Source organism: Nerophis lumbriciformis, linkage group LG14 (genome assembly GCF_033978685.3).
Source record: "Nerophis lumbriciformis linkage group LG14, RoL_Nlum_v2.1, whole genome shotgun sequence".
NCBI classification, from domain to species: Eukaryota; Metazoa; Chordata; class Actinopteri; order Syngnathiformes; family Syngnathidae; genus Nerophis; species Nerophis lumbriciformis.
Window position 1 is genome coordinate 32,993,778 of NC_084561.2, and position 122,546 is coordinate 33,116,323.

Genomic DNA, 122,546 nt, shown 5'->3' on the forward strand with positions numbered 1-122,546 from the left:
CTTTAGTTATTAGAGGGTTCCGGCCGGACATTATTTTCACGGGACATATTTCCGGCACGGTGGCAGATGGGTTAGTGCGTCTGCCTCACAATACGAAGGTCCTGAGTCGTCGTGAGTTTAATCCGGGCCTCTGGATCTTTCTGTGCGGAGTTTGCATGTCCTCCCCGTGACTGCGTGGGTTCCCTCCGGGTACTTCGGCTTCCTCCCACCTCCAAAAACATGCACCTGGGGATAGGTTGATTGGCAACACTAAATTGGCCCTAGTGTGTGAATGTGAGTGTGAATGTTGTCTGTTTATCTGTATTGGCCCTGTGATGAGGTGGCGACTTGCCCAGGGTGTACCCAGCCTTCTGCCCGACTGTAGCTGAGATAGGCTCCAGCGCCCCCCGCGACCCCAAAGTGAATAAGCGGTAGAAAATGGATGGATGGATGGATATTTCCGGCATTGATGTTGCACGAGTGAGCCACGGATGAGAAGATGCTGCTCTGTTATTGATTTAGGTAAAGTCTGAATGTCATTAAAACAGTTAGCTCCATCTTTTGACACTTCCTCTCCCCCTGTCCTTGCACGCTACACCGCTGCAACAAAAATGTCGGGGAGAAGACGCTGCCGAAGGTGAGACACGTAAATAAGACCGCCCACAAAACGGCGTATCCTGAAGCGACTGTCAGAAAGCGACTTGAAGAGGATCTGTAAAACACAATACATGCAACATTTTGACCAAAGAACCATCATTATATGTTATGTAGACCACAAGGAAGTGTTTTAAATGTAGAAAAAAAACATAATATGACCCTTTTAGTGCGCCTTATAATCCGGTGCGCCCTATGGCATACTTGCCAACCTTGAGACCTCCGAATTCGGGAGATTGGGGATGTGGGGGTGGGGGGTAAAGGGGGGGAGTATATTTATAGCTAGAATTCACTGAACTTAAAGTATTTCTTATATATATATATATATATATATATATATATATATATATATATATATATATATATATATATATATATATATATATATATAGTGCAGTACACAGTAATGAAAACACAGTTGTTCTACTAACTGTACTGTACTTGCTGCTTACTTAAAAAATAAATAACACTTACCTTTCACTATTTGAGTAGCTTTTGTTCTGCCATTTGAGTACTGGTGAGTGATCTCTGAATCCGGTAACATATCTTTCACGGATTTGTTGAAAACATCCGCAAATGAGAACGGGATGTTGCTTGCAAGGTGGCCCATAATACTGCGTTGCCGCCGCCTTGTGCTTCTCTGACCGTTCATGGGTGACTATATCCATTCGGCCACCGTGTTATGGGTTATAGATAAACCTATGGATAACGGAGACATATATAATAGTCGCCTTTTCAGGTGAGAAGACGCTAAAGGCAGTGCCTTTAAGGCACGCCCCCAATATTGTTTGTCCGGCTGGAAATGGGGAGAAATTTGGGAGAATGGTTGTCCCGGGAGATTTTCGGGAGAGGCACTGAAATTTGGGAGAAAATACGATAACTTGTACATTTCTGCCATAACAAAACGGTACTGGAAAGGCAATGTGTTATTTATATTTTTTAGGAAATATATGTTTATTAAAAAGTAACTATCCATCCATCCATTTTTTACCTCTTGTCCCTTATTGGGTCGCGGGGGTGCTGTAGCCTATCCCAGCTGCACATGGGTGGAAGGCGGTGTACACACTGGACAAGTTGCCACCTCATCGCACGGCCAACACAGATAGACAGACAACATTCTCACTCACATTCATTCACTCGGGCCAATTTAGTGTTGCCAATCAGTCTATCCCCAGGTGCATGTCTTTGGAGGTGGGAGGAAGCCGGAGTACCTGGAGGGAACCCACGCAATCACCGGGAGAACATACAAACCCCACACAGACAGATCCCGAACTGTTCTCACTGTACATTTGTTCTTTCCTGGTTTGAGTGCTGATTAAATTGATGAAACTATGTTTAGTTTCATCAATTTTGCTTCACGGTGGCAGAGGGGTTAGTGCATCTGCCTCACAATACGAAGGTCTTGAGTAGTCTTGGGTTCAATCCCGGGCTCGGGATGTTTCTGTGTGGAGTTTGCATGTCCTCCCCGTGACTGCGTGGGTTCCCTCCGGGTACTCCGGCTTCCTCCCACCTCCAAAGACATGCACCTGGGGATAAGTTGATTGGCAACACTAAATTGGCCCTAGTGTGTGGATGTGAGTGTGAATGTTGTCTGTCTATCTGCGTTGGCCCTGCGATGAGGTGGCGACTTGTCCAGGGTGTACCCCGCCTTCCGCCCAATTGTAGCTGAGATAGGCTCCAGCGCCCCCCGCGACCCCAAAAGAGAATAAGCGGTAGAAAATGGATGGATGGATGGATGGATGTTTAGTCTCCAAGTAGCTAACATATTTTATTATTAAGCTAAGACACAGGTGTCAAACTCAAGGCCCTCTACGTCATTTGATATGGCCCGCAAAAGCCTGGAAATAATATGTGTCAATAAAATACCTTATATTTTCTTTCTTTACTTTCTTATTTTCCTACTAGAGGTAAGAGGGGTTTTTTTTCTAGTTTGACAGGGGAAAAAAATAGTGTCCAATATTATATTATCTAACTTTTTTCAAATCCAATTAATCCACATACTTGCTTAAATATCTGCTTAACTTGTGATTTTGAAGCAAGTTATCCATCAAATTGTACACTATAAAAATGACCAATATATTTTACTGTAAAATTTAGGGAGTTTTTTTTTACAACATATTACTGTAAGTTGAAAAAAAACGACCAATGTTTGTTTTTTTTACAGTAAAATTAAGTTGACTGAGCTGTCAGGTTTTACTGTAAACTCCAAGGTTCATGATTTTATGGTACCACATTTTATTATGGTAAAAAACTGGCAGCTGAGTTTCCAAAAATAAAATTCAACAGCAGTAGTGTATTTCTATTTACAGTAATATGTTGTAATAATAATAAAAAAACAAAAATACCATATATTTTACAATAAAAGTCTGGCAACTAAGCTGCCAGTTGTTTTCTGTAAAAAGCAGTGGTAAAATCCACATTTGTTTTACTCTTTACATTAAAACATTTTTAAATATTTAAATTCATAGGCAAATTCATTAATTATTTACTGTTACAAGCGGCCCTCTAATGACAGCCATGACTGCGGTGTGGCTCTCAATGAAAACAAGTTTGACACTTCTGAGCTAAGAGGTCTGTGTCAAATTATTTGGGTACTGACAATCAGGCAGTAGCTGTGTTTAGCCTTAAAGTGGTCCTCTTATGCAAAAACAACATTTTTCACCAGTTGGTACCTGTATCTGGGATTGCCATAAATTCTCGGAAATTTTAAATCAAAATGTGTATTTATAAAACAATCTTGCTTCTTCCAAATTTTCTCCAAATGAGCCATTTGGAATTTGCGACTTAAGTGATGTATTTTGCCTTGGTTACGGTAGCGGATTTCTCCACCACACGCCCGCCTTAGATCTACAAACACCCTGCTTCTCCAACTCCCCAGCACAAGGCTCTCTACCATGGGAGACCGAGCGTTCTACTCTGCCACACCACGCCTATGGAACAGCCTCTCAATCCAGCTGAGGGCTATTCAGAGCCTGGAATCCTTTAAAAGAGGCCTGGAAATCTTTTTATTAAGAAAGGCATGTGATTGCTAAATACTAATATGATTTTAAACCTTGTCTTTTTGTTTTTATTAAGTATCTTTTGTCTACTCCACCTTAATTTTATCTTTTTACCTTTGTAGCACTTAGAGATCTTGTTTGATGACAAGTGCATTAGAATTTAAAATGTATTACTATTATCGTTATATATCTTACCAGTTAATATCAATTGGCATTATTAACATTAAACATTTATTAAATTAGCCGCAATCTGTGATACAAATATTGTAACACATCACAGTTGTTGCAGGAAAGCATAAGAAAACAAAACATTTTTTTAGTTACCATATTTTTCGGACTATAAGTCGCTCCGGAGTATAAGTCACACCGGTCGAAAATACATAATAAAGAAGGAAAAAACATATATAAGTCGCACTGGAGTATAAGTCGCATTTTTGGGGGAAATTTATTTGATAACACCCAACACCAAGAATAGACATTTGAAAAGCAATTTAAAATAAATAAAGAATGGTGAACAACAGGCTGAATAAGTGTACGTTATATGACGCATAAATAACCAACTGAGAACGTGCCTGGTATGTTAACGTAACATATTATGGTAAGAGTCATTCAAATAACTATAAAATATAGAACATGCTATACGTTTACCAAACAATCTGTAACTCCCAATCGCTAAATCCGATGAAATCTTATACGTCTAGTCTCTTATGTGAATGAGCTACGGTAATGTGTTAATAATTTCACACATAAGTCGCTCCTGAGTATAAGTCGCACCCCCGGCCAAACTATGAAAAAAAACTGTGAGTCCGAAAAATACGGTATGTCTTAGCTGTGTCCGGGATTTGAACCCTGTTCTCTTCGTCTTTCTTCCTTCCACTCTGCCCCATTTCTTCCCCATTTTATACGAACGATCACGTACTTTGTGGACGCCGTCTGCTCCAAAATTATTGTAGGTGTTTCTGCCCCCATTTCTTCCCCATCTTATACAAACGATTGACGCCCAGCTTTGGTCTTGTGATGATGTGATCCGTATAATTTGTATACGTACACTACAGCCTATGTTGTTAATGTAATTATCAATTGTATTTCTGAAGTTATGATGTTGTGAACCAAATAATTAGGCACAAGCTGTTTGCACTTCTCGCTACGGAAATGTTGCCTCCAGGTCTGATATTAATTTAGAAACAGTTTTTCGATCCATTAAAGTAGCCTGAAATCCCCCCAAAAGATTTGCTCAGGCTACCCTCATCTGACTGGGTTTGACAGGGTTTTTCAACTCACTGCATTTCAATATTGCTCACCTGACAAAAAACATTGGTTACTGTTTGTCTATAAAACACTTATTAGTAAGACTTAATCCTATCTTCGCTCACTGCTCACCATTCATATTTCCTCCCACAATCTAGTGGTTTCATTAACCTCTTAATTCCATAAGGTTGGTTGCTTTTCTTTTCAATTTACAGCTCCAAATGATTGGAACATCCTGCAGCAAACATTAAAACTCACCTCATTAATACTAATATCTTAATTTTAAAGTTAAAGTACCAATGATTGTCACACACACACTAGGTGTGGTGAGATTATCCTCTGCATTTGACCCATCGCCCTCACCCCCTGGGAGGTGAGGGGAGCAGTGAGCAGGAATAATTTTGGTGATTTAACCCCCGATTCCAACCCTTGATGCTGAGTGCCAAGCAGGGAGGCAATGGGTCCCATTTTTATAGTCTTTGGTATGAGTCGGCCGAGGTTTGGACTCACGACCTGGCGATCTCAGGGCGGACACTCTAACCACTAGGCCACTGAGCAGTCATTTAATTAAGGATAGTCAAGGGAGCACCAGCGTGGTCAAAGCTGTGGACTGAGTGTTAGTACAGCAAGGCTGAAGGCAAAGCAAAAGCAGGATGCCAGCATAGACATGCTAGCACAATAGTGTGCATAAATACACATCGCAACGTGCAACAAACAGAATGCAATGAACCAATGTCATCGGATGGACAATGCTGGGCCTCAGAAACCTCCTGAGTGACAACCAGGGACAGATGTGTTTCCTGATTGTCAACCAGGAACAAGTAAGGGAACAATGCAGAAATAAGAGTGCTGGACAGGAAGTGATACAAAACAGGAAACATAACAAACATGAGTCCAAAACTGTCATGTGGGATCATGACAAAATGTCCTTAACAAGTGCACCTGTTTTAACCTGTTGTATGGCTTTGACATAAAATTTAATCACATCACACTGTACAGCTTGTTATGTCTTTGTTTTGTTTTTTCTCTCCATTTTAAGTTTGTTGTGTGCGGCCTCTTGGCCAGGTCTGCGTTGTAAATGAGAATATGCCCTACCTGGATGAAAAAAGGTTAGATAATCGTTTATGAAAAAGGCCAAATCATAATATTTTTTGTCTGTCACCACTGAGAACCTCAACAACCCACAGAAATGTTGGAAAGTGATCAAATCTCTGTCTGTGGATAAAAACACAGCAACCTTACCCACATGTGTACTTCAATCAAGTGTCAATCAGTGCCAGTTTATAATTGAACTGAAGTCTTGAATTGTTTTGACCAGCATTTTTTATTGTCTGGTTCTCTATTTGACTCAAAGGGGACAACTATAGAGAATCCTTGTACAGACTCTCCCATGTTTTCCTTTTGATTTTGCTCCTTTTACTTGTCTTGAAGTGCATAAAGCTCTAAAAACATTAGACCACAGAAAGCCTCCTGGACCTGACTTGATTGTGCCTTATTTTTTTAAAGCTTTTATAGCAGAGCCACCTTCAATTCTTTTTAATCTTTCAGTTAAAAAAAAAGACATTACATCAGTTTGGAAATCTGCTTTTGTTCTCCCTTTATTAAACAGAGGTGATCCAGCAGTTCTTTCTAATTATAGGCCAATATAAAATGTATGTGTCTTATCAAACATTCTGGAATATATTGTTTGTGATCGGTTGAAAGAGTTATTTTATTCAAATACATCCATCCATCCATTTTCTACCGCTTGTCCCTTTCAATTATTTGTAAATATCAATGAGGCTTCAGGAAACGGCACAGCACCATCAATGCTACAATGAAGGTGGTAAACGACATCATTGTAGCGCTTGATAAAAAACAGTCCTGTGCCTCGCTTTTTATTGATCTCTCCAAAGCGTCTGACACAGTAGACCACGCTGTTTTAAAACGCTGGCTCTTTCTCATTGGACTGTCAGAACATACAGTCGCTTGGTTTTCAAATATTTTAGAAAACAGGACCCAGTGTAATAAATACGGGGCCTTTATTCAGAACTTGTCACTGTTCATAAAGGAGTGCCTCAGGGATCTGTTGTGGGGCCCCTCTTATTTATCTTGTACATTAATGATCTCGAACAACATTTCTCTGATGCTATTATGCATTTTTATGCTGATGATATAATCATTTATTGCTCTGGATCATCTGTTGAACAGGCTGTTAATTCCCTGCAGAAAGCTTTTGTCGCTGTGCAGAATTCCCTTATTGACTTAAAACTGGTTCTCAATGCTGACAAGACAAAACTTATGGTGTTTTCCTAACATAGGAAGGTGCCTGAAACTCCCCCGGTAGTGTCCACTCTTGAAGGAAATGTCATAGAAGTGGTGCATGAATATAAATACCTTGGTGTTTTAATTGATGACTCTCACTTTTAAACATTGTATTGATCAACTGGTGAGGAAACTAAAACTTAATTTGTGTTTTTTCTTCCGTAATAAGAGATGTTTTTCTTTGGTGTAAAAAAAGCGCCTTGTCTCTGCCACATTTTTATTTGTGCAAGATTGTGGTGATCTGTTTTATATGAGTGCTACTCATTCCTATCTTCAGATGGTCGACTGTTTACCATGCTTCTTTGAGGTTCATCACAAACTGTAGAGCCATGACACACCACTGTGACTAGTACTCTCGGGTGGGATGGCCGTCTGGAGGACAGTGTCATTGGTACACTTTTATTACAAAGCTCTTCTGGGACTATTGCCTGATTACATTTGTGCATTGATTTCACAGAAAAGTAGGAACTCTTATGCTCTGAGATCCAAAGATCAGCTGTTGCTCTCTGTCCCCTTTGCTTGCACTGAGCTGGGGAAAATAGCTTTTGTCTATATGCAGCTCCTTGTGCTTGAAACATGCTACAAAGAGACTGGAATATGACTGAATTTGTATCCTTAAATCCCACTCACTGGGGTGAGTTTTTCCTTGCCCGTATGTGGGCTTTGTACCGAGGATGTCGTTGTGGCTTGTGCAGCCCTTTGAGACACTTGTGATTTAGGGCTATATAAATAAAGATTGATTGATTGATTGATTAAATGCTTTTAAATTTAAGCTGAGAGCATTTGAAAGAGCCTCAGTTATCTATAAATGTTTTACCTGATGTCCATCCTGTCATTTTAATGTGAATGTAATTGTATGTGTAACTCTGCTGCCTCTTGGCCAGGACTCCCTTGTAAAAGAGGTTTTTAATCTCAATGAGATTTTTTTACATAAAAAATAAATAAAAACTTCTTCCAGGAAAACAACATCAGTTTTCGGACCTTGAGAACATTTGGGGGTGAGTGCAAGGGTGGTTTACAAAAATGGTCATCACTTCCAGACAGTTCATGAAGCCATCTTCTCAACTTGGAGCAACGTTCCTACTTGCCCCCTTGAAACACTTGCATCCAGCATGTCTAAACAACACCAACAAGTGAGCTACACATTTATATGCATACTTGCCATCCCTCCCGGATTTTCCGGGAGACTCCCGAAATTCAGCGCCTCTCCAGAAAACCTCCCGGGACAAATTTTCTCCCGAAAATCTCCCGAAATTCAGGCGGACTCAGGTCCTCATGGGTTTATTGTTAGGCAGTTTCATTAACGTCCTCCCAGCGCGGCAACAACACACAACAACAGCAGTCACGTTTTTGTATACAGTAAAACAGTTCGTCTGCCGTAAACAGCAATGTTGTGACACTCTTAAACAGGACAATACTGCCATCTAGTGCATTTGATGAAAGTACTTTTGTGTGTGCCACACATCAATGCATCATCAGAGACAGGGTGTTCAGCATGGTTAGAAAAATAGTGACAGAGAATAGAACAAGGATGGACAATTCAACCCTTAACTCAACAATGAGTAGATGAGTGTTATGTGTGTGTATATGTGTAAATAAATGAACACTGAAATTCAAGTATTTATTTTATATATATATATATATATATATATATATATATATATATATATATATATATATATATATATATATATATATATATATATATATATACATATAATAAAATAAATATATATATATGTATATATATATATATATATATATATATATAATAAAATAAATATATATATATATATGTATATATATATAGCTAGAATTCACTGAACGTCAAGTATTTCTTATATATATATATATATATATATATATATATATATATATATATATATATATATATATATATATATATATATATATATATATAGATACATATATCTATATCTATATATATATGAAATACTTGACTTGGTGAATTCTAGCTGTAAATATACTCCTCCCCTTTTAGCCACGCCCCCGTCCCACCCCGACCCCGCCCACCACCACCCCCCCTCCCCCCACCTCCCGAAATCGGAGGTCTCAAGGTTGGCAGGTATGTTTATATGAGTAATTTATTTGTATAACTTTTATTTCCGTTTTGATGCGGGTTTTTATTTTTTATTATTTTACTTTTTGAGCTATGAGCTTTAGCTTTTCATCCACTTATGTATTGCCTATTTCAGTGTTGTTTTTATTGTTGTTTCCGAAAAAATTCCTTCATTCATCATTTATTATTTTTGCATTTTGAAGCTCTACTTTGAACTTTCTTAAGATCCAGCAGTGTTAAATGTATATCATTTTAAATGGGAGACAGGTCTGGACTACAGGCAGGCCAGTCTAGTACCCGCACTCTTTTACTGTGAAGCCACGCTGTTGTAACACGTGGCTTGGCATCGTCTTGCTGAAATTAGCAGGGGCGTCCATGATAACGTTGCTTGGATGGCAACATTTGTTGCTCCAAAACCTGTATGTACATTTAAGCATTAATGGTGCCTTCACAGATAAATAAATGATAAATGGGTTTTACTTGTATAGCGCTTTTCTACCTTCAAGGTACTCAAAGCGCTTTGACACTACTTCCACATTTACCCATTCACACACACATTCACACACTGATGGAGGGAGCTGCCATGCAAGGCACTAACCAGCACCCATCAGGAGCAAGGGTGAAGTGTCTTGCTTAGGACACAACGGACATGACGAGGTTGGTACTAGGTGGGGATTGAACCAGGGACCCTCTGGTCGCGCACGGCCACTCTTCCACTGCGCCACGCCGTCCCCATGTGTAAGTTACCCATGCCTTGGGTACTAATACACCCCCATACCATCACAGATGATGGCTTTTTAATTTTGCACCTATAACAGTCTGGATGGTTCTTTTCCTCTTTGTTCCAGAGGACACAACATCCACAGTTTCCAAAAACAATTTGAAATGTGGACTCGTCAGAGTACAGAACACTTTTACACTTTGCATCAGTCTATCTTAGATGAGCTTGGGCCCAGCGAAGCCGGCAGCGTTTCTGGGTGTTGTTGATAAATGGCTTTCGTGTTGCATAGTAGAGTTTTAACTTGCACTTACAGATGTATCAACCAACTGTAGTTACTGACAGTGGTTTTCTGAAGTGTTCCTGAGCCCATGTGGTGATATCCTGATGTCGCTTTTTGATGCAGCTCCGCCTGAGGGATCCAAGGTCTGTAATATCATCGCTTACATGCAGTGATTTCTCCAGATTCCCTGAACCTTTTGATGATATTACGGACCGTAGATGGTGAAATCCCTAAATTCCTCGCAATAGCTCGTTGAAAAATGTTTGCTCACGCATTTGTTCACAAAGTGGTGACCCTCGCCCCATCCTTGTTTGTGAATGATTGAGGATTTCATGGAAGTTGCTTTTGTACCCAATCATGGCACCCACCTGTTCCCTATTAGCCTGTTCACCTGTGGGATGTTCCAAATAAGTGTTTGATGAGCATTCTTCAACTTTCTCAGTCTTTTTATTTGTAAAAAATAAGAAAGTTTTCCAGTCTATTCAATTGAATATAGGTTGAAAAGGATTTGCAAACCATTGTATTGTTTTTATTTATGATTTACACAACGTGCCAACTTCACTGGTTTTGGGTTTTGTAGAAATATCACCTATGTAGTCAGTGTAAAAGAACTGAGACCTGGCCAGGTTATTGTAATGTTAACATTCAGTATATGATCTCACTGCAATGATCTTTGACACTGAGGGATTCTACTTGTTTGATGTGCTGCAAATGAAATGCCCTGCACAGGAAGGAAGTGCTCACCCACTGGTCGCCTGTTCCATCTTCAGGAGCTCTAAGGGAGGGAGGGAGTGTTTCAGTGCAATATTTACAGAGACCTTTTCCTCTCACTGGCCCGGGGCCCATGGGAAAAAATTGGAGAAGACAAACAATGAACAATAGGGTTCAGGGATGAGCAGTGGTGCCAGCGCAGCATGTTCCATTATAGTATTTACATTACAGCTCATGGGGCTAATATACAGCATAGAGGGGCCATACGTTGGACACCTGCTCAAAAAGTCGGACGAAAATGTTAACTTTTAACAGGTACTAAATATACTCATTTAGTTTGTGAATGATTTGTGCGTTTGAGACTGTTATACTGAGCTTTAGATGTGTTCTGAATTAAAGTTTAACCCATAACATCTCTGACCGTTTTCTGCTTAAAGAAAAAAAAGCGTGACATACCCCAGACCAAATTGAACACAGAACATTAAAATAGTACTAATGAATGTAAGGTCTTTGATGTTACATATGCAGTGTTGAGTGTAACAATCACTACGTTTCCTTGCACTAAATTAGTCTGATTTCTCAAATATTTCGTTTTTTTGTATTTTCACACCTTGCACACTCTCTAATGCGACTATTGGTCATACGCCGTGTGCCTCCTGTACACTTGGGGGCGCCTTTTCCTTTCAGCACGGATACATGTATTGCTTTTCCGGTTGACATATGACATCACACCAGGCATCTGCGGCCCCTTACAAGCCAACAGCCTAGCTCTGTTGTACCTGATGTCCCCTGTAATATTAGCACACATTACAAATATTCTGTCTCTAATGGCTATGTTGATTTTATATAGCAGACAGCATCAAGAGATGATCTTAAATTGCGGAACAGATGTAGGTCCAAGCAAAGAAAGGCCGGTGGGAGAGAGTTGTTTCGAATGAATTTTTGGACAGAGAATCATGGAAACAAAACTTTTGAATGTGCCACTTACATATGTAGCGACAGACTATAGTTACTGACAGTGGTTTTCTGAAGTGTTCGAGCCCATGTGGTGATATCCTTTACACACTGATGTCGGTTTTTGATGCAGTACCGCCTGGGGATCGAAGGTCACGGGCATTCAATGTTGGTTTTCGGCCTTGCCGCTTACATGCAGTGATTTCTCCAGATTCACTGAACCTTCAGATGGTGGAATCCCTAAAGTCCTTGCAATAGCTCGTTGAGAAATGTTGTTCTTAAACGGTTGGACAATTTGCTCACACATTTGTTCACAAAGCGGTGACCCTCGCCCCATCCTTGTTTGTGAATGACTGAGCATTTCATGGAAGCTGCTTTTATACCCAATCATGGCATCCACCTGTTCCCAATTAGCCTGTTCACCTGTGGGATGTTCCAAATAAGTGTTTGATGAGTATTCCTCAACTATTTCAGTCTTTTTTGCCACTTGTGCTAGCTTTTTTGAAACATGTTGCAGGCATCACATTCAAAATGAGCTAATATTTGCAAAAAATAACAAAGTTTTCCAGTTCAAACATTAAATATCATGTCTTTGCAGTTTATTCAATTGAATATAGGTTGAAAAGGATTCACAAATCATTGTATTCTGTTTTTATTTACGATTTACACAACGTGCCAACTTCAATGGTTTTGGGGTTTGTCGATCAGGCCAGGCCAACACATTACAATTCTTACTATTTAGTGATCTATGCTTTTACTTACTTTTTGTCTTTGTCATGATCAGTGCACAGAAGGCTTGCCTGAAAAAAAGACAAGAATCAAAACAACCTAGTAATTCACCAATATTCAAAATGATGACTCTGTGTGTCATGAAATTGTTATATTCGTTAATTAGTATAGCTGCACCACAGATGCATTGCAAATTAAGCGCCATCACATCATGTAGACCAGAGGTGTCAAAGTCGTTTTCACTGAGGGCCACATCGCAGTTATGTTTGGCCCCAGAGAACAGTGAATACTATTGAATACTATTATTACACAATTTTATTAGTTGATTTTTTTTAACTAAAATGTAAAAAAAAAAAAATGGAAGTTGCAATAATTTCCCCTCAAAATGTTGTGTTTATTAATGTAAATGGAAAAACAGTAGTGCTGTTTTTATGGTTAAAAAAAAAAAAAAAAAGGCAGCTCAGTTTCCAGAATTTTACTGTAAAATTTACATTTGTTTTTTTACTGTAAATAAAAAAAAACCTGCAATTTTACAGTACAATTTTGGTACCTGAGCTGCCAGTTTATTTATTTTTTTTACCGCAAGTCAACTGTAGATTTTTCGGTGTATTACTGTAAATGCCAAAATGGCAACACAGTCAAAACCACAGTAAATTTCACAATTTTTCCATGAAATCTATTGCTACTTTTACATTGCACACTTTGACGGATAACTTGCTTTGAAATCATTATTATTAGTATTTATTTCTATTTAAAAAATTGTTTGAATGTTTGATAATATAGTTGTGCATGATTGAACAATATTTAAATGAACATAATTTGGAATACATATATGTTTTTTCTCCCAAAATAGAGAGAAATAATACATTTAGTTAAAAAAGTTACAGTACTTTATTGATACATATTATTTCCAGGCTTTCGAGGGCCAAATAAAATGAAGTGGCGGGCCACATCTGGCCCCTGGGCCTTGAGTTTGACACCTGTGATGTAGACAAACTGCATCTGACAGCATCAACATCTGTGCAAAATCTAGAGTCACAATTGTATTCCCCTTAATGATCAGAATAGCCTGTCCAATTTAACGGCATGACTCCTGAAGGGAGTGGGCCTTTCCTTATCAGTATTTTGTGCCCTACACAATTTGTTAAGATAAACGTAATGGTATCCGTGTTGTTGTGTGCCTGGGTGGTCTCTGAATTCTAATGATGCTGCGCTTTTCCCAGAACATGTGGAAATACCTCAGTGATACACCGTGAAAAGAGAATTGAGGAAAGAGGCAAAGCAATTGGGTAAAGCAACACAGCAGCAGCAATGGCATCATCATTGTTATTGTGGCATTCATTTTTAGATTCCTTTCCATTATTAAGAAAACATATTTTTTCTATAATAGTTATAATAATACACATCATTTTAGAATTCGCTATTAATGAAACATTGCTATTTTTATTATTTCCCTGGCAATTTAGACAAAACACACATATTTGCACAGTTCTAAAGAATCCAGGTAATGTTTAGTACAGCAATTCTCAAACTGTGGTATGCGTGCTCTATCTAGTGGTACACCTAAAAATCACTTAATAAAATATTCAAACACAGTGTTACTGTTCAGACTGTGTGTAATGTTACAGTGGCCAAAAATATACTTGTTAAATAAAACCGTGATCTTGTTTTTAGTGAATACTTAGGCCTACCGGTACTATGTATTTCAATGTTGGTCAAGTGTTTTCTAAGGTGGTACTTGGTGAAAAAACTTTAAGAATCACTGTCTATCTGTGTTGGCCCTGTGATGAGGTGTACCCCGCCTTCCGCTCGAATGCAGCTGAGATAGGCTCCAGCACCCCCCGCGGCCAAAGGGACAAGCGGTAGAAAATGGATGGATGGATGGACGGATCAGGCCCGCAAACAGGTTTTATCCGGCCTGCGGGATGAGTTTGCCAAGTATAAAAATTAACCAGAAATTTTTGAATGAAATAAACTGCTGTTCTAAATGTGTCCACTGAATGTCGCAATAGCAATTATTTGTATCTTTGTAGATGATGCTACATATGTACAAAATAAACCACATGATGTTAGTACATCAGTCGAGGAAAATGACCAAACTACATAAATAACATACTTTAATTATATTTTTAAGATATTATTGTTTTATCTTGGGGCAGCACGGTGTGAGAGGGGTTAGTGCGTCTGCCTCGCAATACGAAGGTCCTGAGAAGTCCTGGGTTCAATCCCGGGCTCGGGATCTTTCTGTGTGGAGTTTGCATGTTCTCCCCGTGACTGCGTGGGTTCCCTCCGGGTACTCCGGCCTCCTCCCACCTTCAAAAACATGCTCCTGGGGATAGGTTGATTGGCAACACTAAATTGGCCCTAGTGTGTGAATGTTGTCTGTCTATCTGTGTTGGCCCCGTGATGAGGTGGCTACTTGTCCAGGGTGTACTCCGCCTTCCGCCCGATTGTAGCTGAGATAGGCTCCAGTGCCCCCCGCGACCCCAAAGGGATTAAGCGGTATAAAATGGATGGATGGATGTTTTATCTTGATATATTAAAAAAAATGAACACCAATGAGTTGACTGATGAACATTATCACATAATGTATTCAGAAAATATAAATAACGACAAATAAAGTATATATACTATTAATTGAACAGGTAATTGTAAAAAACAAAACAAAAAAAACAACATTATGATTTGTACAAATTCAGAATGTGCTTATTGTATTTTTAAACAGAGAAAACATTCTGAAGTTGTCTTTATTTTTAAGTTACCACTTGTGGTACCCTGATCTAAAATGAGTTTGACACCCCTGGTAGTATAAGAGCTTAAAGAACAATTTTTGAACATTCTGTTAGGAAACTACAACAAGTTATTATTTTCACTGAAATATTAGATGTATTCATTTATATATAAGTAAGAATATTACATGAATTGTAATAGCAATAATTGTGATATTAATTAATTTTGGAGATTATTAAAAGTATTTATTGACAGTATGATGATTTATCCCAGCTGCATTCGGGCGGAAGGCGCGGTGCAAAAAGTCTTACTTTAAGTTGGCTGCAATAACCATTTAAAAATAACACGGAGTAAGATGAAATGTAAAGGACACAGTTACCGTGTGCCATGTTAGTTTGTTTTGTTGAACAAAATGCTTCAGCGCGAGCATCTGAAGGAGCCAAAAACTTTATTCTGAAAGCTGTAAGAACGGATATCCGGCAATGGCCCCAGAAAACAGGAAATGGTCTTGACATCTCGGCTTCGGTGCAGCGTAAGTAAATAATTGTATAACCATTTCCCTTGCAATGCAATTGAGTGGTTTGAATGTGTGGCAGATTGTATAAAATGTTATATTCGTGCTTGGACAAGAAACATCAATACAAATAGCAGATCATTCATTAATCACGAGCGAACTGCTTTTTAGCGTTAGCTAAACTAAGAGCTGTCAGCAACTCGAATGCTCATTTTTAAAGCACGGACCAAACGTATGTGTTATTCTTATTATATAATCTTACTGAAACTGGTTCGGAGACTGGGGTACATTGACGCATTTTGTTCGACGCAAATAAATGGGCTCGGTGGCGAGGACATATTCTAAATTGTCTGGTCGTTTTGGTATTTTTTTCGAGCAATTTCCCAACACTTATATTGATAAGCTATTGCAAATAATATGTGTCAAACTCTAGGCCCGTGGGCCAGATGTGGCCCGCCACTTCATTTTATTTGGCCCTCAAAATAATATGTATCAATAAAGTACTGTAATTTTTCTTACTAAATGTATTCTTTCTTTCTATTTTGGGAGAAAAAACATATATGTACTCCATGTAATCGCATATTACCTACTCAGTGACCTTGTGCTTAGAGTGTCCGCCCTGAGATCGTTTGGTTGTGAGTTCAAACCCTGGCCGAGTCATACCCATTTCCTCCCTGCTTGACACTCAGCATCAAGGGTTGGAATTGGGGGTTAAATTGCCAAAATGATTCCCGAGCGCGGCTGCTGCTCACTGCTCCCCTCACCTCCCAGGGGGTGAACAAGGGGATGGGTCAAATGCAGAGGACAAATTTCACCATACCTAGTGTGTGTGTGACAATTATTGGTACTTTAACTTAAATATTATGGTAACTTAAATATTGTCTAATTATGCAAAAATATATTATCAAACATTCAAACTATTTAAAAAAAAAAAAAAAATACTAATAATAATGATTTCAAAACAAGTTATCCATCAAATTGTGCAATGTAAAAGTAGCAATAGATTTCATGGTAAAATTGTGAAATGTACTGTTTTTTACAGCATTTTTCTCTAAATGAAAAAATAACAGTACTTTTTTTTTTTTACTGTAATAAACTGTGGTGCCGTTTTGGCATTTACAGTAATACACCGAATAATCTACATTTGTTGATTTGCGGTAAAAACAAACAAACAAACTGGCAGCTCAGGTGCCAAAATGTAACTGTAAAATTGCAGTTTTTTTTTATATACAGTAAAAAAGCGAATGTAAATTTTACAGTAAAGTTCTGGCAACTGAGCTGCCTTTTTTTAACCATAAAAACAGCAGTACTGTTTTTCCATTTACAGTAATGAACACTACATTTTGAGGTGAAGTTAATGCAGCTTACCATATTTTTTTTTACATTTTAGTTTAAAAAAAATCTAATATGTATAAAAAAATTGTGTAATAATAGTATACACTGTTAGAAGCGGCCCTCTAGGGCCAAACGTAACTGTGATGTGGCCCTCAGTGAAAACGACTTTGACACCTCTGATCTGATCATCTTTATTTAGTAATCCTGCTATGGTTTTTTTAACTGTAGCAGTTTATCAAAATGTACGTTGTTTATCCCATTCATACATACAAAAAGAACGTGTGAATACGGGTGAAAAATATGTTTTTTGGGGGGGTTGTTAAGTTGTGTGATGTGATTAAGCCAAAGAGTCATGATTAGTTGCGTTTACTAAGTTGTATCCCATTAAGAAAATGAAAATATAGGTATACAATACAGTTTTTAGATATGTTTTTGTTATCACAGCTACCCAAGTAGGTTTTAACATATTGGTTTTAATTACAGATTTGGAATAATATGTATTTGAGAAGTAGACTTTTTCCCATTTTCGGATCAGCAAATTGAATGTCTGAGAACAAAGGGTGACGTTGTAAAGTAAACATTGGCTCTCACAAGTTTGCATGATTCGTCTTAATGGTGGGTAAGGGATCTATTGTTCCCACCAGTGTGTCACAAATCACCTGACTTTGTCATTGTCTCTCAAAATGGCTCGAGAATCTCGTGAGATTTATACTATTTTGATCGTACTTACTTGCAAACTTTGTAAGTATTTTGGTGTTCTTAATCAGATATATATATGATAATAGAGTCAATATATAGGCAACTTGTATTTGCATTGGGCAGCACGGTGGAAGAGGGGTTAGTGCGTCTGCCTCACAATACGAAGGTGCTGAGTAGTCTGGGGTTCAATCCCAGGCTCGGGATCTTTCTGTGTGGAGTTTGCATGTTCTCCCCATGACTGCGTGGGTTCCCTCCGGGTACTCCGGCTTCCTCCCACCGCCAAAAACATGCACCTGGGGATAGGTTGATTGGCAACACTAAATTGGCCCTAGTGTGTGAATGTGAGTGTGAATGTTGTCTGTCTGTGTTGGCCCTGCGATGAGGTGGCGACTTGTCCAGGGTGTACCCCGCCTTCCGCCCGATTGTAGCTGAGATAGGCTCCAGCGCCCCCCGCGACCCCGAAGGGAATAAGCGGTAGAAAATGGATGGATGGATGGATGTATTTGCATTATACTGGTAGTTTAACTTATTTTACATTTTACTTACATTCTTTTACCTTCTATTTATTTTATTTTACCTTCTATTTACCTTTTTTTTACCTTTTACTTTTCATTTGCCTTCTTTTCCTTCTGTTCACCTTCCTTTATCTTTTATTTATCTTTCATTTACCTTTAACATTCTTTTTACCTATGTTATACCTTTTTTATTTTTTTTATTTACTTATTTTACCTTCTATATTCCTTCTTTTGCCTTTTATTTACTATTGTTTCCTTCTATTTACTTTTATACCTTCTTTCTTCCTTCTTTAACTTAACCATCTAATCCTTCTTCTCACATTTTAAACAGGACCACACAAATGGCATTATTGACTTTATTTTAACAAAAACTATTATGGTACCTTAAAAATATGTTTCTTATTGCAATCGAAGAACAATTTTGGCCTTAAGAAAATAGTGAACATACTGGACAACTTGTCTTTTAGTAGTAAGCGAGCAAACAAAGGCTCCTAATTTGGCTGCTGACATATGCAGTATCATATTGTGTCATTACTCATTCTATTATTTTGTCAAAATTATTAGGGACAAGCGGTAGTAAATGGAGCACTAATCTACTTCTTCATTTACTGTTAAAATGTAATAAACACTTATTCTTCTGTTTGGATACTTAACATTAGTTTTGGATGATACCACAAATTTGGGTATCGATCCAAATAAAGTAGTTACAGGATCATACATGGGTCATATTTAAAGTCCTCCTGTGTCCATGGACACAATTCCTGAGTTTATAAACATTATATAAATTAAGAAAAAAAGGAAATACAATTTTGCTTCCTCCCACCTCCAAAGACATGCACCTGGGGATAGGTTGATTGGCAACACTAAATTGGCCCTAGTGTGTGAATGTGAGTGTGAATGTTGTCTGTCTATCTGTATTGGCCCTGCGATGAGGTGGCGACTTGTCCAGGGTGTACCCCGCCTTCCGCCCGATTGTAGCTGAGATAGGCTCCAGCGCCCCCCGCGACCCCGAAGGGAATAAGCGGTAGAAAATGGATGGATGGATGGATGTATTTGCATTATACTGGTAGTTTAACTTATTTTACATTTTACTTACATTCTTTTACCTTCTATTTATTTTATTTTACCTTCTATTTACCTTTTTTTTACCTTTTACTTTTCATTTGCCTTCTTTTCCTTCTGTTCACCTTCCTTTATCTTTTATTTATCTTTCATTTACCTTTAACATTCTTTTTACCTATGTTATACCTTTTTTATTTTTTTTATTTACTTATTTTACCTTCTATATTCCTTCTTTTGCCTTTTATTTACTATTGTTTCCTTCTATTTACTTTTATACCTTCTTTCTTCCTTCTTTAACTTAACCATCTAATCCTTCTTCTCACATTTTAAACAGGACCACACAAATGGCATTATTGACTTTATTTTAACAAAAACTATTATGGTACCTTAAAAATATGTTTCTTATTGCAATCGAAGAACAATTTTGGCCTTAAGAAAATAGTGAACATACTGGACAACTTGTCTTTTAGTAGTAAGCGAGCAAACAAAGGCTCCTAATTTGGCTGCTGACATATGCAGTATCATATTGTGTCATTACTCATTCTATTATTTTGTCAAAATTATTAGGGACAAGCGGTAGTAAATGGAGCACTAATCTACTTCTTCATTTACTGTTAAAATGTAATAAACACTTATTCTTCTGTTTGGATACTTAACATTAGTTTTGGATGATACCACAAATTTGGGTATCGATCCAAATAAAGTAGTTACAGGATCATACATGGGTCATATTTAAAGTCCTCCTGTGTCCATGGACACATTTCCTGAGTTTATAAACATTATATAAATTAAGAAAAAAAGGAAATACAATTTTGCTTCCTCCCACCTCCAAAGACATGCACCTGGGGATAGGTTGATTGGCAACACTAAATTGGCCCTAGTGTGTGAATGTGAGTGTGAATGTTGTCTGTCTATCTGTATTGGCCCTGCGATGAGGTGGCGACTTGTCCAGGGTGTACCCCGCCTTCCGCCCGATTGTAGCTGAGATAGGCTCCAGCGACCCCAAAAGGGAATAAGCGGTAGAAAATGAATGGATGGATGGAATTTTGTGACGATAAAAAATATCGATGTAATCATTGTCATATCGATACCAAATACTCTTGTATTTGGTATCACTACAGTGGATGTCAAGTGTAGATCCACCCATGGCATTTGTTTACATTGAGGAGGGCCATGCAGCTTGTTGTTAGCGGTGAGCTATCGTATCCTGCTACAGTGTGGAGTGAAGCATGTTTAGCTATTCCTCGTCCTGTATGGATGGTACTTGTAAGAAACTTATTTGTCACCATAGAGGCAAGGATTAGTCATCGAAAAGTAGCTAAAACAATTACGACTGCAGATGGATGTTAGCTGCTAGCTAGCTATGTTTCAAAGTAGAGCGGCCCTTCAGTGTTTACAGTTTCACATTTATTGTTTGTTTTTAAGCCAAAATGCGTCTATTCTGTCTTTTGTGTCTCTACTCTGTCTGCTTGTAAGTACTCCGTGGGTGTGCGTTGCCGAACATGCTCCTCTGCTCGTAAAACCAATAATGTCACGACGTGAAGACGGCGCGCCGTAATGCCTGTTAAAAAAACAACAACTATTTTTCAGAGGCAATACAGTACCGTTTTTAATTAATTAGTACGGTGAAGAAAACGAACAAGGAACCCAGATTTCCCTTGCCCGGACGCGGGTCACCGGGGCCCCCCTTTTGGAGCCAGGCCCGGAGGTGGGGCACAATGGTGAGCGCCTGGTGGCCGGGCCTGTCCCCATGGGCACAGCCCGAAGAGGCAACGTGGGTCCCCCCTCCAATGGGCTCACCACCCATAGCAGGGGTCATAGAGGTCGGGTGCGATGTGAGCTGGGCGGCAGCCGAGGGCCGGGCACTTGGCGGTCCGATCCTCGGCTACAGAAGCTAGCTCTTGGGACGTGGAACGTCACTTTGTTGGGGGGGAAGGAGCCTGAGCTAGTGCACGAGGTGGAGAAGTTTCGGCTAGATATAGTCGGACTCACTTCGACGCACAGCAAGGGCTCTGGAACCAGTTCTCTCGAGAGGGGCTAGACTCTCTTCCACTCTGGCGTTGCCGGCAGTGAGAGGCGACGGGCTGGGGTGGCAATTCTTGTTTCCCCCCGGCTCAGAGCCTGCACGTTGGAGTTCAACCCGGTGGACGAGATGGTAGCTTCCCTCCGCCTTCGGGTGGGGGAACGGGTCCTGACTGTGGTTTGCGCTTACGCGCCAAACCGCAGTTCAGAGTACCCACCCTTTTTGGATTCACTCGAGGGAGTACTTGGGTGATTCCCTCGTTCTACTGGGGAACTTCAATGCTCATGTTGGCAGCGACAGTGAAACCTGGAGAGGCGTGATTGGGAAGAATGGCTGCCCGGATCTGAACCCGAGTGGTGTTTTGTTATTGGACTTTTGTGCCCGTCACAGAATGTCCATAACGAACACCATGTTCAAACATAAGGGTGTCCATATGTGCACTTGGCACCAGGACACCCTAGGCCGCAGTTCCATGATCGACTTTGTAGTTGTGTCATCGGATTTGCGGCCTCATGTTTTGGACACTCGGGTGAAGAGAGGGGCGGAGCTTTCTACCGATCACCACCTGGTGGTGAGTTGGCTGCGATGGTGGGGGAGGATGCCGGACAGACCTGGCAGGCCCAAACGCATTGTGAGGGTTTGCTGGGAACGTCTGGCAGAGTCTCCTGTCAGAGAGAGTTTCAATTCCCACCTCCGGAAGAACTTTGAACAGGTCACGAGGGAGGTGCTGGACATTGAGTCCGAATGGACCTTGTTCCGCACCTCTATTGTCGAGGCGGCTGATTGGAGCTGTGGCCGCAAGGTAGTTGGTGCTTGGTAGTTGGTGCTTGTCGTGGCGGTAATCCTAGAACCCGTTGGTGGACACCGGCGGTGAGGGATGCCGTCAAGCTGAAGAAGGAGTCCTATCGGGTTCTTTTGGCTCATAGGACTCCTGAGGCAGCGGACAGGTACCGACAGGCCAAGCGGTGTGCGGCTTCAGCGGTCGCAGAGGCAAAAACTCGGACATGGGAGGAGTTCGGTGAGGCCATGGAAAACGACTTCTGGACGGCTTCGAAGCAATTCTGGACCACCATCCGTCGCCTCAGGAAGGGGAAGCAGTGCACTATCAACACTGTGTATGGCGAGGATGGTGTTCTGCTGACCTCGACTGCGGATGTTGTGGATCGGTGGAGGGAATACTTCGAAGACCTCCTCAATCCCACCAACACGTCTTCCTATGAGGAAGCAGTGCCTGGGGAGTCTGTGGTGGGCTCTCCTATTTCTGGGGCTGAGGTTGCTGAGGTAGTTAAAAAGCTCCTCGGTGGCAAGGCCCCGGGGGTAGATGAGATCCGCCCGGAGTTCCTTAAGGCTCTGGATGCTGTGGGGCTGTCTTGGTTGACAAGACTCTGCAGCATCGCGTGGACATCGGGGGCGGTACCACTGGATTGGCAGACCGGGGTGGTGGTTCCTCTCTTTAAGAAGGGGAACCGGAGGGTGTGTTCTAACTATCGTGGGATCACACTCCTCAGCCTTCCCGGTAAGGTCTATTCAGGTGTACAGGAGAAGAGGCTACGCCGGATAGTCGAACCTCGGATTCAGGAGGAACAGTGTGGTTTTCGTCCTGGTCGTGGAACTGTGGACCAGCTCTATACTCTCGTCAGGGTCCTTGAGGGTGCATGGGAGTTTGCCCAACCAGTCTACATGTGTTTTGTGGTCTTGGAGAAGGCATTCGACCGTGTCCCTTGGGAAGTCCTGTGGGCAGTGCTCAGAGAGTATGGAGTATCGGACTGTCTGATTGTGGCAGTCCGCTCCTTGTATGATCAGTGCCAGAGCTTGGTCCGCATTGCCGGTAGTAAGTCGGACACGTTTCCAGTGAGGGTTGGACTCCGCCAAGGCTGCCCTTTGTCACCGATTCTGTTCATAACTTTTATGGACAGAATTTCTAGGCGCAGTCAAGGCGTTGAGGGGATCTGGTTTGGTGGCTGCAGGATTAGGTCTCTGCTTTTTGCAGATGATGTGGTCCTGATGGCTTCATCTGGCCAGGATCTTCAGCTCTCACTGGATCGGTTCGCAGCTGAGTGTGAAGCGACTGGGATGAGAATCAGCACCTCCAAGTCCATGGTTCTCGCCCGCAAAAGGGTGGAGTGCCATCTCCGGGTTGGGGAGGAGATCTTGCCCCAAGTGGAGGAGTTCAAGTACCTCGGAGTCTTGTTCACGAGTGAGGAAAGAGTGGATCGTGAGATCGACAGGCGGATCGGTGCGGCGTCTTCATTAATGCGGACGCTGTATCGATCCGTTGTGGTGAAGAAGGAGCTGAGCCGGAAAGCAAAGCTCTCAATTTACCGGTCGATCTACGTTCCCATCCTCACCTATGGTCATGAGCTTTGGGTTATGACCGAAAGGACAAGATCACGGGTACAAGCGGCCGAAATGAGTTTCCTCCGCCGGGTGGCGGGGCTCTCCCTTAGAGATAGGGTGAGAAGCTCTGCCATCCGGGAGGAGCTCAAAGCAAAGCCGCTGCTCCTCCACATCGAGAGGAGCCAGATGAGGTGGTTCGGGCATCTGGTCAGGATGCCACCCGAACGCCTCCCTAGGGAGGTGTTTAGGGCACGTCCGACCGGTAGGAGGCCGCGGGGAAGACCCAGGACACGTTGGGAAGACTATGTCTCCCGGCTGGCCTGGGAACGCCTCGGGGTCCCACAGGAAGAGCTGGACGAAGTGGCTGGGGAGAGGGAAGTCTGGGCTTCCCTGCTTAGGCTGCTTTACCCGCGACCCGACCTCGGATAAGCGGAAGAAGATGGATGGATGGATGGATAGTACGGTGATACTTTATTAGTACGGGTATACCGTACAAACCCTACTTTGGATCATCATTTGCAATAAAAAAAATAGTGTTGTAATGCATCAATTATTTCCAACTGCAATAACACTCCCCTTCTTTCTTTAATTACCCTTTTCGCAAGGAAGAACGCTAACCAGCTAAATGTTAGACAAGAGTTGTGGTTGCTCAAAGACCATGACGAAGAGTGCTAAAAGCTGGGGCGTCCAAAATAAGTCCCAGGGGACATGTTTGGCTTGTTTTTTTTGGACCGTGTCACATTGTAAAAATAAAATTAAACACATTAATTAAATGTCAAGCAAACAAAATAAAAATAAAAACTACAGAAAGAGTGGAAATAAATAGCAAAAGGCACGTAATGAGAAAAAGCTGAACTGTACACACACAAACTAATAATACCACAACAATAAACACTATATAGCAGACCTGGGCAAATTAAGGCCCGGGGGCCGCACGCGGCCCGTTGAGCTTTTGAATCTGGCCCGGCGGACATACCCAAATAATTGTTTTAGATCTTTAAGATCGGAACTGTTGCTGCTATTCTGATATGCAGTGCCCATCCATCCATTTCCTACCGCTTGTCCCTTTCGGGGAAGCAGGGGATGCTGTAGCCTATCTCAGCTGCATTCAGGCAGGCTACACCCTGGACAAGTCGCCACCTCATCGCAGATGATGTGCAGTGATGTTTTCAAATTACTGTATGTCTTGAACAATACAAAGTATTTCAATGGTTGGAATATGCGCTTTTGCATGATATACTAGTTACTATGGTAATTTCATTAGTTGCTATGGTAATCTAAGTCACAGCAGCTCAGACCAGGCACCAAGCACCGTGGGTGGGGAGCGTTTCCACAGAGTGTTTCCAGAGCGGCCAGCCTGAAATGCGGGTGTCAGGGACAGATGCGGAAGGAGATTTTTACAGCAAAGTTCTCAAGCTTAGTGATATATCAGATTGTAGGTGGAGTTTTTTTTAGCCTTCGCGTTCATATTTCGCTGTGTTTGTTGCATTTTTGTTGCGTTTCGTTTGATTGTAAAATATGTCGATCGAGAGGGCGTGTATTTACTGTTTTATCGGTCATAGTTAATATTGTCAATCCCACATTCTTTATTTTCGTGTACATTCTGGGTGTCTCGTTCAGTAAAAAACTTAAAATTCCATTCCGTTTTTTAAGGCGGTCTGTCATGTTTTAGCGTTCAATCAGACATTATTGTGAGGTTTTGTATTATTAGTGTTCATGAAAATCAGATATACGGCCCCCAGATACATTTTTTTCTCGAGTCAGAATAATTGCCCATGCCTGCTATATAGTATAGATTATAAAACATAACTTTTTATCCTATTAACAACATTTTAAAATACACCAAAGCGCATGGTCTATTTTGTTGTTCATATAGCGAAGATGCAGAAGATTGATGGACGAGCCAGCTTGTACAGGTTAGCCTAGCCTGCATCCCACCACAGTAGCCAATAGACTTGGGGGAAAATGATTGATTATTTTATGCATTACAATTGGAACACTTCAACAGAAGTCTAACTTGAACTGTGTTCCAGCAGAGAGTGACCAGTTAAAAAAAGGAAATTCGCAAGCAGATGTATAAGTCAGGAGAGAGAATAATATCTACACAGTGCTACAACACGTTTGTCAGCCATAGATAAAATGGGTAGATAAGGATATACAACACATGTCTTTGAGCCCCAAGTTTATGGCGACTGGGGCCAAAGTGTCTGTGCATTCTGTGATTTTACAAGGCATTAAAAATAATATAACAGTACAAACACATCTGAAAGATACAAAAGCAAAGATTCAACGTTGAATGTGTTGCTTTTTGTCTGCTATAGATAATATAAAATAAATAAATCCGACCCATGAATCACAATGTTGTAGGTGCTGTAAAAACAAAAGTATTATTGTTTATCACCACAAAATAAAGTGACGATAACATCAATAACATCAAGGCATCAATTTTTGCAGGCTACAGAAGAAAAAGTATTTTTGTTGACTTCTGCTTCTTATTTCCTCTTTGGGGAGGCCAAATACTGTACTTTCGATAGGCTGTGAGTCATTGATACACTGATATAGAGTGCTCACATGCAGGGTGTTCTCCTGCAGTTTAGTTCGGCGAAGTGCTCATGTTATGAGTAGTTCCCAAGTTTTTTATGCAGCCTTTTTGGTTTTTGACAAAACAATCTTGCCCTCCTTCATACTTCTTCCAAACAAGCCGTTTGGAATTTGCCCAATTTGTGACATTTTCCCACTTGGTGATGTCTTCATTTATGATAGAGATTATCCTTAGAGACTTGCCATAGAAATTTTGTGCAAGTCCACCATTGTAGTCCAACGATGTAGTCGATAAGCACCTTCTTTTTCTCTATCCTCTTGCTGTGGGGCAGACTGGCTCGGTGCCATTTCTAATACAAAGTAGCGTATAGTTCTAACGGATATATATCTATAGACTTGATATGGAAACGCTAAGAACTACACGGTGGCTGAAGGGGAGAAGACACAGTCCATCCTGAAGAGACAGTTGGAAAGCGACTTGAAGATGGTCTGTAAAACCATTGTTTCCCGTAAATCAGGGGTCGGCAACCCGCGGCTCTATGATCACTCTGATGCGGCTCAGCTGCATACTTGCATACTTGACTTTTCTCTTTGCTTAGTTGTTGAAATGTAGTTTTTCCATCTTTGTTCCTCTTCTTGTAGTTTCCATCATAGATTGTGAATAGGCAACTGGTAGATGATCATTGATGTCGGAGTAAACAAACATATTATCAAAAAACTTGGCACAGTGTCCTGTATTTCTTCTTGACCTTGTAATTTTACGACATAAACTCATCAATTGGCTTTTGCTTATTAGGATTCAAGAGGCCAATGTTGAAGTCCCCATATATGAAAAATTACTTTTCAACCTATTTCAGTGAAGATTATCCTTATCCAGTCCGCAATCATTTAAAAACTTAACTTAGATATTCTATATTTTCATTTGATCAATACAATGTTGTTTTTTCATGACATATTTCAATGTACAGTATATACAGTTTAAAATAATATTGATAGCTAATGCCATGTCTTTTAACCACTTTATAGTTCAAGTTTTTCTCCCTTTGCAACTATCATTCTATGCAGATCAGGGGTTTTCAAGGGGAAAACAATTTGGCTTAATCTTACCTACTGGTTTTTGTCACCATCTAGTGGGCATTTTATTTGTCATTCTGCTTGCTAATACCACTCGATCTCACGCGCCTCTAGCACAACCCTGAAAACTGGTGTAGACAGTTGAAATTATTTCATTAAAAAAAAAAAAAAAAAATTGGAGCTGTTCCTCTCTTGACCTACAGACCTCGAATTCTAACTTTTTAAGGTCAAGGCAAGTGTTGCCTTAAAGGAGGGCTCATCTTTTAGGGCACCAAGGCAAACATTTTCTTTTGAGGCAGGGGCTCCAAAGCATGCATGCAGGCATATATATATATATATATATATATATATATATATATATACACGCACGCACACATACATATACATATATATATACAATGTATATATATATATATATATATATTGTATATATATGCGTGCGTGCGTGTGTCATGGTGGGTTGTTTTTATCAATTTATTCGACGAAACAATTACGTTACAATCGTCCATTATAGGAATGTCACAGTATGAACATTTCTTATCACGGTTATTGTGACCAAAATTATCACGGTTATTATTATGGCAGTATTTTCAAATGTGTTCAAAAAGTACTTAAACTGAAGTCTTTTAATTCAGTTTTATTTAAAAAACAAATACTTTCAAAATTATATACTTTGTAGAAGAAACATTATTGTAGATAACTTTTACATTTACCTCAAGTAGAAATTAAATGTGCATATGAAAGCAACATAAGCAATATTAACAGAGTAATTTGGCAGAAACTAAATAACATACATAAATAAAAATAAATGTAAAAATGCGAAAGATGGCAATAAGATGTAACTGCACAACAAGAGTGTTGATATATGAGAGATCTAGTCTTACACATATCAGAGAACATCTCTCAACTATTTCAAAGTTTGGCAAAGAAATATGACAGCGCTGCAGTTAGGTCTTTTGTCATTTTTGAGAAAGGAGCATAAGCAGCTGCTTCTGGAAGACATCAGGTATTGTATGTGTGATAGTGGTAAATGATGCACTGTATTCTGTGGCATCCAACTTGCCCGCTGTATGCCCACTCTGTGAATAAGAGAAAAGCAAATGTATTATTATAATCATCTGACTGACACACACACAGTGACATACAAACCCTCATGCCACAGTTGTAAAAACAAAACACGTTGCAGTGTTTCTACTAGGATTTTTTTTTAACACTCAGTTTTAAAAGTAACGTAAAGTAGCAGCGGTCTTTAACAGCACAAAACACATCAACATAAGTAAATTTTGCTCTGCTGCAGTATATCTTGTGTGCACACACTCCTCGCGCTCACCGGTAGCGCCCAATAACAAGTAACTTTATGCAACACATAAGTGTAACTATAAGGAGGTTTGACAGACCAATGATGACAAGTTCACTTGCCATCATTCATTCAGCTACAAGTTTACGTACCTTGTCCTCGACGCAGAGTTGAAACTGCTGGCTAAACATGTTGAAGTGTTGCCTCCTTTCGTGGGGACTTTGTTCCTGCATTTTCTGGTGATGGGCTGACTGTCTTCAATTATTTTGCCTTCAGCATGCTTTAGCAATCCAAAATACGTCCAGACTTCAGATGTTGTTCGTTTACTAGGAGGGCAACATCTCAAGAGCAAGGTCCGTGTGTTGTTTTCCGCCATTGCAAACAGCGCTGGTGTACGTGTGCCATTTTCGGAGGCGCTGCTGCTGGTGCGTTTTTAGAAAGTGAGCAATGTCGCTTAGAATGCGTTAATAAATTACGTTTTTTTAATAATTAAAGAATTAAACGGTATTACTAACCATCCGGAATTTTACCGCAGTTTATCATTATATCGTTTACCGTTACATGCCTAGTCCATTAACAAGTAAAAAGTCAAGGGCGGTCACGGCATGTTCTTGCTGTAAATGCTGGTCATTTTTCTAGGGCATTACGGCAAATGACAAGGGCGGTCGCGGCACTTGCCGTGTTTAAATTCAAGCCCTGAACTTACTAACTTACTTGTTCAGTTTATTACCAATAATCATTGTTTGTGAAGTGCTGAGAGAAATGTGATTAGACCTGTGTGAAAGAAAATCGTCTGAATCTGTCGCTGCCCTTAATACTTTACTTAATTCTTTAATAGGTACTTTTTTTCTGCTAAAATAACCTTTGCGTCATTGATTTCCTGTAGAATGTCCATGCTTATTTACAATTAAGTTTTGCTCTGCCTAAAGTTACACTTTTTCTAACTTTGGTTTGCTCAGGGTTTGGAGATGATGTGCAAGATTTTCTTTGCTTTCTGTGTGACTTGGTCTGAGTGTGTGTGCACGTTCGTCTGATCATGTGCACCCCAGTGTTATGGAGAGAGGTCTGGGCAGTGTTCATGTACAGCCCCCAGAGTAAAGTAAACACAGCGGCTCTTTTTTCATCACAACCGTCAGCAGGCTTTCCCTCGTCCTGTGCTGGAGAGACCACACACCCAGACCACACACACGCACACACATTCACACACAAACACAAACACCAACACGCACATGCAAGCATGCGCGCACACACACACGCACACGCACACGCACACGCACACACACACACACACACACACAAACACACAACACACACACTAGCACTTGCTCACAATATATGTGTGTATATACACACTGCACAGACCACTTTTTAGATTCATCCACATACTGCCTAACACAGAACAACACACAGACCACACACACTAGTTATGGCCCCTTGCACGCAATCTTGCTGAACATGTAAAATTACTCACATTATCTCCAAGAATAGAAACTATTTTGTTATGCTCATGATGTGTAGTACAAAAATATGCAAATGAATGTGTGTTTTATGAGCAAAGCTATTAGTCAAGTGATGGGACATTTTACATTTGTTGGCTGTCATAAACACAAGAACTGTGTACTTTTCCTCTTCCATTCAACCGGGACCTTCCAGAAGCGGGGCATGTTGCATGCTGCTGCCCAGGTTGATTCCTCTAAGTGTTTGTCCTTCCCCGTTTCTCTGAAATGCTGCACAGAAACACACAAAAAGCAATAGGTTATATCACTTATTCCTCACCAACAACACTGTTGATTTGTGTCTTGCCAAATTATGTACCTTGATGGCTGTGCCTCTCAGTCAAAGAGGGCGGATTGACGTTTTTGGTTTGTGTTTGTGTTGTTGCTCCACAATAGAGTCAAATAGTATAAAGATTGTTTCACACAAATAAAAAAGGCATAAAAGAAGGTGGGTGAGGACAATAAACCAACAGGTTTATCCCTTATTTATTAGAATTGCCAAACCTCTGCTCAGTTTGCATGTATGTCTGAAAACAAACATCATATTTTCTCTCACACAGACATACTCATATAATAACACTATTGACGGTTAGCAAACCGCTAATTTTGCTGTAAGTTAGCTGACAGCCCAAATGGTTCACACACTGATGGCGTGAGCTGCCATGCAAGGCCCTAACCACGACCCATCAGGTGCAAGGGTGAAGTGTCTTGCTCAAGGACACAACGGATGTGACTAGGTTGGTAGAAGGTGGGGATTGAACCAGGAACCCTCAGGTTGCTGGCACGGCCACTCTCCCAACCGCACCATGCCGTCCCTTAGCCTAAGTAGAGAAGCCCAGACTTCCCTCTGCCCAGCTTCTCCCAGGGGATCCCGAGGCGTTCCCAGGCCAGCCGGGAGACATAATCTCTCCAACGTGTCCTGGGTCTTCCCTCTGGCCTACCGGTCAAACGTGCTCTAAACACCTCCCCATCCTGACCAGATGCCCGAACTACCTCATCTCGATGTGGAGGAGCAGTGACTTTACTTTGAGCTCCTCCCAAATGACAGAGCATTACACCATATCTCTAAGGGGGAGCCCTGCCACCCGACGGAGGAAACTCACTTCGGCCGCCTGTACCCGTGATCTTGTCCTTTCGTTCATGACCCAAAGCTCATGACCACAGGTGATGTTGGGAACCCAGATCGGGTTCGCATCACTGCAGACGCCGCACCGAACCGCCTGTTGATCACGATCCACTCTTCTCTCACTCGTGAACAAGACTCCGAGGTACTTTAACTCCTCCACTTGGGGCAAGATCTCCTCCCCAACCCGGGGATGGCACTCCACCCTTTTCCGGGCGAGAACCATGGACTCGGACTTGGAGGTGCTGATTCTCATCCCAGTCGCTTCACACTCAGCTGCGAACCGATCCAGTGAGAGCTGAAGATCCTGGCCAGATGAAGCCATCAGGACCACATCATCTGCAAAAAGCAGAGACCTAATCCTGCAGCCACCAAACCAGATCCCCTCAACGCCTTGACTGCACCTAGAAATTCTGTCCATAAAAGTTATGAACAGAATCGGTGACAAAGGGCAGCCTTGGCGGAGTCCAACCCTCACTGGAAACAGATGCATCATCTGCAAAAAGCAGAGACCTAAACGGACAGCCACTAAACTGGAACTCCTCAACGCCCTAACTGCGCCTAGAAATTCTGTTAATAACTTTTATGGACAGAAATGGTGAGAAAGGGCAGCCCTGGCAGAGCCCAACCCTCACTGGAAACAGATCCGGCTTACTGCCGGCAATGCGGGCCAAGGTCTGACATTGATCATACAGGGAGCGGACTGCCACAATCAGTCGGTCCGATACCCCATACTTTCTGAACACTCTCCACATGACTTCTTGAGGGACACGGTCAAAGGCCTTCTCCAAGTCCACAAAGCACATGTAGACTGGTTGGGAAAATTCCAATGCACCCTCAACGACCATGCAGAGAGTATAGAGCTGGTCCACAGTTCCACGACCAGGACGAAAACACTGCTCCTCCTAAGTTTGAAGCTCGAGTACACCTAAATAGACCTTACCGGGAAGGCTGAGGAGTGTGATCCCACGATAGTTGGAACTCACCACCCCGGTCTGCCAATCTAGAAGCACTGCCCCCGATGTCCACGCAATGCTGCAGAGTCTTGTCAAACCAAAAAAACAGCCCAACAGCATCTAGAGAACTCCGGGCGTTCCTCTTCCACCCCCGGGATCTTGCCAATGAGGAGCTTTTTAACTACCTCAGCAACCTCAGCTGCAGAAAGCCTATAAGCTTATAGGTAGACGTGTTGGTGGTTTGAGGATGACTTCAAAGTATTCCCTCCACAGATTCCCAGCATACAATACCCACCATACGTGGTGTTGACAGTGCACTGCTTCCCCCTCCAGAAACGGCAGATGGTGGTTCAGAATCGCTTCGAAGCTGTCTGGAAGTCGTTTTCCATGGCTTTGCCAAACTCTTCCCATGTCCGAATTTTTGCCTCTGCGGCCACCAAAGCCACACATTGATTGTCTGTCGGTACCTGTCCGCTGCCTCCGGAGTCCCATGAGCCAAAAGGACCAAATAGGACTCCTTTTTCAGCTTGACAGCATCCCTGGGTTCTGGATTTACCGCCACGACAGGCACCACCACCTTTCGCCTGCCTCGACAATAGAAGTATTTCCAGCACCTCCTTCGTGACATTTTTAATAGTTCTCCACGAGGTGGAAATTGAAACTCTCTCTGACGGGAGACTGCCAGACGTTCCCAGCAGACCCTCACAATGCGTTTGTACCTGCTATTGCTCACCGAAATCCTCCCCCGCTATTGGAGCCAACTCACCACCAGGTGGTGATCGGTTAAAAGCTCCGCCCCTCTCTTCACCCAAGTGTTCAAAACATGAGACTGCAAATCCGATGACACAACCACAAAGTGTCCTTTGTTTGAACATGGTGTTTGTTATGGAAAATCTGTGACGAGCACAAAAGTCCAATTACAAAACGCCTTTTGGGTTCAGATCTGGGCAGCCATTCCTCCCAATCATGCCTTTTCAGGTCTCACTGTCGTTGCCAATGTGAGCGTTGAAGCCTCCCAGGAGAAAAAGCGGGTACGCTGAGCTGCTGTTTGGTACGTAAGCACAAATAGTCAGGACCCGCCCCCCCCACCCGACGCTACCCTCTCGTCTACTTTGATAAACTCCAATGTACATGCTCTGAGACAGAGGTCAAGAAAAATTGCCACCCCAACCTGTCTCCTCCCACGGCTTGCAACGCCAGAGTGAAAGAGAGTCCAGCTCCTATCAAGAGGACTGGTTCCAAAGCCTTTGCTGTGCGTTAAAGTGAGTCCGATTAGATCTAGCCAGAATTTCTCCACCTCACGCACCTCAGTCTCCTTATCCCCCCCAGTGAGGTGACGTTCCTCGTCCCAAAAGCTAGCGTCTGTAGCCGAGGATCGGACCGCCAAGGGCCCTGCCTTCGGCTTCCGCCCAGCTCACACTGCACCCGACCTCTTTGCCACCTCCCATGAGTGGTGAGCCCATTGGAGGGGGGGGCACACGTTACCTATTTGGGCTGTGCCCGGCCGGGCCCCATGGGGACAGGTCTGGGCACCAGGCATTTGCCATCCAGCCCTACTTCCAGGCCTGGCTCTAGAGGCGGGCTCTCCAGTGACCCGCGTCTGGGCGTGTGAAATCTGGTCCTTGATACTGTCTATTATTAGAGGTCTTTGAGCTGCTCTTTGTCTAATCCCTCACTTAGGACCGGTTTGTCTTGGGAGACCCTACCAAGGGGCATAGAAGCCCCCAGACAACATATCTCCTAGGATCATTGGGACACGCAAACTCATTTACCACGATAAGGTGGCAGCCGTCTGGCAGGCCGTCTAGGAGCCTGAGCCGCCCTTACCTGCTGAGGAGGCTGAAGTCCTTTACCATCTGCAGGAAGATGCTGAGAATGTTTCATGAATCCGTGGTGGCCCATGCAACCCTGTTTGCTGTGGCGTGCTGAGGCAGCAGGCTGAAAGTCACAAACTTAAACAGACTTCATAAACTGATCTGCAAAACCGATGATTATTGGGATAGAGCTGGACTCTCTGACAACAGTGTTCGAGAGAAGGATGCAATCAAAGTTGCGAAGCATCTTGGACAATGTCCGTCACCCACTCTATGACGTGCTGGTCAAACACAAGAGCACTTTCAGTACTAGACGTATCCCACCACGATGAAAAAATATAATGCCCATGATGAAAAAAACAGAACGTTACAGAAGGTCATTCCTCCCTGTGGAAATCAGACTTAACAATCAATCACTTTAGGAGTCTTGGATACTGGTCTATTAATCTGGACCTTTTAATAACCCCATAACTGTGCAATCAATTATCAATTACATATCATCTACTTGGTACTTTTTGTTTATTGTATTGCTCATTTTATTATATTGCTTATTTTTTAGTATCCTGTCAGGAAATGGTGGTGACGAACTCCAAGATGCAGAGATGGCAGGCTTGATGCAGGAAAATATTATTTTATTGTCCTAAAAATGCAAGGAAAACACGAACCAGAAACCAGGAAACAGGCAAACTTGAGACGACAGCAAACAGGAAGAGCTGGAGACAGCAAACCGTCGAAAGCGTTCAGCATACAGGAACAGCTCTCTGCGGGGTTCGTATTTGGCTGGAGTATTATGTCAGGAAATGGTGGTGACAACCCCCAAGATGCAGAGATGGCAGGCTTGGTGTAATACTCCAGCACAGACTGGAGGGAGAGGCAGGTATAAATAGGAGCCTGATTGACAATTGCCACTAGGTGTGCCAGACTGCCAATCAGGTACAGGTGAGGGAAACAAGCGCTCAGGGAGACATGCAGGAAAAGGAACCAAAATAAGAGCGCTGACAGAAAATAAAACAAACAGAGAAAAAAACAAAACATAACCCAACTGTCAGTGAGAATCCTGACAGTAGCCCCCCTTCCGATAACGGATACCAGACGTTTTAGAAAAAACACAAAATAAAGTCCAAGTCACGGGAGGGCGGAGGGAGGACAAGGCGGCGGGACGCCAGGCCAAGTGTCCCCGCAACCACCGGGGAAGAGTCAGGTGGCGACGGCGAGTTGAACGCCTCCGCAATTGGCTTGGCGGTCGCCCATGGAATGGCCACATTCGTGGCCGACGAGAGGGCCGCATGCCGGCACCTGATGGCCGGACGTGCGTCAGGCTAGCTGGAGGTCGCGCAGGCGACGAAGCTGAAGACACCGGCGAAGCCGTGGAACGGCCCGCTGGAGACGAGGAAGCTGGCGACGCCGTGGGCAGAGCCAGAGACGAGAATCTGATGTTGTCGCCGTGGGCGGAGCCAGAGACGAGGAAGACGATGTCGTCGGCATGGGCGGAGTCAGAGGAGCGGGCGACTCGTCTGCCGGTGTGGGCCGAGTCAGAGGAGCGGGCGGCTCATCTGCCGGCGTGGGAGGGCTCACCGGGGTTGATGGCATCCACAGGCCTCCCGGGGTGGATGGCGGCGACTGCGGCAGATCCACTGGAGTTAGAAGTAGCTGTGCGTCCCAAGCTACACAGCTACTCATAGCCCCCGTCCCCCCGTCCCTCAAGGGACGGATCCAAGACATCCCCAAAGAGGCCCACAGACGACAGGGATGGGTGGGAGGGAGCTTAAAGGAGGCAAAACATCTCCTCCATTCGGCCATCAGCGCCAGCATCCTGTCAAGCCCCTCCGCCATAGAGATCTCTGCGGGGTTCGTATTTGGCTGGAGTATTATGTCAGGAAATGGTGGTGACAACCCCCAAGATGCAGAGATGGCAGGCTTGGTGTAATACTCCAGCACAGACTGGAGGGAGAGGCAGGTATAAATAGGAGCCTGATTGGCAATTGCCACCAGGTGTGCCAGACTGCCAATCAGGTACAGGTGAGGGAAACAAGCGCTCAGGTAGACATGCAGGAAAAGGAACCAAAATAAGAGTGCTGACAGGAAATACAACAGAGAAAAAAACAAAACATTACCCAACTGTCAGTGAGAATCCTGACATATCCCTTCTTTACTTCCTAATTACTGCATATATGAAGAGCCACGATAACACCCAAACTTCCCCACGGGGATTAATAAAAAGTACTTCTGAATCTGGTTCTCATATACGGTGAATCTTCAAAAGTTAAATAAATATACTTTTAAAATTAATACAATCTTTCATTAAAGTGAACAAAACAGAGATCTCATTTACAACTTTACTCACCTCAAAAAAAGGTTAAACCACTCTGGTAAACAAATACACACTGTAGAGATAGACACTATAAACGTGAAGAGATTCAACTGAACTAAATTGAGGAAGTAAAAGTCGTAACAAAGTTGTTGTTTGTCAAATAGGCCTAAAAATAAAATCCCCGCTTTTTAAATCGAAAATTGGATTTACGATTTTTCAGATTCTTTTCCCCTACTTTTTAAAGAAACCATTGAATACATCATTCAAAACAAGTTTTTTCTTTTATTTGATCAAAAGCTAGTAGTTTGAAATGATACTGGATACACTGCATCTTATTGTTCTCAAAATTCTAATTTGTATAATGTTGTTCTTTTTAGACCAGAAACATTTTTTACTTTTTATTTAGACTTAGACTTAGACTTCCTTTATTGTCATTCAAATTTGAACTTTACAGTACAGATAAGAACACAATTTTGTTGCATTAGCTCGGTGTAGTGCAAGATAAAAGAGTAATAAGGTGCAGATATGAATAAATAGATTACTGTACAGATAAATATATTGCACTTTTGCATATGCATCCACGTTTATGGATGTATGTTATATTGTCTTTATATTCCAGCTAGGGCTGGGCGATATGGCCTTTTTTTAATATCTCAATATTTTTAGGCCTTATCGCGATACACGATATATATCTCGATATTTTGCCTTAGCCTTGAATTAACACTTGATGCATATAATCACAGCAGTATGATTATTCTATGCGTCTACATTAAAACATTCTTGTTCACACTGCATTAATACATGTTCATTTTAAACTTTCATGCAGAGAGGGAAATCACAACTAAGTCAATTTACCAAAACTGTATTTATTAAACAGTTATTAAGCAGTGGCACAAACATTCATGTAATTGCCAAAACAAAAAGTGCAAGATTGTCAGAGACATTTTAAAACAAGTGCCATCCATCCATCCATTTTCTACCGCTTATTCCCTTTGGGGTCGCGGGGGGCGCTGGAGCCTATCCCAGCTACAATCGGGCGGAAGGCGGGGTACACCCTGGACAAGTCGCCACCTCATCGCAGGGCCAACACATATAGACAGACAACATTCACACTCACATTCACACACTAGGGCCAATTTAGATATTTCAATAAGTGTCAAATAAAAATGAGCTGCGTAATAGGAAATCAAATAGTGTTCGTCCTTCGCTATGTGTTAGGTTCCTGCGGACATTATCTCCTTTTGTTGACTCTTTTTATCATGATCTGGAAATGTTTGCCTCAGCATTTTGATGGTGTGGCACCGAACGGAAATGTTGACATGCGGAGTAGGCACTTTTCATTCTCTAGCAGGTGACTTTTCAAATGATGCTACATATTAGCAGTAATGCTACTTTTTGTAGAAACGCTTTCGCCCCACACTTGACAAATTACGATTGTCTGTTCGACATATTCCCACTTGAAGCCAAACCACCGCCAGACGATGGACTCCCTGCTGTTTTTCTTGGGAATTAATTATTCCTTCAGATTCGCACCTTCTTTCTCTCGTATTACCACTCGCACCACAGCTAACTTTACCCATGCTGCTACCTCTCTGCTCAACGAGGGCGTATACGTATGTGACGTATGACGTGACAGTATGTGACGTATGTAAGAAGGTGCGCTTGTTGTCTGTGAGAAGGAGAGACAAGACAGAGTGAGAAGAGCCTGTAGTGTAATGCCCGCAGCTAAAAGCAACTGCGTGAGAACGTATTCTCGAATATCACGATATAGTCATTTTCTATATCGCACAGAGACAAACCCGCAATATATCGCGTATATCGATATATCGCCCAGCCCTAATTCCAGCGAGTTAATCCGTTTTTGGGGGGGAATTGAGGGGATTATTATGACATGTTCACGAGTCTTATGACCTGAGGGAAGAAGCTGTTACAGAACCTGGAGGTTCTGCTACGGAGGCTGCGGAACCTCTTTCTAGAGTCCAGCAGTGAAAACAGTCCTTGGTGGGGGTGGGAGGAGTCTCTGCAGATTTTCTGAGCCCTGGTCAGGCAGCGGCTTTTTGCGATTTCCTGGATAGGAGGAAGAGGAGTCCTTATGATCTTTTCCGCTGTCCTCACCACTCTCTGGCACCAGGTCATATTGTCAGTTATCTGCACCCCCAGGAACTTGGTGCTGCTTACGATTTCCACCATTGTGCTGTTGATGAAGAGTGGAGTGTGGCTGGACTGGTGCCTCCTGAAATCGACGATGATCTCCTTGGTCTTCTCGACATTCAGGACCAGGTTGTTGGTTCTTCACCAGTCAACCAGATGTTTCACCTCCTCCCTGTAGTCCATGTCGTTGTTGTCACAAATCAGGCCCACTACTGTTGTGTCGTCCGCATACTTCACAATGTGGTTAGTAGTGGACCTGGCGCAGCAGTCATGGGTCATCAATGTGAACAGCAGTGGACTCAAGATGCAACCCTGGGGGGAGCCGGTGCTCAGGACGAAATCCTAGGGGGAGCCGGTGCTCAGGGAGATGGCACTGGAGGTGTTGTCGCCCACTCTCACAAACTGGGGTCTGTCTGTGAGGAAGACTGGGGTCGTCTGTGAGGAATTATGGAATCATTTTAAAATAATTAAATGAAGAGCTTCCCTTGGGAAGCAATACTTTTGATTGAATAGAATACTGTTAACAATAATGTAGCACTGTACATTTTGCATGTAAATAAACAATCTCCAACATTAAGATCACTAAAGTTCAATCTTCTGTAAATAAAAATGTAGTATTATACATTGTATCCAAATAAATAATGAAGTAAAACATTGAGAGGAATATGGTATGGTATGGTCTGTATTGTCAAAGTACAACAGCATTTTGTTTTCAGCACAAACCTGTTCAAGATTAGGCAAAGAAACAGTATACAGGGTACTGATGGGTTGCCACAAGGTGCCCCGTAAAAGATGCGAAAGAGTAAATGGATGGATAGAGTAAACGCAGCCTTTTTCATTCACATAACTTGGTGGTGTGCAGAGCAACTGTTTTAGTGACCGCGCTGCGTATTGTGCTTCTTTCTCATCATACATGGCATCATTATACATAACTTGCGTAAATGATTCCACCATAGTAAGGTGATTTTTAGCCCATAGTTTGTTTGTTGTTGCGTTTTGTTGGCCTCGTATTCCCCGCACTCGGCTGGAGGCTTCGGCTATAGATGCTGGAACAAGTTTGTTGTGCCGAAAAAAAACTTTGCAGCGTGCAGTCACTTGTGCAACGCCTGTTGTCTCGTTAGTAATAGCATTTGCAATGTTAATGCTAAGGAAGTAAGGGGTGGGGCAAAAGGAGGAAAAAAAAAAAATAATAATTAAAATCGTCTGCAACAAAAAATTTGAATATATCGATTAGAATCTATATATCGCCCAGGCCTAATGTCAAGAATGCTTATTACAATGTTGGTGAGTTGCTGTCCATAAGTAATTGTTCACTTTGTTTGTCCAAGCTGGGATTGAAATGTTTTTTTGGCTCACCAACAATACATATTAGACAGTATTTTGTATTTTTCATTATTTAAGCCTCAAATACACTATTTGTAAATACATTTGAATCTTGGAATTGTGGGTATTCTTAATGTAAAACTTTTTATTTTATGTTTCTTACCTGTGTTTCTCTGTGTGTTCACTTTTTAGGTTTCTATCATCCCAGTGTAACTGCCCCAGATCAAGATGTCTCGTGGCGGTCAAGCCCCGCTCGTCACCGGCATCTCACCAAAGGAGGGTCCAGCCTGGACTAAAGTCACTATTCGTGGTGAAAACCTGGGCACGGGCCCAGCCGATCTCATTGGTATTATACTATATATGCAGTTCAGATCTGACGCTTACACACACTTATCAATGTCTTCCTCTGTGAAATAATGCCTATTATTATATTAATAATATTATTATTATTATGAAATTTTAATAAAGAACAATTACATTTCCAATAAATCAACTCGAAATTCAATGATTATTGTTATCAGTCGGTATAATAATTTCAAATTGAACATTATATTGAATTGTGATTAATATGTAAATTAATCACAAGTACCAAATGTAATAAGTGGAGAAAAAAAAATGTGGCCATTTTTCCTGACAGATTGGTGTTACTCACTCGTGGGCAAATAATGAATTAAATATAACATTTATCAAATGTATACACAATAACAATACAGGTGTTTTTCCGGTTGCGAACGAGTTCCGTACTTACGTTGTGTCGTTAGTTGAATTTTAGTCTTTATTTGAATTAACAATTTAGTCACTAACACTGTACACAAAACAAACAAAAGACATAAAAACATTAAATGCAAGAATTAAATGAAACGGCAATAAAATAAGAGAACGATTTCTTACAATTTTTTGACTATAGGGAGGAGGAAGTCGAAGAGGCAGGAGAAGCTGCAGAAGTGTTGATTCTGGTTTTGTAGCCAAAACACTAGCAAACTTTCCATTTCAATAACACCACTACACTGCTTAGGTAATACTCTCTCTTTCCTAGGTGCAGATCCTTTAACACGCTCCAGGATACTAGAGCAACGTGGCAGTTATTGGATGTTGTAGTGTTGAGAATTTGTTTTTGTGTTAAAATTATCCTTCCTTAATACACATTGTGTATTATTTCCATGCGCGCTGTAACTAGTTCTCGAGCGAGTCTCGTATTTATGGACCAGGGATACGTTTTTAGTTGATTACTGTGAACACGTTCATAACCAAAGAACGTAGTAATGTAAAACGTCATAAATCAAGGATCACCTCTAGTCAAGATACACTTATGAAGGTACATGTATTTTTACTGTTCATCAATAGTTCAACCTATTCACACTTTATCTCTCTTTGCTTCTTTTAGGTCTTTCAATCTGTGGTCATAATTGCCTGCTTACAGCGGAGTGGATGTCAGCCAGCAAAATAGTGTGTCGTGTGGGCCCTGCAAAAGACGACAAGGGAGAGATCGTTGTCACAACCAAGTCTGGAGGTTTTGGCACATCCACAGTTTCATTCAAACTGCTCAAACCAGAGAGGATTGGTAAGTACTCCAGCATGATGGCTTTGGTTCTTACTCTTGTAAGCAGTACGATCTTTTACATTATGCGGCTAATGATTAACGACCTTATTTTCTGGACCATAGGGCGCACCGGATTATAAGGCGCACTGCTGATGAGCGGGTCTATTCAGGTCTTTTTTCATACAAAAGGCGCACCGCATCAAAGGGGTCATATTAGGATTTTTTTTCTAAATTCAAAAAACATTTCCTTGTGGTTTACATAACATGTAATGGGGGTTCTTTGATCAAAATGTTGCATAGATTATGTTTTACAGACCATCTTCAAGTCGCTTTCTGACAGTCGCTTCAGGATGCGCCGATTTGTGGGCGATCTTATTTATGTGGCTCACCTTCGGCAGCATCTTCTCCCCGTTATCTTTGTTGTAGCGGTGTAGCGTGCAAGGACGGGAGTGGAAGAAGTGCCAAAAGATGGAGCTATCTGTTGTAATGACATTCAGACTTTACTTAAATCAATAACGGAGCAGCATCTCCTCATCCGTGGCTCACTAGTCCAACAACGCCGTAATTATGTCCCGTGAAAAAACGTCTGACCGGAACTCTCTAATAACTAAAGTTCCGTGGATGAATTATGTAAACCCACTACACTGGTTGTTTTTCGCGCTTTCAAGGTGAGATATAAGTTAGAACTTTACGCTACTTAATATTAGAAATGGCAACAGCAGAGGGTGAACGTCCCAAAACGAGAAGGTAGAGAAAAAGAAGAAGCTTATCGATGGACTGATGCAAAGTGGAAAAGTGTTCTGTGGTCTAACGAGTCCACATTTCAAATTGTTTTTGGAAACTGTGGATGTCTTGTACTCCAGTATCTGTGATGGTATTGGGGGTGTATTACTGCCCAAGGCATGGGTAACTTACACATACTGTATGTGAAGGCACCATTAATGCTGAAAGGTACATACAGGTTTTGGAGCAACATATGTTGCCATCCAAGCAATGTCTTATTTCAGTAAGACAATACCAAACATCATTTTGCACGTGTTACAACAGCGTGGCTTTGTAGTAAAAGAGTGCGGGTACTAGACTGGCCTGCCTGTAGTCCAAAATGTGTGGCGCAATATGAAGCGTAAAATACCACAACGGAGACCCCAGACTGTTGAACAACTTAAGCTAACTAAATATCTCCACCGTGCTTTGTTTTTCAATTTTCGGGACTGATGGGGATCCCAAATGCATAAAAACAGGTAGCAACAAGTAAGAAAAGTAGGTTTTGAATAGTAGGATCCTAACTTAAGAGTTTTCAGATAAAAGAAAAAGAAAGAGCTTTGAAAATATTATAAGAAAAGTCAAATATAATCTCCATTTTTCTTTAAAAAACATTTAGCTATGCTCAATTCTTCAGCTAACAAAAGAACAAAATGTAAAATAAAGTGCCCTGGTTTAAGAGGATATGTTAAAACGTCAGTAGCAACATGAAAATAATTTAACTTTAACAATTGTGTTTTTATAGGTAAACATTATTATAGGACATACACACAAATATTTTTTTAGACTATTTTTAGTCACGTTTGCAAGTAAATTTGTCGCTCCGTACACCTCTGCATTTACAGTGTTTTTACTCACTGGCTCTCACTACTTAACATGCAAACAAACCATGACAACGTCCTGGTGGAGCAGTTTGGTTAAACGAAAACATGATTTGCTCCTGATAATCGTCTTTGTGGGACAGTCTAGCAAACTAAAGCAAATTAAAAAGCTCAGATATGCATTGATACATTACATAAAGAAAGGACATTCAAGGCTTCGAGAAGGATTTCTTACCTTTTTAGTAATTCAATTTATCTCTCTTCCATTATATCTTCCTTATGTATCAATGTTTCATCAATGTTTATATATATAGCCCTAAATCACGAGTATCTCAAAAGGCTGCACAAGCCACAACGACATCCTCGGTTCATATCCCACATCAGGGCAAGGAAAAACTCAACCCAATGGGACAATGAGAAACCTTGGAGAGGACCGCAGACACATGCCCCCCCCCCCCCAGGGCGACCGGTGCAATGGACATCGAGTGGATCTATCAGAATATTGTCCAGTCCATAGTGGATCTAACATAATAGTGAGAGTCCAGTCCATAGTGGGGCCAGCAGGAGACCATCCTGAGCGGAGACAGGTCAGCAGTGCAGAGACGTCCCCAACCGATGCACAGGCGGCACTTCATCCGTGGCCACCAAACCTTTCCCCCCCTCCACGAGGGAGAGGAGGGCAGAGCAGAAAAGAAACAGCAGATCAACTGGTCTAAAAGGGGGGTCTATTTAAAGGCTAGAGTATACAAATTAGTTTTAAGATGAGACTTAAATGCTTCTACTATCAAATATGATGTAGTTTGTGTTTGTATCATGAATGTTCATGAGTTGTCCTTTTTAGTCTTAACCCTTCTCAGGTTTTAAACCTTTATCAGACTAAACTTGATGTTAACTTAAGTTATATTTTGGTTTTGAAAATAGATATAATAAAATAGAATGTCTTTTATTGTCACTATACACAGGTACAATGAGATTAAAAGCAACTCCAGTATCAGTGCGACAGTATAAATGTGCAAAACATAGGAAGGAAAGAAAAGAGAAATAGTGCAAAAGGAGGAAAGGTGCACAGTCCATTCCTTGTTAAAATATTATACTATATACATATATACAGAAGCATTCAGACTGTGGGTGGAAAGTAAAAATTGCACACAGAGGTGCTAAACTATAAAATCAGTGCCTATGAGAGTTCACCGTGGTTATGGCTTTAGGGAAAAAACTGTTCTTGAGTCTGTTTGTCTTAGACCTGATGACCCTGTAGCGCCTTCCTGAGGGCAGCAGGTCAAACAGGTCAAAGCCAGCATGAGAGCTGCCCTTGATAATGTTGGTAGCTCTGTTGAGGGGGCGGGAGGTGTAAATGTCTGTCAGGGAGGGGAGAGGGCAGCCGATGATCCACTGTGCTGCCTTTACCACTCTCTGGAGCCTCTCCTTGTCTGCAACGGTGCAGCTGTCGTACCATGCTGTGATGCAGTATGTCAGCAGGCTCTCAATGGATGAGCGGTAGAAGGTCAGCAGCAGGTTGGAGTCCGGGTTGTACTTCTTGAGGACTCTCAGGAAGTGCAGCCACTGCTGAGCCTTCTTAGTGATGGCAGTAGTGTTCTCTGACCAGGAAATGTTGTCAGAGATAAGGACGCCAAGAGACCGGAAGGTGTGGACCCTCTCCACACACTCAGCCTTGATGTAGAGGGGGGCTAGGTCAGTGCTGTGTTTCCTGAAGTCGACGACGATATCCTTGGTTTTCGTGGTGTTCAGAGCAAGGTTGTTCTATGAGCACCAGTCTGCCAACTTTCAGACCTCCTCACTGTATGCTCCCTCTTCCCCCTTTAAGATGAGTCCGACCACCGTAGTGTCGTCCGCAAACTTCACTATGAGGTTGTTGTTGTGGGTCGGACTGCAGTCGTAGGTGCAGAGGCAGGACAGAAGCTCAGCACACAGCCCTGTGGGGAGTTGGTATTCAACGTGCGGGTGGAGGAGAGGTGGGGGCCGAGTCGCACAGTCTGGGGCCGGTTGGAGAGAAAGTCCTTAATCCTTAATGGGGACGGCGTGTTGGTAGAGTGGCCGTGCCAGCAATCGGAGGGTTGCTGGTTACTGGGGTTCAATCCCCACCTTCTACCATCCTAGTCACGTCCGTTGTGTCCTTGGGCAAGACACTTCACCCCTTGCTCCTGATGGCTGCTGGTTAGCGCCTTGCATGGCAGCTCCCGCCATCATTGTGTGAATGTGTGTGTGAATGGGTGAATGTGGAAATACTGTCAAAGCGCTTTGAGTACCTTGAAGGTAGAAAAGCGCTATACAAGTATAACCCATTTATCATTTATTTATTTAATCCAGGCACAAGTGAGAGGGGGGGGTGTGTGTGTGAGAGTGTTCAGTTTTGTAATCAGGATGTCCGGTATTATTGTATTAAAGGCAGAACTGTAATCCACAAAGAACATCCGGACGTAGCTCTGCTGTTGCTCCAGGTGGTGTAGAGCAAAGTAGAGAGTCACAGTGATGGCATCCTCAGTGGATCTGTTCGCCCAATATGCGAACTGGTAGGGGTCGAAATATTGAGGGAGATAGTCCTTGATGTGCTGTAGAACTAGCCTCTGGAAGCACTTCATGATTACCGGGGTGAGGGCCACCGGGCGGTAATCATTTAGGGTGGTGATGGGAGACATCTTCGGCACCGGGATTATTATTGCTGATTTCAGGCAGGACGGGATGACTGCCTGGGCCAGGGAGTGATTGAAAATCCTGGTAAAGGTGGAGGTGAGCTGGTGGGCGCACGCTCTGAACACCCTGCCAGGAACCCCGTCTGGGCCAGCAGCTTTTCTGAGGAGGTGGGGGCAGGGCTGGAACAGATGAGTGCTGCTGTGGTGTTTTGAAGTGAGCAAAGAAGCTATTTAGCTCCTCTGCTAACGGCGCACTCAGGTCTGCTGTTGATACATCACAGCCTGTGAGGTTGGTGATGTGGTGTATGCCTCGCCAGACCTATCGTGAGTTGTTGTGAGACAGGTGAGACTCTATACTATGTGGTCCGTCTTAGCTTTTTTAATTCTAACTAATAATAATAATCAATCTTTTTAATTGCAGACCACACTGATACACCTAAACCTGGTCCCCTCATTGTTTTGTTGATGTCATTTTTTGTATTGCAACCTAATCTTCTCGACTTGTCCTGCCTTGTCTTACAGGTATCTTGGACCAGTCGGCTGTGTGGGTTGATGAATTGAACTACTATGACATGAGGACTGACCGCAACAAAGGCATCTCTCTTCTCTCGCTGAGACCCAATAATCCATTGGGTATTGAGATAGACAAGTATGAACAATGAGCTACCAAATGCAAGATAATTCCAAAGCTCAGTCTAGAGCTGCAGCTATCGAATATTTTAGTAATCGAGTATTCTATCGAATATCCCGATTAAACGAATAATCTAATTAATTATATTTTTGCTTTAAAAAAAAACTAACTTTTTTTTTTTAATTATTTTTTTAATTGTTTTGTCCTGTCCAGCTTCTCAGGCAAATCATATCGAGGGCGAACTTGTGCTATTGTGGTATGCAAGCTCCACTTTGCAATGTTTGCATACTACTGCGTTTTCCTTGGATTTTAGTGTGAAGTGTTCTTAGACCTTAGACAACTTTTGTCGCTTCTTAATTCCCTCGTTTTGCTATGGCTCTTGTCCACTGCTTTCTGCGGCGTCTGCCTTTGCGAGTTATGTCGGCGAAAAGGTTTTCTAAACTCAAGCGTATTTAAAAGAGCAGTGTCGTGCAGTGCAGGGGGCGTATGATCTGTGACGTAAACACACTGTGCATTACCTAAACAGTTAGTGCGAAACGTGAGCTGCCATGTCCACACAAACACAGAGAGTTTCAAAAACACATATTTGGGGTTAAAACAATCTCCATCCACACAAGTGTAGTTTCAAAACTGTCTATGTCTACACACAAACACATAAACCTGCTGTCATGCACATTTTGTCCAATCAGAAGCCTGATTTAGATGTACGATGACATGTACATTAACTTTAAAACTAGTATGCACGCACACACAGAATCCTGGGAACATTATTAAAGAGCGAATTCACGCCTGTGCTGCTAAAACCCAACACTGATAGAATTATAACATGTTCAGCAACATGGTGATGTGCATTAAAGTGTACATTATTTCTAAAATCAGCACACACTAACGAGCCAAGGAAACCATTTTTCATGTTTAAGTGCCTGTATAAAGCATTTAATCATGGATATAGTGATATAGCACATGTGTAAGGGAGTGTATATTGTCTTTAACATCAGTACACACTACAAGGAAGACGTTACATCATGTTTTTTTAGTTGCTTGCTCACTTTTTACGTGCGTGCATGGTCGCGCTTGGCTCCATCTACAAAAATGGACGCAAGACACGTAAGTTAACTTCATGATTTGTCGTTAAACAAGGACTAAAAACATAAAATAATGTTGCACCTTTCTTATGACACACAGCAAAGAGTCTTGCTTGTCAAAGTTGTTCCGTCAGGTGGAGGTTTGATAGCGATGGTACCCAAAACAGCTGACTGTCATTCGCGCCAGCGGGAGTGTCGCAAAACCCATTTTGATGTGTCTTTTTGATTAATGTTGAGTAAAAATAGCAGCATGTTTACATTCAAACATACAGTAAGTCATCTTATAATGTGATCAAAGGCAGCAAGGCAGTGTTGTTGAGCTTGGAAATGACAGCACATAACCGTGACGTTATCACAAGTCTCCGCTGAGCGGAGAGTTTTGGATCTTTACACTTAGGCCAGCGTTTGTAAAGGTCTGCGTCTTTAAAGACAAAAGTATGCGTCTGCGTTTGGACAAGAGGCCTAAACGCAGAGATAAATATGCCTTTATTAAGTATCTGTGTTCGTGTGAACATGGCCTTAACGAGGCAAAATGGCGTAAAAAAATGTTTTACGACGCCTCGAGGCAGCAAGAATTCCTCGAATATATTTTGTAATCAAATTACTCGAGTTACTCGAGCAATCGTTTCAGCTCTAGCTCAATCACATTACCATAAACACATGCAATATTACCATTTTTATCCTGAGAGGTTTTCTCATATGAAGCTTATGAAATATGTTTGCAACATGGCAAAAACTGTTTACCACTGCACACAGAGAATGGAAACAACCGTTTGTGGAAATCAAGAGACGACCATTAATTTTCTTTTTGAAAGACGTGAGGCAGAAACACTCATTGACAATAACTGTACATCGCCTTCAAGCAAGCTGCATGGCTGCTTCACTCATAAAGAAACCTTGTAGGATTTGCTGGTAAAATAAAAAATAGCCCCATTCCTACCAAGCAGTGTAGTTCCGCCCATTTCAGTTTCGTATAGAACACACATTTTCTTAGATTTTTGACAATGCCGAAAATATTCATCCCAACATGTCACATTTTTTTTAGCACCCTTTGGATCGGCTACCAGTTTCAGTGATTTGTTACAGAACACTGGTGTAGGGTGAAGCTAAAAGCCATGTCCACACGAACACAGATACTTAATAAACGCATACTTATCTCTGCGTTTAGGCCTCTTGTCCACACAGAGACGCATACTTTTGTCTTTAAAACGCAGACTTTTACAAATGCTGGCCAAAGTGTAAAGATCCAGAACTCTTCACTGAGCCTATGCGTGTACGCGGCACAAACGGAGACTTGTGATGACGTCACAGTTGTGTGCTGTCATTTCCAAGCTCAACAACACTGCCTTGCTGGCTTTAAACACACTATAAGATGACTTACTGTATGTTTGAACGTAAACATGCTGCTCTTTTCACTCAACATTAATAAAAAAGACACATCAAAATGGGCTTTGCGACACTTCCGCCGACACAAATGACAGTCAGCTGTTTTGGACAAGATCGCTGTGGAACCTCCACCTGATGGGACAATTTGACAAGCAAGACGTTTTGCTCTGTGTCATAAGAAAGATGCAACATTATCTTATGTTTTTAGTCCTTGTTTAACGACAAATCATGAAGTTAACTTACGTTTCTTGCTTCCATTTGTGTAGATGGAGAAAAAGCGACCAAGCAACTAAAAAAAAACATAATATAGCATCCTCCCTGTAGTGTGTACTGCTGTTAAAGACAATACACACTTCATTGCACATGTACCATATCACTATATCGATGATTAAATGCTTTATAATTCCCATAAACATGCAAAATGGTTTCCTTGGCTTGTTAGTGCGTGCTGATTTTAGAAATAATGTCTAGTATATCAAAATAAACATAATAGGATGTGGAATGCCACCAAGTAAGCTATTGCTGCTTTTTTCAGGCTTCTGATTGAACAAAATGTGCATGACATGTGAAGACATAACAGTTTTGAAACTACACTTGTATGAATGGAGATTGGTTTAACCCCAAATATGTGTTTTTGAAACTCTCCATGTTCATGTGGGCATGGCCTAAGACACAACTGTCCCTTCTGTGGCCGGTACAGTAAGTTAGTTGTTCATAACCAAATGATTGGCATTTCATCTATGTTGTGTCACATCAATATCTATGAGACACAACCTTACTGTTCTCCTGAACAAATGATTGTGCTCAACAAAGACCTACCTGGCAACAAGAGCATTTACAAACTTAAGGGATATAAAATTAACTGAAGAAATCCATGTTGCTGTCCCCGCTATCTATGTAATAACTGTATATTTCAGTTGTGAAGTTTAACAATGAATCAAGTAAAATTCCTGAAGTTCGAATGATCACACAACAAAATACTTTTCCATCTATTCATTTTCTACCGCTTGTCGTTCTCGGTGTCGCGGGGTTGGCAGGAGCCTATCCTAGCTGCATTCGAGCAGAAGGCGGTGTACACCTTGGAAAAGTTGCTACATCATTGCAGGGCCAACACAGATAGACAGACAACCAATCACACTCACATTCACACACTCGGGCCTATTTAGTGTTGCCAATCAACCTATCCCCAGGTGTACGTCTTTGGAGGTGGGAGGGATGTTTATTTTCTCAATTACTTTGTGCCTGATCTACTAAGATCCAAAAAGCATTTGCTAAAAAGCGTACGCAAATTATACAATAGTGTGTAGTGTTAGTGGACTTGTGTGTGATCTACTAAGACTGCGTGTACAATTGATAACAAGTGCATAAGTGGAGCAGACTGCCCTATTTAAAGGGGAACCACACTTTTTTGGGACTTTTATCAATCGTTTACAATCATTATGAAAAACAGGACGACGTATAGATTTTTTTTTTATGCATTCTAAATATTAAATAAACATATATAAAAGTCTGCTTACAGTGGGGCCAAAGGGAGGTCCTCTATTCCACCCATAAAATCCAATAACTAACCGTTCAAAAAACGCAAGAGACAAAAAGACATTCCGTGACTTAAATATTAAAGGTGCCATATGTAGTAATGTGGCCAGAAATGGTACTGCAATCACGGTCAAAATTCTGTGGTCCCCTCCCACTCTCCATGACAGAGGTTGCCAGATATGCAGCCAAGTCCAAATCCTACTCCAAGGAACTTCAAAGGGCAATCGACGAGTCCTACGCTGTAGGTTTCTCTTGTTTATACTTCTTGCAAGATGGTTTACAAAGTAATTATGCCACATTTGACTGATGTCGATTAGCCAAATGTATTTGTAATGTTACGCAGCAATATTTTCGTCAGGAGTCAGGACAGATTATTGACATTACCCTGCTAAAATGTCTAGTTTGACCGCACAGACCACCATCGAAATCCATCCATCCATCCATTTTCTACCGCTTATTCCCTTCGGGGTCGCGGGGGGCGCTGGAGCCTATCTCAGCTACAATCGGGCGGAAGGCGGAGTACACCCTTGACAAGTCGCCACCTCATCGCAGGGCCAACACAGATAGACAGACAACATTCACACTCACATTCACACACTAGGGCCAATTTAGTGTTGCCAATCAACCTATCCCCAGGTGCATGTCTTTGGAGGTGGGAGGAAGCCGGAGTACCCGGAGGGAACCCACGCAGTCACGGGGAGAACATGCAAACTCCACACAGAAAAATCCCGAGCCTGGGATTGAACCCCAGACTACTCAGCACCTTCGTATTGTGAGGCAGACGCACTAACCCCTCTACCACCGTGCTGCCCTCCACCATCGAAATAATTATATATAATATATTATATATCGCATAGGCCTACTTTGATGGCAAGCCAAGGCCAACAGTAAAATTACCACCACATTTCGTTCAGCATAACTTCCTGTTGCATCCAACCTGACGCACTGCATTCTCTTCCATGTACAGTACGCACATCACCATCTTTCAGTGCAGAGTGCGATTCTGTGAGCCAATCCACATTTCGCATTAACCATGTTATGCATAAATCATATAGCTTACTATCATGTCAATACACAAAGTAGAAAATCATTACATGTAACGCATTATATTGTGCCAAGCAAATGCCACCCCATATGTGCCTGACACATACAGTACCGGAAACCGCAATTCGTTGTGCTAATGTTGGAACGCGTTTCATCAGCGTATTGAGAACGAAATAGGCGCTGACACTACCCATATCCACAAAGGTTTTATTTGTCGAAAATATATTTTGCCATGTCAGTTTGATGGCACATCTACATACAGGCTAACGGGCATATATTTCCCCCATTAGCCTGTATGTCAATGTGTCATTGACCAGGCTATCCTGCTTAGCATTACGCTAGGAGCTGAGCATCCTCTAAGCATTCGTTGCATGAATATACTAGCTTTGTTAGACAAGATCATAGACTGTATTGGACAATATAGTTTACATACGAAATGTCCATTTCCATTTACTACAAGTAATAAGAAAATGTAAATGCCTGATTTACCTATCAAGGAGGAAATTAGCACGTTTGGCGTCAGATGAAAAAATGTTCTCCGCCTTCAATCGTCTCCATCTTTCAAAGACATCCTTGTTTTCCTGGCTTTGTCATGAATAAGTTGAGAATCGTAACAACGCCTTTTAGATTTACTAAGGTCTGACATGTTTAGTAACTTTACCAGTGGCAGTAGCTAGACGAAGGTGGCGGTGCTTAACTGGCAATCTGGATGTGACACAGTCACTGACTTTCTAATTGGTTAAAACGGTGGAGGGCGGGGCATCGAAATGAAAACAATAACAAGATTTTGGGACTGTAAATCTCATTTTAAAATTAGCATATCCCAGCTGAACTACCGTAATCAGTTATAGAGTTATTCGAAAAGAACATTATTTATTAATGCCTTTTGACACATCAGGACCATTTAATGATGACTTGGCATAACATTATTACATTTGGCACCTTTAACCAAGTATTAATGACACTGTTACTACCGTATTTTTCGGAGTATAAATCGCTCCGGAGTATAAGTCGCACCGGCCGAAAATGCATAATAAAGAAGGAAAAAAACATGTTCGCATTTTTGGGAGAAATTTATTTGAAAAACCCAACACCAAGAATAGACATTTGAAAGGCAATTTAAAATAAATAAAGAATAGTGAACAACAGGCTGAATAAGTGTACGTTATATGACGCATAAATAACCAACTGAGAACGTGCCTGGTATGTTAACGTAACATTATGGTAAGAGTCATTCAAACAACTATAACATATAGAACATGCTTTACGTTTACCAAACAATCTGTCACTCCTAATTGCTAAATCCGATGAAATCTTATACGTCTAGTCTCTTACGTGAATGAGCTAAATAATATAATTTGATATTTTACGGTAATATGTTAATAATTTCACACATAAGTCGCTCCTGAGTATAAATTGCACCCCCGGCCAAACTATGAAAAAAACTGCGATTTATAGTCCGAAAAATACAGTATAAGCGTACCATGTGTCCCTATGTTTACATCATAGAGTGGTCTGCTGTTTCCTCGCTTCCCTGCTCCTTGGAAGTTTATTGTAGATCATAAATCATGCCTCTCACCTAGAAAGTAGATGGCTGAGAATATAATCCAACAAATTGGTTCACATTGACAGCCATTTAGGACCCAGAACTGATGAGAACGACACGAAAAGACACTTGGTTCCCTCCTCAAGTGTATATATATTGCTGAATAATCTTGTCTATTTTTTTTTTTATGACAGTTCATAAGCATAGTATAGTATGAAAAGCTGCAGAACGATCTCCTTCTTTATCACACTTATTTTTGCTTAACTTTCAATTTGAACGTACTGTACATTTCAAACGTACTAAATGTAGACGTAAAACAGCTCCCGCAGTATCGTGTTAGTGTTGATTAATCACATAGCGTATGCTAAACATGCTTTGCATTGTGGCTGTTCTGATAATCAGGATATACTCTGCATATTCATGAAGACAGACATGCTAAATAGATTGTGCTCATTATTTTGTTCACTTATTTTGCTACCCCTTTGGTAGAAGGCTTTGTGTGTGTTCTCAAGTTTGCATGTGCTTTACTACATGCAAACCTTTGGTAGATCAGGCTCTTACTGTAGCAGGCTTGTGAGTGTGACTATAGACGTGTAAGATTTGGGTCATTAGAATATATCAAGTTTCCCTAATGAAGCACTAGTTACACTGTGAGCAACCAAGCATCACACACTTAGCTTCAGCTTCCCATGTCAAACTTAGTACAATACTTCATAGCAGCATACTGACTTTTACTGACAGAAACAAACATCTTTGTTAGTTTTTTACAGTTTCATTTGCCACTCGTAATAGCATATGGTAAGTAGTACCCACCAACAATTCATGAGCCAGTATTTTGTGGTTCATCTGCATAAAAGCACCAATTCGGGATACTTGGATTAAATTAGATAGAACTATATTATGGATCCAGGCATGTGCCCTCAGGGAAATTAGGTTACAATAACAGCAACACCATATGCAGTAAGTAAGTAAGTACATTTTATTTATAAAGCGCTTTTTTTAACGATAAAATCGCAAAGCGCTGCACAAAACATAAGGATACTAAGTGGATTAAAAATGATAGTTAAAAAGTGCATTAACTAAAAGCTTTACTAAAAAGAGAAGTTTTCAAATGTTTCTTAAAGGTTTCAGCACAGTCAAGATCACGGAGGGACTGGTGCAAATTGTTCCAGAGTCTGGGAGCTATAGCCTCGAATGCCAGGTTTTCACAGGCGTCATGTATGATATCGAGCAGTCTGTTCGAAGAACTTGTCTCTACAACCATCACATGGGATTCTGGGTCCTTGCCAATCACAGAAACAGCCTACCTTTTTAGCTTGTAGCCTACAGGAGTTCTTCTTGAAAGTGCTGCTCCCTCGCCCCAACATTAGAATATTACACTGGCAACTACAGACTGGTGTAACATCTATAGGAGCTCTGACCCTTCCTTTACATTTGCCCTGTGTAATATTGTACTACAGACAGAGGTAACTATGGGTGCTGACTACCTCCACCTCGCTTCCCTCGATCAGAGCTGGTCACTTGCTTGTTTTGGACTTCCAAAGTCTATAACCTGCTCTTTTGATTTAACATTGTTAAGCTGAGGACCATTATATCCAAAGGTGGCTTAATGTCTACTGTATGAATTTAAATGACAAAATTCAGCATATGCTGTGGTGGGTATATGTCAAGGTCAAGACTTTAGTTCTAACCCAAACCCCCCTACACTGTCCGATCAGTTAAAGTTGTACCAACCTTGCACCTAAAGTCAGCTTCCCTCTGACTCTGAACATAATTTTGAATGAGATATTTTCACTATTTTAGGGTAACCATGTTTGTCTTTGTTTTCATAGAGGAACACTCCCACTGAAAGACGTCGAGATGACATTTCCAGGGATGAGTGGAGATTTCACCAGTGAGAACTTCTCCGCCACCTGGTATCTCATCGAAAACCATGCAAGCACTGGGTATGCCTTTTGTTAAAAATCTATTTTCTAAGAGTGACCTGAGCAAGACTATGACATATCCTTAGTCATTGGGAAATAATTTCAGTATATACAATGCAGCTATTAAAAAACTTAGAAAAATGTTTAGAGACTGTGTGCTGAAGAGCTAAAGCTGAACTGTAAGGCTGCATTGCCGTCATATGGGGGAAAAGGCTGACTATTCTATGCATCCTCAGCCCGCTATGGCGCACCCTGCCACCCTGCTACACACGGGCAATGAATGGGGTAGAGGGGCCCACACCAATATTCTCTCAGGGGACCCAGAATTAACAGCAACTTCCCTAGAAGGCTGTAAAAATATAGTGAACATGCAGATGAAAAATGTGAGCGTTTTGGTGATGGAATATGAATAATTATGGAAAAAAAATGTAATTGAGTGTAAAAACTGAATAGCCAAAATGTCCTCCCATTCATCCATTTTCTACCGCTTGTCCCTTTTTGGGGTCGCGGGGGGTGCTGCAGCCTATCTCCGCTGCATTTGGGCTGTAGGCGGGGTACACCCTGGACAAGTCACCACCTCATCGCAGGCCAAAATGTCCTGAAAATATTAAACCTTTTCAGCTTGTGAAGTATAGAAGCAAAAATAATTATTATAATTTTTTGTATAGGAAACTTTGGAATTATGGAAATAGTGGGAATTTTTGGAGTGTGTACAAAAATCATGGAAGTCCTGAAAGAACTGAATGTTTCCATGTTTGCAAAGTTTCAAACAGTTGAGGGATAAGACAAATGTGGCACCTATGAATTATAAAATAGCTATTCATTTTCGATGTGAATTTTGTCACAATAATATAGGGAATTACTGAAAATGCGCAAGTTGTTTGGAATGTGTCAATATGGAAATTGGGATAGAATAACAGAACTGGAGAAGGCATTTTTTGTTTGGAAATGTTGTATGGCATATGGGGAATGTGAGAATTGTTGCACAGTGGAAAATTGCAAGCCTGATTGTTGCTATGCTGGATTAGTTTTGATTTGGTCCAGAAATGTGATATGTCATTTATTTCAAATAAACACATCTTTAAGCTGGGAAGTGTTAAATTGAATGAAACATTTTATGGAATAATAAAACTAGATAGCCTAAATGTTTTGAATGGCAGAATTAGAATACTAAGATTTTTTTTACATGCTACCATGTGTGTGAATTTATGAATTAATAATTGTAATGGTGAAATAAGTTCATTTAATATCCAAACATGTTCGTTCCAAGAAAAAAAAAAATCAATTACTGGTTATACAGTGTGTTATTTTGGACTCTCCTGCCTTCCTCTCCCCTGACTGGCCTTTCTGTAACCTCAACCTCATAATCCTGCATGACCAGGCACACTATTTGGACTTTGCTGCCTGAATGTTTCTTCCTGCAAAGGAAACCCCACTCTAGACACTGTAGTCACACGTACTCTTTGTATAGGACACAATTGTCTGTGATTGTATCTATTAATCAACATCCATGCTCTTATGTGGCTACATTAAGTAAAATATATATTTTTTATTGCATATTTATTTATCTTTACATTTTGTTAGATCTAATAGTACATCTTATGGTAATCTAATATAGTAATCGAATTATGTTATGTTATTATGTTTACCTATGTATAGAACAAAGAAAAGCAACATCAAATTAAAACCACAAAATTAATACTTACCATCAAAACAGGTAAACGTTTGTTTTCCTAGACAGGAGATTATAACAACATCTTCAGTTTCATTGTGGAAAGTCCTAAGTAGTTTTTTGATTGATTACTTGCTTACTTTTTTGCACACTCCTGGCATTCTCTCGGTGAGCTTCAAGAGGTAGTCATATTGTGATAGAGTGATTGGAGCACATACTTGTTGGTCACAAAAAACATTCATGAAGTTTGGTTCTTTTATGAATTTATTATGGATCTACTGAAAATGTGACCAAATCTGCTGGGTCAAAAGTATACATACAGCAATGTTGATATTTGGTTACATGTCCCTTGGCAAGTTTCACTGCAATAAGGCGCTTTTGGTAGCTCATCGAGAGATTGCCAAGAGTGTGCAAAGCAGTAATCAGAGCAAAGGGTGGCTATTTTGAAGAAACTAGAATATAAAACATTTTATAACCTAAACATTTCAGTTATTTCACCTTTTTTTGTTAAGTACATAACTCCACATGTGTTCATTCCTAGTTTTGATGCCTTCAGTGACAATCTACAATGTAAATAGTCATGAAAATAAAGAAAACACATTGAATGAGAAGGTGTGTCCAAACTTTTGGCCTGTACGGTATATGTATAATGTGTATGTATGTGTATACGTGTATATATGTATATGTGAGTTTATATGCATATATACATACATATATTAATGTTATTATACAATACAATATTATTTTACAATACACGACATCGCGTGAACATCGGGGGAGATATCTCTGGATTGGCAGACCGGGGTGGTGGTTCCTCTCTTTAAGAAGGGGAACCGGAGGGTGTGTTCCAACTATCGTGGGATCACACTCCTCAGCCTTCCCGGTAAGGTCTATTCAGGTGTACTGGAGAGGAGGCTACGCCGGATAGTCGAACCTCGGATTCAGGAGGAACAGTGTGGTTTTCGTCCTGGTCGTGGAACTGTGGACCAGCTCTATACTCTCGACAGGGTCCTTGAGGGTGCATGGGAGTTTGCCCAACCAGTCTACATGTGCTTTGTGGACTTGGAGAAGGCATTCGACCGTGTCCCTCGGGAAATCCTGTGGGGAGTGCTCAGAGAGTATGGGGTATCGGACTGTCTGATTGTGGTGGTCCGCTCCCTGTGTCGTAGCTTGGTCCGCATTGCCGGCAGTAAGTCGGACACGTTTCCAGTGAGGGTTGGACTCCGCCAAGGCTGCCCTTTGTCACCGATTCTGTTCATGACTTTTATGGACAGAATTTCTAGGCGCCGTCAGGGTGTTGAGAGGATCCGGTTTGGTGGCTGCAGGATTAGGTCTCTGCTTTTTGCAGATGATGTGGTCCTGATGGCGTCATCTGGCCAGGATCTTCAGCTCTCACTGGATCGGTTCACAGCCGAGTGTGAAGCGACTGGGATGAGAATCAGCACCTCCAAGTCCGAGTCCATGGTTCTCACCCGGAAAAGGGTGTAGTGCCATCTCCAGGTTGGGGCGGAGACCCTGCCCCAAGTGGAGGAGTTCAAGTACCTCGGAGTCTTGTTCACAAGTGAGGGAAGAGTGGATTGTGAGATCGATAGGCGGATCAGTGCGTCGTCTTTAGTAATGCGGACGTTGTATCGATCTGTTGTGGTGAAGAAGGAGCTGAGCCGGAAAGCAAAGCTCTCAATTTACCGGTCAATCTACGCTCCCATCCTCACCTATAGTCATGAGCTCTGGGTTATGACCGAAAGGACAAGATCACGGGTACAAGCGGTCGAAATGAGTTTCCTCCGCCGAGTGGCAGGGCTTTCCCTTAGAGATAGGGTGAAAAGCTCTGCCATGCTCAAAGTAAAGCCGCTGTTACTCCACATCGAGAGGAGCCAGATGAGGTGGTTCGGACATCTGGTCAGGATGACACCCGAACACCTCCCTAGGGAGGTGTTTAAGGCATGTCCGACCAGTAGAAGGCCACAGGGAAGACCAAAGATACATTGGGAAGACTATGTCTCCGGGCTGGGCAAAGTGACTGGGGAGAGGTAAGTCTGGGTTTCCCTGCTTAGGCTGCTGCCCCCGCGACCCGACCTCGGAGAAGCGGAGGAAGATGGATGGATGGATTATACAATATACACACACTTAGTTTAACATTTGACAGGTTAACATCGTTTTTTACATCTTTTAACATATCTAAATATTATCTGTATTAAATACATTTATTACAAATGTATGTTTTTTAGTTTTTCATTTATTCTTTTATTGATGGGGGATGAAAGATACGAACAGTTATACTTTTTCTGTTGTTCTTAGTTTTGAGCAGTTGAAGATGGCTGCCAGCAATCTGAAAAAGCAGGCCACCAAGAAGAATGAAGGGAGTCTGGCATATGTAAAAGGAGGACTCAGTACTTTCTTTGAGGCTCAGGATGCTCTGGCAGGTGAGAATCATTAAAACATTTTGATGTGTAGTTCCAAAAGGGGAAGTACATGCTTTTGACCCATCAACTAACCCTTTTCTGCATTAAAATATTTGACGTGTGTATGTGTGTGTTCCCTTGCCCCCTTTCAGCTCAATTGCTGGGTTGCAATCACGTGACCTCGAGGCACTTACAGGTTTTAGGTGAAGGGCAAGAGTCCCATTCGACTTCTGTTTATTTACCTGCATCAGTGCATATTTGGGCGTATTTTGAAAATGATAGATGATAAGCTGTCATGAAGAAATATTGAAATTGGATGGAATGGATTTATACACTCTTAAAGCGGAACTACAATTTTTGGGAATTTTGCTTATCGTTCACAATCATTATGAACGACATGACGATGGATGGATTTTTTTAATGCATTGTAAATATTGAATAAATGCGATCAAAAGTCAGCTTACAACGGAGCCTATGGGAGCCGCTCTATTCTGTCTTATAAAACCCTTAAAAAACATCCAAACACCTCCATTAAGGTTTTATATACACACTATAAGTATATATGTAATGTAGTGACAGGGACATTCATAATAACATTTATTATTTACGTATTTTGATCAGTTTAAGCATTTTGCTAAAGAGACTTACACGACTGCGTGTCCTGTTCATAGTACAACCACCTCCAGTGTTATTAATTTACATTTAGTTAAGAAAGATGATCTCCGCCTAACCAAAGTTGGCCTTCAGATGGACTTGCATTTCAAAGTTGCCCCAACTGCTGCCAATTTGGTACATGAAGGTAGTTGTTCATGTCATTCATGCGTTTTGATTGTTTACTGTCTTCTTCCCCTGTAGCCAATCACTTACTTCCTTAGTACTATTTATATGTACACTTTCTTCCCCCATTGTCATTATTAATATGGCTTTCCGTATATTTGTGACCTGTTTGGGAGAAATGCAATGTTTTCATTGTTAGTGGCTGGATCCAAATAAACAGAGCAGTGCAACACAATGCAAGCCAGTGTATTAGGATTGACAACGCTGATAACAAGCCCAATTTGACCAATGGGAACAATACACAGTCATTCCTACATTCAGACTGAGCATGCCTTTAGTACTGTGTGCCTACTGCCTAAAAGGGAAATATACAGAGGCAATTATTGAGTCTTTTCGGTCCTTAATAAAAAATCCTTTAGGTAATGTAAGATTTCAGACTTAATGAAATAGTATATATGCAAGGCTGTTTCAGTACAATACAGTCAATTTCATTTGTCAATTCATGTTAAAATGTTTTCTGTTGTGGTCCAGTCGGTGGAGAAGACTATAATATTTCAAGAAAGTTCTCAATTTATCCAAATCAAGTCTTTTTCAGCACTTAAGTATCACAAGTGGAACTAAAAAAGCCCTCAGAAAGTGCTGACCTCTGCCAGGCCCTATCTCCCTATAGTAAAGAATCCAAAATAATCTAAAATGTTATCACTTGTTCTTTATCCCATTTCTGACATTTCCTGATAAAAATCCCTGTTAAAATTTGCTCATAACTATTTGAGCTGTGCTGCGAGATAGCAGAGACAAACAGCCCTCAGTGCATACATATCCTCTTAATTAACTGAAAGATCATTGAAAATGTGCGAGTTTGTTTAGTTGATGTCACTTCCAAGCAAGAGGGTTCACTCTTAGCACCAGTCTCAACAGCTGAGCGCGTATCTTCAATAGAGGAACGGAAATAAACGTAGTGAACCCTCTGGTCACCATCCACTCTCTTTGTCTTTGTGGGGAGAGGTATGGTCGCTAGTATGAACACAGACAAATTCAGGCTCGTAACGTAAACTAAAGATAACAAAGTAGAAATTATCTGGATCAACCCAGAATGTAATCACTTGTTCCTTATACCATTTCTGATATTTCATGAACATTTAATCAAAATCAATGCATATTTTTTTGAGTTATGTCAATGACAGTCAAACCCTGGCAAATACATAACTTCCTGGCAGAAGTAAGTATTATTTGGAAATTAAAAAAAACAAAAGAAGTTATAGTGTTTCTAGCATACACCATGCCATTGTTCTTGAATATTTAAAACATGTACTCATACTCTAATTAGTTGAATAATAAAAATGGGTCTGTTATTTTAACTGCGATGTGCTGTACTGTATATGGCTTGCCAGAGAAAGAGCAGCTGGCTTAATGACTGACAGTCTGTCGAGCTTTGTTGTTAATAAAATATTGAATTTTGAGGTTTTTCATTGTTGTGTCAAAAGGAAGTCTCCCAGCGATGCAGGAAGCAGAACGGCTACCGTGTTCAAAAATGCCAGATTCCCAGGGCCAATTTCCCGAGCCCCCAGCCTAACAGGAGTCAAAACATCTCCAGCTTTAGAATCCAGGGGCACTGTATTTTTATTTGTATTCATTTTTGTCTTCAATGGTTTCAGGAAGTGAAGCAGGAGTTGCTGCTCCTCCTCAATTCCTGGCAGACTATCCAAAGCCTAGTCTGATGTTTGGGTTAGATGTGACATCATCTGCCCTTTATGTGACACAAAGTGAACACACAGCTGGCAACGGGGCAAAGGTGGAGTCTGAAGTAGGCCTGCTTTCGTTGTGTGTGTTTTGTTGTTTTTCTCAGTGTTCAGAGAGAGAAAAGTTGGTCTGCTCTTGCAGCTGTAACTGCATTTACTCTTCTAGGAAGCCTTTCGGTAAAGGTTTGAATTTTTCTGAGTAATTTCTGTCCATGTATGCAAAGAAGCCTTTTTCCAGCACAACTATTATATAAAAAGGATTGGTTGGCATTAGAGATGTCCGATAATGGATTTTTTGCCGATATCCGATATTCCGATATTGTTCAACTCTTAATTACCGATTCCGATATCAACCGATACCGCTATATACAGTTGTGGAATTAACACATTATTATGCCTAATTTTGTTGTGATGCCCCGCTAGATGCATTAAACAAGGTTTTCCAAAATAAGAGTTCCCAAGTTATGGAAAAAAGTGCCAACTTGGGACTGCCATATTTATTGTTGAAGTCACAAAGTGCATGTTTTTTAACATGCCTCAAAACAGCATCTTGGAATTTGGGACATGCTCTCCCTGAGATAATCCTAATACCCACTACAACTATGGGAAATACTATACTTTGACTTTCACAAAGTGCATAATTTTTTTATTTTTTTTTCAAACATGCCTCAAAACAACAGCTACAAAAACAATGAAGGCACACAGCTTCACTCCAGAGTATACTAGAGTAATAAAGTAAACAATAACATAGTCCTCCTTTAGTAGACTGCCTGGCATACTGTATAACAGGAAATTATAAACTGGGCTCAATCTGCCCTGCTCTAACGTATTTGTATGAGTAACACAAATGTGCTGCAAGCTAGTGGTGAGTGCTTGAAGAGGCTTACCAGTCAGTCAGAGCGTCTGAAATGCTGCGTTGAGACAGGGCATCTCTGTTCACTGCAAGCTGCTTTCGGTGTTTGCTTTTCATCCATCTTCCGCTTGTATTCATCGTGTATCTCCTTATGATTCTTGAAGAGGTGGGAGATAAAATTGCTTGTATTAAAGGAAGACGTCTTGGTTTCTCCTCACATAACCAACTTTTTGCAGTCATTGCAAATTGCCAGTTTTTTATCCGTCAGACACACTTTAAAATAATCCCAAACCATAGACATGGTGTCGTTAGTCAGTCACCGAGCGAGCTCGCTTGTTAGCCACGGCTACAGCACCGGCAACAACACACTCTTGTTGTTGTTATGCTACGCTCGCGGCGGTTTGATGAAGTCATCAAGCGTCGGCAGTAAACCTCTCATGCTGCAATCGTCAACTCCTGTGTTGTGTGTGGGAGAGGGTAGAGGGGAGGGGCTGCTGACTGGAAGAAGCAACTGCTCTGTACTGCTCCTTACGTCCGTGTTTTACCGGATATGTACCGCTCCGTACAGCGGCGTTTTAAAAAGTCATTAATTTTACTTTTTGAAACCGATACCGATAATTTCCGATATTACATTTTAAAGCATTTATCGGCCGATATTATCGGACATCTCTAGTTGGCATGCTACACATTGAGGGTAATGCTAAATATATGACCCGGTTGGGGTGGGGGCTATGTTCAAACCAGTTAAGTTTTTCCTAACCAAACTCATTCAAAACTGTGAATTTAGATTTATTAGTATGCTAATGATTTTAAGTCATGGTGTGATGGACTATCTAGCCCACTTGATGAATTATTTCAGTAAGTCATGTGCCTTGGTACTTTTGGCAATACCGGTACGTCTGCATGTTAGGGGTGGAACCGTACATGTATTTGTCATCTGATTTATCAGTACAAAACTTTTGGTTTGGTTAGGGCTGGACAAATATGGCAAACATAAGAATCACTGTTAATATGATTGGTATTGAAATCACAATTAATAACAGGATTATTCATACATTTGAAAACATGAGTATGTATTGTGACAGCACGGTAGTACAGGGTTTAGTGCGTGTGCCTCACAATACTTGGGTCCTGGGTTTGATCCTAGGCTCGGGATCTTTCTTTGTGGAGTGTGTTTGTTCTCCCCGTGACTGTGGGGGTTCCCTCTCGGTTCTCCGACTTCCTCCCACCTCCAAAGACATGCACCCGGGGATAGGTTGATTGGCAACACTAAATTGGCCCTAGTGTGTGAATATGATTGTGAATGTTGTCTATCTGTGTTGGCCCTGCGATGAGGAGGGTGCACCCCGCCCTCCGCCCGAGTGCAGCTGGCATAGGCCCCAGCCCCCACCCTCCCTCCCTCCCCGCGACTCAGAGAGGGACAAGCGGTAGAAAATGGATGGATGAATTGTCCAGTCACAACATTTCAAAAATACTGAAGGGTCTGACATAATATGTCGGTGTTGACTTACCAAACTTCAAAGCTGTCCAACCATGTCTTTATGGACCATGATTTGTGCTCAGGGGCATGCTCATGCTGTAATAGAAGGAACGCACGGAATTCTTCAAAATGTCAAGCAGCAAGAAGAAGTCATCTCTAATTAATACTGCATTTAAAAGTTATGCTTTCTTTTACAGTCACTAGCGTTGGTGATATTTATTTGCTGGTCGGCAGTAGTAGCCAGAGCCATATCGTCGTAGTAGTGAGAGTTGCATGAAAAGGCCAATGGTAATGATTGGAAAATGGCATGTTTGAACAGTAGATTTCTGGAATATTTTAATCCTTGCATTGAAACTTATGTCTGTCAGAGTGGGCCTTATTATTTATTTACAGAGCTCTCCCTTATGCGGTCTCCAATATCTCTTAACAGTAATAGTTGTATTTGTAATAGAACAAATGAGGAGCAAGCGATAACAGAGAATTGAGTGAAGAGAAATGAGTGGGTCATTTTTTCTCTCTCATGTTTATTTGTCTTAACCTAATTCCTGAAATGTCTCTTTGCTGCATACAGTATTTGAATTACTTCATAAGTATGTCAAAGGTCCCAAAACCTTGCCCAGCTCACCTCCTCTTTGTCAATAAACTCACAGTGCAGCTCTCAGCACCCAACGGCCCACTTCTGCACTTCATTTATTTATTCATTGGGTTGGCCACACCTCTCACTGGTCTTTTTTTATGTTTGATCTTCTCATTCCCCTTCTTCAAATTCCCTCTTCTGCACAAACATTCCATGCTAAATGATTTTAAAGCCATATTAGAATTCCATGCTTTCCTTGCCCTCCTTTGCAAGTCTTTTTAGCATTTACCTTTCGCTCGACATTCCTAAAAGTATTTCTCAGATAGTTAATTCACATTAGTGGGCATTTAATGTCTGAAGGCCATAAAACAGTTATTATTACTATAATTTTTTCTAAGTCAAATTATCTGGTACAATAAGCACAAGGGAAAGGTCTGTTGCATGGTAAATTCTTGAAAGAGGGGTCCAGACCTTGCAATTCAATCTACATCCACAATCTGATTATGTGTATTTATTGTTTAATCTTTGATTCCTGAAAGAAATATGCAAATGTTCTTGTTTTTGTTCCATATATGTTGTACTTGATAGATAACTTCAGTTACTAAAACATATACATTGTTGTAATTTGTTCTAGCAATCCACCAAAGGCAGGAGTCAGATGGCACCGAAAGAGTACAGGGATCAATGACCCAACGCCTGGAAGTTATCCTCAACAGTAAGCATCTTTTTATTTACAATTATGGTATACCACAATTACAGTTCCTGGGCACACAATTGGCTTGCGTATTTCCGGTGTACATACATTTACTACAGTATAGAAAACAGTAAAGTCACAATGCCAAATCCTCTTCAATTGCAGACTTTTCGTCAAAATTAGTTAATAATAGTCTTGGGTCCTAATAAGAAAGCTTCAACCCTAACTTGAATGGCCTACAGAGTTCAGTCCAAACAGTATCAGTTATTTTTATTTTAACACAATCAACCATAGTTTTGAAATTAAACCATCAAATAAAGTGTACACTCTTAGCTTTACTTTAAAATGTTTCATAATAACAGCAATTGTGTGTACATCCCGTAGCCACTCATACAGCCAGCATGTCCATTTACAGAGGCTCAAAAGTATTTGAAAGTTTGAATTGTAAATATAACCATGCATTTGTAAAGGAAACCTCATAGTTCGGCTTTATATATTGGCGTACACGATCATACAGTAATAATTATTGTAGTATTAAAATTGCAGTAAGTCAATATTTTCTTAATATTTAAAGATATATCACAAGTTTAGTAAATGCAAAGCACTGACTCGCACAACATTTTAAACCAGAGGTCTCTAACCCGCCGCTTGCTAGCTACTCGCCACACCTTTGTGAGTAGCTCACCAGAGGGTTCTGAAAATATGACACACTATTATTATGCACAGCCATCTAACGCAGCTGTCATACAAAGGTCAAACGATCAAATATTTTGAATGGCTCTTTTATGTGAACAATAATTGCTAATTCACACAATAGCTTGGCAGTAATTTGGAATCGGTTCTCAAGGTTCACTTATAGCACTTCAAAAGGTAATTTCTTTGTTAAGGTAACATTGCTTAATCACACACACAAACTCGAGGCAACTATAGATAGCGGAAGTGATCTATGGATGGAGTTATACCTGCCATTTTCAAAATGTACTTTAAGTACTTACAAGGCCTTACTTCAATGTCAACGAGCCAACAACATAAGAATCCATGCTCAATAAATTTTGGAGATGGTGTGGCTCAGTATGTAGAGCGGCCGTGCCAGCAACCTAAGGGTTCCTAGTTCGATCCCCAGCTTCCGCTGTCCAAGTCATGTCCGTCTCGTCCTTGAGCAAGACACTTCATCCTTGCTCCTGTTGGGTCGTGGTTAGGGCCTTGCATGGCAGCTCTTGCCATCAGTGTGTGTGAATGTGAAAATAGTGTCAAAGCGCTTTGATGACCTTGAAGGTAGAAAAGTGCTATACAAGTATTTACCAATTACCATGTAATCCCTCCTGGTAGGCAAAAACAGCATGCTTGTCTCTTCACTTAAGACAAATGTCATAGCGCCATTAAGTCAAGCATAACACACAGTGCCACCCTTTGGGAACAATGATGAGGTGACAGAAGAAAGGTATACAGTTCAATACATACAGTACATACATACAAATTAGGCTGATGAAGCATGGAAGAGTGGTTTGGTAAATTTCTAGACTAATACCATGTAGATAAAAAGTCAATAGTTTATGACTATATACTACTATATGCTGTAAATATTGTCAAGAACTCGCATTGGCTGCGGTAGTTGTCACCCCAAGATGCAGGAGACAGCAGGACGACATGCAGGTTAGAGTCTTTTATTATATTCAACACAAGAGAGGAGCAGTCATGCATGCAGAAAAACGTCCGTAACATAATCAATTCTCGAGCCCCGACTGGAGGGCGAGGCTGGCATAAATAGCAGCCTGGTTGGCCAATCAGGGACAGATGAGGGAACAAGCGCTCAGCGGACATATGCAGGAAATGGAACTAAAATAAGAGCGCTGACAGGAAAGAAACACAAACTAAGGAAACATAACCAGATGTGAAGTGACAGATCATCAGTTATTTTACTAAAAGGTAAGTAAATGAAATACAAAGCAGTCATTTGCAAAATTATATGATTTGTAAGATAAAATGTACCTACCGAATTGTTCATAAAAAGTCAGGCTTTTGTCTGCAATGTCCAACAGTAATAGTCATCCTCTGAGTAAATGATGAATTCATGAGGGTTAGGCGATTCTTTTTGGTCCATTTCAGCTGTAAATAACAATATATTTAAAAATAAATATCAGTGTTTATCTCACGTCAACAACACAAACACATCAGAAACAGAATCAGAATAGTTTTTATTGCCATTGTTTGAGAACAGGTTCACAAACTAGGAATTTTACTTGGTGCAATCGTGCAACATAAAAACACATATAACACAGAATAGAATAACATGAGCTGCTTTGCTGTTAGCTTGTTAGCATTAGCATTTTGTTCACTCGGGTTAAGGGTAATAACTATACAAATGGAGTGTCACTGACTACTTTTACAACATATAATAAAGTAAATAGTTAATATTTAATGTCATTTACCTTCGTTTCACTCGTGTACTGCCTCATTTATTTCACATTTCTCCTTTCGTAGAATAGTAGGCAGCTGGTCGTTGCTTCAAGTCCATCTGAATACTCCTCCGTGAATACGTTTAAAAAGGTCCTACCACTTCTCGTAGCTTCGCGTATCGAAGTTAAGTTTGTAAAAAATAATAAACAACATTAAATTGCAAATAGTTTAAAGTCTACGGCTGAGCAAAAACACTGCAAGATAGTTCCACTGATCAGCATTCTTCAGCACAAAGATGCCCCACAAAAGTTCCTAGGAAGAAAGTCGTAAGTTTGTTTCGTTCTCTCTATTGTCAAGTTTGTTGTTATAGAAAAAGTCTCTAAAAGTCTCATTGACACTAGAATGTGTGTTTTATTCGATTACTCTATTAATTAACTTATTCATTTATAAATTACTCAGTTTCTAAAATCATTGATTGCCGCAGCCCTAGTATAAACGCAGATTAACCACTAATTTATTTTGACCACACCTGATCCCTTACCTTTACTGGGGATGGTTGCCTGAAAGATGGCTAGGTCACTGATCGGATCAATACCTGTTCCAGTCCAAAAATTTGTTATAAGACTCTGACTGGTGTGCTTAGTGGCAAATTTACTTTCATAATATACCCAGATGGGTTTTTGGATAATACCATTATCAAGTTCTGAGCAAATAATACAACATGCATTTAAGTTCAATATAGTGTATAAGATTCTGACAATAAATTGCATTTATGTAAAAAATTTTGGGGTCTTTCTTTTAAGGTAATTGAATTATGCAAGCAAGTAATTTACTGCATTTGTTATTTTAAAGAAAATAACCATCAGTAATTACTGAAACATAAAATGTGTTTGTATGTTACCATGTCAAAACACAAGTTCACATGTTTACAGAATTTCTTTTGATGTTGTTACTCGACGGGTTTGACTGTTTTGAGTCCACTTTAATAACAATATTTATGTATTTTTCCCCTTTTCTCCATCTGTGCCTTTATCGTCTTCGTAGGGGCAAGTGATACAGCAGATACACTTTTCCAAGAGGTCTTGGGACGGAAAGACAAGGCTGACTCCACACGCAATGCCCTTAACGTCCTGCAGCGTTTCAAGTTTCTTTTCAACCTGCCGCTAAACATCGAACGCAATATTCAGAAGGTATTCATCCCGCAATAAATATGCACTTTACAAAACAACTGAAGCAACTCATATCATGTATAATATGAATGTGTAGTCACCTGATAATTCCACTGAAGTAATGTTTTTTATAATTTTATTTAGATTCCCTTTGTAGTGTGCAGTGAGATATGAATCAGTCATCAAAATTAAGAGCTCAGAGCACTGAGACAAAAATATATACTGTATTTTAGTCTCTTGAAATCTTTGTCAAGCATCAAAATATTTGTTTAAAAAAAATTATTATTTAGCCATCCACATTCGTCAAACTAGGCTGTTTATGTTTTGCTTTTATTGTCTTTACAGTCATTTCATTGCTGTGCATGTGGTTAGTAATTACTGATCACATGTGAAGGTACATGTTGTTTGTCCCCCCACTGTAGCTTCGACTGCTAACGTTTTGTTAGTTTTCACCCAGTCAGAGGAACTGCAATACAATGTTCGAGCACCATGAGTCACAGTGTACCATAATGGGTTAAATAACTGCTGTGAATTCCAGGGTGATTATGATGTGGTGATAAATGACTATGAGAAGGCCAAATCCCTTTTTGGGAATACCGAGGTTCCCGTTTTTAAAAAAGGTAAACTTATCACTCGTTTTGGTATTCAAACTAATATATAAAATAGTGTAAAACCTACTTAACAAATGTATTTACCTTTCTGCTTTGTAAAGTCTACGCTGAGGTTGAGTCTCGGATCAAGTCTCTCCGAAGTCTTTTACTGGAGAAGCTACTACAGACTCCATCAACACTACATGATCAAAAGCGATACATCAGGTATTCTGTTTTTGATATTACTATAATGTTCATGTCCATTAATTTACATCAGGGGTGCCCACGCTTTTTCTGCAGGCGAGCTACTTTTCAATTGACCAAGTCGAGGAGATCTACCTCATTCATATATATAATTTATATGTATTTATTTATGAAAGAGACATTTTTGTTAAGTTAAAGGTGTTTAATGATAATAGAAGCATGTTTAACACATAGATTCCTTTCTTTCATGAAGACAAGAATATAAGTTGGTGTATTATCATGTATTACACATGTGCACTCGCACATACAAACACAATGCCATCGAAAGGCCTACTGCAACCTTCAATTAAACACAGAGAACATACCTAAACAGTGCTAGCACTGTTGGCAACACTAATGTAGGGCCGGGCAATATGGATATAGTTTGGCTGCATTTCAATATATAACATATAAATCCCGATATTTTTTCCGTAAAATTGGACAAAGTTAAAACCAAACAAGTGCGTCAAGCTATTTTATTGAAACAAATACATAACATGAGTAACTGTTTTGAAATGTTGAAGTTTAATGTGTAGATTCACATAAAAAATATTGAAAAGTGTCATCCGTCCAGCCATCCATCCACTTTCTACCGCTTGTCCCTATCGTTGTCACGGGGGTGGCTGGGGCCTATCCCAGTTGCATTGGGTTTTTTTTGCTACATGTAACACTCTTCCTTGTGGTCTCCCCGTCAGCCATGTTGTAGTTTTTAGAGCTTTCATTTGGAGTCTATTGACCGGCGGCGTTTCTGGATGTTGTTGATAAATTGCTTTCGCTTTGCATAGTAGAGCTTTAACTTGCACTTACAGATGTAGTGACAAACTGTATTTAGTGACATTGGTTTTCTGAAGTGTTCCTGAGCCCATGTGGTGATATTCTTTACACACTGATGTCGCTTTTTGATGCAGTACCGCCTGAGGGATTGAAGGTCACGGCATTCATTGTTGGTTTTCAGCCTTGCTGCTTACGTGCAGTGATTTCTTCAGATTCACTGAACCTTTTGATGATGTTACGGACCGTAGATGGTGAAACCCCTTAATTCCTTGCAATAGCTGGTTGAGAAATGTTGTTCTTAAACAATTTGCTCAGTATTTGTTCACAAAGTGGTGACCCTTGCCCCATCCTTGTTTGTGAATGACTGAGCATTTCATAGAAATTGCTTTTATACCCAATCATGGCACCCACACGTTCCCAATTAGCCTGTTCACCTGTGGGATGTTCCAAATAAGTGTTTGATGAGCATTCCTCAACTTTCTCAGTCTTTTTTGCCCCTTGTGCCAGCTTTTTTGAAACATGTTTGCAATTCTAAATGAGCTAATATTTGCAAAAAAATAACAAAAGTTCTTCAGTTCGAACGTTTAGTATCTTGTCTTTGCAGTGTATTCATTTGATATAGGTTGAAAGGGATTTGCAAATCATTGTATTCTGTTTTTATTTACGATTTACACAACGTGCAAACTTCACTGGTTTTGGGTTTTGTAGAATCATTAGCCCTGTGCAAAAACTGGCTATTAAGACACACCATAATGTTATAGAGAACTATTACTATCTATTTCTATAGCTAAATTATTGAAATTCAAAAAAGCAATAGTTGGCGGGTGTAATTAGATTAAATATTAATGCAGTTTCTTGGTTTTGTCTCCCTGTGAAGATACTTGTCTGACCTGCATGCTGCAGGTGACCCTGCGTGGCAGTGCATCTACGCTCAGCATAAATGGATCTTGCAGTTGATGCAAGACTGTAGGGATGAGTTCATCAGTGGCCAGAAAGGTAATAGACACATTATGCATTGCATTGCTTATATTTCACATGAAGCAACACGCTATTTAGCATTTCCAATCATTGTATTTGAACTGTGACTTAGTGCTCAATGGAGAAATCCTTATTAGAAAGCACATAAGTTAGTTCCTTGTTTTTGGTCACCAGGTTTGGACACATCTCAGGAGGGTTTTTACTCCACTGCTGTGACAGATACTCTCCAAATCATGGCGGTTTTTAGGCTGATTTTTGGCCACTCAAAATTTCAGTTTCAGTTCAATGGCATTAAAGGGGATTTATGATCATTTTCTTTTTTCGAAATTGTCCCAATATTGGATATTTGTGTTAAAAAATGCCAACGATTCAATCATAAGAATTATGCATTTGGGCAGGAGGTTGCGCGCATTTTTAGATGTCTCTGAACGCTTTGTTTTGCAGTCTTGTTTTAACAGTAGGCCATTTGTGACTTCACAGATTGACGGACGTACTAATGTGGGAATCCTAGTATATGCTGTTGGCCAGCCACCTCCCACTCTGCTGTGCCGAGGCTGTTAGCTGCAGCCTCTCTTGTTATTCCTTATCATCCAATGCCGTCCCGCCTCCTCTGATCTCTATAAAAAAAATAATAATAATACTTCCGTGTTTATTTGTCAACATTTTACACGGGGCTGTTACATTGACACTGGCCAGTATGAAATTAGATTTAGCTGCTAAACTGTGATGAAAAAGACGGCATCATTGCGTCATAATTACTTGGTTTGAGGGAACACAAGAGAAGGTAGGATAACGTATTATTTTAATCTAATTGTGACATGCACACAATACAGACGTGCGATATGTAGTGAGATTATTTCTGGTAAATGCAGCTTTTATGAGTCGGTATTGTGCGCCACACAAGGTGTACCATTGTTTACCTAATGTATTGACAGGTGAATCTATATAGTGTTTATGAAGTTTACTTTCAACAGAGTCTGGAAAAAAATATGGAGATTATTGTTTTTCTTCAAAATATATATTTACAGTCTTACCGTTACTCCGATACCGTTGGAGAGGTTTGGGGTTGGAGGGGTTAATTTGCAATCTAAGGAAGCATCCTCACCCACAAACCGGTTGCAGACGTACCGAGAAAGAGGGTTCAAAATGTGACTGTAGAGCAAAATTTGAAACACAATTTGCACCAAAGCATATCAAATGCATATGATCTAGACCACAAAGAATTGTGTTAAATGGAGATTATAATCATCATAGGTCCTTTTTAAGGTCCGAGCACTGCAGGATGTGCTTTTTCTTGCACACCTCTTTTGTGCACCTTCCCTTATGTTTTGATTAATTGTCATGCTGGAAAACCCATGGCTCCTCGTGAGTGTTCTGGCTGAGGCCGGGAGGTTTTCATCCTAGATTCTACTGTACATGTTTCCCTTTATCGGCCCTTTGTTTTTGTTGTTTCCACCACCATATTAGGCAGTCGGTATCCCCCATAACTGTGGAATACCCATGTTAACTTCTTCTGCTATCAACAATACATTTTGTAGACAAAGTAGATCATAGGAAAATGTTTGTCAGGAAAAAATTACAGGGACTTCAGTATTGAGAAAATTTACTAAATTACATGCAATTGTAATTAGACTTGATCAGTACTGCTTTATAAAGGTGGGAATTAACTCATTTTAGTTTGCTGATTGTACTATTATTTCACCCTCTGTACAATGTACGATCAGTAATGTAAAAAAACATCTTACAATAGCCGATAATTTGGCACCTTTAATACATCGCTATTAGCAAACATAAATACATCCTGCACTGCGCCTGATGTTGTCTCTTTTACAGCCAGGTTAGTGCACTGTTCTGCCAATTCAAAGCTTTTTTCCCAACTTTGCTGTTATTTTATTTGAGGGTTGTTCGCTATACCGGTACTAATTAAGTACTGCGATATCAATTGATTGTAATCGGTACTATACTGCCTTTGAAATGTACCGGTACAGTTCTTTCATCTCAGTGGCGGTGAATACAGAGCCGAGGCGCACGATGTTGTGTGTCAAAACGCACACACAAAGTGCATACAAGCAATAACATCGTGGTGGGGAAGAATGGCAAAAAAATAAAATAATACTGGTTAATAAAGAGGGCGGTGAAGCGCAATATGAAGGTATTTGAGCTTCAAAACTAACGGTAAAGGTGACGCTTTAAACAAGGAAGCGCCGCGCTCCAAGTGTTGCTTTAAAACACATCTCGCCAAATGTGGCGATTAGTATTACCACCTTTGCGTCAAACTTAGGTAAACATTTAAATAATAATAATTCAAATCTGCACAATGAGTTATAAAGAGTGACAGGTAATAATGTAGTAGTTACACCGGTCCTGCTGTTCGCTGCGGTGCAGACCGTAGTAGAGGAGCGCAGGGGAGATGTTCCCTTCAGTTCACATTACCCCACAATGGGTCTGCTAAGATCCGCTTTCCGGTCAGAATTCGAGGCCGCCGATTTGTGGCAATCTGGTTGCTTTATTATTAGTTTTGCAGGACACAACCGGACCCATTCATCACTTTAGTGCGCAGTGCGCACGCTCCCTCTCTCACTCTTTACTCGCCCACTCACTCACTCACTCACTGACGTCACTTAGCCAACACGTTGACATTCTCACAAACACACATACTGTACGCTACTCTCATAAGTTAACAGCTCCTCTGTTGTGCACATGTGGATGCATAACATGTAGATACATAACATGTAGATACATGACATGTACTGTAGGTACGTAGACGCGCACTCAGCTGCTAGGCTTAATGTCAAATATTAGCGGAGTTAAGACCGCCCATCTAACTTCAACTTGTGCAAGTAGAATGACTGAATTTTGTAACAAATTGCTACAATTTGTGTTTTATCTTTAACAGATGTGTGTTTTACCTGCTACATGTCTTATCTGGGTACATTTATCCATAGTTTTGTTTTTAGTACTTACTAATAATTGTATTTTTCTTAAAGAACAGACCAGGATTGGCAACCATAAATCATGAAGCATTTAATATCATGCAAATAAAGCTTTTTTATTATATTCTAATCTAATCCTTGATTATGGCAGACTATATGTAATATGGAAAATTGTAAATTGTTCTTTGAGGGCAACAAGAAAAACACAATGTGTTTAATGCCCTTTAATTTATATTTTAACTTTTTTAAATTGTTCTTTGAGTGCAGTAGGAAACATATGTTTATACGTGGCACAGTGGGAGAATGGCCGTGCGCGACCCGAGGGTCCCTGGTTCAATCCCCACCTAGTACCAACCTCGTCATGTCCGTTGTGTCCTGAGCAAGACACTTCACCCTTGCTCCTGATGGGTGCTGGTTAGCGCCTTGCATGGCAGCTCCCTCCATCAGTGTGTGAATGTGTGTGTGAATGTGTAAATGTGGAAGTAGTGTCAAAGCGCTTTGAGTACCTTGAAGGTAGAAAAGCGCTATACAAGTACAACCCATTTATCATTTATCATTATTGTATTGTAAGAATTTCTGTTAAAATAAAGCCAACATTTACACTTTTTCGTAGTTCCCTTTATTTGGAAAAGTATCAAAATATCGATATACATTTTGGTACTGGTACCAAATTATTGGTATTGGGACAACCCTAATTTATTCTATTCTATCATATATTATATCAGTATTATAATTAGGTAAGACTGCATTATAAGCTACAGTATACACGGTCTGTGGTAATGTTTTAATGTACCAGATGGTGCTCAGCAATGTCAAATCGGGAATATACGGTAATTTTTTTTCTCAAAGTATGACAATTTTAAGTTTCCGGTACGATAATTTCCCGTCTAGCAACACTGTAAAAGGTTTCCTCAGGTTTAGCAACAGCAGCTCTCCCCTCTAATTAGAGAAATACATTTCAGAAAGCCAAACCATTTCGATCTCAGAGTGAATCTGTTATTTAAAAAAGCTCCGCTTTATACTGTTGTATTAAATTTTAAATTTAAGAAAGGGAAAACTTGCATTTTGCTCACATCCTTGATATTCCCGTTACCGGCCGGGTCTTTGGGGATTTTTCTATATTTCTTGTATCCTACAGCCAGAAAAGAGACTCACGAGTTAGTAGTTTTAGAACTGTCGAAAGTCTCACATCATGTTTGATTAGGTGTTGTAGTCCTTAAAGTGGTTTCAGAAGCCAATATATTTGCTGAGACACTGATTAAATGTTTTTATGTAACACATACACATGTTGCCATCTAGTGGTGAGAGTTGCTCTCTGGTAACAGAAATTAAATGTAACTGAACCCAGTGATGTTAGCCTACTTCACCCCAGCTCTGACAAAGATTACAGATCTGTTTACGTTACCCTGACAACAACAGAAAAGTGTTTAGCAGTGGACTAAGCCACATCTGAAATTGAATAAATGAAGAGAGAATGAGAGGAACGAAGGAGGATTGTTTAGTTTAAAGCAATCTGAGATTATTGACAAATGTGGAATGATTAATAATTTTTATTTTAAATGTTTGATATTTGAAGTGTGCGTTTCTTTATTGTACAGAGTTAATTAGTTTAATTCTGCTGCTCGTGTCCTCTGTGTTGTGTGTCAGTCTGCGTAGGAGCTCCGGATCCTTCAGTACTCAGCAGACTCAGCCACACATCATCTTTGAAAAGAGGGAGTAGCCTGCAGATGACAAGACCTAGCAGTGAGTACCACACTCACGTCTCAGTTCACATATACATTGTGTGCTTATATTTGTTTGTCTTGTACATATGGTTTCTATGGTTACTTCAAATTCCAGAAAGTTCTTAAATTTTGATATTGTGTTTGAACAAGGATTGAATTTTGAATAAAATGCTTAATAGTACCCTCAATTAAAGCATTAAAGAATCAGAAGTACTTTATTAATCCCCGAGGGGAAATCAAGATTTTCAGCACAATCCCATTCAAGATCAGACAAACATTACAGGGAGACAGAACAGTATCGCTGATGGGTCTGCTAACTTCCGGTGCCGCTTACAAAAAAAAGGTGAGAAACGGGTAAATGCTGGGGGGGTGAGTAAAAAGAAAAAAATATTCCGTCTAAGCCTGGGCCCGAGGAAGAAGAAAACAATTCATAGCCATAGCACACACGCGTGTGTAAGAGGGAAACATCAAAGAACACAAAGGACATTAAAGACATTAAAAGAGCAGAGCAGATGCAACCAGCTACCACTCCAGCAGTGCCATTTCTACATACTGCTACAAAAGTAAAACAAAAAAAAAAACTAAAAATAATTAACCAATAATATATATTGCGCACACACGATTGTACCATGCATAGACAAGCAACTATACAAAAAATCCCTATACACTGGGGTGGCCTCTGCGGTGTTCCACCTCATCGTCTGCTGGGATGGAGGAGCATGGCCAGGGACAGGAGCAGACCCAACAAAGCAACCAAGAGAGCCGACTCCATCCTCGACCGACCACTAACTCTAGGCCAGTGTCTAGTCTGCATGGATGAGCGAGGATGCGTCTAAGAAGACCGAGGTGTCCGATACATGCTCATTCAGCCAAGACACTGTGCACTGTGAAGCCTGTCCGTCCCGGCGCTCAGCGCTAGCTTCGCAGCCCTGTCTCTTCATCCGCATCTCCTCCAGTCTCTCCAAACGGACTCTGGTATGGCAGAGACCCACCAGCTGGTCTCCATGGCCAAAAGGCTCCCAGGAGGCAGATCCAAAAGTTCACAAAAAAGCACCGTAGAAGTCATGAAAGTGCCACCCCTTGTCGCACAGTCCCAAAGGGTCCCGAACCAAAAGGCAAAAAAAACCACATGAAAACCAGAGGGAAACATCAGGAACACAAAAGGAGCGCACAGATCTCCTGTCACCAGCAGCCACTACAGCGGCGCCATCTTGGGGAAAAAAAAATATATATATATCAACATTTTTGTGAATTTAATTTGGAAAATGATTTGCCACCAGTTGGGTTTCAGGGCTTCTCATATAGTCTGCCAAAGTGGAATGTGTTATTAAGGTGCCTTAATGTTTCTAATAAGAGACATCATGTATAATTGTAGGTGTTTGTGGAATACAATATGTATGTTTGTCCATTTTAGACCGCCACTTTGAAACCCCTCAGCAAGTGCAGTTTGTAGAAAAGCTGTCAGATGTGGTGATTGGTCAACTCCCTAATTTCTGGAAGCTTTGGATCTCTTATGTCAATGGAAGTCTTTTTAGTGAGGTAAGTACATGCAGAATCATTACAGTGTGAAATATAATGTAACATTTAGATATTAGATAACATAGTTATGTTTGTCTCCTGCAGACTGGAGAGAAATCTGGGCAGGTGGAAAAATCTAAGAAAAATGCAAGACAAAGGCAAAATGACTTCAAAGTATGCAGCAGTGACGCCTCACAGTAAAATCTTACCAACTTTGGAGTTTGAAATATAGGCTCTCCTAACCGTGTGTGTATTACCTGTGTAGAAAATGATTGAGGAAATGATCAATCGACTGGTCAAGCTTGTGCGTGGAGCCCTTCTTCCTACGACACTGCCACGAGGGGAGCAAAGTCTTTATGGAGGCTGGGAGAACAAAACAGAACTTTCTGGGTCCTGGCTCACTGAAATCATCCACACTGTCAGGTCATTTTCATATAATTTAGCATTTTGTGCTGCTCCGATGTCTTTAACAGTCTTTAGTGGTGTGTTTGCTATACTCATTAATACCCTAATCTATCTCATCCAGAGGTTGTCATGAGGCTTTGTCTGCCTTGGAGATCCCAAATGATCTGTTACAAGTGATCCAAGAGTTGCTGCTGGAACTAAGAGTTCACTGCCTAATGGTGACACTACTGCACACCACAGACGGTAAATGAAGGAATTATTATAGGAACTAGAAGTTCACAGTATTAGTGTGTGTTCTGTTCTTCAGTCTGGTCGGGTATCTTTAACATATTATCTGATACCTATGGAAGTATTATTGTAGCAAAATTATTTGCAAATGCGTATCTCAATTTGTGTGCCTGTACTCCAATTCATGTGTATGTGAACTAGGGTTGTACGGTATACTGGCATTAGTACAGTACCACGATACTAATGCGTCATATTCGCTACTATACCGCCTCTAAAAAGTACCAGTCCCGCACCCCTACCGTCGTCACGTCATGTCATTGTTGGTTTTACGAGCAGAAGAGCATGTCCATTAGCGCACAATCACTTAGTACTTACAAGCAATCACTTAGTCCAGCCGCAGTCGGCAGTGTTTTAGCTACTTCTAAATCCCTAATCCTTGTCTCCATGGCGACAAATAAAGTACGTTTCTTACAAGTATCATCCCTGCAGGACGAGGAATAGCTAAACATGCTTCATTACACACCATAGCTCACCAGCGTCAAAATGTAAACAAACGCCATGGGTGGATCTACACCTGACATCCACTGTAATGATACCAAGTACAGGAGCGTATCTAGTCGATACTATTATGATTACATAGTAATCCATGGACGTATTCCCTGAGTATATAAACATAATATAATTTTTTTTTTTAAACGAAAAAAATTTTGTGATGATAAAAAATATTAATGTAATCATAGTAGTATCGACTAAATACGCTCCTCTACTTGGTATCATTACAGTGGATGTGAGGTGTAAATCCACCAATGGCGTTTGTTTACATTGTGCCGCCGGTGAGCTACGGTGTGTAGTGAAGCATGTTTAGCTATTCCTCATCCTGCAGGGATGATACTTATATAGGATTAGTGATTTAGAAGTAGCTAAAACACTGCCGACTGCAGCTGGACTTTAACCGCTCTCTAGCTAGCTAGCCATGTCTTAAAGCACCTCTTCCTGAGGGCATTTCAGTGTTATAACTTCACCTTTACCTTTAGTTTTTAGACCAAAATGCATCCGTTCTCCCTTTCCTGTCTACACACTGTCTGCTTGTAAGTACTCCGTGATTGTGCATTGGCGAACATGCTCGTCTGCATGACACGACGTGACGACTTGGGGGACCGGTACTTTTTTGAGGCTGGATCAAAAGGGACGTCGGAGACGCTGTACTGAACAAAAAGTTGCGTTATTACAAGCGAACGTCATTATACAGGACTGCAGTTCCTGGAGGAGGTCAAGTCAAACAAATGAGCCACTCCTAACTTGGAGAAGCCAAATCATCAGCTTTTATATTCCTACCTCCTGTCTGTGTGTGTGCTAGGTCAGGAGAGCGCATCATGACCATAAAGGGGATGCTAAACGTGTAGTCTCTTCCCACGGATAGGGCCATCACCTTTGCATACCGAGGTCCGATTTTGATTTATTCCGTGAGAACAAATCCAATCCACACACAAATGTCAATACTAAAGGGCCCTATGCTACTATGTGCCCAAACAGAAATACCTACTATTTAAACTGGTGGTTTGCGTTCTCCAAGATTAATATAAACATTCACCATATGCAAAACATTATATGAGTTAATTAATTCACTTCAATGTAAAAAGGGAACTGGAGATATATGTGGCAAAGAAAGCGCTTAGAGTTGCAGCAGGCCCCCAAATACCACAGCCTACGGCTGAACAAAACACTGTCCTACAAACAACAAATAGGAGATGTGAGAGCCAAAGCCACTGAAAGGGTCCGCCGCTTCGCTGGTACAACCTGGGTATTCCAGTATTCATGAATACACCTCACCGTAAGTGTGATTGGTGGATAATGAAGAAAATGGCGTAACACCTTCTCGACTGTTGACTCTGGAATCGTGCACCTCCTTTTTGCCTCATTTCATTGCCACTGATTAGGCCCTAAATACAATATGCTACTTTTTTATCAGAAATTGCAACAACGCCATATTTTAGCATGCATGTGCATCTACGAGCCAGTCTGTCCCATAACAATAGGATAGAAAAGGAACTTACTGACAACAACTTTGGACTACAACAGAATAAAAATGTCGGACTCGTGCAAAGCACTTTGGGTTAACCTCTAACATATATGGTGATTTCTGCTAAAATCTCAAATTCCAACTGGCTCGTTTGGAGCAAGTTTGGAAGAAGGCAAGATTGTTTAATAAATCTCTCTGCGATGCCTCCATGGTTTGAGTTCAGATTTAGAGACGCCTGGGGATCCCAAAGACACAAAAACAGGTACCAACATGCGAGGAAAGTTGGGTTTGCTTAATAAGACCCTTTTAAGCGGCAGGGATAGGATAATGGGCCCGTGAAATCAAAATTGGCTCAGTGTGAGAACGCCCTTAAAGAAGTAAAGGAGAAAGAGTTATTTGACTTAATGTAGCCAGCCTAGTGCTGGGCTATTGCAATGTTGAACTGTAGTTGCTGTTATGACGTGATAGGCAGCTTTTGATTGATTGATTGAGACGTTTATTAGTAGATTGCACAGTGAAGTACATATTCCGTACAATTGACCACTAAATGGTAACACCTGAATAAGTTTTTCAACTTGTTTAAGTCGGGGTCCACTTAAATTGATTCATGATACAGATATATACTATCATCATAATACAGTCATCACACAAGATGGTATATACATTGAATTATTTACATTATTTACAATCCGGGGTGTGGGATGTGGAGGGGTTGGGGGGGTTAGGTTTGGTTGTTATCATCACTTCAGTCATCAACAATTGAGAACAGAGAAATGGACATTGAAACTGTGTAGGTCTGACTTGGTAGGATATGTACAGCAAGTAGTGGATATATATATATAGAGAGAGAGAGATCAGAAAGCATAAGAAAAAGTATCTACATTTGATTATTTACATTTGATTATTAACAGTCCGGGGAGGGTGTTAGTTTAGGGTTGAAGTTGCCTGGAGGTGTACTTTTATTGCGGTTTTGAAGGAGGATAGAGATGCCCTTTTTTTTACACCTGTTGGGAGCGCATTCCACATTTATGTGGCATAGAAAGAGAATGAGTTAAGACCTTTGTTAGATCGGAATCTGCGTTTAACGTGGTTAGTGGAGCTTCCCCTGGTGTTGTGGTTATGGCGGTCATTTACGTTAAGGAAGTAGTTTGACATGTACTTCGGTATCAGGGAGGTGTAGCGGATTTTATAGACTAGGCTCAGTGCAAGTTGTTTTACTCTGTCCTCCACCCTGAGCCAACCCACTTTGAAAAAGTGGGTAGGAGTGAGGTGTGATCTGGGGTGGAGGTCTAGAAGTAATCTGACTAGCTTGTTCTGGGATGTTTGGAGTTTAGGGTTTTGGAGGTGCTAGGGTACTAGGAGGTGAATGCGTAATCAAAAAAGGGTTGAACGAGTGTTCCCGCTAGAATCCTCATGGTGCTTTTGTTGATAAGAGAAGAGATTCTATAGAGAAATCTTGTTTGTTAGTTGACCTTTTTGATTACCTTGGTTGGCATTTTATCACAGGAAAGATTAGCCTCTAGAATGGAACCTAGGTAGGTGACCTCATCTTTCCTGGTGATAACAATGTCACACACTTTTATAGTGAAGTCATTGACTTTCTTAAGGTTGATGTGGGACCCAAACAGGATGGATTCCGTTTTACCCAACTGTATGGATAGCTTGTTGTCAGCGAGCCAGGTGCAAGTTCTACAGAGTTCAGCACTGAGGATTTTCTCCACCTGTGACTTGTCCTTGTCTGATACCAGCAGGGCCGAGTCATCCGCAAACAAGAACAATTCACAGTCGCATGCCGATGACAAGTCGTTTATGTATATTAGGAACAGTAAAGGCCCTAATATACTGCCTTGGGGGACTCCACAGCTTACTGAGAGGGGGCACACAATGCCGTTCACCTCTACCACCTGTTCCCTCCCCTCCAAGTAAGATTGCATCCAGCTCGATGAGGTTTTGTCAAATCCGATTGCTCTGAGCTTATCCAACAGTATAGCGTGGTTAACGGTGTCAAAGGCCTTCTGAATGTCCAGCATGACTATGCCGCAGTATTTGCCCTCGTCCACCTCATGTTTGATGTGGTCGGTCAGATAGAGAAGGCATGTGTCAGTGGAGTGGTTAGTTCTGAAGCCGGATTGGAATTTACTAATTTATTCACTAATGCTGTAGTACCTGTTGTGCCGTGTAAAAAATCATTAAAAAGAGTTGTTTTGATGCAGTGTCACCTATTTGTTTGGTACCAACAAAATATGAAAGTGCATAAGTCTTATTTAATAACTTCAGGATTCCTACTGTACACAGAAACAACGTTGCCACACAATTTGTGCCAAATGTGGTCGACACTTGTACATTATGCCCTTAGGGGTCAGCACATGTTGCCCTCTGGCTTATATACACTCGTGGTCAAAAGTTTACATACACTTGTAAAGAACGTAATGTCATTGCTGTCTTGAGTTTCCAATCATTTTTACAACTCTTATTTTTTGTGATAGAGTGATTGGAGCACATAGTTGTTTGTCACAAAAAACATTCATGAAGTTTTGTTCTTTTATGAATTTATTATGGGTCTACTGAAAATGTGACCAAATCTGCTGGGTCAAAAGTATACATACAGCAATGTTAATATTTGGTTACATGTCCATTGGCAAGTTTGACTGCAATAAGGCGCTTTCCACAGAACTTTCCTCCAGAAGGTCTTGTCTTTGTCCATGTGATGTCAGATGAAACAAAAATTGAGCTGTTTGGCCACAATACCCAGCAATATGTTTGGAGGAGAAAAGGTGAGGCCTTTAATCCCAGGAACACCATTCCTACAGTCAAAAGCATAGTGGTGGTAGTATTATGCTCTGGGCCTGTTTGGCTGCCAATGGAACTGGTGCTTTACAGAGAGTGAATGGGACAATGAAAAAGGAGGATTACCTCCAAATTCTTCAGGACAACCTAAAATCATCAGCCTCCAACAGGACAATGACCCCAAACACACATCAAAAGTGCTAAAGTAATTGCTAAACCAGGCTAGAATTAAGGTTTTAGAATGGCCTTCCCAAAGTCCTGACTTAAACGTGTAGACAATGCTAAAGAAACAAGTCCATGTCAGAAAACCAACAAATGTAGTTGAACTGCACTATTTTTGTCAAGAGGAGTGGTCAAAAATTCAACCAGAAGCTTGCCAGGAGCTTGTGGATGGCTACCAAAAGCGCCTTATTGCAGTGAAACTTTCCAAGGGGACATGTAATCAAATATTAACATTGCTGTATGTATACTTTTGACCCAGCAGATTTAGTCACATTCTCATCCATCCATCCATTTTCTACCGCTTGTCCCTTTTGGGGTCGCGGGGGGTGCTGGAGCCTATCTCAGCTGCATTCGGGCGGAAGACCCATAATAAATTCATAAAAGAACCAAACCAACCAGTATGTGCTAATCACTCTATCACAAAAAAAAAAGAGTTGTAGAATGATTGGAAACTCAAGACAGCAATGACATTATGTTCTTTACAAGTGTATGTAAACTTTTGACCACGACTGTACATGAGCCTGTGGTGCCCTTTAATGTACAAACCGGATATAAACACATGTTTGGCTCCTATAAGAAAACCTTATAGTGCTTACTTTCACTTGTGGTTATTTTGAGTAGAGTGCCTGGCTTTCACTTAACTTGCACATCTTTGTTCTTAGTGATCTTGGTTGTGAGATGTTTTGTACCACATTGTGGTTTTCTTTATGCAATTCTAATTATGTGATTACAGTATTCGCATTGGGTAGTTGTTACATAAACAATGGTATTTATGTAAATATAATGATATAAATGCATGATATATTCAACAATTAGTCTCAAGATACTGTGCTAATATACACTTTCATGAAATGCAGTGGCTTTCAAACATAGTTCTGCTGTTCTTTGACAATGAGGAAATGTGTCTACAGCATGTCTCAACATGTGTTGTTTTTTTCTAATAAAACACTACAAAAGTGTTGAAGGTTGATGCCAATTTGTGTGTTTTTTAGATGTCAGGAGACTTGCTGAGAAGGAGGACTGGATTGTAGAGGGATTTACCAGGCTGGTAAGGAAGTAGCATCATGTATGTTATTGTTAAAGTTTTCACTTACAATTATCAAGTTTGTATCTCTTAAAAATAGCAAGAGCTGTGTATGCCTATTTGTCTGTATTTGTCAAATAACTCCTTTACAGATTTGCATTGTAGAGTTATTTTTGGTTTTGTGTCAATCTAATTTCTGAAGGATATTTTTTTTCATATTTTCTGGTATTCTATTGCTGTTTTTCTTCAGCCATCCCAGTTTGAACAGTGTATGGCCCAAATGCTGCAATCACTGAGAGAGCCTCTGGACATCAAACCAGGAGAGATCAACGTAAGATAGTAATCATAACCACCAAAATATGTATTTGTAAATGTCATAAATAAAGGTACATCATACAACGTTGACTAAAACTATTGTATACCACTATTAAAGCAATGTATTAAGCTGTCCTAAGAAATACAGTCATAATTCAAAATCACAATTACAAACTTATTTTTTATTGTTCCACTAATTACTACTTATTCTTGGACAACAAGTGTACCGTAAATAAAGCAGGTCATATTTTACTCATGAATTGTTTTGTTTCTTCAGATATTGCAGCTGGACCAAGTTCAGGATCAAGCCACAGAACTCTGTGTAAACATCATGAAAGTAAGTACATTTTGTCATTTTTCCCGCAAAAAGTCTTATAAATCATTGAACTATTTTTTTTAGGACAATGTGAGGAGTAACAAACCTAACATTTATCAATCAATCAATCAATACTTATATAACCCTAAAACACAAGTGTCTCAAAGGGCTGCACAAGCCACAATGACATCCTCAGCTCCGATCCCACATCAGGGCAAGAAAAAAACTCAACCCAATGGGATGACAATGAGAAACCTTGGAGGGGACCGCAGATGTGGGGGGACCCCCCGGGCGACCGGTGCAATGTACGTCGAGTGGATCTAGCATAATATTGTGAGAGTCCAGTCCATAGTGGATCTAACATAATAGTGTGAGAGTCCAGTCCATAGTGGGGCCAGCAGGAGATCATCTTCAGTGGAGACAGGTCAGCAGCGCAGAGACGTCCACAACTGATGCACAGATGAGTGGTCCACCCTGGGTCCTGACTTTGGACAGCTAGCGCTTCATCTGTGGTCACCGAATCTGTGCCCCCCCTCTCCACGAAGGAGAGGCAGGCAGAGCAGAAAAGAAACGGCAGATCAACAGGTCTAAAAGGGGGGTCTATTTAAAGGCTAGAGTATACAAATGAGTTTTAAGATGGGACTTAAATGCTTCTACTGAGGTAGCATCTCTAACTGTTACCGAGAGGGCATTCTAGAGTACTGGAGTCCAAATAGAAAACGCTCTATAGCCCGCAGACTTTTTTTGGGCTCTGAGAATCACTAATAAGCCGGAGTTCTTTGAACGCAGATTTTTTGCCGGGACATATGGTACAATACAATCAGCAAGATAGTATGGAGCTAGACCGTGTAGTATTTTATACGTAAGTAGTAAAACCTTAAAATCAAATCTTAAGTGCACAGAAGCCAGTGCAGGTGAGCCAGTATAGGCGTAATATGATCAAACTTTCTTGTTCTTGTCAAAAGTCTAGCAGCCGCATTATGTACCAACTGTAATCTTTTAATGCTAGACATAGGGAGACCCGAAAATAATACGTTACAGTAATCGAGACGAGACGTAATGAACGCATGAATAATGATCTCAGCGTCGCTAGTGGACAAAATTGAACACATTTTAGCGATATTACGGAGATGAAAGAAGGTCGTTTTAGTAACACTCTTAATGTGTGACTCAAATCAGATCATCCGTGTGCACTGCATTCCATCTGAGTGTCAAGACGAAAACACTCAATGTATAGTGTCGTAAAAATAGATAATACATAATTATTAATATACTCTACTGTTATTGACTTGTAACCATTCCAGGGTGAACCCTACTTCTTGTCTAAAGGCAGAAGAGAGAGGCTACAGCTCATTCCGTAACCCTAATGAGAACAAGTGTGAATGAGTGAAAGATGTAATTTTATATTTATATATTTACAGTATATATACACAGTATATATGTGTATGTATATATATTTTTTTTAAATATATATATATACACACACACACACACACACACACATACACATACATATCTATATATTTATACATATACTGTATATTCATAACAAATGGTACCTGGATACTGTACATCAGTTGCAGCATTTTTCTTCATTAGCTACCAGTTTGCCAGAATTGTATAAGCTATTATATATTTCCTAGAGACGTCTTTGTAATGACATGATATCATATCTAACCCCAGCTAAAATTGTTGACTGCCATAAAATAAAATAAATCACCCCCCGGAAGGGACAAGTGGTACAAAATCTCTGACCTTTTGTTTATTATGCCGATCACTACACTTCCTGTATACGCACACACATTCCTACATTAACCAGAATATAGTGAAGATTCTGAAAACCCGCAAATGATGGGTTTGATCAATAAAGTGTAGCTTATAGGAAAACATTTTGTCTTAGTGTCCAGCCTTTTTGCATATAAAACAGAATGTTTGTTTTATTTTGACTGGCTTTGTCAGTGTGTTATTACCAACAATATTTGGAATGTGTTGATTAACATGTCAACATGTTTGAAATAAACTGAAATTGAACTGAAGTGAACATCATGAGCACCATTTCCATGTGTTCAATTCAGGTTTTCATTAACTGCTTGGAGCAGCAGAGCACAAAAAGAGATGGCGACATGACTCCATCCCAGTAAGTATTGAGAAATTAACTGTGCTCAAACAATGTATGTACTATTAGAGTAGACCTGTGTCATTATGTCTTAAATATGTTTTGTGTTTGCTGTAGCGTATCTGTGGAGCTTTCCTCTGTGGATCCGTTCACCAACATGCAAGAGCACTTCAGTCCAACTTCTGTAAGATCAGTGTTTGCTATTGAATCTTTGAAATTCTGCATGTCAACACACTGTGGTTTCTTGGTTAATGATGCCAGCAATTGTCTGGTAACCAAACTATCGTAAATCATTTAAACAACAAAATGTTATCAAGCTATTTTCTGGTTATAATCACTAAGCAAATACATCCTCCTTTCCTGTAAGTTGTTAAAAATGTTTGTTACGAGTGTGCGCATTGAGGAGGGGGGGTAAGAGGACAGTGTGTAGTGTGCTTCTGGTAAAGGGAAATAGGACGAATGCAAAGGGGTTTCCCCAGCCTAAACTGACTTGGTTAGCAGGGGTAAATCAGCCAGTCCCCTTGAGAAGCGTGTACTTAAGTTGTGAGTGTGTTGGTGGGGGTGAACATTACCCAAAGAGAAAATATTTTGGCTGTTTAGAAAATTGGAAATACAAAATATTCAAAGGGGACCTAGGATCATTTTCATCTACATTTAAAACACTTATTTGTGGTCTAGACACTGTATGTATTGGGTCTGCTTTGGTGTCAATTTTACGTACATTTTGCTCCACATTCTGTTTTATAACACACTTTATGCAGATTTGCAAGATGTTGGTTTGTGGTGGCGTTCCATGATTGCAAATAAAACCACGCCCCAGCCTCTCCAAATGTAAATGTACACTGTTTGAAGTCACCGCTACTATTTTTCAAACACAGTTGAAAATAACTTTCATAGACAGTTTTTTTATTTTTATTAATGTCACACATGGGTGTTATTGTGCACATACCAAGAGTAGATGAACATAATACTTTATCCTACAATGTGCCAACTTCACTGGTTTTGGGTTTTGTAAAAAAGTTTGAGCAGCGGCAGTCTGCAGCTGTGTTGGATCAGCAGAGGGGGTGGAGGCTTTTAAACATAATATGTATAATAATGCCACATAAGTACATTCATCAATGTGTGACATCACAAATGGCCCGCTGCTAATATTTCAAAACGTTTCGACAAAGGCATCCAAAAATGCATGCAAGTTCACGCTCAACTGAATGAACCTTGATTTGATACTTTGGCATTGTTTAACACGAGTATCTCACATTGGTCAAAAAAGAAGAAAACCATATTAGTTCTGCATTAATTAAATTTTAATTTCCAAACAGAAAAGAACAACACTAAAGAGGACCAATTACAATGTTCCTCTTTTTTGACTTATAAATGTTATTACAATGTTAGATATTTGTTATTGTCAACGTGTCATGCAGTTGGGCTTGAGCTTGCTGAACGCTGTGTTTTACAATATCTTTTTAACTGTAGGCCATTTGTGAGGTCACGTACGTATGACTGAGGTACTTATGTGGTAATTTATAGTGTATTCTTTCTGCCTAGCCCCACCTCTCTGCTCTGCTCTCGTGTATCAAGATTGTAGGCGCTTTGAGTCACTTGAGAAAAAGCGCTATATAACTTCACTTCACTTCACATTTCCAGCGTGCAACTGTCATAGGATGCCACCTGTGAAAAAAATCCAGTCGTGAAATTTCCTTCCTCCTAAATATTGCAAAGTCAACTTTATTACAAGAAAAGGAAAGAGTTTGGGAACAACAGCAAGTCAGCTACCAAGTGGTAGGCCACGCAAACTGACAGAGAGGGGTCAGCTGATGCTTAAGCGCATAGTGCAAAAACTTTCTGCACAGTCAGTTGCTGCAGCGCTCCAAATTTCATGTGACCTTCCAATTAGCCCATGTACAGTACGCAGAGAGCTTCATGGAATGGGTTTCCATGGCCGAGCAGCTGCATCTTTGCCATACATCACCAAGTCCAATGCTAAGCGTTGGATGCAGTGGTGTAAAGCACGTTGCCACTGGACTCTAGAGCAGTGGAGACGCCTTCTCTGGACTGATGAATCACGCTTTTCCATCTGGCAATCTGATGGACGAGTCTGGGTTTGGAGGTTGCCAGGAGAACACTACATTTTGGACTGCATTGTGCCGAGTGTGAAATTTAGTGGAGGAAAAATTATGGTGTGGGGTTGGTTTTTCAGGAGTTGGGCTTGGCCCCTTAGTTCCAGTAAAAGGAACTTTGAATGCTCCAGGATACCAAAACATGTTGGACAATTCCATGGGATGGCACTTCAAGTTCATATGTGAGTAAAGGCAAGTGGCCAAATACGTTTGGCAATATAGTGTACGTATATACAAACCCCGTTTCCATATGAGTTGGGAAATTGTGTTAGATGTAAATATAAACGGAATACAATGATTTGCAAATCATTTTCAACCCATATTCAGTTGAATATGCTACAAAGACAACATATTTGATGTTCAAACTGATAAACATGTTTTTTGTTTTTGCAAATAATCATTACCGGTAACTTTAGAATTTGATGCCAGCAACACGTGACAAAGAAGTTGGGAAAGGTGGCAAAAAATACTGATAAAGTTAAAGAATGCTCATCAAACACTTATTTGGAACATCCCGCAGGTGTACAGGCTATTTGGGAACAGGTGGGTGCCATGATTGGGTATAAAAACAGCTTCCCAAAAAATGCTCAGTCTTTCACAAGAAAGGATGGGGCGAGGTACACCCCTTTGTCCACAACTGTGTGAGCAAATAGTCAAACAGTTTAAGAACAACGTTTCTCAAAGTGCATTTGCAAGAAATTTAGGGATTTCAACATCTACGGTCCATAATATCAAAAGGTTCAGAGAATCTGGAGAAATCACTCCACGTAAGCGGCATGGCCGGAAACCAACATTGAATGACCATGACCTTCGATCCCTCAGACGGCACTGTATCAAAAACCCACATCAATCTCTAAAGGATATCACCACATGGGCTCAGGAACACTTCAGAAAACCACTGTCACTAAATACAGTTCGTTGCTACATCTGTAAGTGCAAGTTAAAGCTCTACTATGCAAAGCGAAAGCCATTTATCAACAACATCCAGAAACGCCGCCGGCTTCTCTGGGCCCGAGATCATCTAAGATGGACTTATGCAAAGTGGTAAAGTGTTCTGTGGTCTGACGAGTCCACATTTCAAATTGTTTTTGGAAATATTCGACATCGTGTCATCCGGACCAAAGGGGAAGCGAACCATTCAGACTGTTATCGACGCGAAGTTCAAAAGCCAGCATCTGTGATGGTATGGGGGTGCATTAGTGCCCAAGGCATGGGTAACTTACACATCCGTGAAGGCACCATTAATGCTGAAAGGTACATACAGGTTTTGGAACAACATATGCTCCCTTCTAAGCGCCGTCTTTTTCATGGACGCCCCTGCTTATTTCAGCAAGACGATGCCAAGCCACATTCAGCACGCGTTACAACAGCGTGGCTTCGTAAAAAAAAAAGAGTGTGGGTACTTTCTTGGCCTGCCTGCAGTCCCGACCTGTCTCCCACTGAAAATGTGTGGCGCATTATGAAGCGTAAAATACGACAGCGGAGACCCCGGACTGTTGAACGACTGAAGCTCCACATAAAACAAGAATGGGAAAGAATTCCACTTTCAAAGCTTCAACAATTAGTTTCCTCAGTTCCCAATCGTTTATTGAGTGTTGTTAAAAGAAAAGGTGATGTAACACAGTGGTGAACATGCCCTTTCCCAACTACTTTGGCACGTGTTGCAGCCATGAAATTTTAAGTTAATTATTATTTGCAATAAAAAAATAAAGTTTATGAGTTTGAACATCAAATATCTTGTCTTTGTAGTGCATTCAATTGAATATGGGTTGAAAAGGATTTGCAAATCATTGTATTCCGTTTATATTTACATCTAACACAATTTCCCAACTCATATGGAAACTGGGTTTGTATATACACATACCTATATTTATTTATATATATATATATATATATATATATATATATATATATATACACACAAATACATATATATATATATATATATATATATATATATGCATACATACATATACGTATATATATATACACATATATATTTACATATATATACAAACACAGTATATATACACATACATACATACATATACGTATACATACATATATACATACACATATGTGTATATACATACATATATGTATATATACATATATACAGTCGCGATCAAAAGTTTACATTCACTTGTAAAGAACATAATGTCATGTTTGTCTTGAGTTTCCAATCATTTCTACAACTCTTATTTTTTTGTAATAGAGTGATTGGAGCACATACTTGTTGGTCACAAAAAACATTCATGAAGTTTTTTTTTATTTATGAATTTATTATGGGTCTCCTGAAAATGTGACCAAATCTGCTGGGTCAAAAGTATATATACAGCAATGTTAATATTTGGTTACATGTCCCTTGGCAGGTTTCACTGCAATAAGACGCTTTTGGTAGCCATCCACAAGCTTCTGGCATTCTTTTGGTAAAATTTTGACCACTCCTCTTGACAAAATTGGTGCAGTTCAGCTAAATGTGTTGGTTTTCTAACATGAACTTGTTTCTTCAGCATTGTCCACACGTTTAAGTCAGGACTTTGGGAAGGTCATTCTAAAACCTTAATTGTAGCCTGATTTAGCCATTCCTTTGCAACTTTTGATGTGTGTTTGGGGTCATGGTCCTGTTGGAACACCCATCCGCGCCCAAGACCCAACCTCCGGGCTGATGATTTTAGGTTGTCCTGAAGAATTTGGAGGTAATCCTACTTTTTCATTGTCCCATTTTAAGCACCAGTTCCATTGGCAGCAAAACAGGCCCAGTGCATAGTACTACCATCACCATGCTTGACGGTAGGCATGGTGTTCCAGGAATTAAAGGCGTCACCTTTTCTCCTCCAAACATATTGCTGGGTATTGTGGCCAAACAGCTAAATTTTTGTTTCATCTGACATCACATGGACAAAGATAAGATCTTCTGGAGAAAAGTTATGTGGTCAGATGAAACAACACTGGACGGTATGTAGGCAGCCACCAGTATGAATGAAATGATCTCACGCGGTGAGTAAAAAGGCTTACAGTGAATGAAAATATATTCCAGAGCAGGAGAGCAGTGTTGGGATAACACAGTCACGTCTGTACACCAGTTGTTGTTGATGAAGAAGCAGACTCCACCGGCTTTTGCTTTGCAGGGTGTATTGTTTCATTGTATCATTTATTTATTTGGTAGCTGTCTGTGCGCCTAATATTATCCTTCCATTTAGAGATTTTGTGATGTATCATCCACAATTCCCCTCCCAAATTGGTAGACAATTAAAGTTTTAAATCCAGTCGCAATATTTTCATCAGATTTTGAATTGAACATTGTAGACATAAAGTTTGTGAAAATAAGAAATATTTGGACGGTGGAGATCATTAAATGTTGACATCTAGAAGAATAAGTGGGTGTTACATGTGTCTGAACATTGTGGTAATTTAGGACATTAATGGTACAACACAATTTTGAAATACAATTAGTGTTGTCACATAATACTAATTTATGTACAATATATTTTTGTCTCTTCAGGAGCAACGCTTGCTGATCCTACTCAGTAACTGCCATTACCTGGAGAGACACACTTTCCTTAATCTGTTTGATCACTTTGAGAAGCATGGATTCACAGGCACAGAGAAGATCTCACAGGTTAGTGGAATGTCCCAGACTGGTTCACTTTTAACTTACTCTAAACAAACGTTCAGATAACTGTGATCTTCATCTTTTCAAAAACGAATGTGTCATCTATTTGTTGTGGTTCATGCTGTCTATGGGAAGGGCTTTGTATTGTCAGTAATGAGATTAATCAGACATGCTGAAGTTCTCCTAAGACGCTTTCCCTTTTAACTTGTATGCCTTATCATCACACAAACAGTGAGGACTTCAACGCAACACAATAACTGTCTGAATCGCAAAGCAAGGACGTATTCATTATCATTTTCGACACTTCTTGGAAAGTCAAGTTGAGATTTAATTTTGTTTTTGTTCAGCCGGATTCTGACAAAGTGGTTTGTCAAAATGTTGTTTGGAATAAGTCTGGAAGATAAGGGCAGGTATACCTAGAAAAAAAAGTTGTACCCTTTGAATCCTAAGTGGGAAGTTAGTATAGCAGCAACAGTAAAAAGGAACTTCATGCGTAGTGTGTGTGTGATGGAATAGGAGAGGCCCAGTTTTTTTGTTATTTTTTTCCCTTAATCAAGGTGAGACTTTCCCACACTTTGAAAACGCCTGCTTTAAATTAATTGTAGTTATTGTTTTAGCACTGGTATTGTTTAGTGTCTCTCAGTAGATGATCAAATTTGAGCTGTGTAAATGGTGTTTTTGTTGGTATGTAGGTTTTATGTCCCAGCATTGCTGTACCTGAGTCCTGGTTCTCCTAATCCACTTTCCAGGTGAGCATGATGGCGGTTCGGGAACTGGATGAAAAACTCTTTGATGCCTACATTGAGAGGCGAGCTGACCCTATCGCAGGTGCCCTAGAGCCGGGTATCTACGCTGGATACTTTGACTGGAGAGACTGTCCAACTCCCACAGGTACTTACTTCTACAGTGACACCCACATACACACATTTAAAAAGAATTGCTGTGGAAAGATGTGCTTGTTATGCAATGGGGAGGAATTCCCCCCAAAAATTCAGATAAATGACTCTGTATCATAAAGACCTTTGCAGACCTGTGGGAGGATAACTTCATATCTCTGGTCTGCTTGGTTGTCACGATTTGTTATGTGCGATGCGTCATGTGTCGAGCACAGCTCTTTAAGAGTTACTGTAAAAACCACTGAGATCAATGTTTTGGTCGCGTTAAAGCCACAGTGTGTGTGTGCGTGTGTGGTTTTATGACGATGATGATATTAATATGTCGGTGATGATGAAGTTGGATCTTCTTCTGCTTTGGTCCAACTAGTGTGCACAAGCTGGATGTGAAAGAGGAACATTTTGGTCGCCAAATTACAGTTCTAGGATATGATACTTTCACATGCTGCACACAACAGTGACATTCATCATGTTTGTATGTCGGTGCTATATTTTTGGAAGTCATTGTTCATACTTTTTATCAACTGTTGTCTCTTGTTTATCCTTTAATTATTATCTAGATGTTTGCTAAATTTTTCTGTCATGCTGTCTATCTCCTGTCATCTGACATCAAAAATAATATGCTTTTTTTAAGTGTTTCGTGATAAGTGTTTTAAAAAAAAAACACACAACAAAACTTTACATAGTTTTGCTTTAGAACAGGGGGGTGTCAAACTCAAATACAGAGTGGGCCAAAATTTAAAACTGAACAAAGCCGCGGGCCAAGGTTCAATCAATCAATCAATCTTTATTTATATAGCCCTAAATCACAAGTGTCTCAAAGGGCTGCACAAGCCACAACGACATCCTCGGTACAAAGCCCACATACGGGCAAGGAAAAACTCACCCCAGTGGGACGTCGATGTGAATGACTATGAGAAACCTTGGAGAGGACCGCATATGTGGGTAACCCCCCCCCTCTAGGGGAGACCGAAAGCAATGGATGTCGAGTGGGTCTGACATAATATTGTGAGAGTCCAGTCCATAGTGGATCCAACATAATAGTAAGAGTCCAGTCCATAGTGGGGCCAGCAGGACACCATCCCGAGCGGAGACGGGTCAGCAGCGTAGAGATGTTCCCAGCCGATGCACAGGCGAGCGGTCCACCCCGGGTCCCGACTCTGGACAGCCAGCACTTCATCCATGGCCACCGGACCTGTGCCCCCCCCCCCTCAAGGAAAAGGGGAGCAGAGGAGAAAAGAAAAGAAACGGCAGATCAACTGGTCCAACAGGGGGGCTATTTAAAGGCTAGAGTATACAAATGAGTTTTAAGATGGGACTTAAATGCTTCTACTGAGGTAGCATCTCTAATTGTTACCGGGAGGGCATTCCATAGTACTGGAGCCCGAATAGAAAACGCTCTATAGCCTGCAGACTTTTTTTGGGCTCTGGGAATCACTAATAAGCCGGAGTTCTTTGAACGCAGATTTCTTGCCGGGACATATGGTACAATACAATCAACAAGATAGGACGGAGCTAGACCGTGTAGTATTTTATACGTAAGTAGTAAAACCTTAAAGTCACTTCTTAAGTGCACAGGAAGCCAGTGCAGGTGAGCCAGTATAGGCGTAATATGATCAAACTTTCTTGTTCTTGTCAAAAGTCTAGCAGCCGCATTTTGTACCAACTGTAATTTTTTAATGCTAGACATAGGGAGACCCGAAAATAATACGTTACAGTAGTCGAGACGAGACGTAACGAACGCATGAATAATGATCTCAGCGTCGCTAGTGGATAAAATAGAACGAATTTTAGCGATATTACGGAGATGAAAGAAGGCCGTTTTAGTAACACTCTTAATGTGTGATTCAAACGAGAGAGTTGGGTCGAAGATAATACCCAGATTCTTTACTGATTCGCCTTGTGTAATTGTTTGGTTGTCAAATGTTAAGGTGGTATTATTAAATAAATGTCGGTGTTTAGCAGGACCGATAATCAGCATTTCCGTTTTCTTGGCGTTGAGTTGCAAGAAGTTAGCGGACATCCAATGTTTAATTTCATTAAGACACGCCTCCAGCTGACTACAATCCGGCGTGTTGGTCAGCCTTAGGGGCATGTAGAGTTGGGTGTCATCAGCATAGCAATGAAAGCTAACACCGTATTTGCGTATGATGTCGCCTAGCGGCAGCATGTAAATACTAAAGAGTGCAGGGCCAAGAACCGAACCCTGAGGAACTCCGCACGTTACCTTAACATAGTCAGAGGTCACATTATTATGGGAGACGCATTGCATCCTGTCAGTAAGATAAGAGTTAAACCACGACAAGGCTAAGTCTGACATACCAATACGTGTTTTGATACGCTCTAATAAAATATTATGATCGACGGTATCGAAAGCAGCGCTAAGATCAAGAAGCAGCAACATAGATGACGCATCAGAATCCATCGTTAGCAGTAGATCATTAGTCATTTTTGCGAGGGCTGTCTCCGTAGAGTGATTTGCCCTGAAACCGGATTGAAAAGGTTCACAGAGATTGTTAGACACTAAGTGTTCATTTAGCTGCTGTGCGACAATTTTTTCGAGGATTTTCGAAATAAAGGGAAGGTGGGACACCGGTCGGTAGTTTACCATGAGGTCAGGATCAAGGTTAGGTCTTTTGAGCAGAGGATGAATAACCGCTTTCTTGAATGCTAGGGGAACAGTGCCAGAGGAAAGTGATAAGTTTATAATATTTAGCACTGATGGACCTAATAATACAAAAAGCTCCTTGATAAGTTTCCCAGGAAGTGGGTCAAGTAAACATGTTGTTTGTTTTATCCCACTTACACGCTGTAATAGTTCCTCTAATGTTATTTCATCAAAAAGAGAGAGACTATTTTGTATTGCAGTATCCGTCGTAGATACAGTTGTATCTGTGTTCATAGAACCCAGTTGTAGCTGGGATGCGTTGTCTTTAATCTCCTTTTTAATGAGTTCAATTTTCTTATTAAAGAAATTCATAAAGTCATCTGCCGAGTGGGTGGAGCTATTGGGAGGAGTCCCTTGTTGGGTTAGCGATGCTACTGTACTAAACAAAAATTTAGGGTCGTTTTTGTTGAGGCGGATGAGATTTGAGTAATATTTAGCTTTAGCTAAGGTAAGCATGCGTTTATACGATATTAAACTATCACTCCATGCTTGATGGAAAACCTCAAGCTTGGTCGCGCGCCATTTGCGTTCCAACTTTCTACATGATAATTTATGAGCTCTGGTTTCCTCTGTAAACCATGGGGTGCGCCTTTTAAGGGCCCTTTTTTGTTTTAGCGGTGCTATACTATCAATGGTTTTGCGCAGGGCATTGTCAAAGTTCTTAGTGAGGTTATCAATAGAGCCGACATAATTTGGGAATGGTGCCATTACCGAAGGCAGTAGGTCAGCAAGAGTCATCGTTGTGGCGGCATTAATGTTGCGGCTGCTATAGCAGTTATTATTATTATTAGTTTGTTGACAATGAGTCAGAACTTCGAATTTTATAAGGTAATGATCGGACATTACTTTAGTATACGGGAGTACCATAACTTTGGAGGTGGTGACACCCCTGACCAGCACTAGATCTATCGTATTGCCGTTGCGATGCGTAGGTTCATTTATTATTTGTGTAAGGTTGAACAAATTAACCTTTTAATAGGGACCCAAACAAGTTTTGCATTGAAAATATTGAACAAGCAAGGCTTATATAACTTTATGGTGACAATCAAGTTTCTAATAATAATAATTAAAAAATATCAATGGCATATCAAATACAATTTAAATAAAAATTGAATGCCTCTTTTCTATTTGCAGCCTTCTGAGGTAAATATCAACATTAACTTTTTCCACAGGCTAATAAATTTGAAAATAAAATAACAATGAATAAACCAACCATTCAGGACTTTAAACTGCTCAGTTTGCAACACACTGATCTGATCTGATGTGCCCAAGCCAGATACCTGGCATCTTTTCTTGGATGCTGGTTCATTAATATCGGGGCTCAGGCTTTGAGCTGAGGCAACTTTCATTATTGAATGAAGGCGTTCATCAGTCATTATATCTCGTAGTCCACCCGGACCGCAGTCTTGGGGGCGTGCCTTAACGTCCTCTACGAGCTGTCGTCACGTCCGCTTTTCATCCATTCTAACAACATGCCAGCCCAGTCACAAGATGTTTGCGGCTTCTGTACGCACACACACGTGACTGCAACTCATACTTGATCAACAGCGATACAGGTTACACTGAGGGTGGCCGTATAAACAACTTTAACATTATTAGAAATATACGCCGCACTGTGAATCCACACCAAACAAGAATGACAAACACATTTTGGTAGAACATCCGCACCGTAACACAACATAAACACAACAGAACAAATACCCAGAACCCTTTGCAGCATTAACTCTTCCGGGATGCTACAAAATACACCCCTTGCTACCACCAAACCCTTGTAGTGTCCCGGAAGAGCTGCAAACGGTTCTGGGTATTTGTTCTGTTGTGTTTATGGTGTGTTACGGTGCGGATGTTCTCCCGAAATGTGTTTGTCATTCTTGTTTGGTGTGAGTTCACAGTGTGGCGTATATTTCTAACAGTGTTAATGTTGTTTATACGGCCACCCTCAGTGTAACCTGTATCGCTGTTGATCAAGTATGCGTTGAATTCACTTGTGTGTGCGTGCAGAAGCCGCACATATTATGTGACTGGGCCAGCACTCGTTGGACTGGATGAAAAGCGGACGTGACGATTTTAGGGAGGGGCACTAACATTTGGGAGTCTCCCGGGAGGGTTGGCAAGTATAAGAATTAGCGGTTAATGCGGTATTACCGCGGCACCGCCGCTGTATGTAATCGGCGGGCCAGCTCTAGTGTTAATTTGATATCGCCTCAAGGGCCAAGTGAAATTACACGGCGGGCCAAATTTGGCCCACGGGCAAGAGTTTGACACCCATGCTTTAGAACATGGAATAAAATGGGCAGAACTAGGGATGTCCGATAATGGCTTTTTGCTGATATCCGATATTCCGATATTGTCCAACTCTTTAATTACCGATACCGATATCAACCGATATATGCAGTCGTGGAATTAACACATTATTATGCCTAATTTGGACAACCAGGTATGGTGAAGATAAGGTAATTTTAAAAAAAATTTATAAAATAAGATAAATAAATTAAAAACATTTTCTTGAATAAAAAAGAAAGTAAAACAGTTACATAGAAACTAGTAATGAATGAAAATGAGTAAAATTAACTGTTAAAGGTTAGTACTATTAGTGGACCAGCAGCACGCACAATCATGTGTGCTTACGGACTGTATCCCTTGCAGACTGTATTGATATATATTGATATATAATGTAGGAACCAGAATATTAATAACAGAAACAAACAACCCTTTTGTGTGAATGAGTGTAAATGGGATAAATGCTATTTGATTTCTAAAATTATATGTATAATTATTTATTATTATTAGATCCCCTGCTGATTTTTTAAGTTTACACCCTTACAAAGATATTAACAGTGTACTTGGGTCAGCATGGCTCCGCGGGTACAGTGGACGTCTTGGAACTAGAGGGTTTCTGGTTCGATCCTGGCCATTTGAGCTCATGTCAAGGTGTCCCTGAGCAAGACACTGACCGCTCTTGATGGGTCGTGGTTAGGGCCTTGCATGGCAGATTCCGCCATCATTATTCCGCAATTGTGTTGATCTTAATGTGCAATGACAATAAAAGCCTATTTATTTTATTATTTTGAAAAGTGGTGCAGACCACCTTATTTAAATGAGGATTTTGCATGCATACGGGGCTTTTACCACAGACACCTGATGATTTTTCTGCATATTCATGGTTGTAATGCCCCTCACTGAGTGCAATGTTTTGAACTAGCAGAAGACATCTATAATCTCTAACACTTTTTCTGAATTGCAATCTAGACAACAGAAACATATGCACACTGCGCATATGTCAACAGCACATCCGTACGTCTGGAATGACTGAAACGCAAGAAAATGCATAATGAAAGACGTCTTTTAATCTAAGATGTATTACATTTTGTGAATTAAAATACCAACTGACACCAAAACACATCAATTGATTGAATTAATTGAATTAATTTTAACTAGCCACTTTAAATTATCTAGCAGGTTTGAAATTATAAGAGGAAATTGCTGAATGGACGATATGTCTAATATTTTTTATTTCTGTCAGTACAAATTTGTTGAAACACATACGTCTGTCAATCGTGTGTCTTTGCAGTGCGAGCACCTCTTTTATAAATAAAATGCAAAATATTGTTGCCAAACACTGGTGATTGTTGATAAATCAATTTGTTTGATATATTTGCATTTTCTCCTACCGGTATTGTGATCAGCACACATTCTGCATATTAATGAAGACGGAGACGCAAAATGCATTGCACGACTTATTCCGCTTACTTAACAGACGCAATCCACTTTGCACACGTTTAGTAGAACATCTTTGCGTGTGCCATAGAGTTTGCACGTGTTTTAGTACACGCAACCTTTTAGTAAAACAGGATTCAGATTGTTTTCTCCACAAAATAAATCATTCAAACTGAAATACTGTACGTTCTGCGCTATAAGCCGCACCAGCATATAAACCGCACCCACTAAATTTTGAAAGAAAAAATATGTTTTCATATATTAGCCAGATACTGGTATGCTTAGAAAATATTTTGTAAATGTTTATTTACATACCGTAACTGTTTCCAAAGTGTGCCTGGAACATGGCAGTAAAACGGCTGATCAAACAAAACAGAAAAGTAATTGATGTCTCTATTCATTCTTTATAAGATGAATAAGAGTTTCTCGTTTTTTAACAAGTTTCAAGATGTTTATCAGAATCCTAGGAGCTATGTTGTCCCGGGGCTTCTATGCCCCCTGGTAGGGTCTCCCAAGACAAACAGGTCCTAGGTAAGGGAACAGACAAAGAGCAGCTCGAAGACTTCTTTGGAAATACAACAACCGAGACTCAGTTTCCCTTCGCCCGGACCAGACGCGGGTCACCGGGGCCCCCCTCTGGAGCCAGGCCCGGAGTTGGGGCACAATGGCGAGCGCCTGGTGGCTGGGCCTGTCCCCAAAGCCCGGAAAGGCAACGTTGGTCCCCCCTCCAATGGGCTCACCACTCATGGGAGGGGCCATAGAGGTCGTGTGCAATGAGAGCTGGGCGGCAGCTGAAGGCAGAGCACTTGACGGTCCGATCCTCGGCTACATAAGCTAGCTCTTGGGACGTGGAATGTCTGGAGTACTGGAGAGTGCTCCCCCGGGTAATTCCCTTGTCCTACTGGGGGACTTCAACGCTCATGTTGGCAACGACAGTAAAACCTATAGAGGCATGATTGGAAAGAATGGCCGCCCGGATCTGAACCCGTGTGGTGTTTTGTTATTGAACTTTTGTGCTCGTCACAGATTGTCCATAACAAACACCATGTTCAAACATAAGGGTGTCCATATGTGCACTTGGCACCAGTTCCATGATCGACTTTGTAGTTGTGTCATCGGATTTGCGGCCTCATGTTTTGGACACTCGGGTGAAGAGAGGGGCGGAGCTTTCTACCGATCACCACCTGGTGGTGAGTTAGCTGCGATGGTGGGGGAGGATGCCGGACAGACCTGGCAGGCCCAAACGCATTGTGAGGGTCTGCTGGGAACGTCTATCAGAGTCTCCTGTCAGAGAGAGTTCAATTCCTGCCTCCGGAAGAACTTTGAACATGTCACGAGGGAGGTGCTGGACATTGTTCCGCACCTCTATTGTCGAGGCGGCTGATTGGAGCTGTGGCCGCAAGGTAGTTGGTGCCTGTCGTGGTGGTAATCCTAGAACCCGCTGGTGTCCGGGATGCCCTCAAGCTGAAGAAAGAGTCCTATCGGGTTCTTTTGGCTCATAGGACTCCGGAGGCAGCGGACAGGTACCGACAGGCCAAGCGGTGTGCGGCTTCAGCGATCGCAGAGGCAAAATCTCGGACATGGAAGGAGTTTAAGGAAGCCATGGAATACAACTTTCGGACGGCTTCGAAGCGATTCTGGACCACCATCCGCCGCCTCAGAAAGGGGAAGCAGTGCACTGTCAACACCGTGTATGGTGAGGATGGTGTTCTGCTGACCTCAACTGCGGATGTTGTGGATCGGTGGAGGGAATACTTCGAAGACCTCCTCAATCCCACCAACACGTCTTCCTATGAGGAGGCAGTTCCTGGGAATCTGGGGTAGGCTCTCCTATTTTTGGGGCTGAGGATGCTGAGGTAGTTAAAAAGCTCCTCGGTGGCAAGGCCCCGGGGGTAGATGAGAGCCGCCCGGAGTTCCTCAAGGCTCTGGATGCTGTGGGTCTGTCTTGGTTGACAAGACTCGAGGGCGGTCCCTCTGAATTGGCAGACCGGGGTGGTGGTTCCTCTCTTTAAGAAGGGGAACCGGAGGGTGTGTTCCAACTATCGTGGGATCGCACTCCTCAGCCTTCCCGGTATAGTGTATTCAGGTGTACTGGAGAGTAGGCTACGCCAGATCGTCGAACCTCGGCTTCAGGAGGAACAGTGTGGTTTTCGTCCTGGTCGTGGAACTGTGGACCAGCTCTATACTCTCGGCAGGGTCCTTGAGGGTGCATGGGAGTTTGCCCAACCAGTCTACATGTGCTTTGTGGACTTGGAGAAGGCATTCAACTGTGTACCCCGAAGTCCTGTGGGGAGTGCTCAGAGAGTATGGGGTATCGGACTGTCTGATAGTGGCGGTCCGCTACCTGTACGATCAGTGTCAGAACTTGGTCCGCATTTCCGGCAGTAAGTTGGACACGTTTCCAGTGAGTGTTGGACTACGCCAGGGCTGCCCTTTGTCACCTATTCTGTTCATAACTTTTATGGACAGAATTTCATAAAAGCGCAGTCAGGGCGTTGAGGGGATCCGGTTTGGTGGCTGCAGGATTAGGTCTCTGCTTTTTGCAGATGATGTGGTCTTGATGGCTTCATCTGGCCAGGATCTTCAGCTCTCACTGGATCGGTTCGCAGCTGCGTATGAAGCGACTGGGATGAGAATCAGCACCTCCAAGTCCGAGTCCATGGTTCTCGCCCGGAAAAGGGTGGAGTGCCATCTCCGGGTTGGGGAGGAGACCCTGCCCCAAGTGGAGGAGTTCAAGTACCTCAGAGTCTTGTTCACGAGCGAGGGAAGAGTGGATCGTGAGATCGACAGGCGGATCGGTGCGGCGTCTTCAGTAATGCGGACACTGTATCGATTCATTGTGGTGAAGAAGGAGCTTAGCCGGAAGGCAAAGCTCTGAATTTACCGGTCGATCTACGTTCCCATCCTTCCCATCCTGGTCATGAGCTTTGGGTCATCATTGAAAGGACAAGATCACGGGTACAAGCGGCCGAAATTAGTCACATGAGCCCTATTTAAATGGGCTCAGAGAAGTCAACCGGTTTCGTCAATCATAATCACTCACATGAAGTTAAGAGCCCATGCCATGAAGCTAATTTGATTTGATTGTAACTTTTCTACATCACCAAAATTGATAATGTATGTTGCTGTATGTATACTTTTGACCCAGCCCACATTTTCAGTAGACCCATAATAAATTCCTAAAAGAACCAAACTTCATGAATGTTTTTTGTGAAAAACAAGTATGTGCTCCAATCACTCGATCACAAAAAAATAAAGAGTTGTAGAAATTATTGGAATGGCCCCTGCATGCTTTTATTTTTCAGTATGTGGTCTTCAGTGGAAAAACTTTGGACACCTTTGGATTAGCCGCACTTTAAACCGCAGGATTCAATGCTTTGGGAAACAAGTAGCGGCTTATAATTTGGAAAACACAGTAGTCTAATGTACTAAATAATGCTCATGTTGACAAAAACAATTACCAATCCCTGACCCCGAGAAGGACAAGCAAAATGGATGGATGGATGGATGGATGGATTAAGAGTATTTCATTAAAGATGTATGTTACTTTTTCTCTAGGTGTAAGGAGTTACTTAAAGGAAGCCCTAATGAACATCATCACTGTTCATGCTGAGGTACAATAGACACTTGTTGCTTTTTTCTCTTTATGCTTTTACATTCTTCTTTGTACTCACCTCTCCAACTTTCCAACGGCCAGGTCTTTACTGTTTCCAAGGATTTGGTTCCTTGTGTGTTGTCCAAAATTGTTGCGACAGTTGCAGACGAGATGTGTCGTCTTATACAGTGTGTGTCATCCTTCAGCAGAAATGGCACTCTGCAGGTATTCGCATGACACACTCACTTAACCACTCATAGTAAGGCCCTGACTCATAAGTAAACCCCACACTCTTTCCCCCGTTTGTTGTCGAAATGCCACGTCTTAAAAACCACTAACAGTGGTGGGATTGGGTGAGTCTGATTGTATAAAATTTGTACCTGCAACCTCCATTTGCAGGCTCGACTTGAACTTTGTGCTCTGAGAGATGCCATAGCCGCATATCTAAATGCTGAAAGCAAGTAAGTGTGGCACACACCCACATGCTGCACATGGGAACGTAGCTCAGTGATTTATGGCTCTGTATGTCATACTCATAAATCTATGTCACACACACTTCAAAACATACCATGTGTGTGCTACTTGGTGGGTTAGATGAAAGGAAGTGAAAGCAACCTGGTTCTGCTGTCTGCATTTGTTATACTGTATAGTATAGTTTATATGCATATGTGCATGTGTGTTTTACTAACGGCTAATGTGATTTTTATTTTTTAATCCAAAAGTTTAAAGCACAGCAATATACTGTAGTAGTACCTTTTGAAATAGCAAATATTATTTAATGGTATACTGCTATAAGGGGAAATGTGTCATTGCAATGGCAACTATGTCTACCTCTACTACCGCTTTTGTATGTTATGGTGCTGCTGTGCTTTTCTAAAGGGCACCTTAACAGTCTGGAAGCAGTTACAGGAACTAGTTGAAATTCATTTTTGGTACCCCAAAGCCTAAGCCTTAGAGAGTTGTGTCTTTGAACCAATTGTACAAAACCCAAAACCAGTGAAGTTGGCACGTTGTGTAAATCGTAAATAAAAACAGAATACAATGATTTGCAAATCCTTTTCAACCTATATTCAATTGAATAGACTGCAAAGACAAGATATTTAACATTCGAACTGGTAAACTTTTTTATATTTTGCAAATATTAGCTCATTTGGAATGTGATGCCTGCAACATGTTTCAAAAAAGCTGGCACAATTGGCAAAAAAGACTGAGAAAGTTGAGGAATGCTCATCAAACACTTATTTGGAACATCCCACTGGTGAACAGGCTAATTGGCAACAAGTGGGTGCCATGATTGGGTATAAAAGCAGCTTGCATGAAATGCTCAGTCGTTCACAAACAAGGATGGGGCGAGGGTCACCACTTTGTGAACAAATGCGTGAGCAAATTGTCCAACAGTTTAGAACAACATTTCTCAACCAGCTATTGTAAGGAATTTAGGGATTTCACCATCTACGGTCCGTAATATCATCTAAAGGTTCAGAGAATCTGGAGAAAGGCCGAAAATCAACATTGAGAGCCCGTGACCTTCGATCCCTCAGGAGGTACTGCAACAAAAAGCGACATCAGTGTGTAAAGGATATCACCACATGGGCCCAGGAACACTTCAGAAAACCACTGTCAGTAACTACAGTTGGTCGCTACATCTTTAAGTACAAGTTAAAACTACTATGCAAAGTGTAAGCCATTTACCAACAACGCCCAGCTTTGCTGGGCCCAAGCTCATCTAAGATGGACTGATGCAAAGTGGAAAAGCGTTCTGTGATCTGACGAGTCCACATTTCAAATAGTTTTTGGAAACTGTGGACATTGTGTCCTCCGGAACAAAGAGGAAAAGAACCATCCGGATTGTTATAGGCGCAAAGTTCAAAAGCCAGCATATGTGATGGTATGGGGGTGTATTAGTGCCCAAGGCATGGGTAACTTACATTCTGCACGTGTTACAACAGCGTTGCTTCGTAGTAAAAGAGTGCGGGTACTACACTGGCCTGCCTATAGTCCAGACCTGTCTCCCATTGAAAATGGGTGGCGTAATATGAAGCGTAAAATACGACAACGGACACCCCGGACACCCCCGGCAAGTATGGGAAATAATTCCACCTGAAAAGCTTAAAAAATTGGTCTACTCAGTTCCCAAAGGTTTACTGAGTGTAGTTATAAGGAAAGCCCATGTAACACAGTGGTAAAAATGCTAACTTTTTTGCATTGTGTTGCTGCTATTAAATTCTAAGTTAATGATTATTTGCAAAAAAAATTAAGTTGGCAGTTCGAACATTGGGCAGCACGGTGGTTGAGGGGTTAGTGCGTCTGCCTCCCAATACGAAGGTCCTGGGTTCGATCCTGCGCTCGGGATCTTTCTGTGTGGAGTTTGCATGTTCTCCCTGTGACTGCGTGGGTTCCCTCTGGGTACTCCGGCTTCCTCCCACCTCCAAAGACATGCACCTGGGGATAGGTTGATTGGCAACACACAAATTGGCCCTAGTGTGTGAATGTGAGTGTGAATGTTGTCTGTCTATATGTGTTGGCCCTGCGATGATGCGATGATGTGGCGACTTGTCCAGGGTGTACCCCGCCTTCCGCCCGATTGTAGCTAAGATAGGCCCCAGCACTCCCGCGACTCCGAAAGGGATAAGCGGTAGAAAATGGATGGATGGATAAGTTGAAAAGGATTTGCAAATCATTGTATTCTGTTTTTATTTACGATTTACACAACGTGCCAAACTTTACTGGTTTTGGGTTTTGTACTATATTGTAGATGTGCCAGAAAAAATCGATTCACTTTGAAATCGTAATTTTTGTTTATTACAATTTTAAATCGATTCAACATTTACAAAAATCTATTTTTGAAAAGGCAGTTGTAAGGGTCTAAGTTGAATTTTAAAGTTGACCAACTTTTCAGTTTACGGCCATGACCTTATGCTATACAAGTGTGAGAAGTGTGAGGCATTTTGTATATTCTAGCACTAACTTTCACAAAATCCAAAGGCGCTGCAGCAGCAGTAGCTACATTCCCTCGGTGATCAAGGCGCTGTGTTACCAAAGGTAGTCCCTCGGCGTTAACATTTATAATAACAATGACGTTAATACTTGGTTAATATGCAGGTCACAGCATGTGAACGGAGTATTGTTGGCGTTTTTGGAGGGCATTATAGGCAGTATGGATGACTCCCATTAGTTACAGTACATTGTTTGCCGTCCCATACTACCCTAGTCTTTTTTTTTTTTTATTTAGAATGCACCAAAAAGAGAAAGACATATGTGTTTTGTCTCAAATAGGGATCGTAAATGATGGGCAAAATTTTAAATAAAAAATACAGTTCCCTTTGACATCACTTCCATTAATAACTACAACGCACTCTTGCTTGTGGTCTACATAACATGTAATGGTGGTTCAAAATTTTGCATAGATTATCAGACCATCTTCAAGTTGCTTTCTGACCGTCTTTTCATGATGCACCGTTTTGAGGGCTGTCTTTTTCGCCATTGTCTTGCAAAAGTATTCATAACCCTTGAACTTTTCTATAGTTTGTCACATTACAACCACACACATAAATATTAGTGGAATTTTATGTGAAAAAACAACATAAAGTGATATACAATTGAAAGCTAAATGAAAATTATACGTGATTCAGAACATGTTTTACAAATTTAAAGACTGAAAAGTGCGATGTGCAAAAGTATTCAGCCCCCTTTTCTTTGAGTGCAACCAAATGCTTCAGAAGATGCCTGATGATTGCTAATGTCTAAAATACTGTCCACCTGTATTTAATCTCATTTTAGTACAAATACAGCTGCTATGTGACGACCTCAGAGGTTGGTTATGAGAGTATTGGGGAGCAAACAGCATCATGAAGTCTAAGGAACAAACGAGACAGGTCAGGGAAAAGTTTTGGAGAAGTTTAAAGCAGGCTTAGGCTATAAGAAGATTTCACAAGCTTTGAACATCTCACGGAGCACTGCATCATCCGGAAATAGAAAGAATACGGCACAACCTACCAAGACAAGGATGTCCACCTAAACTTACAGGCCGAACATGGAGAGCACTGATCAGAGATGCAGCCAAGAGGCCCATGATGACTCTGGACAAACTGCAGAGATCCACAGCTCAGTTGGGGGAATCCGTCAACAGGACAAATTCTAGTCGTGCACTGCTCAATTGGGTTTTTTATGGAAGAGTGGTAAGAAGAAAGCCATTGTTAAAAGAGAAACATAAGAAGTCCTGTTTGCAGTTTGCCAAAAGCCATGTTAGGACACAGCAGACATGTGGAAGAACTTTTTGGGCAAAATGCATAAGGTTACGTGTGGCAGAGAACTAACAATGCCCATCACTTTGAACACACCATCCCCACTTTCACATATAGTGGTGGCAGCGTCATGCTCTGGGGGTGCTTCTCTTCAGCAAGGACGAGGAAGATGGTCAGAGTTGATGGAAAAATGGATGGGGCAATATTGAAAGAAAACCTGTTTGGTATCTGCAAAAGACTTGAGACTGGGGCGGGGGTTCTCTTAGCAGCAGTATAACGGCCCTAAACATGAAGCCAGGGCTAACATTTTATTCTTAAAACAAAACATATTCATGTGTTTGAATGGCCCAGTCAAAGTCCAGACCTAAACCCAATTGAGAACTTGTGGCAAGATCCGTTAACTGCTGCTCTCCATTTCATCTGACTGAGCTTAAGCTAGTTTGAAAAGAAGAATAGGCAAAAATGCAAAGACTAAGTTTTCAAAGTTGGTAGAGACATACCCCACAAGACTCGCAGATGTAATTGCAGCAAAAGGTGGTACCATAAAGTATTGACTCAGGGCGGCTGAATACCTTTGCACAATGCCCTTTTCACTTTTGTATTTGTAAAAAAAATACATCCTGTCTTTTGTCTGTCACATAAAATTCCAATAAAATATGTTTATGTTTGTAGTTGTAATGTGAACAAATAAGGAATAGTTCATAGTGTATGAATAATTTTGAAAGACACTTTACTTTTTGACTGCTTCTTCTCCCTGTCAGCAATGTCGTAGTTTGTAGCGCTTCCATATCGAGTCTATTGACAGATATAAGTTTGAACTATACGCTACTTTGTATTCGAAATGGCAACAGCAGAGAATGTATGAGCTTATAGAGAAAAAGAAGGAGCTTATTGACTACAGTGCAGACTGAAATTCATGATGTGGATCTTTATTTAAAATAGGGACAGCACATATTAATGAACATATATTTAATATGTAAATATGTCAGGTTTTAGCCAAAGGCTAATTTCCACCTGTGGTCCTCAGACAGGTTTGTGTATACATGCAATCAAACGACAATAACAAAAGTCAGGATCAACACCAGACTCAGTAAAATCCAGGTAATTTAAAAGAGAGTTCAAAAACCAGATTACTACTTAAAAAAAAAAAACATTTCAGTAAAAGATAAAATAACAAGTAGAAATGTATATGTATTGCATTGCACACAGCCCAAATAAAGTTAAAGTACCAATGATTTTCACACACACATTAGGTGTGGTGAAATTATCCGCTGCATTTGACCCATCACCCTTGATCAACCCCTGGGAGGTAAGGGGAGCAGTGAGCAGCAGCGGTGGCCGCGGCCGGGAATCAGTGCCATGATATATTGCACACAGCCCAAATAAAATGTCAGGATGTAAAATTAGAGATATGTAAATGATGCTCATAGTCCTCATATCATGACATTGATTAAATTACCTTTTATCGTTGTGTTTATTTAATTGTGTGATCACAAATCTGTTTACTTTTGAACCAGACCTTTAATTGACTTTTAGTAATGTGACACAGGAGGAAATAGTTACAATCGTGAAAAAAATGTAAATCTAAAACTTCAACTGATTGTAACGGAATTGATATGGAAACGATAAAAAAGGTTATTGAAGAGATCTCAGGACCATTAATGTATATTAGTAACCTATCATTTCAAACAGGTAAATTTCCAAACAAAATAAAAATAGCTAAAGTTGCACCAATTTACAAGACTGACGACAAACATCAATTTACAAACTATAGACCTGTTTCTTTACTTCCACAATTTTCTAAAATCATTCAAAAACTGTTCAATAACAGATTAGAGAGTTTCATAAATAAAAATAGAATACTCGAAGAAAACCAATATGGATATAGAGCTAATGTTTCAACTTTGATGGCTTTAATTGAAATTACAGAAGAAATTACCAATGCAATAGATAGTAAAAAATGTGCGGCAGCACTTTTTATGGATCTAACTAAAGCATTTGACACAATTAATCACAATATTTTAATCAAAAAACTAGAACGATATAGCATCAGAGGGTTAGTCTTAAACTGGATAAGAAGTTCTCTAATGAACAGGAAACAATACGTGAAGCTAGGCAAACACATGTCTACAACGCTAAATATATCCTGGGGTGTACCTCAGGGATCAATACTAGGACCTAAACTATTCAATCTCTATATAAATGACATTTGTAAAGTTACAAAAGATTTAAAGTTAGTATTATTTGCGGATGATACAACAGCGTTTTGTTCAGGACAGAACACACAGAAGATACTACAAATAATAACAGAAGAAATTAACAAATTAAAAAGATGGTTTGACAAAAACAGACTATCGTTGAATCTCAGTAAAACTAAAATAATGCTATTTGGTAACAGTAGAAGAGAAAGTCAAACACAAATACAAATAGACGGAATAGAAATTGAAAGAGTAAATGAAACCAAATTTCTAGGTATAATGATTGATGATAAATTGAACTGGAAATCTCACGTAAAAAATATACAACATAAAGTAGCAAGAAACACGTCAATAATGAATAAAGCAAAACATGTTCTAGACAAAAAATGACTTCATATTCTCTACTGCTCACTAGTGTTACCATATCTGAGTTACTGTGTAGTAATATGGGGAAATAATTACAAAAGTACACTTCATTCATTAACGGTGTTACAAAAAAGATCAGTTAGAATAATACATAATGTTGGATATAGAGAACATACAAATCCTTTATTTATTGAATCAAAGATACTGAAATTCCACGACATAGTGAATTTGCAAACAGCTAAAATTATACACAAAGCAAACTATAACCTGCTACCCAAAAATATACAACAATTATTCTCAAAAAAGAGGAGAAATATAATCTTAGAGAGAAATGTAATTTAAAACATTTGTACGCATGTACAACACTTAAGACCTTCAGTATATCAGTATGTGGAATTAAATTATGGAATGGATTAAGCAAAGCAATCAAACAATGTACTAATATGATCCACTTCAAGAAACTCTTCAAACTTAAAGTGTTTACAAAGTACAAAGAAGAAGAACCATGATAAACATTCTGAATTTATTTAATTCATCCATTCTTTCATTCTTTCACTCTCAAAATAATCTTACTTATCTCATCATATGAAATGTAACTTACTTCACCAATTATTATTTATTTACTTATTTTTATTGTGATTACTTATGGAGTATATTGTGAATAAATTGAGAACAGGAAGTGAACAAAAGTTTTAGCAACTGTTATGTAAAAGAAAAAGGGTAGGATTACATAAGCTCTGCTTCTTCCTACTCCTTTTCGAACATGTTGAAAAGAGAAACTGGAGATTGTGATGTATCATGTTGTATGCTTGCATGTTCGAAATAAACTCAAACTCAACTCAACTCAACTTTTAAATGTAGCAAAGCTAGAGGATTCCCTTACTGTGGTAGGTAGACTTTTCCACAGTAAGCATACCTTGTGAGAAAAAACTTTTTGACCAAAATGCTGAAATCGCTCAAAGTTCTTCAGGTAAATTACTACCATGTATGGATCTCAGGGCATTCAATCGTTCGTAACTGGACTGCTTGGTTTGTCTTGGAAGACGTTTCGCCGCTCATCTGAATAGGCTTCATCAGTTCGTGCTCATAGACTTAGATTGATTAGATCAGCAAAATATCTTGCCTGAAGAGGTCTGGGAAAAGGTGACGAATTTCACAATCTAAGCCCAACTTGTACAACACAGCAGAACCGAAGCAAGACTAACAAAAAAGTTTTAAAAACTACAACTTTGTAAGAACACCTCCACACCACAGGCACTCATTTGGAGGCAAAGAACTGGGAACTCAACGGTAAAGAATTTGTCCAGCAGAAATCTCACCCATCCAGAAAAAGATGTATTAGCGAAAGGGTTGAACTTTGCCATAACGCCACATCAGGTTCCTACAGTTGATTTGATCATCAGCCATTTGGAATAACAACCGAACACAAGCCAAAGGGGAGCAACTGCGGCTGAAAGTGACAACAGCTCTTTCAAATGCCAAGCCCCCAACCCCTAACCTGTCCTTGGAGGAGAGGAAGGCAGTAACATCACTGAGCAAGGATGAAAACATTATGATTCTGCCAGCCGACAAGGGGAGATGCACAGTCATTCTCAACACAACTGACTACCAAAACCAGTTGCTTACACTCCTCAAAGACTCCGACAGATATGAAATACTCAAAAGGGACCCCACAAGTAGGTACAAGAAAAGAATCATCGAGTGCTTACAAACTCAACAAAAGTCATAAGTCATCAACTGGACATTGTATTACTGCTTATGCCCACAAGAACCCACCCCTGATATTTATGGCCTTCCAAAAATACTCAAAGATGGGGCTCCCCTCAAACCCATTGTCAGCAGCATTAACTCTGTGACATACAATATTGCTAAGTATGTGGCCAACATCTTAGCTGTATTCCAACCCAGGATGCAGTAGAGACAGTGAGGCAACGTCTAGTAGGTGATCATACCTTACAGGATAGATCCACACTAAACCAAGAACAGATTTGCCTTTTGCTGGAACTTTGCCTTAACACTACATACTTTCATTTTATGGGAACGTTTTATCGACAAAAACATGGTTGTGCCATGGTATCACCTGTATCCCCAATAGTAGCAAACCTTTACATGGAGGACATGGAAAAGAGAGCTTTGAACTCTTTTAAGGGAACAGTACCAAGTAATTGGTACAGATATGTGGATGACACATGGGTGAAAATCAGAAACCAAGAAGTGCAAGCCTTCAGCGAGCACATTAATAACTCAGTGGACAAAAACATCAAGTTCACACATGAGGATGTCAAAAACAGTAAGTTGCCTTTTTTGGACTGTGATGTCCACATTGGAGAAAACAGCGTTCTCCATGATGGGGTTTACCGAAAACCCACACATACTGACTCACACCACCCACTGGAACACAAACTGGGTGTTATCAGAACCTTACAACACAGAGCTGATAATGTTCCTACCAGCCCACAGGCCAAAGAGAGAGCACAGGCATTTGAAGGAAGTCCTCAAAACCTGCAGTTACCCCAGCTTGTCATTTGTGAAAAGTGCATCTAGTTCCAGAAATAACAAGAACAGGGTGGATGTGGAGGAAAAAGGTGACAGAAACGCAAAAATATCATCATTCCAATTGTATCAGGTCTATCTGAGAAATTTAGAAGAATGTTTAACCAACACAACATCCCAGTATGCTTCAAACCAGACAACACCCTGAGATAGAGACTGGTGTATCCTAAAGACCGGACAACAAAACCCACAAAAACAATCTGGTGTAAGCTATCCAGTGCACTGATTCATATATTGGGGAAACCAAACAACCACTAAACCGACGTATGGCTCAACATAGGACGGGCAAACTCTTCAGGCCAAGACTCAGCTGTCTACTTGCATCTCAGGGAGAAACAGACACAAAAATGTACAGATTCTGGACAGAGAGAACAGATGGTACGAAAGAGGAGTGAGGGAAGCCATCTATGTCAAGGTCGAAAAACCATCCCTGAACGGAGGAGGTGGTCTGCGACACTACCTGTTTCACACATACAACACCGTCCTTTCAACCATTCCTAAAAGACTATGCAATTTAGCCTCCAACAAATAACAGGAGTTAGAAACATTCTAGTCACAGAAAGTGACCAGAATGTCATTTGTGCCGTTTGTTTACAACCAAATGGAATGCTTATGTGGGGTATTACGACTATTCTGGTAGTAGTCGATCCACAGCGATTGTTCTGCCACACAATACCTCAATACTAACGAGGGGAATTTACACTTTAATGACTGTCGTTGGCTTTCACAGTTAGGATAGCTCGTTTGCATAAAACAGTTGTTTATTTTCTCACTACGATAGGGCGAAACCATCCTTGACAAGGCACACCCTCCTGTTTTTTGGCATTTAATTATTTGGAGTTTTGGCACCAGCCACTCGACTACATCTGACTAATTCAAGTCTAAGACTGGATCTGACCAATCTAAGTCTATGAGCTTGAACTGATGAAGCTTACTCGGATGAGGGGCGAAACGTCTTCCAAGATCAACCAAGCAGTCCAGTTGCGAACGATTGAACGCCCTGAGATGACAACGACCTGGATGAATGAGAACCTTTATAGGTATACCATGTATGGAGATATTCGCTGACGTTACTGGTCAGACAACGTCACAGGACAGAACAAATTCCAAGCGGTTTGTTAAGAGGAAGTATGAAGGAAGGCAAGATTATTTTATAAATATCTCTGCAATGCTTACACGGTTAGAGTTTAAATTTTTGGGATTTATGCACATCCCAAATACCGTATTTTCCCGGACTATAAAGCGCAATTAAAATATGTTTTTTTTTTCAAAACTCGACAGTGCACCTTATAACCTGGTGCACCTAATGTACGGAATAATTCTGGTTTTGCTTACCGACATAGAAGCTATTTTATTTGGTACATGGTAAAATGATAAGTGTGACCAGAAGATGGCAGTCAAACATAAGAGATACGTGTAGACTGCAATATGACCAAAGTAAACAACACCAACATTTTATACGTTCCATTGAAAATATAGAACATTGCACACGGCGCTCAAAAATCTATCAAAATGTTTTAGTACGACTTTGGTAAGCTATGAAGCCGCACCACTTGATGGATTGTACTGTGCTTCAACATACGAGTATTATTATGGTGTGTGTGTATAAGGTAAGACATATTATCTGGCGTTTTGTTTCGCAATATTATGGAAAAGCAACTTTTATTACCTTCTCATACCTGCTGATTTGTATTTGGGATCTGTATAAGTCCTGAAAAATTGTGCGCGTCCACCTTTGTAGTTCGTGCCGCCACCGTAGTCGATACGCTTCTTCTTTTTCTCTATCTTCTTGTTATGTATATTCATCCTCCGCTGTTGCCATTTCTAATATTAAGTAGTGTAAAGTTTTTAGTTATATCTGCTATGAAAGCGCTAAAAAATACTGGTGTAGTGAGTTTACATTATTCACCCAAGGAACTTTAGTTATTAGAGAGTTACGGTCAGACATTTTTTCATGGGACACATTTCTAGCGGATGAGGAGATGCTGCTCCGTTATTGATTTAAGTAAAGTCTGAATGTCATTTAAACAGTTAGCGCCATCTTTTGACACTTCTTCCACTCCCGTCCTTGCACCCTCACCCACTACAACAAAGATGATGGGGACAAGACTGTCGAAGGTGAGCCACGTAAATAAGACCGCCCACAAGACGGCACATTCTTAAGCGACTGTCAGAAAGCGGCTTGAAGATGATCTGTAAAACATAATCTATGCAATCTATGTTATGTAGAACACAAGGAAATGTTTTACATTTAGAAAAAAATAATAATTATATGACTACTTTAATGCGCCCTATAATCCGGTGCACCTTACATATGAAACAAAATCAAAAATAGACCATTCATCGGCAGTGCGCCTTATAATCCGGTGCGCCCTATGGTCCGGAAAATACGGTACATAAAAGCAGGTACCATCAGGTAAGAAAATTTGGTTTTGCATAATTGGTCCCTTTTAAGGTATGCTCGCAACTTAAAGCATAACAAAACTCTGATAGACAACTTGTATCTCAAATTACTCATAAGGTAAGGTACTTGTAAATTGACGTGCCGCTGTAGCAATGTGGAAATGGCGCTGCCTTTTTCCATCATATATATATATATATATATATATATATATATATATATATATACAGGTAAAAGCCAGTAAATTAGAATATTTTGAAAAACTTGATTTATTTCAGTAATTGCATTCAAAAGGTGTAACTTGTACATTATATTTATTCATTGCACACAGACTGATGCATTCAAATGTTTATTTCATTTAATTTTGATGATTTGAAGTGGCAACAAAGGAAAATCCAAAATTCCGTGTGTCACAAAATTAGAATATTGTGTAAGGCTAATACAAAAAAGGGATTTTTAGAAATGTTGGCCAACTGAAAAGTATGAAAATGAAAAATATGAGCATGTACAATACTCAATACTTGGTTGGAGCTCCTTTTGCCTCAATTACTGCGTTAATGCGGCGTGGCATGGAGTCGATGAGTTTCTGGCACTGCTCAGGTGTTATGAGAGCCCAGGTTGCTCTGATAGTGGCCTTCAACTCTTCTGCGTTTTTGGGTCTGGCATTCTGCATCTTCCTTTTCACAATACCCCACAGATTTTCTATGGGGCTAAGGTCAGGGGAGTTGGCGGGCCAATTTAGAACAGAAATACCATGGTCCGTAAACCAGGCACGGGTAGATTTTGCGCTGTGTGCAGGCGCCAAGTCCTGTTGGAACTTGAAATCTCCATCTCCATAGAGCAGGTCAGCAGCAGGAAGCATGAAGTGCTCTAAAACTTGCTGGTAGACGGCTGCGTTGACCCTGGATCTCAGGAAACAGAGTGGACCGACACCAGCAGATGACATGGCACCCCAAACCATCACTGATGGTGGAAACTTTACACTAGACTTCAGGCAACGTGGATCCTGTGCCTCTCCTGTCTTCCTCCAGACTCTGGGACCTCGATTTCCAAAGGAAATGCAAAATTTGCATGGTTGGGTGATGGTTTGGGGTGCCATGTCATCTGCTGGTGTCGGTCCACTCTGTTTCCTGAGATCCAGGGTCAACGCAGCCGTCTACCAGCAAGTTTTAGAGCACTTCATGCTTCCTGCTGCTGACCTGCTCTATGGAGATGGAGATTTCAAGTTCCAACAGGACTTGGCGCCTGCACACAGCGCAAAATCTACCCGTGCCTGGTTTACGGACCATGGTATTTCTGTTCTAAATTGGCCCGCCAACTCCTCTGACCTTAGCCCCATAGAAAATCTGTGGGGTATTGTGAAAAGGAAGATGCAGAATGCCAGACCCAAAAACGCAGAAGAGTTGAAGGCCACTATCAGAGCAACCTGGGCTCTCATAACACCTGAGCAGTGCCAGAAACTCATCGACTCCATGCCACGCCGCATTAACACAGTAATTGAGGCAAAAGGAGCTCCAACCAAGTATTGAGTATTGTACATGCTCATATTTTTCATTTTCATACTTTTCAGTTGGCCAACATTTCTAAAAATCCCTTTTTTGTATTAGCCTTAAGTAATATTCTAATTTTGTGACACACGGAATTTTGGATTTTCATTTGTTGCCACTTCAAATCATCAAAATTAAATGAAATAAACATTTGAATGCATCAGTCTGTGTGCAATGAATAAATATAATGTACAAGTTACACCTTTTGAATGCAATTACTGAAATAAATCAAGTTTTTCAAAATATTCTAATTTACTGGCTTTTACCTGTGTATATATACCCCGTATTTTCCGGATTATAAGTCACAGTTTTTTTCATAGTTTGGCCGTGGGTGCGACATATACTCCGGAGCGACGTATGTGTGAAATTATTAACACATTACCGTAAAATATCAAATAATATTATTTATCTCATTCGTGTAAGAGTCAAAGCAAATGGCAGCAATCGTCACACACAAGTCAGCAATCGTTTCTCACACGTCAACCAATAAGAATTCGGCGGGGGAGGGTCATGACAGAAGTGCATTGTGGGTCATCGTACGCCAACTTCTATATGCTATACCAGTGTTTTTCAACCACTGTGCAGCGAGATACAGTCTGGTGTGCCGTGGGAGATTATCTAATTTCACCTATATCGGTTAAAAATATTTTTTGCAAACCAGTAATTATAGTCTGCAAATGATGTGTTGTTGTTGAGTGTCGGTGCTATCTAGAGCTCGGCAGAGTAACCGTGTAATACTCTTCCATATCAGTAGGTGGCAGCTGGTAGCTAATTGCTATGTAGATGTGGGAAACAACGAGAGGCAGGGTGCAGGTAAAAAGGTATCTAATGCTTAAACCAAAAATTTAAAAAAAGGTGAGCGCCCCTAAGAAAAGGCATTGAAGCTTAGGGAAGGCTATGCAGAACGAAACTAAAACTGAACTGGCTACAAAGTAAACAAAAACAGGATGCTGGACAACAGCAAAGACTGACTGTGGAGCAAAGACAATGTACATGACATGACAATCAACAATGCCCCCACAAAGAAGGATAAAAACAACTGAAATATTCTTGATTGCTAAAACAAAGTAGATGCGGGAAATATCGCTCAAAGGAAGACATGAAACTGCTACAGGAAAATACCAAAAAAAGAGAAAAAGCCACCAAAATAGGAGCACATGACAAGAAGTAAAACATGACCCACAGGAAAACAGCTAAAAAGTCCAAATAAGTCAGGGTGTGATGTGACAGGTGGTGACAGTACACCTACTTTGAGACAATAGTGATGCAGAGTTGGTTATGATTTAAAGTCATATCCAACAATTGCGACAAGGACTTTTTACTGTCAACTGAGTTTCGTTTTTTAATGATTTCTGCTGGTGGTGGGCCTCCGCATTTTTTCTAAGCAAAAAATGTGCCTTGGCTCAAAAAAGGTTGAAAAACACTGCGCTATATATGCTACTGCCGTAGCTATTAAAATGGATGACATCAACATTGGCGGTAACTTATAAAAACTGAGAAGGACTGAACAAAAATGGCACCGAAAAGGAAATCATATACTGCAGATTACAAGCTGGACGTAGTGAAATATGCAGCAGAGAACGGCGATCAAGCAGCAGAAAGAAGGGACATACCAGAGGCGACACCGGGGTGGAAGATTTCATCGGATTTAGCGATCGGACAGATTGTTTGGTAAACGTATAGCATGTTCTATATGTTATAGTTATTTGAATAACTCTTGCCATAATATGTTACGTTAACATACCAGGCACGTTCTCAGTTGGTTATTTGTGCGTCATATAACGTACACTTATTCAGCCTGTTGTTCACTATTCTTCATTTATTTTAAATTGCCTTTCAAATGTCTATTCTTGGTGTTGGGTTTTATCAAATAAATTTCCCCCAAAAATACGACTTATACTCCAGTGCGACGTAAATATGTTTTTTTCCTTCTTTATTGTGTATTTTCGGGCGGTGTGACGTATACTCCGGAGCGACTTATAGTCCGAAAAATACGGTGTGTATATATATATATATATATATATATATATGTTTATACTCTATGTAACTGAATTTTTAAACTCACACAGTTTGCTCACAAATGTTCATTCAATGAAATTGCTAGCATAATTGATGTAAAAAAAAGAATTCAGTTCACAAAATTCAAATGCCAAAACAATCCGTTACATACATTCAGTGTGAAAGAAAAATAAATAAAAGTTTTGGTGATAAAGACACACATTAAATTCCATAGCAGATTCATGATGTATACACATGTGAAGGACTTTAACATCTTAAATACTTTGTAAGATTGATGAAAATGGGTCTGGTTTACATGAAGTGACTATGATGATTAAAGGAAGTGTAGGACAATTAACATAAAATAATGCATTTATTTTGCTAACATAGTTTTTCATTCCAGTGCCAGCTTCAAACAAGCTATGGATGTCTTGCCTCAGTTACACAGTGGATCCGATAAAAAGTGAGTCTGCTTCTGTATGTGTTGATAACAAAATATTGATGCTTGTGTTGATAATACAGATATTGATACTTGACTTTCCTCTGCTCCATGTTTCCTGCCAGGTTACTGGGAGAGCTGTTGAATCAGTTTAGGAGCAGCATGCTGCTCCAGCTCACCTGCTTCCAGCCATCTTGTGTTCAGCCTGTCAAGCGATAAAGTAAAACTACTCTTTCAACATCATCACTTGTACTTTTTACTTCACAAACTTGAACTTTATTGGCCAAAATACTACGTAATAAAACGAAGATTGCATTGAAATAATTGGTTAAAGATGCATTTCATTTAATTCCCGTAATCAAATTTTTGATTTGTTTTACTTTGTTAAACACATGTTTTATGATATATTAAAGTCTCAAATTATCAATGAAGACTTGATGATTTTCACATTGGAACTGTGCATTTTGGTTCTTCAAAATAGCCACCCTTTGCTCTGATTACTATTTTGCACACTCTTGGCATTCTCTCGATGAGCTTCAAGAGGTAGTCACCTGAAATGGTTTTCACTTCACAGGTGTCATAGTTTTGATGCCTTCAGTGATAATCTACAATGTAAATAGTCATGAAAATAAAACTTTTGGTCTGTACTGTATGTATGTATGTATATGTATATATGTATATGTATATATGTATATGTAAATATATATATATATATATATACATATATATATATATATATATATATATATATATATATATGTATATATATATATATATAATATATATATATATATATATGTATATATATATGTAAATATATATATGTATATATCTATATATGTAAATATGTATGTATGTATATATATATTTATATATGTATGTGTATATATATATATACATATATATGTTAAGGCTGTGAATCTTTGGGTGTCCCACGATTCGATTCACTATCGATTCTTGGGGTCACGATTCGATTCAAAATCGATTTTTTTTTTTTTTCAATTCAACACGATTCTCGATTCAAAAACGATTTTTTTCCCGATTCAAAACGATTCTCTATTCATTCAATACATAGGATTTCAGCAGGATCTACCCCAGTCTGCTGACATGCAAGCAGAGTAGTAGATTTTTGTAAAAAGCTTTTATAATTGTAAAGGACAATGTTTTATCAACTGATTGCAATAATGTAAATTTGTTTTAACTATCAAATGAACCAAAAATATGACTTGTATTATCTTTGTGAAAATATTGGACACAGTGTGTTGTCAAGTTTATGAGATACGATGCCAAGTGTAAGCCACTGTGACACTATTCTTCTTTTTTTATTTTTTTTTAAATGTCGAATGATAATGTCAATAAGGGATTTTTAATCACTGCTATGTTGAAATTGTAACTACCGTAATATTGATACTGTTGTTGATAATATTCATTTTTGTTTCACTACTTTTGGTTTGTTCTGTGTCGTGTTTGTGCCTCCTCTCAATTGCTCTGTTTATTGCAGTTCTGAGTGTTGCTGGGTCTGGTTTGGTTTTGGAATTGGATTGCATTATTATGGTATTGCTGTGTATTGTTTTGTTGGATTGATTAATACAAATAAATAAATAATAATAATAAATAAATAATAATCGATTTTTTAAAAATGAGAATCGATTCTGAATCGCACAACGTGAGAATCGCGATTCAAATTCGAAACGATTTTTTCCCACACCCCTAATATATGTATATATATATTTATTTTGTAATTTAGTTTTAAAATGTTGTATGTATATATATATATATATATATATATATATATATATATATATATATATATATATATATCAGTGACGTGCGGTGAGGTTCATGGCTGGTGAGGCACTGACTTCATCACAGTCAGATTTACAAACATATGAACCCTAAAGAGTATCTTATTCACCATTTGATTGGCAGCAGTTAACGGGTTATGTTTAAAAGCTCATACCAGCATTCTTCCCTGCTTGGCACTCAGCATCAAGGGTTGGAATTGGGGTTAAATCACCAATAATGATTCCCGGGCGCGGCGCCGCTGCTGCCCACTGCTCCCCTCACCTCCCAGGGGGTGAACAAGGGGATGGGTCAAATGCAGACGACAAATTTCATTACACCTAGTGTGTGTGTGACAATCATTGGTACTTTAACTTAACTTTAACTTTACACATACAAACTGTAGCACACCCAAAAAAGCACATTTAATAAAAAAAAAACGTTTTTATGGTCTTACCTTTACTTATAAATTAAGTCCATGCGCCGCAACTAAAGCCCTCACTTAAACTTTCCACGTGCAAGATTGAATCTATTTAAAAAAGTGTAACCGAGGGTTTATAAATGTCGCCTATACTGTATGAAACTACAAAATAACAAACACGGAGGCTCCAGTTTACACGAGGACCACTTTATTTACTTTCTTTCAAAAACTTCCGCTCCACTCCGTGTCATCACTTCCGCTCTTAGCGCCTTCAAAATAAGAGCTCAAGGCATATACTGTATAACAGGAACTTAACATCACAAAGAGGAAAGCCCATGAAAATAGGTTACAAAAGTTATTTAATAAGAAGCTAAAAAGTGCAAAAACAATAATGTTTGTGTTGGAGGTAGGGATGTCCCGATCCAGGTTTTTGCACTTCCGATCCGATACCGATATTGTTTTTGCATTCCCGATCCGATACCGATACTGACCGATACCGATACTGACCGATACTGGCCTATCCGAGCATGTATTAAAGTTTAAAGTTATTTAGCCTACTTAGTTGTCAGAATCATGTTGAAAAGGGTTTTAGTACTCTGATAACAACTAGCCAGCTGAATTAGGGGAGTTTGAATAATACACAATGGTTGGTAACAAGAAACTGACCTGTTTATTTAAGGATAAACACAAAATAGACAAAATTATACATGACAAACAGAAATGGCATCATTGAACTAGGGCTGGGCGATATGGCCTTTTTTTAATATTGTGATATTTTAAGGCCATATTGCGATACACAATATATATCTCCATATTTTGCCTCAGCCTTGAATGAACACTTGATGCATATAATCACAGCAGTATGATGATTCTATGTGTTTTGATTGATTGATTGAGACTTTTATTAGTAGGTTGCACAGTGAAGTACATATTCCGTACAATTGACCACTAAATGGTAACACCCCAATAAGTTTTTCAACTTGTTTAAGTCGGGGTCCACTTAAATTGATTCATGATACAGATATATACTATCAGATATATAAGTTAAAGTTAAAGTTAAAGTACCAATGATTGTCACACACACACTAGGTGTGGCGAAATTATTCTCTGCCTTTGACCCATCACCCTTGATCACCCCCTGGGAGGTGAGG

General features: G+C 40.5%; 1 protein-coding gene across 1 annotated transcript; it reads left to right on the plus strand.

Annotated features, from left to right (window-relative positions):
* The first annotated feature begins 15,775 nt into the window (after positions 1 to 15,775).
* Positions 15,776 to 119,619, plus strand: exoc2 (exocyst complex component 2). The gene is made up of 28 exons (XM_061975609.2): positions 15,776 to 15,921; positions 40,153 to 40,306; positions 41,345 to 41,521; positions 46,257 to 46,383; positions 54,795 to 54,908; positions 58,858 to 58,982; positions 65,022 to 65,102; positions 68,523 to 68,668; positions 69,186 to 69,267; positions 69,360 to 69,462; positions 71,132 to 71,250; positions 75,813 to 75,908; positions 77,304 to 77,428; positions 77,513 to 77,581; positions 77,673 to 77,830; positions 77,934 to 78,055; positions 84,062 to 84,117; positions 84,344 to 84,424; positions 84,686 to 84,745; positions 86,800 to 86,861; positions 86,958 to 87,024; positions 92,463 to 92,579; positions 93,323 to 93,464; positions 103,410 to 103,465; positions 103,549 to 103,671; positions 103,846 to 103,907; positions 119,157 to 119,216; positions 119,318 to 119,619. Exons 2-28 carry the CDS (start codon positions 40,189 to 40,191, stop codon positions 119,409 to 119,411), a joined length of 2,742 nt encoding a protein of 913 aa, XP_061831593.2. The 5' UTR covers positions 15,776 to 15,921; positions 40,153 to 40,188; the 3' UTR covers positions 119,412 to 119,619.
* The last annotated feature ends 2,927 nt before the right edge of the window (positions 119,620 to 122,546 follow it).

Excerpts from the sequence above, each read along its gene's own strand:
- exoc2 (XM_061975609.2), top strand. The coding sequence starts at position 40,189 with ATGTCTCGTGGCGGTCAAGCCCCGCTCGTCACCGGCATCTCACCAAAG. Across the intron at positions 41,522-46,256 it reads GCTCAAACCAGAGAGGATTG|GTATCTTGGACCAGTCGGCT; the intron begins GTAAGTACTCCA and ends CTTGTCTTACAG. Across the intron at positions 58,983-65,021 it reads GGCTCAGGATGCTCTGGCAG|CAATCCACCAAAGGCAGGAG; the intron begins GTGAGAATCATT and ends AATTTGTTCTAG.